The sequence below is a fragment of the Bidens hawaiensis genome, unplaced genomic scaffold (assembly GCF_021521415.1).
Source record: "Bidens hawaiensis isolate Kalapana, Puna unplaced genomic scaffold, B.hawaiensis_p1.1 tig00028987_1, whole genome shotgun sequence".
NCBI lineage: Eukaryota > Viridiplantae > Streptophyta > Magnoliopsida > Asterales > Asteraceae > Bidens > Bidens hawaiensis.
The window spans coordinates 67,252-211,430 of record NW_027494761.1 but is presented as its reverse complement, the minus strand read 5'-3'; the positions used below and the strand labels follow the sequence as shown (position 1 = coordinate 211,430).

The 144,179-nt window shown below is 37.6% G+C and overlaps 2 protein-coding genes and 1 pseudogene across 3 annotated transcripts; 1 reads left to right on the top strand and 2 right to left on the bottom strand.

Annotated features, from left to right (window-relative positions):
* Positions 1-14,457: 14,457 nt before the first annotated feature.
* On the bottom strand, positions 14,458-16,240 carry LOC143577991 (patatin-like protein 6). Its single transcript, XM_077061685.1, has 2 exons — positions 15,353-16,240; positions 14,458-15,027 (listed from the first exon to the last, which is right to left on the bottom strand). The coding sequence occupies exons 1-2, from the start codon at positions 16,232-16,234 to the stop codon at positions 14,683-14,685; spliced, it is 1,227 nt and encodes a 408-aa protein (XP_076917800.1). The 5' UTR covers positions 16,235-16,240; the 3' UTR covers positions 14,458-14,682.
* A 47,773-nt stretch (positions 16,241-64,013) lies between these two features.
* Positions 64,014-105,877, top strand: LOC143577989 (thioredoxin O1, mitochondrial-like). The gene is made up of 7 exons (XM_077061684.1): positions 64,014-64,254; positions 92,274-92,462; positions 93,439-93,504; positions 93,595-93,645; positions 93,751-93,830; positions 105,402-105,446; positions 105,560-105,877. The coding sequence occupies exons 1-7, from the start codon at positions 64,014-64,016 to the stop codon at positions 105,656-105,658; spliced, it is 771 nt and encodes a 256-aa protein (XP_076917799.1). The 3' UTR covers positions 105,659-105,877.
* Positions 105,878-106,879: 1,002 nt separating this feature from the next.
* LOC143577992 (potassium transporter 11-like) lies at positions 106,880-122,220 on the bottom strand (annotated as a pseudogene). The gene is made up of 5 exons (XR_013143196.1): positions 122,127-122,220; positions 109,283-109,542; positions 109,045-109,212; positions 108,605-108,859; positions 106,880-108,202 (listed from the first exon to the last, which is right to left on the bottom strand). The product of XR_013143196.1 is annotated as a potassium transporter 11-like (transcript).
* Positions 122,221-144,179: the final 21,959 nt, after the last annotated feature.

Here is a 144,179-nt window from a genome sequence, read left to right as displayed (position 1 = left end):
ATAATACATAAATAACATCAAAAAATAAATAAATCGATAAATTTTCCTCAGTTAAACACGTAACACGGGTGACGTAGCGTGATGATAAAATTGGAAGTCAAACACGTTGATTCTAAGAATACCCGTGAAGAACTTCCCAAAACTCTCAAAAAAGATGTAGACCGTAAATAAGATAAATAATTGAACCTGTTGATTAACACGAATACCAGGATCAATTCTTCCAACTATCGTTGATTCATGAAGAATACCGATAATTAGGTCCTTCACACACTGTGATAGAGAGGAAATGATTTTTTTATATATTCCAAACCTTATATTTTTACATTACAAATCTCAAGTATTTAAAAGAAATAGAAAACCATTGGGCTTCTAATGATTAAACCAAAAGATATAAAATATTAATTTTAAACTCTTGTAATTCCATAACTAATTTCGTAATTATTTGGTAAAACTTTTGATCTCCCCACATCATTCTCTCCACCTTTGAAAGAACTCGCCCTCGAGTTATGTCTTTGAACCGTAACCACGTGGGTCAAAGTGACCATCCATCCAAGTCATGTTAAATACAATCACCACACCTTCACCTTTAGGAGTTAAGTGTATGGGTCCATCCCAAATAATTACCACTTCATGCAATTCTTTTATATTCATGTAATCATCATTCACTTTGAGGCAAACCATATCAAGCTCAAACATAAAATATTTTTCTTTGACCTTCGAATATGGGAAATAGTTGATAATTACGGTAGGCAATTTCTTAAAATTTGCATCTTCATTTAACTCATTAATATGAAGTTTCAAAATAGTGGGAGATACCATGTATATGGAAGACAAATTCGAATCACCATTAACCACAATATCACCACCATTTTCTACCGTACCATCCCTTAAAATTTCATCAAAAATACCTGAATAAATTGTAGACCACTCATGTTTTCTTTTTAAACTTTCAAGAACATCGTCGGTTGCCCAAACATACCATTCCTCGTCCTTGTATTCATTAAACACGGGCCAGAAATCATAGATATTGTCCACCTCACAAGCCATACTGAGCCAGGAATTCGGCTTTGATACCAACTGACGTAGCGTGATGATAAAATTGGAAGTCAAACACGTTGATTCTAAGAATACCCGTGAATAACTTCCCAAAACTCTCAAAAAATGTGTAGATCGTAAATAAGATAAATAATTGAACCTGTTGATTCACAAGAATACCATGATCAATTCTTCCAACTATCGTTGATTCATGAAGAATACCGATAATTAGGTCCTTCACACACTAACACACACTATGATAGAGAGGAAATGATTTTTTTTATATTCCAAACCTTCTTTTCTTACATGACAAAATCTCAAATATTTAAAAGAAACTATAAACCATTGGGCTTCTAATGATTAAACCAAAAGACACAAAATATTAATTATAAACTCTTGTAATTCCATAACCTATGTCTTCATTATTTGGTAAATGTTTGATCTCCCCACATCATTCTTTCCACCTTTGAAAAAACTCTCCCTCGAGTTTTTGTCTTTGAACCGTAGCCACCTGGGTCAAAGGGACCATCCATCCGATTCATGTTAAATAATATCACCACACCTTCACCTTTAAGAGTTACGTGTATGAGCCCGTCACAAGTAATTACCACTTCATGTAATTCTTCTATATTCATGTAATCATCATTCACGTTAGGGCCCACCATATCAAGCTCAAACATAAAATATTTTTCTTTGACTTTCGAATGTGGGAAATAGTTGATAATTACGGTAGGCAATTTCTTAAAATTTGCATCTTCATTTAACTCATTAATATGAAGTTTCAAAATAGTGGGAGATATCATGTATATGAAATACAAATTCGAATCACCATTAACCACAATATCACCACCATTTTCTACCGTACCATCCCTTAAAATTTCATCAAAAATACCTGAATAAATTGTAGACCACTCATGTTTTCTTTTTAAACTTTCAAGAACATCACCGGTTGCCCAAACATACCATTCCTCGTCCTCGTATTCATCAAACACGGACCATGAATCATAGATATTGTCCCCCTCACAAGCCATATTGAGCCAGGAACCTGGCTTTGGTACCAACTGACATAGCGTGACGATAAAATTGGAAGTCAAACACGTTGATTCTAAGAATACCCGTGAAGAACTTCCCAAAACTCTCAAAAAATATGTAGATCGTAAATAAGATAAATAATTGAACCTGTTGATTCACACGAATACCAGGATCAATTCTTCCAACTATCGTTGATTCATGAAGAATACCGATAATTAGGTCCTTCACACACTAACACACACTGTGATAGAGAGGAAATGATTTTTTTATATATTCCAAACCTTATATTTTTACATTACAAATCTCAAGTATTTAAAAGAAACAGAAAACCATTGGGCTTCTAATGATTAAACTAAAAGACATAAAATATTAATTTTAAATTCTTGTAATTCCATAACTCATTTCGTAATTATTTGGTAAAACTTTGACGTAGCGTGGAGATAAAATTGGAAGTCAAACACGTTGATTCTAAGAATACCCGTGAAGAACTTCCCAAAACTCCCAGAAAAGACGTAGATCGTAAATAAGATTAATAATTGAACCTGTTGATTCACACGAATACCAGGATCAATTCTTCCAACTATCGTTGACTCACAAAGAATACCGATACTTAGGTCTTTCACACACTAACAAACACTGTGATAGAGAGGAAATGATTTTTTTCATATATTCCAAACCTTATTTCTTTACATTACAAATCTCAAGTATTTAAAAGAAACAGAAAACTATTGGGCTTCTAATGATTAAACTAAATGACATAAAATATTAATTTAAACTCTTGTAATTCCATAACTCATTTCGTCATTATTTGGTAAACGCTTGATCTCCCCACATCATTCTCTCCAGCTTTGAAAAAACTCGCCCTCGAGTTTTGTCTTTGAACCGTAACCACCTGGGTCAAAGGGACCATCCATCCGAGTCATGCTAAATACTATCACCACACCTTCACCTTTAGGAGTTATGCTAAATACTATCACCACACCTTCACCTTTAGGAGTTATGATCTCCATAGAATCATGATCTCCCCACATCAACGGGTCACATCCTCTCAAGTCTAAAACACAAAGTTAAAGAGCCGAATAAACTTCACCCCAAGGACAAATAAATTGTTAAGGGATTTTTAAACATCCATTCATCCCAAGGACAGTCTTCCTATCCCGAGACACATCACCTTAACCCCCAACAGGGGAATTAAGGAATTTTATACTTCTCTTCGATCCGTCACGGATTAACAAAAACATTCACGTGGTGGCCACACACACACATACAAATTAGACAATCATAAATCATACAAACTTCCAAGCATAGATAGTAAAAATAACATAAACTATGCAATATCATCCAAACGCTTCAAAAGGGTAAAATCGTCATAAATCGTGTATGCTAGCCAAAAATGTAAAACATTTAAAAAGGGGCATCATGAAACTCACATGATATGAATCACATAAACATCACAACTGAATCCTCTAGCTAATCACTCACAATCCACAAGCATGTCAAGATAAAGCACACAATAATCACTAACTAGACCACAACGACTCGCTCACTTTACGAGACGCCCTAACGGGATTGGATTGACCCATAGCCACACCTAACATTCGTATTCATCTTATCAGCCCCCAGAGTCCTTGAATTAACCGAAACTCCCTTTCCAATAAATTCACCACCAACGGTTCCCAAACTATGCCTGTCTTACGTTAATTGTGTCGAATTCGTGCGTTAACGAACCGATTAACCATCCACCAACCAAACCAGACCCATTTTGATAAAATTTGGAATTATTACAGCCTAACCATAAATATTTAACCACCCAAGTTTATGGGGTTTGAAATCTCATCTTTTTCCTCATTAATTTACAATTAATCGCTTTTACGCGCTCTTACAAACCGATTAAGGAATCACCAACCAAACCAGCCTTTATAACCAAAAAAATAATTTTCCTACTGTTCATACACTAACATGAGACCCCTCAAACTGATTGGGTTGACCATTCCTTCAAATAATATCCGAATGACAAAAATTAACGATTTCAACATTCAAGGACCCTAGAAATCAGTTTTATCGATTGACCTATCAAAACAACTCCAATGGTCATGAAATTTTAGTATGATATACTAGACATACTTGGAAATCTTTTGAAACCAAAAACTCCAACTTTTGACCTCGGGAAGCGTGCCAAATTATTTCAATCCGAATCTGTCCCTAGTTCAAGAAACAGATTAATTGACCATCTTAAGAACCTAGAATATGAAATTGAAGATTATGGGAGTGTAGTAAACACCTTGAATGACCTCTAGCAGCTTGGAATTGAATTATCTCAATCAAAATCAAAGGGTTTTGTGGCTTTGGGACTTGCGGCCGCTACTAGGCTAGGGGGGAGATTAGGTTATAACTTTCTTCAAGTTTCACTTTTAGTCGATGTACTTTGTAATTTGATCCTTCTTGCTCCCAAACTAATTGAAATAATTTTTGGACATGCCCATAGATTCCCAAGCCCTCAAGCGAATCCCGAGAAATTAATTAGTTTACAAACTTTACAATCGCATCATTCGGTTTACTTGAATTTTTAGGGTGTTACACCGTAAGTGTTCAAAGTTGAACAAACCGCGTAATTCTTCTCACTTGTATACTTTTATTTGACCAGTTTGGTCTTCTAATATTTTATCTCCATAACGTTCAATTCCATTTCTTTTCCATCAATATCCTGCAAATCACTCATAATAATACAATAATTACCAATTTATATCATATTCACGGGAAAATGTATTCAAGTGTGGGCTTGTTTACTTACAAAAACATGTGTTCCTTTTGGCACATCATATTCCATATACCAATTTCAAGTTTTGTCTCAACATACAATGTGTAACACCTTTGGCAAACACAACATTGTCCCACTCTTAGGCTATCCCACATCGTCCGTGAACAAGAGAGATTACTGGTTCATAAGTAATGTCCTGCCTCTTCAATCACCAACGCGTTTTGGGCAACCAAAAACAAATCCGTGAGCTCTTCGTGGGCAGAGCGGACAATATTGGTGGTGCGAGGGGCCGGATGTTACACAAGGTGATTCTATTTCATGTCTACGTGTGTCAAATTTCATGTTATATGTTTACGTTGTGGGTGTATGCCAATATCAATATCATTGTCAATATCAATTTCAAGTGTGATCATTAACAATTACAAGCCTATGCTAACAATAAAAGATCTACTAGGTGACGTTCGTTCATCTCTTGACCTTGTTTAAGGTATTTGAACGATTGAAACCTATCTAGCTTAACCTCCAGGCTAAGGACACAAGTCAACAAGGTTTGATCACACACGTTTTGTTTATTCATATGTGCTTGAGTTCCCTATGCCTCCTGGCTAATATGTCTTAGTGAAACGCATCCCTTCTATTGGTTGTAATTCACACTCTAAATCATATCATCTTAACATTTGAGAGTAACGTTATTTTTATATAACAACAATTTATGTTAATATACTCTACTTTCCACACGATGGATTCCTCTATATCCATACGCAAATCTATTTGTCTGCGCATCGTTAGATCACATGACACATTGACAACACCATATTAAATTGTCGTTCATGATAGAACTGAGGACTGGAAATTGTGTCATTGTCTCTCAAAATCTGACTCGGTCCTCCACCATCGGCATTTTGTCAATACAAATTATTGTACTTTTGACTACTAACTCTCTAGCCAGACTAACATTTTAAAAATTAATTATTTTTTTTGTTTGACTATCTACCACAACGTTTTCATTGACGTAAAAGGGATGCCAAAAAACGCACACATCATTCATTTGATGTAGTTTGAAAATCCCAGTCATTTCTGTATTCTTTCTATCATTTCATCATATTGCAAAGTTTGTGAATATGTATACCAATTCTGTGGCCACAATGTTGCTTAGTATACATTCCATTACCATGAATACATAAACCAAGGCCCTTGAAATTTCCTTAAGCTACTTAAATCTTTCTAGGTCATGATCTTGAGCTATATATAAGTTGTATGACTTGGTTGTATGTTCCTAAATTTATCATTGTTAATTCATTAATCGGATAATTAACCTTTCCTCTCTACTCTCAAAATTTTTTCAATAAAATAAAAGGTGTTTTTTAACTATTACGTCGTCTCTCGACTTGAGTTAAATTTCAAGGACAAAATTCTTCTAATAAAGGGAGAATGTGACAACAACCATTTTCAGGTCAACATCTGTACGAATCCTTAACAATAATTACACATCATTGTCATTCGTAAACATTATAAATCGCAAGCTTGTACGTTCAACAATATTGGGCTAACAAATGGCATGTGTACACGTTATATATCTTTAGCCCGTGTCACGTTATATATCTTTAGCCCGTGTGACATAAAGCGACCCGACACACAAAAGTTAATGATAAAAGAAGTGTTTAATAATATAGTTAGCATAGCCTATAATACATGAATCATATCATACCAAACGAGTAGTATTATCCATAAGACACGGTGAATAGTTAGAGCATTATTTGCAGCACCAAAGAGGATTATAAATATAATCCATAATATAAATTTAACATTAACGTTTTATGATACACGAAAAGTGCACTAATAATAAGAGAACCAATAACTACGACTAATAACCCGTCTATCTAACACTAAACCACGAAATAAATTCATGTAATTATAACAAAAACATACCAAAAACCCTTAACAAGCCGAATCCAGCTCACTAAGCGTCCAAGGTAGCCTAACTCAAAGTTGCACAGACCATGTGATTTTTCTGACTTGTATACTTTTATTAACTCAGTTTCATCTTCTGATATTCTGCCTCCATAACGTTCAATTTTTCTTTTTTCCGTAAATATTTGCAATCGCTCATAAAAACATGTGTTCCTTTAGACACATCATATTCCATATACCAATTTCAAGTTTTGTCACAACATACTATGTGATTCTATTTCATGTATACGCGTGTCAAATTTCATGCCATATTTTTATGTTGTGGGTGTATGCCTATATCAATATCATATTCATTGTCTATCAATTTCAAGTGTGATCATTAACAATTACAAGCCTATGTTAACAATTATAAATCTACTAGGTGACGTCTTTTCATCTTTTGACCTTATTTAAGTTATTTGAACGACTGAAACATATCTAGCTTAACCTTCAGGTTAAGGACACAAGTCAAGAAGGTTTGACCACAGATATTTTATTTATTCATTGTGCTTGAGATTATACCATCGACATGAGAATTGCATCATTTTCAATATTACATATATTTCAAATTTATGCTTACTCATCAACTTTGTATTTGACATTATTTTTATAAATGCTACGGGTGCACAAGTTTGATGATTTATTAAAATTGAAGTTACATATAATACCGCTATAGACCTATGGAATTAATTCAAAAACATTGTTATTTTGGTCATGTTTGATTTCTTGTTATGACAGTGTGTTTGTGTAACAAGTTTTAATAATATATGACTAAATATTTCTACTTTTAATAAGTGTCATGTGCTATGAGCAATCACAGTCTCACCCTAACATATGATCCTTCATTGGTTGGAGAGTGACACTTAGGTAGAGCCCTGTGATGCCTAATGGCCACTTGTTTGTGATAGGGTTACTATTTTCATAATGTAACCAACTAATCACGAGAGAGTCCATTGAACCCGACTACTGGTGTGTTTGATGTATAAACATACCCAGGCACGAATAGTTTACAAATTGTTAGAGACCATCCTCACTAAGTACACTGACTAGTCAATAAACCCAAGCATTTGGGCACAAAGCAAGCAACAAGGACCATCATATACTTGGTACATCACCATCTCCGCCACCATAACCATACACGTCCTCGTGCATGTGCTTCGCATTCATGTCAACATGCCGCAAATAGTGGTTCATTTTGTGTGCTTCGCATTCATGTCAACATGCCGCAAATAGTGGTTCATTTTGGTTTAGTGGGACGCCTATAATTCAACATGTGTTGGCCTAATTATGTGTCGACTTGGCTGAAAGAGAGTTATAAGGTATAGAAGCGCAGATAGCCAGCTTTAGACTTGTGACTCTGAAGAATCAAGGTTTCAGGTGTCACATCCTGAAAATCTTAATTTCAACAGCGGAAGACTTTGACCAAGTCTTTCGGGTGGTGACAGACGCCGTTTCAGCCAATCACAATTAAGTTTACATTTCTAATGAAAGTTGAACTTTATTTTTACCATCAGAGTTATTACACGTGTCATAATACACGATTTTTTTATTCAAATTACAAGTTCAATATAAAGTCAACGTTTTTCATTCAAACACACGCCACTATTTTCCCAGCTTTATTACTTCACTTTAATTACCTGAAAAGCATATTAAAATATCGGTCAACACAATATATTGATGAGTTTCCCCTTTATAATAAAATAGTCCATATATATATATATATATATATATATGAATGGAAAACAACATCCATATAATGATCTACTGTCATTATATCCAATATCAATTCGTGTGTAATTGTCACTACACCCCGAATTATATTAAAAACATCCCGTGTATAATGGCTTACCACCATTATAACACCAATCCATGTGTAACAATCTACCATCATTACATCGCCAAAAATATTAGGCATTTTACTTCATAAACAAATCGTGCTGTTGTAGACTAGCTAAGAATACACCATCACGTATGACTATCATAGTTGATAACACGATACATACCAGACTCAAAATATACCCACTTTTAACCCAACGCAATTGGGAGTGGGGGACGTCACTCCGATAGATCTACCCATATTTTTGTGCCCTTACTAATTCGATTAGCAGTTATTTAGCCAACTAGACTCATCCCGCATTAGACACAATTTGTAAAATAAAATGCTTTTAAAATATCACATGAATTCCATATGAAATGAAGAATATGTTTTCCCCCCCAAAACACAATTAAATATCGATTAAATCAATTCCAGTTAAAACGAGGGGGTTCGATAGAGAAACTCACAGTTCGTAGCTTTTCGTTCCAACATCTCGTGTCCTATATTAGTACACGTTTTGTTAATAAAACTTGGTTTTAGTTTTTATAAAGTCCTTTTATTTTATTAATCCTAAACTAGTGTCCACATAAGCACATAAGCAAATAAGTTTCTATTAAGTTAAAGAGTACACATAGTTCGGTTTTCCGTTAACTATTATTAAATAACTAAGTCAATTAATAAATTATTAAAATATAATAATATATTTTAAGTTTCAGTTTCTGGAAAGTTTTAAGAAAATATTAATCTTTTATTTTTCACAAATCTTGTTGGTTTCGTCGGTTTTATCGGTTTCGTCGGTTTTATTTTTAAAACGAACCGTTTCAGTTTTTCTTTTAAAATTTAACTTATAAATCATGTAAAATACTTGTTACATATATATTAATCAAGTTTTATAAGTTAACTTGTGATAATATATTATTCTCATTTTTGTTAATATTTTCTTAAAATAACAACTTTTTAAGGTTTTCTCGTCGGTTTTCGCGACACGAAAAGTTTTATCATCTTGTCATTTTCTCATATATTATCTTATGTTATATATTAGTATTTATAACTTTAGGGGCTGTTCTAAAACAGTCTCTAAGAGTTGTGTCGGTTTCGTTTAAAAAGCCGATTTTTCGACCGTTAACGTTACCGACAAGTCAAATAAGTTGAACAAGTTTACACTAATCATCTTATGAACTAATCACACATATAATAACACATAATTCACCATAAATTTCAGTTTTGATCAAATCATTTTACAAGACACGTTTAACCCAATTCTCAAGTTTCTAGTTCATATTCTAAGTTTATTAATAATGTTACTAATCAAGTTTTGTTATTTATATATGAACAATATCATATTAATACCAAAATTTCCATGTTCAAATCATCATATCATTTATGTATAAGTTCAAGTAGTTCATTAACCAATTAAATTATGAATTTCCTAAGTGTTTAACTAACAAAGTTTCCTATTATAGTAACTTTTAATTTTTGATAATTCTATCTAACTCAATCTTTCCACTTTGATTAAGTACAATTCTAAGTTTAATTTATTCAATTAATTTGATAGGGTTTCATGCATCCTAAGTGTTCTACCCAATTTTGTTCTTTCAATTTATCATTCAACACAGTTTCCTTATTTAGTAAGTTGTTTGTTAGTTCCATCAATGTGTTAACTAGTCCATCTTTTTAATAATGCATCTTATCTTAATTCAAATATGCAATTCATTACATATCAAACACATTTATGCGAAGTATCCATATCAAAATCAAAAATTCAACTTTTCTTCAATTAAAGTTTTCCTATTTAGCAACTTTAACAATCTTTGTTAATCTTCAAGTTCCAACTATTGACTCTAGCATATATCCTATCTTATTTTCAGTTAGATCAACAATCCATCCAAAACCCCTAATTAATCTAATATCTAAAAATCCCTAAATTTCAGTTATGAACAAACTCTTGTTTTGTTTAACAACAATTTCTCCATAATCCATGTTCTTGTACAAACTAATGATTAATAATTATCCTAAATTCATTTTAACACCAAACCCTAACATCAAGTTCATTCAAACAATCAAAAGCTCAACAACACTTAATATCCAACTTAGCAATCAATGTATGATCCTTGTGATGAACATATGCATGGGTAAGTGGGTTTAATCCTTCCACCAACACATACATACATACCTACGGTTCATACATACACAAATACCACATCCATAATTTTAAACTTTCAAGCTCAATCTCAACTCAAGAACACCTAATTTAACATAATTAACCCAAGAAATCAACTCATAAACAAAACTTACTTGTGTTCTTGAAGATCTAAAGATAAGATTGATAGTGTAGTGTGTGTGATTGTGATATTTTTCCTTCCTAATCTTCTTCCTAGCTTGCTTGATTTTTCTTGTTCTTGATTAATTTTCCATGGATCTTGATTTTAAGTGTGTGTGATTATTATTATTAGAGATTTTGAATTTGAGTGTGTGTGAATGTGTGTGTGGGTGTGTGTGTTGTGAGTTTTAAAGAGAGAAAGAGAGATGGGTGATGAGTAATGATTAAGGGGTGAAAGGTGTGTGGATGGGAATGTTACAACACACCATGTTTTTAGAAGATGTAATGATTGGAGGGGTGATGTGTAAGGTAGGTTGAAAGATGAGTGGTGGTGGTGCTTACAACACATGAGATTCTAGAAGCTTGCAATCATTGGCTTGTGTGTTGTCAACAAATGAAGCCTTCCAAGTATTATGATAATGATTATGGTAATCATTACAAATGACATGTGTGGGTGTTGGTTTTGAGAAAACAAGGGGTGGTGGCACATGGGTTTGGGTTAGTAAGTAGGTGTTTAAACAATAATCTTAAGTTTCCGTTTTAACGTCTAACGAATTTTAGCTAATCAAACGAATCTCGTTTCTAATAATTTTTGTCAGACTTTGAACGAAATTGGATTCTTGATAATACAAGCCTAATAAATTAATTTTTTGAAATTGTTGACGTTGGGTCCTTACGGTGTCCTCTACCGGTTTTCAATCACTTATTTTCTAGTTTTTGCGTTTCAAACCTTCTAAAATTAAGTTTATACATTGTCTCGACTACTTTAATATTTATTTTAATTTTTCGAGATCATTTAGCCTCGTTTAGGAATTATTTACTTTTTGACTCCTTACCGAGGTTATTCCACGTCAGGCTCGTTTCGTGGCGATTTTTGCACTTTTTGTCGACTTTGAAACGTCTATCACTAATAAAGAAGATTTTTCTCATAATGATGAAATTTTATTGTTAATCGAGATTATATTAGTCGCAGTTTAGGCTAATTTTTAGCCGGGTTTCACATTAGGCTCGTGGCATTGAAGTATGTTTCCAATTTTTGCAACACCAACACACCAAGTTTATACTACCTCTATAACGTTCAATACCACTTCTTTCCATCAATACTTGCAAATCACTCATGATAATACATTAATTACCAATTCATATCAGATTCATAGTAAAATGTATTCAAATGTCGGCTTATTAACTTATAAAAACACGTGTTCCTTCAGACACATCATATTCCATGAACCAATTTCAAGTTTTTGTCACAACATATCATGCTATTGTATTTCATGTATACGTGTGTCAAATTTCGTGTTATATGTTTATGTTGTGGGTGTATGCCAATAACAATATCATTGTCAATGTCAATATCATTTTTCAAGTGTGATCATTAACAATTACAAGCGTATGTTAACAATTATAGATCTACTAGGTGACATGCGTTTATCTTTTAACCTTGTTTAAGGTATTTGAACGATTGAAACCTATCTACCTTAACCTTTGGGTTAAGGACACAAGTCAACAAGGTTTGATCACCACGTTTTGTTTGTTCATATGTGCTTGAGTTTATATACCATCGACATGAGAATTGCATAATTTTCAATATTACATATATTTCAAATCATGCTTACTCACCAACTTCTTAGTTGACATTATTTTTATAAATGCTACGGGTGAACAAGTTTGATGATTTATTCATATTGAAGTTACATATAATGCCACTATGGACCTAGGGAATAATTCAAAAACATTGTTATTTTGGTCATGTTTGATTTCTTGTTATGACAATGTGTTTGTGTAACAAATTCTAATAAAATATGATTAAATATTTCTACTTTAATTTGTGTCATGTGCAGTGGCGGACCCAGGATTTTTTTGCCAATGGGGTCCCATATTTTCGGTGTTCAAATTTTTCGGGTCGGTCGTTGTTCAGGTCGGGTCGAGGCGAAGAACATAATAAAAAACAATATCATAATAAAACTTTATTTTCAATCATCACTACCTGAACGGGTCAAAATGGGTCGGGTTGACACATAAACACTTTGTTTTCTCTTTCTTAAACATTTTTGAGATAGAACCTAGATCCACCCTTTCATAAGCATGTGTTGAAAACCATTAACTTAAACTAGTGAAAAATAAAACTGATATTTTAAAGTGTTTGAATGTTTCTAAAGAAAACCATGCATAAAGTTGAAAACAATGATATGTATTTTAGAGGTGTTTGAATGTTTCCAAAGTTATCATTGCAACATTAGCAATCAAATGATTGATTAACACTAAAAATTAACACAAAAAACCAAAAACTGAGCCTTGTAAGACTTGAACCCATGACCTTTCAAAGATAAAACAAGGGACTTTCCACCAGACCACATCAACATTAATAGTATGGGTTCCAAGTATTAAATCTTATGGGGTCCTCAAAAAATTTAATATACCGCTTCTAATAAATTTTTAAAAAACATTGGTGTCCCGGGACCCCGATCCACACTATGTGGGTCCGCCCCTGGTCATGTGCTATGAGCAATCACGGCCTCGCCCCAACGTATGATCCTTCGTTGGTTGGGGTGTGACACTCAGGTAGAGCCCTCATATGCCTAACGATCACTCAGTTATGAAGGGTCACTAGTTTCATCATGTCACCAACTAATCACGAGAGAGTCCACAAAATCCGACCATTGGTATGTTTGATGTATTAACAAATCTAGGCACGAAAAGTTAATAAATTGTTGAGACCATCCTCACTGAGTACACAGACTAGCCAATAGTGATTCCTTTTGGTTTAGTGGGACGCTTATAGTTAAGCATGCAATGACCTGATTTTGTGTCAACTTGGCTAAAAGTGAGTTATCAGGCATGGCAGTGCGGATTGCCAACTTTACACTCTTTAACCTCTGAAGGATCAAGGTTTTAGGCTCGTGTCATTGAAGCATGTTGCCAATTTTTGCAACACTAACACACCAAGATTATTAACATGATCATGGAGTTCGTTATTCTATTTGAACTATAGCTAAGCTTAAAAACCCTTACTTGCATCTTACAAAAAATCATTAATTTTATTTGACACTTGTCTTGAGCACTTGTATTTTGAACTTCTAACACCATTACGTGACCATCTATCATTTAAAATATTTGGGGATGAGTGAGCATCCCAAATTTTCTGAGTGTTAAATAGCTCTGATATCACTTGTTATAGAGTTGTTTCCCTAGGCTCCGTGTGACCCCCTTGGTCACCTAAGGGCTGACCGTTCCGTCATGCTTTTGATAAAGGTAACTAGTTTGGTGTTGCTATAGACTGAATCACTCAATTGGGGAGCTTCCACAGCTCCCCACAAGTGGTACATTCGATGTGTAAAACAAGTCTATGCACGTACACTTTACAAATCCATAAGGTCATCCGAGTACCCAAACTATTCAGCAAACATAAAGCTAGAGTTCGAGCAGACAGCAAACAATAACGGTCATTAAACATTCAATACGTCACACTCTGGTGGAATATTTTGCTAGTATGGTCTTTACATTATAGAATGAGTGGCAAAATTTATTTTAAAATAGATAATATCCATAATCACACATCATTGTCATTCCAATCCATAACAAACTCACAAACTTCACTCTAATATCACACTACAAGGGCCAAAAATCAGCACTCTCCTAAATCACTTCTTTATATAACTATACATGAAAAGTCGAGCACAAAATTAAATACGAAAACAACTATATAATTCAGCACGGACACTAGTGTCATTACTAGTGTCGGCGACACAATTATAACATAATAAACTCATCTTAATTACTTGATGAATTGGTGGATTGCGTCGTGGCCGAGGATGTTCGTGCAGAAGAGGAAGTAGTTGTTTGGTTTAGTAAAACTACAGGCGACATATCTATTTTCCGCCTCTCCTCTTCCTTTAAAATTTCACAAGCGAACAACTCCAACTTCTCCAAATTCGTGCTATTACACTTCTTACCTTGAAACAATAAAGATTCAACATTATGTTGTTTCAACATATCATCGGCTTGCACTGACATGTTCACATATTTCTTCTCATCGAGTAAACCTTTGTTTCCTTGGATACGTGCATAACAACTTTTCCGAGATTGCCCGAATGCCATCGACACGGCTTGATCAACCTACATGTATCGTTCACCGTTATTTTTTTTTTATTTTATATAAATTTTATCAAAAAAAAAAAAATTAATTTTATTTTTGTAAGTACATGTGAATATTTAGTGGGCCACCCTATTGTTATTGCTTCAACCACTTAATTGGCATCTACCAAAATAGGGTTGATACTAATATATATTTGGGCCATTAACGTCCCCGCCATCAATTATTGAATAGTACAAGTAACTAAAGCATGTAATGACACTTTTACATGCATTAATCGGTTGTACTTTAATGCATCAATATTTATACTCCCGTCTCACTCAAAGTATTTAATCCAAAAATGATTACCGTATCAGAAACCGCTTCACCGACAATCTTCACCAACGCCGTCCTCGTCGGCGTCCGGTTGCCGGCGTTAACCAACGACGGCTCTCCGTTACCTAACGACACCACAAGCAAGTCATCAACTCCGTTACAAAACGGAAACTCCTGCTTATTATACAGCACGTGCGTGATCGCAGCAGCCGTCGGATTATTCATCGCCACGTCACCACCGACGGCTGTGATCTTCGTTCTTTTGTCAACCGACACCGTTTTGACCGGTCCACCAGGTGCCAGCGTGGTGGAACACACGTCACTTAGTTTAAAATCACATCCGTCCATCTCAAACGCATCCGCGCGGGAGAACACGAAGGGCGCGCCCATGGTAAGATCGTAGCAGGGGATTAAAACCGTCTTTAATGTGTCTTTCAACGTGAGTTGACCAAACGTCCGGTCAAACACCTTCACCGGAGACTTGAAAACACGACGGAAAAAGCTTTGTTTATTAATAAAACTAAAACGACACAGTTTTGCACCCTTCTCCGTCACGAACCTAACCGCTTCGGCGGCGGTGAACAGCGGCCGGTCGTTGACGCCTTTGGTAAACAGTAACGCGGCGAGTACGCCGCCGATACCTGATCCGGCGACAACGTCGAAGTAATCGGAAATGTGAGCGTTTGGATCGCCGGATTTCCTGCGAATGAGTGTTTCGAGATGAAGTACAGATTTAGCGGATAATATTCCGTCGGTGGCGCCGCTGCCGTCGATGGAGAGAATTCTGACTTTTCCGGCGGATTTGGATTGTTCGGGTGGAAGGGAGGTAGGGTGGTTTTGGTAACCGAATAAGAAGTTGTTTTCTAAAATGGAGAAGATTTCAGAGGTGAGTTGAGAAGTGGAGATTGCCGCCATTATTGAGAAGGATGAAGAGAATGAAGGGGTTTAGGGAGTTATATAACGAATATAAAGTGTTATCAGTTTTTTTGTTTTATTTTTAGTGAAAGTTTGTTGGATAAAGTAAGTATATATTATGTACACACTTTAGGTTTAAATAATAACTAATGGGGGTGTCACAATTTTTTGTTTGGTATGGTGTGTGTACGTGTATGGATGAACGAATTGGTGTGTTGGTGTTTTTTAATTTAAAGTATATGCTACCCACATTTTAGTACTAGATTTATATTCTTATTATTCGATTTATTCTTATATAAATGTTTATGTTTATAGAAAATATATTACTACTCTATTTACTTTAATAAAAAACTATTAATTCTTACCTCTTGTAAAGATCATAGTCATTCTCATCTTTTCTTTCAAACTTATTTTAATATATAACTTTTATATTTTAAGTTAATTTAATATATGAATTCAATATTTTATAAACTGTAAATTCTAACCAATTCATTCATTAACATTAATATTGAAATAAGAAAATACTAAAATTGAAGTTGCAAGTCAGTTAGAATAAAATTTTAAAGTCATAGATAATTGCAAAATAAAGAAAATAAAGGTGCATTATTGTCGAAGAATTTGGCTTTGTATGGTAAACTAAAAATTGTTTTTAAACTATGATTTGAACAGCATTGCATAATTTCTTTATGTAAGATAGGTTTCAAATTTGGATTTAAAATTTTCTCATATGCATTTAAACTTAAGAAAATGTGTATTTTCTTAATTTTCGTAACATCATACTTTTGTTAATAATAAACAAAATGAATTTTGTTACTTAATAGTGTGCTGTCATTTGGTTAAGTTAAGTAATAATAATAAGAGTGTGGACTTGGACAATAAAGATGGATTAAGGGTTGATAATGAGCCTTAGATCCTTGGGCTTAGAAGTATATAAACACCCTTAAACCTCTCTAAAACCCTCATTCCACCAACTTTGCCTCCCTACACACTAAAAAACACACACAAACACTCCTCCTTCTATTTCGTCTCGGATCTGAATCCGAACCAAGAAAAGTGTGTGTTAGATCTTCGTCATACAAGCAAAAAACACGTCCATAATCACGTGTTTAATCAAACCTAGTAGCTAGAAGTGAACCAAAAAGGTACGTTTTATATCAAAGGTTAAGTATTTTAGATGGGTTTTCCCTAGGATTTGATACTAAGGCAAATCGGGCCTTATTATGAAAGAAAAATGTAAACTTGAACGTAAACAAGTTGTTTGCAATGAAACGGGACAAACGAAGGAACGTTTGGACCGTGTTGGAATGAGATAATGAAGTTGTTATGGCCCAAACTCATTTTATCAGTAAAACGAGCATAACGGGATGTAAGGATGTGATTAGGAATGGAACACGAAAAATCATGTTTGAGTCAAGTTCTGAAAGAAAATCAACTTGTTTGGAAAACGAATCAAATCGAATTGAAACCAATTTGTGTGCTTTGAAAACTCGATTCGATTGGTTTGAAAACGCGATTTGTAAGGCCCCAGTCTCGGTGCCCTACTTTAGCGTTGGATTTACTCATAAACACAGTTTTAAATATCATAGTTATATACAACTTTTCGCAGAATAGATAAATGTCAATCATTCATTACATAAGTCATAAAATTTAAACAATATAAAATATGTCTTTAAGTTCAAAAATTGTTAATTAAGTCTTCATATGCCAGCTTCTTTATTCATCTGACATGTGTCTCTCTTTAAGCCAGCTGTCCCATCATACCCACCTGCGTGCATACTAAAAGTCAGCTATGCTGAGTAAGTACAATTAAATAAGGCAACATACAATACGTTCATATATTACATACCTAACCTTCTTTACTTTCTTTAATGCATAAATAAGTATATATCTTCATTCTTACTTCCATACTTCCTTTTCTTCCATACCTTCATGTTTCATCTTATAGTACATACATACTTATACATTTTAAAGAGTCTTTCACCCTATAACCTCACAAATATTATTAAGGTCTGCCACCCTCCTTCACAGATATTATTAGGGTCGACCACCCTCCTTCAAAAATATTATTGGGGGTCTACCACCATTTACCGTTAATTCATACATACCTTCCTTTTCTTTTGTATTTATATACTTTCATACATACTCTTAATCTTTTATATATCATTCATGCATCATACATACATCATTCATATACATTTATATATCATACATACATCATTCACATACATTTATATATTATACATACATCATTTATAAACATTCGCACATATCATAACTTACCACTTAAGGTAAGTGTATTAACTAATCACATTGAGTATGCACACAGCCCCGAAAACATAACAATAATATGGGGCTAGAAACTCACATGGATCCTGTTTCTTTCCGAGTTTATAGTAATGCCTCTCTTTAGCTGTGCATGGCTAACTGTATTATAATTACAAGTATCAAATATTTAATTCTAACTATATCATACTTCTAAGTTATTTTAACCCCTAGCTACGGGGGTCCGGAGGCAGCGGGGTCAAGGGGCAGCAACCCCTAGCAGGGTCCAAGGGGCAGAGCCCCTGGCTGGGGTCGAGATGAAAATTCATCAGAAATTTCTATGTCTGGGCTAATATATTCTAATGGACTTCCCATTCGAAGAGCAGATTCTATTTAAATGAACTTTCTATTCGAATGGCAGATTGTATTCGAATAGACCTTCTATTCGAATGGCAGATTCTATTCGAATAGACCTTTTATTCGAATGGACCTTCTATTAGAATGGACTTTCTATTCGACTGCTTGAACTAAACGAAGAACCCTTCTATTCAAATGGTTCCTGTCTAATCGAATGGTCATTCGATTCGAATGCTTTTCCAGATTCAATTCGATTACTTGCTCAATCAAAGGCTTCTTTAAGAACTTGATTCATATGCTTTCATTCCTATCCTTTTTCTATTCGAACGCCACCCATTCGAATACACTTCATCCCAAAACCTTTCTCATTCGATTGCTTTTCATTCGAATAACATTGTAGCATATTATTATCATTATTACTACGTATTTTAACACTCATTCTCATATTTTAGTATCATATCATCCTTTAAACATTTTCATTTCTATCCTTGACCAAGATTTAACTTACTTAGAAATAAAGTTTAAACCTTTATTGATTTCAACCTGTTTAAGCTAGATCTAGGGCTTTTACATGAACCGTAAATACTAACGAGTCCATTAGTCCACTTTTAACATCAAGTTTACATTTTTATGGTATAAAAATACCCAATTTGCCTTAGTACCAAGTCTTAGGGCAAAGCGTTCTTAAAAATGAAATCTTTAAGCTTAAAAGGTACATTTTGGTTCCTTTGAGCTACGGTTAGCTTCAATACGTGACTAGGAATGTTATTCTTTCTTGTTAACCAAAGACCTATTACAACTAAGCATGGTTTTGGATCTCAGATCTCAACCGTGATAATAGGGAGTGTTTGTGTGTGTTTTTGAGTGTGTTAGGAGGCTTGTGGATAAGAATGAGAGACTTTAGGGTTTTAGGGAGGTTTAAGGGGTTCATATACCCTTAAGCCCATGGACCTAAGGCCCATCACCATCCATTATTCATTCTTTCATTAATCAAGCCCACACTCTATCATTTTATTTAACTTAATTACATATTAACACACTTTTAAATAAAGACAATCCTTTTTATTTATTAATATCAAAAACAGGATATTCCACGATTCGATTCGATTGGTTTTGACTTGACCCAGAATCAGCTTAATCCCAGCCAAAGGCTCTGCCCCTTGGACCCCGCTAGGGGCTGCCACCCCTAGAAGCCCACTGCCCCCGGACCCCCGTTAGCTAGGGGTTTTACTAACCTAGAAATATGATATAATCGTGAGTAGTTAAGTGATGATTGTTAAATGTTACACAGCTCGTCGTGCCCAGCTAAGAAGATTTGTGACCATAAACTTAGAAAGAACAGGACACGTGTGAGTTTCTAGCCTCATTTCCTTGTTATGTTTTTGGGGATGTATGCATACTCGATGTGATTAGTTAATACACTTACCTTAAGTGGTAAGTGTATGATATGTGAATATGTTATGAATGAAGTATGAATGATATAGGAAAGGTTAAGAGTACGTATGAAATCATTTAAATATAAATATAATGAAAGGCATGTATGGTTGTACGGTAAAGGGTGGCAGGCCCTAATAATATATGTGAAAGAAGGGTGACAGACCCTAATAATATTTGTAAAAGGAGTGTGGCAGACCCTAATAATATCTACGAGGTTATAGGGCGAAAGGCTCTTTAAAATGTGTAAGTATGTATGTAAAGTAAGATAAAATACGAAAGTATGAAAGAACGAAAGTATGAAGGTAAGAATTAAGGTATATGCTTATTTATTTATTTTTTACAATAATATCTGGGTTTGATTAGACCCATGACCCGCTTATTTTTTTACAATAAAATTGTTTCTTAATTATAACTAATATCTTTTTAAAAAAATATGATATTAATTTTTTGTATATCCCTATTTTATAGGATTTTCATATCAAATATTTGGTGAGATTAGTATTTATTTTAATGAGATGTTAAAATCCATTTAAATGCTATCTGGGTTTGGTGAGACCCAAACCCGTGAATTCGGGACAAATGCATGAGAAACATCCATTTACAAATAAAGCAATCTAGTAACTTGAGAAAATATAAGAAGCAGTCAGAGAGCTTTTAAAGGTTTCGTTTATAGATATTTAAGATATTTACTAATATATGATTCAACTGGATTTTTTTATTATAATCTTTCTCATTGTATTTTCATATATATATATATATATGTAAATAATCATTATTTTTTAAAAGCGAAATATATTAATTAAAAAAACGAACCTCAAAGCAAGAAACTAGGAGTCCTATACATGATAAAATAGAATACGCAACAAGTAATATTACATGTAAAAGTTACTATACTATTAAAGCAAAACAATGTGGACACGTGTTATCATTCTAGCATGTCCACATAAAATCTCAAATAAACTCTTACCAATTTTAACAACTATTTAATTAAGTAATGTGTTTTAATATATTTCTTTATTTGTCATTCCATTCATAATTAGCCAACCAATAACATGGATGTAACATTTATTTTTAATTACTTATAATTTACTAACTTATGTTTCTAAATAGCCAAAATAAAAAATCAAAAGCCATTTTACCATATAAGACAACCAACATTCATAAGTTATTCCTCAATTTCAAACTTCTTCACAAAAGATTATCAAACATAATGGCATTCATATATTTTTATAAAATGTAATTTCATATATTACACAGCTAATAACTTCCATTATACTATATGATTTTGCTATACTTTGTAACTTAATGTTTTATTATATTATAATTACTTATACAAATTCTTACGTCTAAAAATTATGTGATATTTAAATTTTATACACCGAATAAATTACTAGCAAGTACGTTAAATTATTAAAAAGTGAACATGCAATTCTCATAACTTTCTATTCAACCAATTTATTTTAATTACAAAAAAAATATATTATTAATCACATAAAATCATCTTTACACATAATATCATAATTTTATATTTATTCAAATAAACAATCATAAATGTTTACTTTTACCTGACGAATTTATTAATTTCTGTCGTGTGACACACGAGGCCACTAACCTAGTGATCATTAACTTCTAACAAACATTTATATAGTTGAACCATTGGTCATATTTAAAAAATAAAAAATAAAAGATAAAGTCAATTAATGTCGAGAGCTTTTATATTCTCATTTTTTACACATTCAAGCCATCTTAGAGAGAGAAAGTGCAAACGGGTACACAATTATATGCTTGAATTCGAGATTAGAGTAGGCTATCGTGTTGTAAGGCCCTGGTCTCGGTGTATCCCGGTGTCCTACTATAGCATTGAGTTTACTCATAAACATAGTTCTAAATATCATAGTGAATTAAAACTTTTTGTGAGATAAATAAAGTCGACTATTCATTACAAAAGTCTTAAAAGTTAAACAAACATTCAAACATGTCTTTAAATTCAACATCACAAAATATCATATTTTCATTATTCAGATGGCAGCTTCTTTATTCTTCTGGCATGTGTCCCTCTTTAAGCCAGTTGTTTCATCCTACTCACATGCTTGCATACTAAAGGTCAGGTACGATGAGTGAGTTCTAGCAAATCAGGCAGCATACAATACATTCACATACTTATATATATACATACCCGAAGGTACATATTACATTCTAAACTTGTTTACCTTTTAATCATACATACATACATTCTTTCTTTCATACTTTCTTGCTTTAACTTTCATAATTCATACATATCGAACCCTACGTTTTTAAAGAGTCTTTCGTCATAAAGCCTTCACAGATATAATTAGGGTCTAAAACGCTTTAACCTTCACAGATATTACTAGGGCCTGCAACCCTTCAACCTTCGCATATATTATTAAGGTCTGTAACCCTTTAACCTCCGTAGATATTATTAGGGTATGCAACCCGTCATAATTATACAACCATACATACATTTACATATATATACGTTTTATATATATATATATATATATATATATATATATATATATTCCTACACGTCTAAACACATACCCAAAATCCTTTCCATATCATTCATATATCATCATTAAACATGCATATAGAATACACGTACCACTTAAGGTAAGAGTATTAACTAATCACCTTGAATATGCACACAGCCCCCAAAAGATAACAAGAAAATAAGGCTAAAAACTCACCTGTGTCATATTCCTCTCGAAGTTGACTGTAATACCCCTCTTTAGCTGTGCATGGCTAACTATGTAATAATTATAAGTATTAATTAACTACTTCTGAGTATATTATACTTCTAGGTTAGTGAAGCCCCTAGCTAATGGGGTCCAGGGGCGCAACGAGGATATAGGGGCGAGATCCCTTAGCAGGAACCAATGGGTAGAGCCCCTGGCTGGGGTTGAGCTGAAACGAATCGAGTTTTCATAAGAATCTAATCAAGTTTTCAATCGAATCGAGTTTTCATACGAATCGAATCGTGTTCTAAAATGAATTGAATCGACTTCTGAAACGAATCAAATTGAATCCTGAAACAAATTCAATTCTATAACGAATAGAATTTAATCATGACACGAATCGAATCGAGTTTTCTTCAATCAAATCGAATTCTCTGGAATTCGATTCAAAAACTGATTTTTCATATATTTCTATTCTAGTCGATTTCTTACATCTCGTTATGCCCGTTTTACTGATGAAATGAGTTCTAGGCTATAAAAACTCCATTTTCTTTCTTTAAATCGGTCCGAACGTCACTCGGTTGTCCCGTTTCAATCCAAACATCTTATTTACGATCAAGCTTACGTCTTTCTAACACTATAACACCCGATTTTCCTTCGTATAAAATCTTAAGACAAATGGATGCCTAAAACCTAACCTTCATAAAAAAGAGATACCTTTTTTAGTTCCGGTTTTGCTTCAGATCTGATTCGGCGCTTGAATCTAGACTAGTTCATTGTTTCTCGTTAGTTTAGGTGAAGATCTTGACAACCTTGGTTCGGATTGGAACTGGATCCGGGTGGAAGTAAGCTATTTTTGTGTGTTTTTGTGTGTGTAGGGAGGTTGGATGAAGGAAATGAGGATTTTAATGGTTTTAGGGAGGTTTAAGGGTGTTTATATACCCTTAAACCTATGGACCTATGGCCCATCACCATCCCTTATTCCATCATTTATTGTCCAAACCCACTCTCTATTATTTTTATTTAACTTAACAAAATAATAACACAACATTAATTAAACAAAATTCTTTTATTTAATATATTAGAAGTAGGATGTTACACGTGTAGTGAATCATATTTGGTGAGAGCTTAACAGCGGAAATCAAGAAAAACAATCTAAAACGTCGTCAAATCAATCCAAGAAGTTCTAAACACTACTACATAAATGCCAATTAACAACGGTCACGGTGTGAAATCCAACCGTTGAATATAATGCAGAGCATCGTTTTAATTTGAACATTTATCACCACTCGTTGTAAATAAAAAGGAAACTAGTGTTGTTCTTTAGACAAAACCTTTAACAATAGGTTCTACCATTATTTTAAATAGTTAACATCTTCACATTAGATTCCATAATTATATTCATTATTTGAAAAGATCTAATAAATGATTTACAACGGTGTGAGGTTCAACCGTTGAATATAATGCAGAACACCATTTTATTTTTAACAATTATCCCAACCCGTAGTAAATGATAAGGAAATTAGCGTTGTTTTATAGACAAAATGTAACATCCTAAAATTTTAAGGTTGAATAAAGAAAGTTATGTTTAGTGATTTCGCGTTATTGATTATTTAATATCGAGTAAGGAGCGGATCATGGACTTAGATTAATTGAGATGGGTTAAATGAGAATGGGCCTTAGGTCCATGGGCTTTAAGGGATATAAATATCCCCTAAACCCTAAACCATCACTCATTCCATCTTATTCTCTAACACACTCCAAAACACACACACACACCACATCACCGCCATACGGCCGGCGGCCGAGAGAGGAACGAACAAGATCCGAGGGAGAGAGAACGATTAGTTGTGATTAAACAAGTTAAACGAGATCCAAACAAGCACAAAAAGGTATGATTCTTGATCTTTGAAGTTTAAAGATCCAAGCTTTATAGTGTATAAACGACCGAAAACGGTTGGGGAACGTAGTGGGTGATGTTGAACCATAACAAGGGTGTTAAAATCGCAAAAAATGCTTGATAGAAACCAAAAAGCGGCTGAACTGGGCAACTTCGCCTTCAAAGCGATAACTTTGCCTTCAAAGCGATAACTTCGCCTGAGGCCAAGTTCGCCTAATTGATAACTTCGCTTACGGCCAAGTTCGCCTAACTGGTAACTTCGCCTGAGGCCAAGTTCGCCTAATTGATAACTTCGCTTACGGCCAAGTTCGCCTAACTGATAACTTCGCCTAAAGCTAAGTTCGCTTAAGGTTTAACTTCGCTTAAAGCTAAGTTCGCCTAAGGTTTAACTTTGCTTAAAGTCAAGTTCGATTAGGAAATAAATTAAAAACCTAATGAAAAATGTGTTAAGACAGTTAATGGAAATAAAATTTTTCCAAGCTGACTTGGCAGCTCGACCCCAGCCAGGGGCTCTGCCCCTTAGACCCTGCTAGGGGCTGCCGCCCCTAGACCCCGCTACCAGGGGCGCTGCCCCCGGACCCCCGTTCGTTGTGGGTCATATAAAGATAGAAATGCAATATGAGAAATGATAGTTAATTGATGTGTATACTTGTTATACAGTCAGCCGTGCACAACTGAAGAAAGGGATTACGATTAACGGTGAACGTAACCGTGTTTAGGTGAGTTCTAGCCCCATTTATGTGTTATGCTTTCGGGGCTGTGTGCATACTCGATATGTTTGTTAATACGCTTATCCTAAGAGATAAGTGTATGCCTTATGTGAATGATGTGATATGAATGAATGATTGCTTGATGGTACGTGAACGATCTTTGGATATAGCACGTACTGTCAGGTTGTAACGCTATGTATAAGGTAAGTATGATATGTATGCTTATGTGTATGAACGTAATAAAGTTAATAAAAGAAGGAAATGATGGTTGTATGGTTACGAAAAGGGTACCGAGCCCTAATAATACTCGAGGTATGATGTATGGTTGTATGGTAACGAAGAGGGAATCGAACCCTACTAATATTCGAGAACTAGGGAACCGAACCCTACTAATATTCGAGGAAAGAGGGACCAGACCCTTATAATATCTGTGATGTTAGGGACCAGACCCTTATAATATCTGTGATGTTAGGGACCAGACCCTTATAATATCTGTGAGGTTATAGGGCGAAAGGCTCTTTAAAACGTAGGATTATGTATGTAAAGAAAATATGAATGAAAGTATGAAAGTACGAATGAAAGTATGAATGAAAGAATATAAGTTTATGTGTATTGTATAGTGTATGATTAACTAGAACTCACTCAGCGTAGCTGACTTTTAGTATGCACGCAGGTGAGTAGGATGAGGCAGCTCGCTTGAGGAGACACGTGGCACTGAATAAGAGGCTGGCATCGAAAGACTCAAGACGTTTAAGTTTAATGTTTCGTTTATTTTGAAAGACGAAATGATATTTTAAGACAAGACGTGTTTTGTTATGAAATGTTTTATGAAAGTTTTTAAATTCCGCAAATGTTTTAATTAACTCTGATATTTAGAACTGCGTTTATGAGTAAATCCAACACGAAAGTAGGGTTACCGGTGACGGGGCCTTACACAAAACCATTTTCAACGAGTTTTAACCATTACTTTATAATGGTTAGCATCTTCACAATATATTCATTACTTGCAATAATTCTACAAAGACCCGTTCCAAACTTGAAATGTTTTGCATATTAGAACGATTATTATACTAAACCTTTTAACTTTTTATAAAATTTACGTAATTTTACACCGGTTATAATGTAAACCGTTTTATAAGTTTAAAATAGTAATGGTTTATTAAAAGTATAAGGTAGGTGTAACCATAACAAAATCATATCAATAAATAGAAGAGAAGCACATTTATAGTAAATGGTTTTTAATAAGGTAGGTGGTCTATCTGCCAACTAATAAGAATTAATATCGATTACATGACTTAGGTGCAACCGTAACAAAATCATATCAATAAATATAAGAGCGAACACTTGCAAATTTCAACTCTAACCAAATTAATATCAATTAATATCGATTACATGAGTTAGGTGCAACCATAATCAAATTTCAACTTGCAAATCTCCTCCAATCTACCCAGCCTCTTTCAAAGTTCTCCAATAATTTCATCCTGCAAAATCCTCTTTCACCAAATTATGTATAACATTATGTTACGTCCTCTTCCATAGCCACCTCACTATATGGTCTTTAAATTTTGTTGGAATTGTTGTTCTCAGAAATATACTACCTTAGAATGGCCTCTTGTCTTATTTGATTTTTAAATCGATTACAGGCATTGAGACTTTGGAGACAATGTGTTGGCCGACTGGTCCCATTGTCCTGGATCTCTAGTATATCTGGATTTATATATGCTTTCAATGGTGTCCGAAGGTTTGAATTTAGGGGCTATTTGGCTAAACTTTTAAAATTGCTTAAGCTTAGCCCAACACCTTCGAAGACTAATGACCGAGTGACATGCATTTGAAATGCTAAACTGGATATGTAGTTGTAATCTTGTTGATAAACGCGTAACCGACATCCCTAAATGTTATTTAATGTTGGTGAATCATATCTAGCTAAGGTATGCATCAGTGTAAGCGTATTGACATACGCTACCTAAGATACCTAAAAATAATTTCAGATTGTTCATCGCAGGCATCACAGAGAAATGCTAATATGCATTGGTAAAATCATGTAGACACATACCCAGTCACGTAGACAAATACCAGCTGCGCAAAATTCCAAAGACTATTTTTGATTGGAGATTATGTTTGTACTAAATCATTTGTACTATTCATCTAAATAATTGTTTGTGTTAGAAATATTGTTTATTTATGTTGTATTATTATATTGTATATGACCAAATAATAAAACAATTGAACACATTAAGCATTGCTTGTGTTTTAACTTTTCCCAACTGGTCTCACAAGTATCGTATCTAATATTGTTTGTTCACTTAGATTGTAACTTTCATTGTCACACCCCTTCTTACGGCCTAGGTGTGTGACCCATAGTTCGTACTTGTTTTGTAATTATATAAGAGTTACGGTTTACTATCGGGAATTTAGCGTGGATAAAATATTAACATTTATATATACATTCAAAACACGGGATTATAAATTACCCGTTAATGTTTACAAAAGATTTCTTGTTTGATAAAAACCACCATTTACATTTAATATTAAAGAAAAGTTAACTGAGCCATCAAATCGCCTAATGGCTACTTCATTCCCAAGCATCTATTCTTCATTACCTATAAAACAGTTTTAAATATGTCAGCAACACATGATGGTGAATAAGTTGACGCAAATATATTTTATTTACTTAATTACCCCTTGAAACATAACTTAGGTCTCGGACCATCGTGGATTAGGAATAATAAGTTAAAAACTAAAACACAATTACAAACTTAAGCTCAACTCGAAACCGCTAAGCAAACACCACAGCGTTCGAGCCTACTTAGCTACCATCAGTATACACGTGATTACCCTCTCTCGGGCAATACTTAGGTCAGGCCCGTCATGGAGGAGGCATAACCAAGTGTGGCGTGGTGTGCCCACCGTTTAACCACATATGAAAGGATTCCATAAAACGTACACGACAGCCTGAGGACCAGCAATTACTTTTGTTCATAACGTTTTAGAGATACGTAACCCCATGTAATCGATTTAATTGACTCAATTAAACTTAGTTACAAAAGTTTTGAGGTGTATTCACCTTTTGTTTTATTAGCTTCACTTTAGTGATTTTGCTTTATCTTTCTTATTACCTCGGACCTATAGTACAAGTATAACTGTTCGTTATTACTAGATTAATAATCGAGCTTTAGACCTTTAGTCTTATTCGCATATTCTTTACCTTGAATGCCTTTTATTTCTTAAACATATTCGAACCTTTAGTTCGATTATTTATTATTTCAGACACTACGTTTCTTCTTTCCAAAGAAACGTATATTCTTATTTCTTATTTATTAAGAAACTTTTCATCTTTCAACAAAATCCTTGTTTTTAAATAAAGAATTCAATTGTTTATATTAATATTTCTTATTCTCAAAAAATCATTTTATAATCTCGATTATACTTTCAATGTATCGAGTATACCTTCGAACAGGGTCTAAGCTAATAATATAATAATATTTTATTCGGCCAGAATCCAAACCTTGATTGGCTTAGTATCACCTAGGATCTCGGGCAGTATTCCCGCACTTCCATGTTTATCGAGGTATTCTTGACTAACTTCTTTGGCAGGAAAATTGAGGCGACGTATGGTGGTTTCCGGGTCGTGCACGTATTTCGAGGCAGAATACCAGTATACCTTTGGGTGGTATAAACTTCGATGAATTTTTGGTTGAGTGTACGCTTTACGAGGATAAGTTTATCGGGTCGAGGGCATGAAAACGGAGGTAGAGAGAGGATATTTTAGAGAGAGACGATTTTGGGATGGTGAATAGAGAGGGCTGGTTGCCTTGTTTATAGGGATGATCAGCTGACCCATCACGATATGTGATGGGATTTGAAATGGATCCATCGCGTATCGCGATGGATTTGGAGGCATAACTTTTATTATTATATTCCATCGCGGGACGCGATAGAGTTTTGGACACCCATCGCGTATCGTGATGCCACGCATCATCATAAACTAGCTTTGACACGTGGCCTGACACGTGGTGCCATGTGGGGACACGTGGCATGACACACGTCTAGGGCTATTCACGAACCGAATTGAACGCGGACATGCTCATACTTGGTTGGGTTCGAAAGCGTGCCGAACCGAGCGAATTGAATTTAAAGAAATGAGCGATATCTTTATGCTTGAACTTGGTTCGGTTTGAAACCGAGCGGCTTGGTTCGGCTTGGTTTTGCTTTATTTGGTACAAGATTTCTAATTTTAAATTTCTAAAACTTCAGAATATCATTAATTCAAGACTTTCAACTCTAAATTGTCTAAAGTTCCACCTTTAAAATGTATAAAACTCAAAATTAACAACAAAACATATATAAAATGAGCGGCTATGATTTAAATTTGAACTTTGAATTCAACATAAAAGATTGAAATTTAAAAAACTTTAAAAATATAGTATACTTTTATATATATTCATAAAGTTTATATATAAAACTAATAAATAAAAAATAATTTGAGCAAAACGAACCGAACCAAAAAGAGCGAGGCATTGCTCGTGCTTGAATTGTTTTAAAACCGAACCGAGCCGAACGGCTCACGTCCAAACCGAGCCAAAATCGAGCGGGCATTTTTCAAGCAATTTTCGAGCGAACGATGAACAAGCGACAAGTGGCGAGCATTTTGGACAGCCCTACATGCGTCACATGTTGTCAGACCACATCATCGCGGTACGCAATGACATGTTTGTTTTGGGTGATCGCGTATCGCGACACTGTCCATCTTGGGAGTTTGTGACATACCCATCGCGATACGCGATGGGTTGTCTTCTGTTCCATAGCATATCGCGATGGGTTAAGAACTCAGATTTTTTTTCATTTTAGTCCTACAACTTTGCATACTTGCCATTTTTGTACCAAAACTTTCGGGATGTCACATCCTCCCTACCTTGGAATGACTCTAGTCCACGATATTCGCTTTCTAGAACAAGTGTGGGTATTTCTTTCTCATTCCGGATTCTAATTCCCACGTAAACTCTAGGCCTCTTCGAGAATCCCATTTTATTTTAACCAACCTTAGCTGACGCCCCTTAAGCTTCTTAATATTAAAATCTTCAATTTGTAAGGGTCGTTCTACAAATTTGAGAGTTTCATTTATTTCGACGTCTCTTAAGGGCGTAGATAATGTTTTGTCAACCAGACATTTACGTAGGTTAGGAATATGGAATACATTGTGTATCCCTTTCATTTCTTCGGGTAGACGCACACAATAAGCGACCATGCCGATCTGTTCAAGCACTTCGAATGGTCCCACAAAACTTGGACTTAACTTTCCTTCTTACCGAAGCGAACGGCACCCTTCCAAATGGAAACTTTCAAGAGAACTTTATCGCCTACATTGAATTCTAACGGTTTACGATGGATTTCAGCGTAACTCTTTTGTCGGTCTCGCGCTGTTTTGAGTCGCTCACGGATTTGCAATACTTAGTCTGTGGTTTCTTGGACTACTTCGGGTCCAGATAATTGATTGTCTCCTGTTTCAGACAAGTGTACCGGCGTTCTACATTTCCGTCATATAATGCTTCGAACGGTGCAGCTTGAATACTTGTGTGACTATTGTTATACGAAAATTCCATTTGGGAGTATTGGTCATCCCAACTTCTACCTAGATCAAACACACAAGGGCGGAGCATATCCTCAAGCATTTGAATTGTTCTTTTTTGCTCTGCCCATCAGTTTGGTGTAAGGCCGCGTTACCGGTGCCATACATTTCATGTCGGATTTACTCATGAACACAGTTCTACAATTCAGAGTTAATTAAAACTCTTCGCGAAAATGTTAACTTCAATCATTCGTTACAAAACACACAAACTTGTCATTAAAACGTATCATAATACATCATCTTTAAAAACATCATTTCTTCAGTCTTCAGATGCCAGTCGTTCAATCATTGCCATGTGCCATCCTCATGCTAGCTCTTTATACATATTTATATGCATGCATATTAAAAGTTAGCTACGCTGAGTGAGTTCTAGTTAAACAGGCAACTTACCATACAAACATTTTATGCATTTATATATATACATATGTGTCCGAAGGCACATAGTCATTCAGCTAACCTGCTCACCTCACTGCTAACCTCTTTACTGCCCCTACATCTTAGCCACTGAATTACGGAAGCACATTGAGGCTTGCCCTCCCACATACTTATGTATGGCCACTTATTTAACGAAGGCACGTAGAGGCTTGCCCTCCCACATAATATCGTTGTGCCACTTAATAACGAAGACACGTATAGGCTTACCCTACCACGTACTATCGTCATGCCACGTACACCCTTACCAACTTGTTACCACTTCTACCACTCTAACTCGACATGCCTACAACACACTTATTAAAATAAATAAGTCACAACATAACATTCATACACACTGCTTATTACCTGGAAATCATTCTCTTTGGCGATACGTGCAGTATCCGAAGATCGTTCACGTACCGACAAACATTACTTTCCCTGTCTACACGTGCAATATCCGAAGATCGTTCACGCATCGACAGACATCCATTCATTACATCTATATATGTATATCATAACGAACATTATAGCATACACTTACCACTTAAGGTAAGTGTATTCACACTTCATATCGAGTATACACATAGCCCCTAAAGCATAAAAAGGAAGTGGGGCTAGAAACTCACCTGAGTCCTGTTACGTTCACCGTTAATGGTTATTCCCTTCTTTAGCTGTGCGTGACTAAATGTATCACAATTACACGTATCAATTAACTATCACTACCCATATCGCGTTTCTAGTTTAATTATAACCCTCAACGAACGGAGGTCCGGGAGCAGCGCCCCTGGCAGCAGGGTTCTAGGGGCGGTAGCCCCTAGCAAGGTCCAAGGGGCAGAGCCCCTGGCTGGGTTTAAGCTGCCAGGTCAGCTTGGAAAATTTTTATTTACGTTAACTATATTAACACATTTTTCATTAGAATTCTAATTTATTATTTTATTTGCTAACTCATAAAGTTCGAGGGCTTCTTTGTAATTAATCCATTTTTTTCAAAGTCCAGGGACCTTTCTATCATTCCTTCAAACTCTAATTAGTTATCCAGTTCGTCATCCAGGCCTTTAACGAATGGACTAATTCGTTATTTCTTAACGAATGGACCTTTATAATGAACTGGCTTCTTTAACGAACTAGCTTCTATTACGAACTGGCTTTTATGATAAATTGATCCATATAACGAATTGGTGGTCCATATAACGAACTGTTGCTAATTCGTTATTTCCCTTAACGAATGGGCATGACGAATTGCTGCTAGTTCGTTATTTCCCCCTTAACGAATTACTGCTATTCCGTCATTTCCCCCTTAACGAATTACTGCTAGTTCGTCATTTCCCCGTTAAAGAATTAGGGTTAGGTCTGAGAATGTCGGAAACATTTTCTGACACTGAACCTCGTACCTGACTTTTCCGGCACCGTCATCGCCGAAAAACCGGGATCTCGCCGGAAAAGCGAGATCTCAGTTATTTTCCACCGTTTTTAACCGTTTTTAGTCACGTTCGATCCATATCTGAGCTAGGGTGACCCCTAAGCTCATTTTTTGATCGGTTTATACCCGATTCCACCCGATCTTGTAACTTTAACTGCTTAAGGGTGTTGGTTCATTGTTTGCAACTAGATCTAGCGGGTTTGGTTCCGTACAATATCATACTACCATTACATAGGGTCGGGAATTGATTCGTCTTCTTGGTTTCGGTTAGAGAAGAGAGAAATATGAGAGAGAGCTTAAGTGTGTGTTTTGGATGGTGTATGGATTTGGTGCAATGAATGGATTAGGGAGTAACTGAGGTTTATATATCACGGGTCATGGCTTAAGCCCATGATCTTTTCTTCCTTCCTTTTTAATCCAAGTCCATTACCCCAATCTATTTAACCTAACACTAGCCCGACTCATAATAACTCATATTTTATTTTATTAACCGAAACGAGAAAACGGGAATTATATTATTATTCATCTACTATATCAAATTATTCTTCCGAAGTAAATTATAGATTAAATATTATTTATAGAAATTCGGGGATGTTACATTTGGGGATGATAAGCAGTGCTAAAGTACAATTAGGTTCCTAACGCTTGTTGAAAACTGTCCCAAAAGTGAGATATGAATCGACTGTTTCAATCAGAAATGATAGATAAAGACACACTATGCAATGCAACAATGTTGTTTACATAAATTTGTGCCAATATATCCGTCGAATATGTGTCGCTAATATGTATGAAATGAGCGGATTTGGTTAACCTATCAACGATAACCCAGATTGCATTATGTTGACATGTGGTCTTCGGGAGTTTGGTAATGAAATCCATGGTTATCATTTCCCACTTCCAAACGGGAAGTTTGGGTTGATGAAGCAATCCCGAGGGTTTTTGATGTTCGGCTTTGATTTTTAAACATGTCAAACATTTTGCTACATGCAAAGCGATATCCTTTTTCATTCCGTTCCACCAGTAGTTCGGCTTGAGATTTTGGTACTTTTTGTCACTACTAGGATGCATCATGTACTTGGATTTATGCGCTTCGTTCATTATCTTTTCTTATAATTCTCCTTCGATTGGTACCCAAATCCTGTTCCCAAGTCAAAGTATACAGTCGTCTAGTTTGACTAATGAGTCAATGGTGTCGTTACGCTTTTCATAAAAATTTTGTTTTCATCGATTGCTTGGTGCTGGGCTAATTTGATTTCTTTAACTAAATCTACTTGGATTCTAATCTTAATGCTCAAACTCGTCTAGGTTTTTCATGTTCTTTACAAATTAAGGCGGCAGCCACGACGTTGGATTTTTCCTCGTGATAAATGATTTCACAGTCGTAATCGTTAAATGTTTCCATCCATCTCCTTTGACGCCTGTTGAGTTCTTTCTGATCAAATATGTGTTTCAAACTCTTGTGATCAGTGTACACGACAAATTTAACTCCATATAGATAGTGCCTCCATAACTTTAAGGCAAATATTATGGCGCCTAACTCTAGAACATGAGTTGTGTAGTTCTTTTCATGTACGTTGAGTTATCGAGAAGTGTATGCGATCACTTTCTTTTGTTGCATTAGTACGCAACCAAACCGGAATGGTACGCATCGCTAAAAAAACTCCTCCTGTTGGGTCACGATTTGGTTAGACTGACGCATATCAAAAGACCTGGCATGATCAATACAAAAGAGAAATAATCTAGAAGAGTTGAAGTATTATACAAGATGGAATTTACGACTTGGAGCATGTAATACCGAAATCCATAGGGATTTCATTTTGCATAGGTTAGCAATACATAAATCATGTTGATTTCTGTTTGGGCTTAGTTGGGCTTGGTCATTGGGCCTCTTGTAAATGCTAACTATATAAAGCATGTTTAATCATTTTACGGTGAGAATTTGTTGAGGACTTTGAGAGTCACCGTAATCCTAGAGAGCGAATACCGATTTGGGGAATCTCATGTACTAGATGATTTAATAATATAATCGTGTGCATTTGGAGTATTATCGTGTTTATTATATTCATATTGTTCTTCTGTCTCGTTCTTGAATCACCACTGTGTTAGGATTCCGCACTAACATCGTGTTCGAGTTGATATCTTATTGTAGTGATCCAGATTCGGGGCTTACACCTCTGTACCTTCTGGCAAGGTCAATATAGGCGCGTTTGTGAGTTTTTGTTTCAGGAAATCGAACACTTCTTGTAGTTTGGTTCCCCATTCATACTTGACATTTTTACATGTTAACGAGGTTAGAGGAACGGCTATACGGGAGAAATTTTCAATGAATCTTCGATAGTAACCGACTAAACCTAAGAAATTCGTATTTCATTCGACAATTTTGGAATCTCCCATTTTGAGATAGCTTCGATCTTTGCCGGATCTACTTGAATTCCGTTCACGTTGATGATGTAACCAAGAAATTGTACTTTGTGAAACCAAAATTCGCATTTCGAGAACTTGGCGAACAACTTCTCGTTTCTATCTAAATTGAGAAAGATTCTAAGATGCATTTTGTGCTCTTCCTTTGACTTAGAGTAAATAAGTATATCGTCGATGAATACGATAACAAATTTATCCAGGTAAGGTTTACGGATTCGGTTCATCATGTCCATGAACGCGGCTGGAACATTAGTGAGACCAAACGACATGACGGTGAGCTCGTAATGTCTATACCTTGTTCGGAATGATGTCTTCGGGATATCTTCGGCTTGGACTTTTAAATGGTGATAGCCCGAAAGTAAATCTATTTTTGAGAAATAACTCGCTCCTTGAAATTGATCAAATAGGTCGTCAATTTGAGGTAGCGGGTATCGGCTCTTAATAGTTACTTTGTTCAAGGTTCGATAATCAATGCACATCCGCATCGATTCATCCTTCTTTTTGACGAAAAAAATTGGAACTCCCCATGGTGATGAACTTAGGCGGATGAATCTTTTCTCGAGTAGCTCGTCTAATTGCTTCTTTAATTCCTTCATTTCGGTCAGCGCTAAACGATACGGGGCTTTGGCTATTGCAGCGGTTCCAGGAATGAGATCTATTCTGAATTCGACTTCTCTATGTGGCGGAATACCTAGAAACTCCTCGGGAAAAACATCAAAAATCAGAGAAAATCGACACGTCATTTATCTCCTTCGGTTTCGATTCTTCGGTGATGTATACCATGAATGCTAAGCATCCTTGGTTCAAACACTTGTTAGCTCCAATCATGGAGATTATGCTAACTTGGCTCGCGTCTTTGTCGAGTACTATATCAAAACCAGCAAGAGTCATGTGTAATAATTAGATGGGTAAAACATAACCGACCTACAAGATTTTTCTGTTTTCTAGGGTCTTGGAAATTTTAACTAAATCACCGTTAGCGGTCTTGACGCTTAGAGTTTATTTAATTTCTTTAGAGGTTCGTTTAATATACTACAAAATCTATAATATATAAAGCTTATATAGGCACCTGAATCGAATAAAACTCTAGCATAAGCGTCGATTACTAATAACGTACCGGTGATGGTTTCCGGAATGTCGACCACTTTCATGGTATCGAGGACGAAAACCCTAGCATTCCCCTTTTTTGGCTCGTTCTTCTAGCCGCTTCCCCCGCTCCACCAGCAACGAGTTGTTTCTTGAGGCATTCAAAACTGAGATGGCTCGTTTCCTTGCAGTTGTATCAAGTCATCAATTTCTTCCAATAATTGGTCGTTGCATGTCCAAACTATAGTTTGTGACATGAGTCACAAATTGTTGAAGCGGACGAAGCGAAGTGGCAACGACCCTTATGGTACTTCTTACAGATCTTGAATTGTGAATAGTTGGATCCACTCTTACATTGTTCGACACCCTTGCCTTTGAATCAAGCACTTCTGTCACACTCCAACCTAAGGCGGATATGTCGGGGCGTGAGTTAATTGCTCACAGCTCTCAATGTACTATCATGCAATAATTTAAATGTGACAATATCTATTTAATTTAATTAAATATCAAAATAAATTCAAATACAAAGTACAACTCATTTAATCAAACAATGTTTACAAATCTAAGTCTTGATTATAATTCTTCTAACGTAATTCTTCACTAAGTTTTCACCAAATCTTGCAACTAGTTCAAACAATAACATGCATATGCGTATAAAATAGAAGGTTTTTCAACAACACATGTTGAGTGAGTAAAACACCAGTTTAAGACACTACAACAATAATATATAATAAATAAAGAAAAAAATGCAAATTGTTCATGTGAGATAAACAATTTAATCATAGCATACAAACAAATCACACAAATATAAAGATAGGGCTAAACCGTTGCCATGCGTTGGCCATTGGTTACCAAAGATGAGTTGTCGGTAAGCTTGATGCCTGATGAACTGGGCTACTACGACGGTCGTATGATCATACTATTCTGAGATTATGATGGACCTCTCTATTCAAATAAAGTAAGAAAATAGCAAGTTAGGCATAAACTGATATACACACAAAGATGAAACAGTTGCGGTTTTGAATACTAGATAATATATAAATATTGTAAATACGCATATGTCCCCAAAAGATTTAAAATAAGTAAAATGGGAGTGAATACTCACCTTAGTAAATAAGCGAGGCGATAACAATTTGTAAGATATAAAGGTAGATCAAGCTCTTCGGGAAAATACCGACGAGATATCCTAATTAAAATAATTGAGGAAAATAAATATGGATTGAATAACGAGGCTAAAACTAGATAGATGTTCGGGATTTGATGATCGAATGTATTCTTACGAAAGATAAATATTATTTTAGTTTAGTATTAATTTTATTACTTTGGATCATTATTTTAATAAATATTATATTTTAAATAAATAAAGTACTAAAATAAATATTTATAAAACTTTGGATAGATTATATAAAAGGATTTACTTTGAATATTTATTTTAAACTAAAAATACATGTAATATATTTTTATTATAAAGATTTTTTTAAAATTAGTATTGTAACTAATAGATAATAGATAATAAATAACAATATTATTTATATAAAAAATAATCTTTCTATTAACCACTTTAATTTAGATTATATTTTAATATATTAAATAACAAAAAAAAATTTAAATATTATTCTAAATTAAAACCTTTTTTTATAAATTAAAACCTTTAACAAATTTTAAATAACTAATATATATATATATATATATATATATATGTATGTATATACATATATATGGTTTTAATCAAGGCTCGGAAATGACTAGTTAGAGCGTCAGTTTTACTAAAATATAAATTAATTATTGATTTTATACTACTTATAATATTGGGATGGGGGTGACTCGAACCCACGCCCCCAACCATTCCAAGCACTTAACACCACCCTCCTGGCCAACTGGGCTAGAGGCTTATATGAATAAATCTTGAACAGATTAATGATAAACTGCAGCTAAAAGAACCAACACCAAAACCCTAGAACATCAAATCAATTAATCTCGTTTATATGTTCAATTAATCTTGGGGTTAACCTATAGTAGATCAAGAAGAACCAAACCACAACAGATAGTGACCTTAACGATTACAGATTGGAGGTTAATTAGATCCAAACAGAGTCAGACAATAAACAATGATGAACAGGTTATTTGTAGGTTGATATAATCAAATTAGGCTTAGGGGTTTTGATTTCGATGCTATGAAGATTGTTTCTGCATGTTTAATTGTTATGTGGTGATCGATTTAATGTATATTAGTTTACGAATCGGGCCGGCTAAGTATAGAGAGTGATACGTATCAAGAATGATCCTATTTACAATTAATAACGTCGGTGAAGTCACAGACGATATTACAACAGTTATCCAATATCAAATTCGATTATAGAACAAGGATTTAGGCACAAGAAAACCAAACAGGTATGGGTACGGTTTAGGGTTTGGATACGAGTTTGGGTTAAGTGGGTTTGGGTTTTTGTTTAGGAAGAATTGCAAATTGTAAGGCCTAGTTACTGGTGTCCTACGTTGGACGTTGGATTTACTCATAAACACAGTTCTAAATATCAGAGTTAATTAAAACTTTCGCGGAATATTAAAACTTTCATTAAACATTCATAACTTGTCTTTCAGTTTATAAAACATCAATTCATAAAACTACTTGAGTCTTCAGATGCCCGCCTCTTATTCTTCTGCCGTGTGTCCCCGCTCAAGCCAGCTGTCTCATTCTACTCACCTGCGTGCATACTAAAAGTCAGCTACGTTGAGTGAGTTCTAGTTAATCATACAACATACTACACATTCATAATTACATACTTACCTTCATACCTTCTTTCTTTCATATTCATACATTACGTTTTAAAGGCCATTACGCCCTATAACCTTCGCATATATTATTAGGGTATGCAACCCTGTAACCTTCGCATATATTTTTAGGGTATGCAACCCTGTAACTTCGCATATATTATTAGGATATGCAACCTTGTATCCTTCTCATATATTATTAGGGTATGCAACCCCATAACCTTCGCATATATTATTAGGGTATGCAACCCCGTAACCTTCCACACATCCTATAACCATCCATAAATTTCTATGCATACTTTCCTTAACAATACGTGTAATATCCGAAGATCCTTCACGTACTATCAAGCATTCATTCATAATATAAACATACATACTATCCTTAACAATACGTGCAATATCCAAAGATCGTTCACGTACTATCAAGTGTTCATTCATAACAAAACCTATCACATTCATCATCAAGTCATACACTTACCATTTATGGTAAGTGTATTAACATTCACGTTGAGTATGCACACAACCCAGAAAACATAACAAGGAAAATGGGGCTAGAAACTCAACAGAGTCCTGTTACGTTCACCCTTAATAGTTATTCCTTTCTTTAACTGGGCCCGACTAACTGTATAACGATTACGTGTATCAATCAACTATCACGATCCATAATGTATTTTTAGTTTAATCTAATTCCATAACGAACGGGGATCCGGGGGAAGCGAGGGTCTAGGGGCGGCAGCCTCTAGCAGGATCCAAGGGGCAGAGCCCCTGGCTGGGTTCGAGCTGCCAGGTCAGCTTGGAAAAATTTTATTTCCATTAACTGTCTTAACATAATTTTCATTAGGATTTTAAATTATTACCCAATTCGCTAACTCATTCGCTATAACGAATTAAGCCTGATTCGTTATCATATCATAACCTGATTTGTTATCTGGTTCGGTATCTTATCACAACTTGATTTGTTATCTGGTTCGTTATCTTATCTCAACGAATTGGTGAGTAACGAATGACCTAGTTCGTTATCCTAATCATAACGAATTGGTAAGGAATGACCTAATTCGTTATCTTAATCATAACGAATTGGCGAGTAACGAATGACCGTCAGATCTTATCCAAAACTTTGACTCAGAGGTCAAAGTCAAAATTGATATGAACAAGAACTGTCAACACAAACTGATTTTACAATTGAACCTCAAATCTCAACGAAATAACATGAATCTGGTATCAATCAACTCGAAATCACGGCGCCTACAAACCCTAATCATCCATTCATTCAAACATCAGGTTTTAAAGGGTGCGATTTGTTCATTTCTAAACCCGGTTCATTAATCAATCGATTAACCCATCAAATGTTAACGGATTTCAGTAAGATATGTTGCGTTTGGTTAGTTTTTAATATACTCATACAAATCTAAAATTACTAAACGAAATCCAAACCCTAACGAACAAGTTCTCTTTATAACGTACCTTAAACGAGTCTGTTTACGAACACGGTCTAGTCTTGATGTTGTTTTGTTTCGTCACAACGTTCTAGCACCATAGGGTTTGGGTTTCCACCTTCGGATCTTGGTTCGACATATAGGATTGTGTTTGTGTGTGTTATTCAAGGTGTAGGCTATGGTGTAAAGATGAATAAAAATGGAAAGGTTTAGGGTTTAAGGGGTATTTATACTCCCTTAAGCCCATGGACCTAAGGCCCGTTCCACCTTTTATTCCATCTTTTAAAGTCCCAACCCACTCTCTTATAGTTTATTATCAAAACCGATACACCACACATTTTTGAATAAACGAAATTCTCTTTTATTAGTATAACCGAAAGTAGGATGTTGCACAAATTAGTCCCTGGATTAAGGAGATGGAAACAAAATGAGGTAAAAGCTTAGTTTAAGGTTAAAATTGCCATAATTTGGAAGATGTTAATATATATTATATAAATAATTAAGAAATAATATATAAATGATTAATATACTCGATAAATATTGTATTTTTATTTGATAAAATAATGTGAACATAAAAGTGGGTCGGGTAACGGTTTTATAAAATAAAATTTTAAAAATTCGAGTTGTTACAGCTTCATTTCCCCTTGGCTTCGCTTGTCGGAACAACCTTCCTATCTTCTTCTTTATTGCGAATCAGGCCGTTCATCAGATAACCAACCAATTCCATGGTGGAATCAGTGGTTTGTGGCAAATGGGACCACACCATATCGTGAGTTTCTTACAGAAGACTCCAAATGTACCGAGTCACTTTTCTGGATTCGGGCATTACCAGCTGAGGAAAAGCCTACAATACTCTTGTATTTACGTAAATTGGTTCCAACCACCTTGTGGTTAAGGAACTTTGTTTAGATCATATCAGTCTCGTGCATTGGGCAAAACTTCTGCATCACATATTTTCTAATTTCTTCCCATTGTAGTTGGTACATCGGCTCCCTTTCCTTATGGTGCTTAACTCTTCAGGGATTTCTTCCTCTTCCTCCTTTGGATCTTCTTCTTCCTCCATTGCCATTTTTGCGTTACTCACGTTAGGGTCGATTTTGAATTTCTCATAAGGTTGAGTGACCCTCATTTTTGGCCTTCGAGAAGGACCTTCATAGGAACTTGAATGGGAGTCGGTGGGGTTGTAGATTGGTGTTCCAAAGTTCTATATTCCTTGATCTAAATGGCATTGCATCCAACTAGTAGTGTCGGACTCAAGCTCGATCTATATTTCTTTGGATGGGTGATAATATGGAAGGTTGGAAGGATGATATTCCGGAATGCTTGATGGATGGTAGTTTGGAAAGTTTGAACGGTGACACTCTTGAATGACTAGTGCTTGATGCTTCGGTAGGGATGGATCACTTGGTATGTTGATAGATAGCTGCTCGATACCTGGAAAATACCCCGGTTTAACATGGATTATTGGGAGCTCTCGGCTGAAAAAGTCTTCATAGTTGTCATCACTTCTATTGTCCTCGGGGAGTATCGGATCGGGGTCGCCCGCTTCTTTTATGGCTTTGATACCAACCTTGTCACACCCCTTCTTATGACCTAGGCGTGTGACACATAATTTGTACCGGTTATGTAATTGTATTAGAGTTACGGTTTATTAGCAGAAATATAGCGTGGGTAAATATTAACATTTATATATACATTCAAAACACGGGATTATAAGAATACCCGTTAATGTTTATAAAAGATTTCTTGTTTGTTAAAAACCACCATTTACTTTTAATATTAAAGAAAATTTATCTGAGCCATTAGATCGATCGCCTAATGGCTACTTCGTTCTCAAGCATATATTCTTCATTACCTGTTAAACAGTTTAAAAATACGTCAGCAACACATGCTGGTGAATAAGCTGACGCAACACTATTTTATTTACTTAATTACCCCTTGAGACATAACTTAGGTCTCGGCCTATCGTGGCATAGGAATAATAAGTTAACATCGAAAACAGAATTTTAAACATAAGCTCAACTCGAAACCGCTCAGCAAACACCGCATCGTTCGAGATTACTTAGCTACCATGATTATACACGTGATTACCCTATCTCGGACATTACTTAGGTCCGGCCCGTCATGGCGGAGGCATAACCAAGTGTGGCGCGGTGTGCCCACCGTCTAACCACATATGAAAATATCTCATAAAACGTGCACGACAGCCTGATGGCCAGCAATTACTTTTGCTCGTAACGTTATAGAGATACTTAACCTCACGTAATCGATTTAATTGACTCGATTAAACTTAGTTATAAAAGCTTGGGGCATATTCACCTTTTGTTTTATCAGCTCCACTTTATTGATTTGCTTTATCTTTCTTATTACCTTGGATCTATAATACGAGTATAACTGTTTGTTATTACTAGATTAATAATCTAGCTTTAGGCCTTTAGTCTTATTCGCATATTCTTTACCTTGAACACCTTTTCTTTCTTAAACACATTCGAACCTTTAGTTCGATTGTTTATTATTTCAAGCACTGCGTTTCTTCTTTCCGAAGAAACGTATATTCTTATTTCTTATTTATTAAGAAACTTTTCTTCTTTTAATAAAATCTTTGTTTTTAAATAAAGAATTCAATTTTTTATATTCATACTTCTTATTTTTCTTCCTTCTTGCGGTGCGTGCATGTAATGTATATATGTGAGAACCCTCGGGTGGGCAAAAGTGAAATTGCACTAATTTTGATGTTATTTTGCTAATCTCGTGAAATTAACGTTAAAAGTGGCGGAAGGTTAATCATGCATCATGTGGTGCCGTTGATAGCCGAAAGACAAGGGTACATGCACCAATTGGCGGTGTCTTGATGGTTGAGTGTTATGTGCCTTATGTCCAAGGGTTGATGCAAAATTACAATCGAGCTGGGGGGTCTCACCGGAAGCAGTCACTATATTCCTAAAGTGTAAATGTAACGTTGTCTACATATTACCCTCCTAAAACCCTACCATAACTTTTCTATTGGTGGGATACACTAAGTACGATGCTGCTGATGATGATGATGATATAAATACTTCTTATTCTCAAAAAATCATTTTATAATCTCAATTATATTTTCAAGGTATCAAGTTTACCTTCGACTAGGGTCTAAGCTAATAATATACTAATATTTTATTCGGGCAGAAACCTAGCTTGATTGGCTTAGTATTCACTTAGGCTCTCGGGCAATATTTCTGCACTTCCACGTTTATCAATGTATTCTTGACTAACTTCGTTGGCACGCAAATCGAGGCGACGTATGGTGGTTTCTGGGTGGTGCACGTACTTCGATGCGGAATGCCAATTTACCTTTGAGTGGTATAAACTTCAAGGAATTGTTGGTTGAAGGTACGATTTACGAGGATAAGGTTATCAGGTCGAGGGCATGGAAACCGAGGTAGAGAGAGGATATTTTAGAGAGAGGGAGAGACGATTTTGAGATGGTGAAATGAGAGGGCTGTTCACCCTATTTATAGGGCTGACCAGCTGACCCATCGCGATACGTGATGGGCTTTGAAATGGATCCATCGCGTATCGTGATGGACCTGGTGGCATAATTTTTATTTTTATATTCCATCGTGGTACGCGATGGAGTTTTGGACGCCTATCGCGCATCGCGATGCCACCCAGTAGCAGCGCATCATCATCAACTAGCTTTGCCATGTATGCCACATGGCCTGACATGTGGCGTGACACGCGTCACATATTTTCAGACCTTGTCATCGCGGTATGCGATGACATGTTGGTTTTGGGTGATTGCGTATCACAACACCGCCCATCGCGATACGCGATGGGTTGTCTTCTGATCCATCGCGTATTCGATGGGTTAAGAAATCAGATTTTTTTTATTTTAGTCCTTAAACTTTGTATACTTGGATTTTTTGGACCGAAACTTTCGGGATGTTACAATCACTAACAACTATCTAAAAGCACGTATAATATTGCAAACAAATGGAAATAATTATAACTAACAGTAATATTAATAAACGTAGAATATTTACAAATAATAAAATATGTAGAGTAAACAAATAATATTAGTCCAAGTCATCTACAATTCTAGTAGAGTGATGGAGAAATGTGCATCTAAACAAAGGCAGGTCTAATAGGAAGAGCACTTGGCATAAAGTCATGATGTTGATTAATTATTTCAATTCTTTCTTAATTATTTGGCAATCCTGGCCATGGCACTTGTGAAAAAATGATTCTCATGATGACTCTGGGATATAAAAGTATCTCGTTCATGTTCAATGTTGTCATATATATCGCGTACCAGATGCTTGGAGTAATTGTAGGATTGTTATGTCACAATAGCATGAACTCCCATATTTGTTGCACTTCTTGTGGCACAAACTCCCATTCACTAACCTTGTGTGAAAAACACATACAAAGTTGTGTACAAAAAAATTGTCATTCTTCAAAGAGGTGTTTTTTGTTTACCTTGTTATGGAGAAAATTCCCAGTATACCCCATCTGTTAAAAAGTTTGGCGCACGTCATCTTGAGAGAAGAACTCTCAGGCTTGAGCATCATCTATTCGTAGAGCAGCATGAATTTTTTCTTGACCGACAATGATTTCTGAACCATTTACCACACCATGAATTTCTCATTCTAAATGGTCATTTACTATATAGGTTTCAAACACAGCAAAATTCGAAAATTGTTGTATCCATCGTCGATATGCATCGACTTGATCATTTTAGGCATAGGCGATAGGACTCAATCTCAGCAACTTAATTATATTTTTGAGGTCCACGAATTCTCCCGTGGCTTTGGTTCTCGTTCTCAAATTATGAGTTAACGGGAAAGTGTGTCAAGAGCCGTCATAAGCCATTGTCTTGAAACAGGGTTTTTGTTTGTGTGAAACAATGATGAGAAATGTGTGTTTTTGTTGGTGTGAAACAGGGATGAGATGTGTTTGAAGTTGGAAAAAGAGTTTATTGTAGACGAACTGACCCTTCAATTTCACAAAACACGGGAAAATTTAAACTAGTCAAATGTAGTGAATTTACAACGGTTATTTATAAAACCCGTTACTTATTTGTAGGATGATCCGTAAAACAGTTCTAAATTGTAGAAATACAATGGGTAACCGTTCTTTTTGTCACCAATTACACCGGTCTGTTAACCGGTTTGTTTATAAACTATAATAATACATATATACATACATTAACTAAAACACAATGGTTGTTTGCCAAATTTTCGTTAATTTTTTCACAATAGTTATACTAGTTTTGATTACACCAATTTACCTTGTTTTGGTTTTATCAGAAATGAACATATTGTCGATTAAATTAAATCTTTTGCGTATGCGCGTTCATTTGAACGATCACATATAATCGAGTGCATGGCTCGATAAAATCGCATTAAACATCTTGTCAATTAAATTAATATGTACATCCATACATACATGCATGCATACATACATACATACATACATACATACATGCATGTATGCATGCATGCATGCATGCATACATACATACATACAAACCTAATTTACTTTTACAAGTTTTTATTAACTTTAATTGTGGATCACAAATTTCCAGTCTAAAATTAAGAACAAGTGGTTGAGAATGGATCTTTAGAGTTTTCTAAACTATGTTATTTGCTAACACCCCCCGCCCCCCACATTTAATTAAAAATTAAATAAGTTAGTTGAAACCTTGTTAAATCTTAACTACAAATAGAACACATTTGTATAATATTATCACACTACATGAAATTAAGAATTATATTTTACTACTTTCTCTTTCAAAACCATCATATCCTTGTCTAAGACAAGCTAAATATGTTGGGATTGGTAATCTTAGAAAATTTAAACTACAACGACATGGCGGTGATGCAGTGGTAGAGTACTACCACGATGGAATTGGTTGTCTCTGAATACATATTGAGATCATTGTATTTAATGACCACCGTATCTTGACTTCAAGTTGCTTGGTGTGGTTTGCATATGGAAGTGCTCAACATGTTCAGGAGGACAAGCCTTGTTATTCAATCGATAAAATTTATGTAGTTTGAAATGTCATCTTTGTAATGTTAAAAAAAAATATTTGCATTATTTTTTATTGAATAAATATTGGCTTGATTTTTTGTGATATAATTTTGTGTAATATTTTGTATACTTTTTGGTTTAATTTTTGATAACTTATGTTATAGATAGAAATTATATGTAATAAGCCTTTTACAAATAAAAAACTAAAAAGAAAAACATAAAAAAAATATTGAAACCAACGATTATTATAAAACAATTTACACTTTTTATATACCGTTGTTTTTTATTTGTATCAATGAAAATAATGATAAAGATATATTAAAACGTAGTTTATAACATATAAACAATATATATATATATAGTATGTAAACAATACAATAAAAATTAACAAAGTTTTAAATACCGTTTTTTTATTTGTACCATATACACCGGTTAATATTCATGCATGTGTTATAACGATTAAAACTTAGCTCATAACATATAAAAGTTAATGTGTAAAAAAATACAATAAATATCTACACTGGTTTTAAAACCGTTGTTTTTGTATCATGTACACCGTACAATTGATTCTCGTGTTATAATCTCAGAGCGCCAAAATTTATCGATTCCCGGCCATAACGTTTACATTTTTCACCAAAAGCATTTTGAATTCATTATTGTATCCATCAAATATGTATTCTTCTGCTCGTTTTTACCCGCCACTTGTAGCGACCCTTTCTTCAATCCTAATCGGTATGTTAATGATGATACAAGATTAATGTCTTGAAGATCATCTATAAACATATATCAAATATATTCATCTTTAAAGATTTTTATAACCAGTGTTTATTTGAGTTTGGAAATTCATATCAAATATATATTTGTAAGAATATTTTTAGGTTAAATATATATTTATAAATTATTAAGTTTAACTTTATTGATAAGAATTAATCCTTTAAATACCTAATGATTTAAAGATTTGATTATTTAGAAGGCTAACTAGTTTCAATGGAAAACAAGAGTTACATCCAATGAATTTGAGGTATGTATAATCCTTTACTGATACTTTGTTTATTTACAAATATAATTATTATTTTTATAAACATGTTCTAAATTTGTGTTTAAATTATGTTTAGCTGATAATATTATTCTTCTAACAAATGAATTTTGATGAGTAGACAGGCAAAGCTATCATAAGAAACATTAAGAAATGAGATAAATATTATATTTTTTTGATTACTCTATAGTTTATGATTTTTTTATTATCTCAGCATCTATTATATGTGTTAAACTTAAAGCAAATTTGTTATAGCTTTATCTTATTATCTATTATACAACATTTTTTATGAAGGGTCAAGCAATGTAGTTATATGAAATTCTACGTAATCAAATAAGTATTATATTTAATTTTTTGATTAATTTATAGTTTAATATTTGTTATGACTTTATCTCAATATATATTGTAAGTGATGAACTTAAATCCCCTTTTTAGGTTCCCAGCTGGATCTACACAGGAGTATCTCGTACACAAAGGGTGCGGAATCCCCTATGTATACGATTAAGAGTGTTTATACAAAAAAACAAACCGAAAACGTAACAATAACAAACCCGTAAACCAAACACTTAATTGTTATTAGCAACTCAGTGCTCGTAACCAATATGCAAGACGACGTCCACAAGTTGTCACTACAACCCTACATAAACCACGGCTGAAGTTAGGTTTATATAACCTACGACAAATTCGCCAAACATGCTTGGCGAAGTTGTCCCTAACTTCGCCGCTGGGTTAACCTCGCCTATTACCAAACACTAAACAACAAGTTCACCAAAACGTAACTGACAATATACTGATTATAGACATGCTAAACTAAAGACTAATGAACTACTGGCACACAGCACCAACATACTCCCCCTTGGCAGTAACTTCATTTCTCTTATAGCTTCGTCTTGTCTTTTAATCCAAAACGATGTACCAACAATCTTCAGGCATGCACACCTTGTCTCACACAAACCAAGACCACTCTTTGATACTTCTGCCCTTCATCTTTCCAAGCTGGAATATAAAAGATCTTCTTTTCATTCAGTACCTGCAAATCAGCTTGGGACAAGTTAACCAAGTGCATAGGATCATACACCCTCAAGATCTCCTGTTCATCTTGATCTTCCATCTCAGCTTCAGCAGTCTAAAAATCAACATACCATTGTTTCAAGTCTTTCAGCACATCCTGAGGCATAATATTCATCGGAATCTCTGTTAGACATCGAATGGGTTTGTACTTCATAACCATCCATGGCTTACCATTCGCTCGCATGCCCCTTTAAGCATCCTCAATCAACTTACCCTTTTGAGGCTTTAGCAACTCAAACCTCTTCTCCTTGACCACTTCATTCCACACAATCTTTCCAATCCAACCAGCATATCTATCACCACCTCTGTTAATCAGCTTCAAACGAGCTGAGTCTTTTACCTCACACTCAGGAAATGTGTTGATCGATCTCAGCCTCTTTGCAAAATACTAAATCCCACCATATCTCTTAATCACAAACACCTTGAGCTGATCATCATAGAGCCAACAGATGATACCTTTCTTTGATTCATTATACCCTTTGATATTAGAACTCCTTTGGAACATCAGAGGTACCTCTGGTTTCTTTGTTTTAACAAACCAATGAACACATTCCTCCTTCCACCTAGGTTGTTCTCCCCATTCAGAATCACCACTTACACTATCATCTTAAATCACCTGTTCTTGACCACTACCAGGAATATCATGTTCAACCCCATCTTCCGGTATCTCCCCTTCCTCCAAACCACTATCAATATCAATCTGTTCACCAAGCTTTTCAATCTCACTGTACGATAACACATCTTCAACAATATCAACCACATCATCCACAACTATAGTCTCACCACCTGCACTGCCAGACGGAGTAGTAGCCTCCCCCGAGATGTGGATGCCCCAAGAGATTGTGAAGTTTTTGGCAGCTCACCACCTGCATCTTTCGATGCATTGGGATCATCATCTCTGTCCTCCCTTCTCTTTGTTCTCAACTCGTCACCCTTACAACTGCTCTCCCCTGAGATCCTAAGAACTTATTTAAAGCATAAAAAAGTTTACCGTGTTCAACCAGGAGAGCCGACTGAAGTTGATTTTCAGCCACCATCCGCTCGGAATCCATCAGAGAAGTATCAAATACAAGTGACATATGAGAAATATCCTGAGCATATGGTGGTGGAATACCCAAACTTACAGGAATCTCAAATGTAGGTGGAATAGTAACAGGAGGTGGAATTGTAACTGAGGACCCAACAGTAGCCACCAAAGTAGACTCAACGAACATAGCAACCACCTCAGATGGAGTAACAGATTGTAGCGGTAAGGAAACCTCCAGTGCTGACAAAGCCACCATAGAAGGCTCAATGGACGGTGCTGACAAAGGCACCATTGACAAGCTAGAGGTCGTTGGTATAGAGTTAGTAGTGGACGATACAAGAGTAGACGTACCAGATAACTGCGAGGGAGCAATGTGAACTACCCTCGATCTCTCACCACCCCTAGATTTCTTGGATCTATGAACCAACTCAAACAATTCATCCTCGAAATCCGATTCATTGTCATCATCGGAACCCTTATTACGTTTCCCCTGTATGTTTTCTTGAAGTGCCAGAACTCTCTGAGTTTCATCCACCTCATCTGAGGATGAATCAGATAAAGTCTCCTCAGAATCCTCAACTAAAGGAAGTGATGGACCTACCGTAGCAGCAACCGAGGAACCATGAACCCCAGTCACATCAACCAATGAAACCTGAACCTCAGAAGCATCAACCGAGGACATACTAAATATCCCTTATACTCAAAAAGCAGCATCAAGATTTAACTCTGCAGCAGCAGACATTATAGGAGCATCTTGAACCACAGGAGGTGGTTGTGGAATCTCAGCTGGTGGTGGAACAGGATCAACAAACCCATCATCTGGTGGAGCAACATAAGATGGATTCACAAGATAACCAAATAAGGCAGTGTGTCTCAGACGACGCTCAACATTGCTTCCTGCGCTCGATGTCCAACACTGAGCAAAGATTCTCTTGTCACACTGTCCACAAACGAAATAGGATGATGTTGTGGAAGATTAGGAGCCATATGATTAAGGATCAGCTGCAGAAATCTAGGATACATCAAGAACCGTTCCCTAGCCACCGCCCTCCGTTGATGATCAATCTCATAAAATACCATCTGACCAAAACTGAATGGTTTTTTATATGTCAACTCGGTCATTGAAGATTGCATAGTTGCACCCATACCATCAGAAATAGCTTTGCGACAAGACATGCAAACAATCAACACATGCATAAAGAAACACCATTGATCAAGTAAGAACCCTTTGCGACGTTAGGAGTCTTCCAAAGGACCTGAGTAACCCATGCAAAGAAAAGCACCATTACGAAACATTGTCGGATACTCAGTAGGACCCTCATCTTCTTCAACAGACCCAAACTGCAAAGCTGCTCGTATCTGATCAGCTGAAAACTACACAACTTGCTTATCTACGGTAGCACGCATAACTGGAGGTTCCCGCGACAATCATAATCTACTGTTCTCCAAAAGTCTTTGATATTCAGCAAAGAAATAGGAAGAGTTGTGGAGATAGAATGATAAATCCGTGAGCGCATAAGAAACTGAATGATCTATGCATATTCCTCAGCTCCACGAGTATCATGTTGTGAGCCAAGAAAAATTGCCTTTTGTCTCTATCACCTCCATCACCGCCTGTGCCACCAGCACCCGCAAACTCAGCCATATCTGCAGTGTAAACGATCCAAGTTAGAAAATGCATACTAAGCTGGCAACTTCTCTTAACATGTTTACAGCGAAGTTAGAGTTCCAGCGAAGTTAAACTTATAACAGGATAGCCTCTGAAGTTAGTGTCTAGGCGAAGTTGAGAATAACTTCGCCATTATGGTAACTTCGCTCCAAGAACATATCTAAATTACAACACTTTTTCCGTTGCAAACAAAAACAATCAGAAGGTAATCGCAGGTCGTAAAAGGTCCGATTAAGGTCAGCAAATAGTCGATATCACACAAACATTAACAATGAAGGAGTATTGATGACCTATAGTTACTATCCGAGAAAATCACTAAAACCAAACTGTATATGGAGAGTTAACAATAACCAGTGATAAATTATGAATCATTATGGGATTATGAACCTTAATAAGTGAACAAAAACTAATTTTCACGAGATTGATTCTTAGGATAAGTTCGCCGAGGGTTTAAGGAAGAAGGTTTGACCTAATTTGACCAAGTAGACGTTTATATACTTTAGGCAACCCTGGAGGTGAAGTTGGGTTAACTTCGCCCAAAAGACAACTTCGCCACGGCGAAGTTAAAGTAAGTTATGGATTTTAAAATTTTAGAACATAACCAATAACGAGTAACCCATGTTTTAAAGGAAAACTGATAAAAAAAGAAGTATTTTAAAAAATTTGAGGGATCAAATTTCAGTCTTTGAGAAAAACCATCGTGCTTAGGAAAAGATCCGAACATGGAATCACATTGATTAAGGTGCTGTCACAAAGGTTCATGTTCAGCGATATTATCGCAAAGAGAAACAGGTTGAAAGCAGGTATATGAAACTTAGCATGATTATCATTGCGTCCGTGATACGAGATAGGTTCAATTGGGTATAGAATTTAGATTGACATCACCGATGGACCTGTGATGCCTCCTATCTCTTCTCTAGGCGTATTTGGTTTTCCCCAGATCACCCCAATTTGACTCCAACCCCCTAGCGCTTGATCAATTTTTTTTTTAAATTTAAAAGAAATGGTTTAAAGCTTTAAGGTTGAACGTTGGACTTACAAACCATTCGGAATTACATGCCTTTCATTCAGAATGTTTAGGACTTATTTGAATGCCCCACCCTTGTAGTTCTAGTTTGACCCTTTAAACTTTTGAAAAATAAAAAGCAGCAACTTAATATTACACACACATTTTTTTTTAAATAAAGCAAAGACACATATTTTTAAATAAAGCAAAGAAACAAAATATTTTTGGTGATCAAGACACTAACGGGCTCGTGCATTACCGGGTAATCACTTTTCTGCCTATCATTTGGAGAGATATATGTGGAGACATGCACATTTCTTCAAAATGACTTTCACGGTAAATCGAGCATATTTAGTTTGTATCACTTCAACATTTAAGCATCATGGAAAGCTACCATGCCAATCAATGATTGTTCTAGAGCTTTTTAAGCTTAATAACTTCACCCGTTAGGCACATAAAATCAATTTACCTATCATTTTCCAAAGGTTGAACCAATTTTCAATTTAAAACAAACCTTGAAGCTTCTTAAAAAGCAATAGACTGAATGATTATATCACTTCCCAGAGAAAATAGAAAAACAATTTAAATTCAATCTCCCAGGTTACTTCTTAGTTCTTAGGTAAATGGCCATCATGTATAGTTGGCTAATAGGACCAAACACATATAAATATGTGCCCCTCAAACTTAGAGCTACCGACATACTTTTCAGCGAAGGAATTAAAACAAAACACATCACAAATCACCCCAGATGCTTTAAGTTTTCAGGTGAATGGCTATCCTTTGAATCTACAAGTAGATAAGAGGACCAAACATATACAAGTATATATCCTTCAAATTTGAGCAACCGACATAATTTTAAGTGAGAGTGATGTTTTTTTTAAAACCAAATACAAGACACGGTTACTCGGTATTGATCATCCCATTTAACTCAATAAGGTTTTGAAAACGAGATCGGTCAAAAGCTTTTGTAAAAAGATCAGCAAAATTATCCAGAGAATCAACCTTTTCAAGCACGATTAATTTCTTTTCAGCACAATCCCGTATAAAATGATGACGAATGTCAATATGTTTAGTTTTACTATGCTTTACAGGATTGTTTGTTACCCAGATAGCTGCAGTATTATCAATGCAAATAGGAGTATGAGTGAAATTCATACTATAATCTCGCATTTGTTGTTGTAACCACAAAACCTGGGAACAACAATTTGATGCTGCCATATACTCTGCTTCACAGGTGGATATTGCAACCGAGGTCTACTTCTTGCACTACCAAGACACCAATCTCCCACCGAACACTGACAGCCACCGGTATTCGACTTCCTATTCTAGTTACAGCCTCCATAGTCAGAATCGATGTATGCTACTAAATCAGTTCACCTCCCTATGGATACCAGAGACCCAACTTAGGTTTTCCTTTGAGATACCGCAGTATCCTCTTCACTCCTTTCATGTGTGACTCCTTTGGATTATCCTGAAAACGTGCAAAAACACAGATTCCAAACATAATGTCAGGTCTAGAAGCCGTTAGATACATTAAAGAACCTATTATTGCGCGATATTGAGTGGGATCCACATCTTCATCACTGTCAGATTCAGCACCCAGTTTGTGGTTGACACATATTGGAGTATCATACATAGTACTTTCTTCCATCTTAAATCCTTTAGTATGTCGTGAAACATATTTAGTTTGATGAATAAACATCCCGTCCTTCTTCCGATCTACTTGTAAACCCAAAAAGAAGGTTAGGTCACCCAAGCACTCATCTCAAATCTTTTCCTCATGACCGCTTTGAATTCCTGACAAATAGAAATCTTTGAGGCTCCGAAGATAATATCATCCACATAGACTTGGACAAGAAGAAAATCCTTTCCACTCCACTTTACAAACAGCGTGCTGTCAATCTTCCCTCTCACAAAACCATTTTCCAGCAGGTAATCAGATAAGGTTGCATACCAAGCCCGTGGAGCTTGATGTAGACCATATAATGCTTCGCTGAGTTTATACACATGATCTGGAAAGTCTGGATCTGGAAATCCCGGAGGTTGTTCGACATATACACTTCGTCTACCTTTACATTCAGAAATGCAATTTTTACATCTAATTGAAACACCTTCATTTCTTTTTCCAAGAAAAGTTGAATTTACTCTAGCCTGGCTATTGGAGCAAACACCTCATTATAGTAGATTCCTTCTTGTTGATTAAATCCCTTAACTACCAGCCTAGCCTTGTTTTGGACGATTACCCCTTTCTCATCTCTTTTGCACTTAAATACCCACTTAGTAACGATTGCGTGCACATCGTGTGGCTTTTCAACCGAACTCCATACTTTCATTTTATTAAACTGAGCCAATTCTTCCTGCATAGCTTCAACCCACGAGCTATCCTTCAATGCCATATGATAGTTTTTCGGTCCTATTTGACACATATAGCATGCATACAGACATTCGTTCATAATACCAGTATCTTTGATGCTCACATACACACATGTGTTTTCTTCCAAGCTACTTCTGGTTCGCACTCCATCAGAAGGATTACCAATCGAATTCTCCATAGGGTGATCTTTGTGAATTCTTGTGGTTTGGACAGGAGAAACTACTAAATCTTCGCACAGATTAGGAGTGAGTTCATCGGTATTATGTTGATTATGAAATGGATTTATGAACTCTTCTTCATCTGAGACGGCGGGTCTTTCTTCAGTACTATTCATGGTTTGCATTTTATCTTCAACCTTTGAGTTATGCGTGAAACTCTCTTCGTCATCAACTAACATCTGAGTGGCCATCCTTTCTTACATATCTGTAGATTCATAAGAGGGTATATTAAAAGACTTAAATAGTTTGCCATAATCAAAAACCTCATCTTGTCCCATGCTAGGATTTGGAGACTTGTAACTGGTAATGTCAGTGTTACATACCACCTCAACCTTGTTGCTCGATAGATTAAAGACTCTTCAATTGGGAGAACCAACCACGTAACCAACGAGAATACCTTCGTCAGCTTTCTCACCAAATTTTGAGTTAGTTTTCAATATCGAACAAGGGGACCCAAAAGGTTCAAGATCTGACAGATTAGGCTTTCGACCATGCATTAATTCATAACAAGTTTTGTTTAATCTTTTAACAATCAAAACATGATTAAGTATATAGCAGGTTGTAGCGACAGCCTTAGCCCAAAATACCACTGGAAGCTTAGCATCTACCAGCATAGTCCTGGCTCCTTCAATTAGCGTCCTATTCTGTTTATCAGCTACTCCATTCTGTTGTGGAGTGTACGGTGTATTGAACTGACGCTCTATCCCTTTCTGCAAACAAAACATCTCCATTTGATAATTCTTGAACTCCGTGCCGTTATCGCTTTTGATGAATTTGACATTTCCTCTAATAATGTTCTCCACTTTGGTAATCAATTTAATCACCAAATGCACTGTCTCATCCTTAGCATTCAGAAAATACACCCACGAGTATCGTGAGTGGTCATCAGTCACTACTAAGAAATAAGACGTCCCACCCAAACTATTAACATTTATGGGACCAAAGAGATCCATGTGGAGCAGGTCTAGAGGTGTGACAATCGAATTAATCAGCTTGGAGTAATGTGGCTTCTTGTGCTGTTTCCATTTCTTGCATGACAGACATTTATCTTCAAAGTTGAAATTCTTCAATGGAACCCCAGCACCAAACAATTCTTAATAATGTAATTCATTTTAAGTAGATGGATGTGTCCCATTCTTCGATGCCACAATTCAGATTCAAATTCTGTTGTTTGGACAAAAGACATGATTCTTCTGTTGCTATCTTGGTGGACCTCATGTCCATCACATAGGTATTCTTCTCTCTTGGAGCTTTCATGGCAATCCAACTTTCTGGGATCCTGTGTAACAACTCGGGGGTTGGGGTGTGACATCGTCAAACTAGGATAAAGCACTAAGGCTTCGTCTTTTGTAAAGTGCACGGTGTATTCTTTGTCACAAATCTGAGAAACACTCTGAAGATTGTGCTTCAATTCTTCCACAAAATTTACCTTTTCCAATCTGATCCTTCCATTAGTAACTATACCAATGCTTGAAATTCTTCCTCCACTTTCTCCTACAAAACTTACTCTTCCTCCTTATACAGCCTTCCAGTCAAGTAACAATTTCTTGTTACCTGTCATGTGCTGGGAACAGCCAATGTCGACAGCCCACCTGTTGTTCACAGTCCTTTCAAACTGTTCCTGCATATTTAAAGAAAATAATTAAAAGCGGGCGACCCAAGAGACATCCAACCAGCTGGTTGTCTAAAGTTCCTTCGGGGAAAATTGCCATTTGGTCTGAAAGGAAGATTTCTAGAGAAACGATCATGAGACCAACCAAAATGCCCTAAATTTCTAGAATTAAAAGTTTCGGATGACTCAAAGTTACGGGTTTGGAAAAACGAGGTTGATTTCTTTGAAATCTTGGATTGATCCAAGGTTTGGTGTTAGAGGAATTGGCTCTAGTTCGAACACCATCTTTAGTTTTAGTTTTATTCTCACTCTTGTTTGGTCTCATACTCTTAGCTCTTTCTCTTCTCAATGGACAGGTACTCGCAACGTGTCCCTTGTTATGACATCTAAAGCAACTCTTAGTCAATATACCTGTGTTCATCTGAACACCCTTTTCAGGAGTAACTTCAGAAGATGAGGTTGGTTTACTGACATTTAGTTTCACATAGGGAGGAACGAATGGGTTTAAAGATGATTTATTTTCACCAAAGGTGACATTCGACCCTCTTTTCAGTAATACAACTTCATCAGTGATGACAGGCTAACTAGACTGGGACTCTTGATTGGTAATAGAGGAATTTGTCTTGACCGGTTAGTTAACAATCTTGTCTACCTCTTCAAGGTTGACAGGATTAACGGAGTTTTTGCTTAACTGAACCTTATCGAGTGCTATATCCATTTTTATAGTACCCGGTATGGTTTTATCAGTCTAATTGAACGCAAAAAGGTGGCTGATTACTAGGATTATAAATATAGTTGTTATTATAAGTTGGTGGAACCTCAGATAATCCAATTCCCCCTTTATTGATTGGGGAACGTTGAACACTTAGGACATGATTTAGCATCATAGAAGAATTCCTAAACTGTTCAAGCTTTCTATTTAGTTCCACCACTTTCACTTGGTAATCAGCTATCTATTTGTCTTTTTCAGCCATAATTTTGGTCTTTTCTTCCACTACTTCATAACTCAAATCAATTACTTGTATTTTCTTAGCTAGAGTGGCCTTAAGGCTTCTAATGTCTTTTTCACTAGCTTTTATTTTAACAGAGTATATGTTTTCCTTTTGTTTAGAATAGTGATGTTCTTCTTTTAAACATTTTAATTCTTTTTCCAAACTTAAATTCTGATCAGTTAAAGCAATTAATTGTTCAGACAATTTCTCGCATTGTTCACATTGGGTTTCAGAACATACCTCTGAGAGTTGATCGTTCATCTCAGCCATGTAGGCTTGGTCCTCCACTGCGTCTTTTTCATATCTTCCTGACAAAATGTTCACCAGGTTTGCCTGTTCACTGACCTCTTCTACCTGAATGTTACAATTATATCCTCCTTCATGTTGAGAAACCATAGCCTTTGTCTCAGCTCCATTTCCATTCTGATAAGTCGACCTGTTCTGACTCCTTTCAACCCTTTCATTAGTACGTTCTCTTGCAAAGTGTACATTTTGTTGGCAATTGTAACATCAGACTTTGGACTTGTCGAATCTCAGTCTCTCCCCCACGAACTTTCTTCCTATCTTCTTCATGAACCTTTTCACCCTTCTCACAATCATGGCCATTTTCCATTGAAGATCAATCTATTCTATATCGTTAGCATCAGTTTGATCGTAGTCCTCATCTAAAGTGGTCAGGTCTACCATCTTCCCCTTTATGTAGTTCTCATATGAGGCTATGAAAGACGCATAGAGGGCAAATTGTTGTTCAGCAGACTTCACACTCATACGTATCCTTGAATAATTCATACCTTGAGAATTTGAAGTAGAGCTGCCAGCTGCAGATTGAGGTTTTGAATAAATGCTACCACTAGCAACAAAGCATAAGTCTCTATCCATGTTCATTATCACTTGACCATCTTGAGTTGAGTTAGTTTCTCCACTAGATTAGTAAGCATTGAAGCCTACTTTAGAACCTTAACTTGGAGAACCCTTTGCACCATACATTCCCGGATCCTGAACCTGGTCAGTAAATGTCTCCTTTCTTCTCATATTCTGTTCATAGGTACGTAACTTGTTGACTACCGTTTCTAGGTCAAAGTTTTTATACTCTTTGTCTTCTTTCATCAACACAATATACATCTCCCATTTGGGTGGAAGAGCATCTAGAAACTTTTCTACTATTTCTATCTCAGTATACTTTATAGAGTAGTTAGTCAACTCAGTCATCAAATGGTAGTGCCTTGTGATAATTTCATTAAGTGATTCATTTTGAAAGTTCTTGAATACAGAATTGAGTTTTCAGCAACTTTGTCTTTGAGTTTCGAATGCCCACATTTCCTTCAAAATGATTTTCTAATGCTTCCCATAACTCTTGAGCAGACTTGTACTTTCTGAATGTATGAAAGATCTCTTGAGGCAATGCCATAGCTATAGCTGCTAAGGCTTTACTTGCTGCTTCATACATCTTCTTCTCATCATCCTCCATCTTATTATACTTCTTTAGTTGTTCACGTCCTTCAAATTCAGTTGTTGGAGGAATATAACCTTCCTAAATACATACCCACATCTTTGCATCCTGATACTTCATGTATTGCTCAAATCTGTCTTTCCAAGCAACAAAGTCCGTACCTTTAAGTAACTTAGGAGCCATAGTCATTGAACCCGCCTCGACCTCCATCTTTACCAAATCAGAGATGTTTATCGAAGTCATGTTCAATCGAAACGAGAGCTGAAACTATTTCAACTTTTTTCTGAGAGCAGTGAAGGGAGAAGTTAGTATTAACTTCGCCTAAGAGTTAACTTCGCTAAGGGAAAAGTTAATTAAGACCAAAGTAAACTTCACAAAAAGTCAACTTCGCTAAAAGTCAACTTCGCTGCTTATAAACTTCACTACTTATAACTTCGCTGCTTATATATTTGCGTAAAACCAAGCACCACAGACGGCAACATCGCCTAAACAAAACAGGATTCTGGACTCCGATTACGCACATGAATCTTTGGTTTATGGATACGTTTTTGGATGGAAGGATGGACGAAAAGGTCAGTAAAGCGAAGGATGGACTGAAATGGTTGATTTTGACGTGAAACAATCCACAAAAATTCTTGCGGAAGGGTTTTAACACTCGTGTGATAATCCCGAATCACACAATCAAGAGCAAATGCTCTGATACCAATTGTAGGTTCCCAGCCGAATCTACACAGAAGTATATCGTACACAGAGGGTGCAGAATCCCCTATGTATACGATTACGAGTTTTTATATGAAAAAACAAATTGAACATGTAACAAGAACAAACACGTAAACCAAACACTTAATTGTTATTAGAAACTCAGTGCTCGTAACCAATAAGCAAGACGATGTCTCAAAGTTATCACTAAAACCCTACTCAAACCACGGCTGAAGTTAGGTTTATATAACCTACGACAACTTCGCCAAACATGCTTGGCGAAGTTGTCCCTAACTTCGCCGCTGGGTTAACCTCATATATTACCAAACACTAAACATCAAGTTCACCAAAACGTAACTAACAATATACTGATTACAGACATGATAAACTAAAGAATAATGAACTACTGGCACATTGCACCAACACCCTTCCTTTTCATCAAGTCGAGATTATGAAAACTTGGTTTCTATTTGGTGTATATCATTATTGTATTAGGGAATATATTGAAATGTATATTCTTCTAGATAAATATTTTTATTTATATTGAAATGTATATTCTTGTGGATGAATAAACATTTTTATTATAACATCCCATTTTTCTAGTTTCGGTTAATAAATGAAAATACGAGTTATTATGAATCGGGCTAGTGTTGGGTAAATGGATATGGGTTATGGACTTGGGTTGTGAAAGAAAGAAGGAAGGACCATGGGCTTAAGCCCATGATCAATAAATATATATACCTTTAACCACCCATTTAATTTCATTTCACACGTATTCCATACACCATCAAAACACACACTTAAGCTCTCTCTCTAGTCTCTCTCTCTCTCTCTAGCCAAACATAGAAGAAGAATCGATCCCGACCTAAGGTAATGATAGTATGATGTTAAACCCGTTAGTTATGGTCACGAAACGACGAGCCGACACCGTTAAACCACATAACTCACGAGATCCGGATGGAATCGGGTATAAACCGAACCTAAGATGAGCTTAGGGATCACCGTAGCTCAAATCTGGATCGAACGGGATGAAAAACGGTGAAAACGAGTTAAAACCCGTTTATCCGGCGAATCCGCGGTTTTCCGGCGACGGCGCCGGAAAAGGTAATAAGAGGAAGGGAATGTTAGAGAATGTTTCTAACATTCTCTGACCTAACCCTAGTTCGCTAATGGGAACTTAATGAATTAAAAGGTGATTCGTTAGCTGATTCGTCTATGGGAGCACAACGAACTAGCTTCAGTTCGTGTTCAATTCATTAAGGGAAAAGATAACGAATCACCCTTGATTCGTTATAGTCATTCGTTAAAGGAGATAACGAATTGGAGGGTGCGTTTCGTTACATGAAATGATTCATCAAAGGACCAGTTCATTATAAGGTCTAGTTCATTTAATAACCAGTTCGTTAAAAGGTTCAATTCGCTACAAGGACCAGTTCGCTAAGATAAGCCAATTCGTTAAGAGCAATGTAACGAACTAGAAGTTTAACAAAAGGACCGAATGGCTCTGCCCCTTGGACCCTGCTAGGGGCTGCCGCCCCTAGACCCCGCTGCCAGGGGCGCTGCCCCCGGACCCCCGTTCATTGAGGGTTATAATTGGACTAGAAATACGATATGGATAGTGATAGTAATTAATATGCGTAATTGTTATACAGTTAGTCGTGCACAGCTAAAGAGGGGAATAACCGTAAACGGTGAACGCAACCGCATTGAGGTGAGTTTCTAGCCCCACTTCCTTGTTATGTTTTCAAGGCTGTGTGCATACTCGATGTGATAGTTAATATACTTACCTTAGGTGGTAAGTGTATGCCTTGTATGATTTATGTATGATGATTTCTTGACGGTGTGTGAACGATCTTCGAATATTGCATGTGCCGTCAAGTGGAAGTTAAAGGTATGACTGATATGTGTGATGTATGTATGAATATATGATGCATGAATAATGAATGTATGATATGTTGAAGGTACGTGAACTCTCTTCTGAGATTGCACATATTGTCGAGGAAAGTATGTAAAGGACAGGTATGTTATATTTGTACGAATGTAGGGAACCGACCCTAATAGTATCGGTGAATGAAGGAAACCGACCCTAATAGTATCGGCGAATGTAGGGAACCGACCCTAATAGTATCGGTGAATGTAGGGAACCGACCCTAATAATATCGGCGAAGTTAATAAGGCGAAATGCTCTTTAAAACGTATATGTACGAATGGATGTATTACGTAAGTATGAAAGAAAGGATGAAAGTACGAATGTATGTAAGCATGTTAGTAAATATAAAGTATGTACCTTCGGGTGCATTTGCCAGTATGTGAATGTATTGTATGTCGTCTGATTAACTAGAACTCACTCAGCGTAGCTGACTTTTACTATGCACGCAGGTGTGTAGAATGAGGCAACTTGCTTGAGAGAAAGCACATGGCATGGATTTGAAGGCATTGGCATCTCAATGAAGAGTTATGTTATGATATTTAAAAGACAATGTTTTATGTTCAAATAATTAAAATGCTCATTAAGACAAGGATTAATGGTCATGTAATGTAATGGTTTGAATGTTTTAATATTCCGCGAATGTTTTAATAACTCTGATAGTATGAACTGTGTTTATGAGTAAATCCAACGTCCAAATGTGAGGCACCGGTAACGGGGCCTTACAAGTTGGTATCAGAGCAAAGTTTGAGAGATTTAAGCGTCCTACATGTTTAGACTCGAATAGAGTATGGGATTAAAGTAAGAAAAGAAAGAAGATGCCAGTACGAGAATGCCATGTGTCACTCAAGCAGGCTAAGTAAAGGTAAAGTATGTGATTAAATTCACATGTAAAGTAGAATGATGAATGGATGTTTGCGTAATTGCTAAATAAATAATTTATAAATACTAGCTTGATTGCTAGTGATAGGAGTATATGATGATATGAACTATTTGAATGTCTAACTGTTAGAAGTAGAACTAGCACAAGTGGATTCACAAGGGGAAGTGTATAGGACACGAAGAGTAACGTGATCAACTAATCACAGCTAGCCACTGTTATTACCTGTTAGCCTTACTATCCTTGTACTAAATGGTTCCTTAAGTGATGACGTTTGTGTTACCTTATAGAATACGAATGGCTGGAGCTAAGAAAGCTACTGGAAAAGGAGGACGTACAGGACGTCGGGCAGGCCCCACGTTGTCCGAGAACCGTCAGTGAAGCAGCTACTAACAATGAAGGCGAAGGAAGTGCAGCCGGTCGAAATCCGAGTAATAACGAGGGAGTTTAACTGGATCCCGCGATTCAAACTGCTATTGCTCAAGCGGTAGCAGCTGCTGTGAAAAACATGAATCCCGGGAAGTCTGTTGGAGGCCATGAAGGAACCGCTGAGAGGGCGGAAGGTGATGGTAAGAAGGATGAAGAATGGGAGAGGGAAGAATTGAGCGCGGTTAAATTGGTGAAGGTGGATGATAGAAAAAGGGGCCAAGGTGGATGCAACTATAAGTCTTTCAAAGGCTATGATCCACCAAAGCTAACTGGCTTGGGAGACGCAATCGCTACTCTCCAATGGATAACCGCGATGGACAAAATTATCCGAATTAGCGAATGCCGTCCCGACCAAGCTGTAAGGTATGCTACCCAATCATTCGGTAAGGATGCGATGTACTGGTGGGAGTCAGTTGAAGGTTAAGAAGGTTGAGATGAAGTTTTTGGGTCTCAAGAGATCAAGGCCTTGAGGTGGGACGATCTGAAAGAGTTAGTGATTAAACGATTCTGTGTTGATGCAGAGGTAGAGAAGGTTGAGATGAAGTTTTTGGGTCTGAAGGCGGGTAAGATGACACACCATGAATACCTCACTGAATTCAACCGTCTGTCAAGGTTGGTGCCAGATATGGTGGACACCGAGGACAAGTGGATCAAATGTTACCTTAGGGGACTGCCGCAGAATGTTCGCGTCTTGGTTAAGGCTAGTAGACCAGGTACTTTTGATTCTGATGTGGCGATCGCGGAAACGGTTTATGAGGACTGATAGATGAGGTGGCTATGTAAGAGAAGAAGGAGAAGAAGTGGGTCGCGCTTGCCAAACGACCTCGTACTCAGATGTGGAACCCAAAGAACAAGCAACCGAGAGTGTGGGAGAAAATGTCATGTAGGAAGTGCGGAAAGATGCATGCTGGAGAGTGCAAGTGGGGCACTGGGTCTGATGTGTGCCGCAAGTGTGGGAAGTCTCATGGTGGGGAATATAGATCAGGGTCAAATGCCTGTTACAAATGTGGTAAGATGGGGCACTTTGCTCAAGATTGCCATGCGAAGCCCGCGTGTTATAAGTGCGAACAGACAGGTCACTTGGCAAGGATTTGTACGAGTGGTGAAGTTGGAGGGCGCTCAGAAGAAAGATGCTGAACAAGGGAGGCCAAGGACTAGGGCCTATAGTGCACGATTACCCAGAATTATTCCTTGAGGATATTCTGGGGTTGCCACCGAAGCGAGAGATAGAATTCCAGATAGATTTAATACCAGAAGCCCATCCCGTCGCGAAAGCACCTTACCGTCTAGCGCCGTCTGAGATGAAAGAATTGATGTCCCAACTGCAGGAACTCCTCGATAAAGGTTTCATAAGACCTGGTGTTTCCCCTTGGGGCGCACCAGTGTTGTTCGTGAAGAAGAAGGATGGAAGTATGAGAATATGCATAGATTATCGCGAGTAGAATAAGCTTACAGTAAAGAATAGATATCCTTTGCCAAGGATTGATGATCTGTTTGACCAACTACAAGGTTCAAGTTGGTTCTCACGAATAGATCTCATATCAGGCTATCATCAACTAAAGGTGAAGGAGGCAGACATCCCTAAGACAGCGTTCCGAATGCGGTATGGACACTACGAGTTCCTCGTAATGTCATTCGGTCTAACAAATGCTCCTACAACATTTATGGATATGATGAATACGGTGTGTCGGCAAATGTTGGATAAGTCGGTTATTGTCTTCATCGAAGATATATTAATTTATTCAAAGAGAGAGTCTGATCATGTTGAGCATCTGAGAGAGGTATTGGAGACTCTGAAGAAAGAGAAGTTGTACGCTAAGTTTTCCAAATGCGCGTTCTGGTTACGGGAAGTGCAATTCCTAGGTCATGTGATTAATCCTGAAGGGATTACCGTGGACCCAGCTAAGATTGAGGCGATAACCAATTGGAAGACTCCGCATAACTCAACTGATATACGAAGCTTCTTAGGGTTAGCTGGCTACTATAGGAGATTCATCAAAGGTTTCTCCAAGATAGCCGCACCGCTGACCGGTATGACCCGGAAGTCGATAGTATTCAGTTGGGGTAAGTTTCAAGAAGAGGCTTTTCAAGAGTTAAAGAAGAGACTCACACAAGCGCCAATCCTTGCTTGACCCGATGGTGGCGATAATTTGGTTGTCTGTACTGATGCTTCACATCGTGGGTTAGGTTGCGTGTTGATGCAGCGAGGAAAGGTGATAGCTTACGCGTCTAGACAGTTGAAAGTCCATGAGAGTACTTATCTGATGCATGATTTAGAGCTGGCAGCAGTAGTGCACGCTCTTAAGATATGGAGACATTATCTGTACTGTACTAAGTGTACCATTTACAAAGATCATAAGAGTTTAAAGTACTTCTTCGAGCAGAAAGAATTGAACATGAGACAGAGAAGATGGTTGGAGTTTACGACTGCGACATTAAGTACTATCCTGGTAAAGCTAATGTGGTCGCCGAAGCACTGAGCCGTAAGAATGAGGAAGTCATTGCAACAGTGAAGTCATACCAGTTGATTATGAACTCAAGTCTATTTGAAGAAATCGTCAAAGTGTAATCAGAGGTGCTGGTAGATGAAGGGCTAGTGAAGAAAGAAACAATTTTCGGTCAGCAAGATGAGTTGATGGAAAACACGCATGGTGTTAAGACTAGGTTTGACCGTATGTGGATTCCACGCCATGGAGATCTCAGAGGTCGAATCTTAGACGAAGCTCATAAGTCGAGATGTTTGATTCATCCAGGAGCTACTAAGATGTACCAAGATTTGAAAAGAGATTATTGGTGGCCGAGTATGAAGAATGGTATAGTAGATTATGTCAGTAAGTGCTTAACTTGCTTGCAAGTCAAAGCAGAGCACCAGAAGACTTATGGGAAAATGCAACCGCTTGAGATATCTGAATGGAAATGGGAACACATCACCATGGATTTCATAACTAAGCTACCTCGTACAGCTAAGAATCATGATACCATCTGGGTGATTGTGGACCGTTTGAGAGACGTTAGCAAGCTTGTTCATTAAAGAGGTTGTATCTAAGCATGGAGTGTTGTTTTCGATCGTTTCTGATAGAGATACTCGGTTTACTTCGAGGTTTTGGAAGAAGTTCCATGAAGCTATGGGAACAATATTGAACATCAGTACGGCGTATCATCCTCAAACAGATGGACAGTCTGAAAGGACGATCCAAACCCTTGAGGATATGCTACGTGCTTATGTTTTAGACTTTGGAGGGAGTTGGGATGATCAACTGCATCTGGCAGAGTTCTCTTATAACAATAGCTACCATTCAAGTATTGGTATGCCACCATTCGAGATGTTGTATGGAAGACGTTGTAAAACTCCGATATGTTGGGGAGAGATTGGTAAAAAAGAGATGGGAAGTTTGGAAGTTGTTCAACAAAACTTCTTCAAAATTTGATCAAATTAAAGCAAGGATGAAGGCTGCTCAAGATCGACAGAAGTCGTATGCCGATAAGCGGCGACGACCGATTGAGTTTAACGCTGGTGACAAGGTGATGCTCAAGGTCTCTCCTTGGAAAGGAATTATTCGTTTTAGGAAGAGAGGAAAGTTGGGTCCGAGGTACATTGGACCGTTTAAGATTATGGATCGTGTAGGTGAAGTGTCTTACAAGCTGGAATTGCCTGAAGAGCTAGAAGGAATTCACTCAACCTTCCATGTTTCTCATCTGAGAAAATGTCTGGCTGATGACACGTCGCACGTGCCATTAATGGACATTGAGGTTGATGAATAGTTAAACTACATTGAGCAACCAATCGAGATAGTTGACGGCAAGGAAAAACAGCTTCGTTATAAAGTTATCCCACTAGTGAAAGTGATATGGAAGCATCGCAAGGGATTGGATACTACATGGGAAGTTGAAGAAGAGATGCGCAAATTTTATCCAATTTTGTTTATGTAATAGCTAGGTTTCGGGGACGAAACCTTTTTAAGGAGGGAAGACTTGTAACATCCCGTTTTTCTATTTTCGGTTAATAAATGAAAATACAAGTTATTATGAGTCGGGCTAGTGTTGGATAAATGGATATGGGTTATGGACTTGGGTTATGAAAGAAAGAAGGAAAGACCATGGGCTTAAGCCCATGATCAATAAATATATATACCTTTAACCACCCATTTAATTTCATTTCACACATATTCCATACACCATCAAAACACACACTTAAGCACTCTCTCTCTAGTCTCTCTCTCTCTCTCTCTCTAGCCGAACATAGAAGAAGAATCGATCCCGACCTAAGGTAATGATAGTATGATGTTAAACCCGTTAGTTATGGTCACGAAACGACGAGCCGACACCGTTAAACCTTTTAAGTCATGAGATCCAGATGGAATCGGGTATAAACCGAACCTAAGATGAGCTTAGGGATCACCCTAGCTCAGATCTGGATCGAACGGGACGAAAAACGGTGAAAAACGAGTTAAAACCCGTTTTTCCGGCGAACCCGCCGGAAAAGTTAATACGAGGAAGGGAATGTCAGAGAATGTTTCTAACATTCTCTGACCTAACCGTAGTTCGCTAACGGGAACTTAACGAATTAAAAGGTGATTCGTTAGCTGATTCGTCTATGGGAGCATAACGAACTAGCTTCAGTTCATTTTCAATTCGTTAAGAGAAAAGATAACGAATCACCCTTGATTCGTTTAGTCATTCGTTAAAGGAGATAACGAATTGGAGGGTCCAATTCGTTACATGAAATGATTCGTCAAAGGACCAGTTTGTTATAAGGTCCAGTTCATTTAATAACAAGTTCATTAAAGGGTTCAATTCGCTACAAAGACCAGTTCGCTAAGATAAGCCAATTCGTTAAGAGCAATGTAACAAACTAGAAGTTTAACAAAAGGACAGAATGGTCCCTAAACTTAGAAAAAGAATGATTTAATTACAAAGAAGCCCTTGAAGTTTTAAGTTAGTAAATTAATTAATGATTCAAAATTCTAATAGAAAATGTGTTAAGACAGTTAATGGAAATAAAAATTTTCCAAGCTGACCTGGCAGCTCGACCCTAGCCAGGGGCTCTTCCCCTTGAACCCTGCTAGCGGTTGCCGCCCCTAGACCCCGCTGCCAGGGGCGCTGCCCCGGGACCCCCGTTCGTTGAGGGTTATAATTGGACTAGAAATACGATATGGATAGTGATAGTAATTAATATGCGTAATTGTTATACAGTTAGTCGTGCACAGCAAAATAGGGGAATAACCGTAAATGGTGAACGCAACCGCATTGAGGTGAGTTTCTAGCCACACTTCCTTGTTATGTTTTCGGGGCTGTGTGCATACTCGATGTGATAGTTAATACACTTACCTTAGGTGGTAAGTGTATGCCTTGTATGATTTATGTATGATAATTGTTTGACGGTGTGTGAACGATCTTCGGATATTGCATGTGCCGTCAAGTGGTAGTTAAAGGTATGATTGATATGTGTGATGTATGAATGATGTATGTATGAATATATATGATGCATGAATAATGTATGTATGATATGTTGAAGGTACATGAACTCTCTTTCGAGATTGCATATATTGTCAATGAAAGTATGTAAAACACAGGTATGTTATTGTAGTACGAATGTAGGGAACCGACCCTAATAGTATCGGTGAATGAAGGGAACCGACCCTAATAGTATCGGCGAATGTAGGGAACCGACCCTAATAGTATCGGTGAATGTAGGGAACCGACCCTAATAATATCGGCGAAGTTAATAGGGCGAAATGCTCATTAAAACGTATATGTACGAATGGAAGTATTACGTAAGTATGAAAGAAAGGATGAAAGTACGAATGTATGTAAGCATGTAAGTAAATATAAAGTATGTACCTTTGGGTGCATATGTCAGTATGTGAATGTAATGTATGTCGTCTGATTAACTAGAACTCACTCAGCGTAGCTGACTTTTAGTATGCACGCAGGTGAGTAGAATGAGGCAACTTGCTTGAGAGGAAGCACATGGCATGGATTTGAAGGCACTGGCATCTCAATGAAGTGTTACGTTATGATATTTAAAAGACAATGTTTTATGTTCAAATAATTGAAATGCTCGTTAAGACAAGGATTAATGGTCATGTAATGTAATGGTTTGAATGTTTTAATATTCCGCGAATGTTTTATTAACTGTGATAGTATGAGCTGTGTTTATTAGTAAATCCAACATCCATATGCGAGACACCGGTAACGAGGCCTTACATTTATTATATATTGTAACTTAAATATTTGTTATAACGTTATCTCAATTTAAGATTATGAAAGCATGCTTGATATTTGTGTATATTATGGTTGTATTTGGGAATATATAATTATATATTGATTTGTATATATCAATGTATTAGGGAATATGTAATATTTTTGAAATATATATTCTTCCGGATGAATAAGTATTTTTATTATACTGTGACGTTGCAGCTATTGTAATAAACGTTTAACATCCCAAAACAATTATAGACACCGGTTTTGTGCATGTTGTTATAACACCGGTTTTAACAATGTCCCCAATGTACAACGATTTTTTTACGTTGTAATTTACAATATATAATATACACAGGTTTGATGTTAGTTGTAAATTTTTAGCACCATCATTAAGGTTAACTTACAACAGTTTTTATACGTTGTAATTTAGAAATATAGACCGGTTTGAGGCCCATTGTAAATTTTAGCACCACCGTTAAGCGTTAACGATCGTCTATATATAACACACCGGCTGTTAAACCGTTTTAATATCATATTCTTTCATTTGCAACGCAACATTTATAACGGTTTCCAAACCATTTCAAATACACAAAATAACTGTTTTAAAATGGTATTGTTCTATACTAGTTAAACATGTTTAAGGTACGATTTTGGATAGAAAATTATATTTAACGGATAAAAATGAGATAAAAGCACATGGATATTGCATATTGAACCCCCTTATATCACTGAAGTATCAATTTTGATTCAAAACATTAGAATGTGAGATTTTGGAACTCAGTTATGGAAATCAGGGGTTTTACGAAGAAAAAAAAAAAGAAGGTTTTTGCTTTTCATGAGGTTTTCTCTTAGCTTGTAGGTTTATGCTTATAGGCCAGTTATTGCTTTGTATTCAGTTATTGCATTAGACCAAGTTTTCTCTTAGACTAATTATTTCATGCCCCTAGCTTTCGCATTTATAGAGTTTTCGCAAAGGCCATGCAAAAACTATGTGGTGCAAAAACTACTATTTGTGATAACTTAGTTCCATCTTATTCTAATTCAAAGGGGGGTTTTAAACATGTTAAAAGTATAGAAACACGAGATTCGATGTTATGTTATGGTTTATGCCTTCAGACAATTATGCGATATTAGTCTAAACTGTTTTGACAATTGTTATGAATGACTGTTTTGACTTAAAACTCACTCGGCAAGTTAGTGTTGCTAACTTTTAGTACGCACATCAGCCTGAAGTCTAAACTTATAGTCTTAATAAGAAATGGTTGGTGCTGCGGAGAGTTATTCTACTGAAGTGACTGACATTCAAGTTCTGGTGAATTTCATGTTACAGTAATCTTAATAATGGATTTGTATATTTTAATAATTCAGTTGTACCTTGTTTTCCTATACACATGATAAATGTCAGAAGTTTTATGATTTTCAAGCCTCATATTATATACTTAGATATGCTGCATTTACTAAGTTGAAATATTTGATTTGGAGCAAGTCGCTTCTGGCCAAGTGTATTATTCATTTTTAGAGGGAGGAGATGAACAAAATCCTAATTAAAATGGCATTAATTAAAATAAACAGTCAGGTCCCAGATGATACATGTGTTCTTTGCAACTACGATGCTAAAAAAACTAATCACATTTACACCGAGTGTCACTTGGCTTCGGCAGTTTTAGAAGCTCTAATTTTGTGGTGTAAGTTACCCTCTTTTGTGTTTGTTGTTAGAGCATTATTGTTTAATGCTAGGTTTTATGGGTTTAATCTGGGATTATTGTATAGTTAATGGACTGAAAGTGTCAATATTAGAATCTGTTAAGATCTGTATAAGTATAAGCCAGCGTATAAGTCTTATACACCAGGAGACTTATGCGGACCGTAGGCTGGATGTATAAATAGATGCTATAATGTCATATTTGTAACAATTTTTGGAGAGAATCTGATTAGAGAGAGATCATTGTGTACTTTGAGTGTTATATATCCTAAAAAGCCAAAAACATTTGAAAAGGTATAAAATCCAAAAACATTGAAAAATGTGAAAAATACAAAAACAATAGAAAATGCTCCTCAAAATAAATTTTGGAGCATAAAAGGAAAATGATAGTACATTGATGATCTTGTTCCCAAGTACTAGAAATACTAAGTATAGAAGTCTATTGCTTAATGTTAAGTGCATTGGTAGGCTTTTAAACAAAAAAGTAAGGGAATAAGTGATATAACATAGCTAGCCTAATTGAAAGATGGGTTAGCATTCTAGAAAAAGTCTTGGTAATGAAGGCAGAAATGTAATAGTCTGTCATACTCAAGCCTTATGTTTCAGTAGATCACAAAAATAAAGTGTTAATAAAGTATTTTAGTTGTCTAGTACACAGTCTACATTTCAACGGTGTATGGTTTAATGGCCTTAAATCCTATATTGATTGGATACACTAGGTTTCTGGAGCCATTGAGATCTTTATGCGGTTTTTCATTTGGGTATTCATTTCGGTGAATATTTAAAATCGTGCTCAAAAGAGCGAACCCTGTCACTTTGTACTTCGTACAACTTTCAATGCTAACTTGATCAAAACACGTTGTTAGTCATAAATTGTTCCTCCCTTGCAAGCGTCTTAATACCAATAAGAAACGGACACTAGGGGATACTCATCCTTAATACCAATTATGTCTGCAAGCCGACAGATGAAATCGTGCATACTCATCCTTGGTAAAAGAAACTTAGGGTATTGCATGATAACGGGGGTATGCCTTATTGTGGAAAATTGTTGCTATGATTGCCAAATTAAAATTTTTTAAATGTTTTGATCTGCTGGTTCTAAGGTTTAAGTCAAGTTGGGGTGACATGGTAAAAATCAAAATAAGCCTGAATCAATATTAGAATCTAATCATGTTCTGATAATGTGTGCTTAATTAAACCTTAATCATATCACTGATGTCTCTGAATTTTTTGTTATAAAAGTTTAAGTGAACAATAATACCAATGACCGGCTTAACATCAGACATAATAAAGCTGAACTATAAAACCGTGATGGAAGAACAGATCGATCAATATGATTCCTTTCTCAACTCAAAAAAATATGTTTTTTTAATATTTTCTTTTTTATTACATCTTTCGTTTATAAACAAAAAATATTTTACATTTCTTTATTATTTTCGATTTTGGTGAGTGGTGAATCGGGTCTGGATATATGAGAATCTGAATCGAGTGGTTGTTTTTGGCAAAGATTTTCAAAATTGAGATTTAATGTTCAAGTGAATTTATCAAGGTCATTAATTTGGACTTGATTAAGTTCGAAAATATGATAATGGTCGTTTATAATCCAAATTGTTCAAAATTGTGGTCAAAATTCAAGATGATTCATCAAGGTCATTAATTTGGACTTGATTGAGATTGGAAGTGTGAAATTTATCATGATGTTGTTTGAAAGTTTCAACGTATAAGTCAAATACGTGGCATATAAGTCAAATAGTTATATGGCGTATAAGTAATATACTTATACGGAGATATTATGGTTTATAATATAATATCAGTTAGATGGTAGTGGGATACCGTAGACGTGAGTCTCGAGATGTGCCGACAAACAGGTAGATCGTATTAATACTCAGATTTGATTGATGCAACCCTCAGTTTATATCTTCTACATATTGATCAATCTTTAAATAAACTTCGGTTTCTGTTTCAAGTTAAAATCTTCACTAAAACTGTCTATCTCGAGGTATGTATATCCGATAATCATATATTACATTGCATGTGTGTTAAATCATTGAAATGGATCTTTCGGAAGTTGGAATGTGAGGTGTTAAATATGTAATTGCTGTTAATTGTTAGATCATATATTCAACAGCTTGTGTATTAATCAAAATATGGTGAAATTTTTCATTCTTATTTGTGTAAAAGGTAAAACTTAGGTACTTTATTGTGTTTTGTTTGGAAGTGCAGATGGCTATTGAGGATTCAAATGATGATGATTCGGATGATGATGAAGATATGGTTTGCTCAAGGGTATGCAAGGAAAGGACGAAAGAATGGTTACACGAATTCAGTTCAAGTCTAATATCCGCAAGATGGTGGTTTACTTCTCATAATATCATATGTCCAAGTATTGGACAGGTGACCTGAATCTATGATGGCGTTTTCTTCAAAATTTTATTCACCATCGCTACTATAGATTCGACCAAGGTCAACAAAATGAATCTTCGGGTGCCTAGGGTGCTGTCAAGCAGCCATGGGTAATTTGATAGATCCAAATTTTGAAGTTGATATGACCAAGGTCTACTATATGTACAAATCGGAATTAGAGTTTTGGAATTGCAAATTACAATTTTCAAAGATCTAGCATTATTCAAGGGAGGGTTTGTTAGAGAATTATTGTCTAATGCTAGGTCTTATGGGCTTAATCTATCATTATTGTATATTTAAAGGACTGAAAGTGTCAACATTAAAATCTGTTAAGATCCGTATAAGTATAAGCCAGCGTATAAGTCTTATATGCCAGGAGACTTATGCGGTCCATAGGCTACATGTATGAATAGATGCTATAATGTCATATTTGTAACAGTTTTTGGAGAGAATCTGATCAGAGAGATCATTGTATACTTTAATGTTATATCAATATGTGATTATTATGAGTGATTATGTGTTAGCCATTCCTTTATTATATTATTTCACAATATGATATAGTATAATAAACACAATATTATCGATCTGTATCGTATCATTTTACACACATATGATGATGTATATGATCCGGAACAAGGTCTTTCATTTGCCTTCTCAGTTAGAGGCTTATTATAATTGCACTTACACTTGGGATTGGGGGCTCATGAAAAGGAAGTCCTTCACGATATTATCGCTATTGCTTGTTGGAGAATATGGAAGGTCCGTAACGACAGGCTTTTCAAAGGAAAGGAGGAGAAGGATGAAGACATTCTTAGCGACATTAAATCCTAGTATGTTCTTTGGTTTAAATGCGGGTCGAATTGTATGTCGTTAAGTTGGTCTATTTGGTGTAAATTCTCGTTGATGTAAGTCGTTACCTGTTTTTTGTTGGATGTCCTCCAAGTTGTCGAGGTTATTGGTGGCTTCGGCCGTTGTTTATAGAAGTTCATAGTTCGAAATAAAAATATATTTGATTTATCATGTAATTATATTCTCTAATTACTTTTATTTGTTAACATTTAAAATATTTTATATGCCTATTTATAAAAATATAAAATAAAGTATATTTTAATATTATAAATGGCTCTTATATATGTTTGAATCGATAACTTTGATGGGATATAGTTACATATTTCGACTGTCAAACATGAAATGTAATTGCTTTGATATTGATAATATGATTTGTATATAAAAAAAAGGTGTTAGTGAGAAGTAGTGGTGAGTGAAGTAAATTGTGTGTTAACTTTTAATAAATACCGGAAATACAACTATTTTTTAACGATGTCACATCAGTAATATAGATTTGTCAATGATCGTGTAAACTAATTTTGTTGTACATGGTTATCAAAAAGAAAGAAAAGGACAAGACATGCCAAACGATACAATAATGAGTAATTTTTTTTTTTTTGTACCTTTTTTTAATTATGAATTAGAGAGTATTTAAGATAAAGCAACCTGTGGGCAACTGGGCATGAAGAACCAAACTAATTATTGTGGGATATCTTAATTAATTTCCACTCCTTTGTGGCATATATATATATATATATATATATATATATATATATATATATATAGTAGCATGATTTTTATTATATTAATCCCATGCTTAACATTATCTCAATGTTTAAAATCTCCAATCATATCTAATTAGATTTTCTACATAAATTATATGTATGTACGACAAACATACAAGTCCAATATAATTAAAATATAGGAAAAAACTAAAACTTAAATAACCACAAAGTTGGTTGTTATTCATTTGTCATGTTTTGATGCAAAAACATTTAACCAACAGTAATTGTGTAGGCCGTTGAGTTCTTTATCCATGAAAAGATGAAACCTTACTTGCATAACTAGTATGAAAATCCTAATTTATCATATTTGAGATTTCTAACTCATTAAAGACCTCATATAGTCATATGCTTTTTGTGAACCGTGAACCTACAAAAAAAAAATCACATTGCATTAAAAACTCTAAAAGGATATTTTGTTTGTGACAATGAATCAATATTGGTATATATCTAATAATATAATAAACTGAAAAGAGACTGTTAAGGAGGGTTTTCTTTTAAGGATTTAACTCTTAATGGGAAGATCTCCTGTTCAACTTCAATATATATGGTTTTTGATGGTCGACTTTTAGTCTAAACCATAAACGAAACCAATTAGTCCTATTTGAAGATTTATAAGTTGACCAACTATACATTTTTTTTTTAAATTGAGCCATAAAGCCCAGTACCTTTCACCTATAATTTTTTTATATGTTTCACTCTAATGAATATGTTGATTTTAGACATCAATAGTCTTAGTTTAAAGGCTTAGTAAGATGATGGTAGTAAGATGATGTACTGCAAACCAAAAGTGAAAAGTATTGTGGTGATTTTAGGAATAGAGTATATATGTATAGAGTGGAGAGCGCATGTATTTGCCGGTAAAAAAATATCTTAGTACGTGCTTCAAATATAATTATCTGTTGAGTTATTTGGTATATATTAAATTTAGCAACCATTATGATGCCAAAACTAATTTAATTATTAGGTTGGTTAATTTATTGTTTGTCATCAACTATACTTGTCTGATGGTGTGTGTTTGAACAATAATTAGGGACACCGACAGTTTCTTTCACCTGAATTTGATACTGTTCTTTTTCTTTTATAATCGTATCATTAGATAATTTATCCACTAACACCATATTGCTTCTCTTTACTTAACTATAGCTCCCAAGCCTAACTAATTTAATATAAATATTTTTTAATATAAATATCATAATGTTTAAGAGTTCGGTGAGGAAAATAGGCAAATTCCCGAGATATATGTGTGAAAAATAAAGTATAAATATTTACATTGATGACAGCTTACAGACAATCGCCAAATGTGACAATCGAAACATGTTGTTGATTTTCTTTCTTGTGTCACTTCAAGGGGTCCATGTTGTTGATTTTCTTTCTTGTGTCACTTCAAGGGGTCGCTAAATTAGTGCATTAAATACATATCTTCTAAACCTATAATACTTTTTTTTACCACGATTTTGAGATTTTAATGTGACTCGGATATGTTTACCCACAATTTATCAAAATCATATTTTTTTTGGCTGAGATATTTTAGCATTCAAACGTTTCAAGGTGTCTTTTTATAGTTATAGAAATTATTGTTCCAAGTTAAGGTGTCTTTTTATAGAAATTAACTTTACAAAGATCTCTTTTTTTTCACTTCATATATAAAAGAAGTCATCATTTCAAACAGGTAAAAAGTAAAATAAAATAAATAAATAAATAAATAATAATAATAATAATTACTGCTAAAAAATCAGACATTTCAAATTCGATAGAAAAAATAGACGAAGTTAGTTTAAAATACTATTAAAGTATACTTGGTGTTCGATATAAACATGATTAAAAAAGTTCATGCAACAACATATATTATATGGATAAATTTGATTAATTACACAAGTCGAGAGTTCAAAATCTACTATATAAGAGATTAAAATAAATAAAATAAAAGCCCTTTATAAATCAAATAAAAAGACTTCACTATCATCGAAAAGTATCTCCCACCCTCACCATTTGTGGTCAATATCGCCTATGGGATCACGTCTTCTATTCCTCATGTGATATTTCAATCTTATACATTAAATGCTAGTGAGCCAACTGTAGTATCACCATGCTTTCTTTTCTTATCATCACTTATATACGACTTTTACCATCAATTTGTATCTCAACATAGTTATTACACCTTAAAACCATTTTCAATGCTAATGGTTTTTTTTTCATCCTATGTGACGCTTAGATTTTTCTTTGAAACGGTGGTAATTACATAAAAAGAAAAAAAACTAGCATGATTGTAGCAAAGTCAGTACATGTTAATAAGAAAAGGGAAACGAAGAACACCAATCATGACAACTAATCTTGCCGTTATGTAGCTTTTTTTTTTCTTTCTTATAATATACCGTCGTTCTTAAAAAAAAACTAAACACAACCCTACTTTTTATCCAATGAAACATTAAGAGCTTGATTTCGTCCATTGTCTTCAAAAGAGAGCAAGTGTGTTTTTTGAAGTTAGCGTGTTTCTAGCTTTCTAAATCAAATAATCGGGTAAACAAAAGCACAGTACCTGAGCTTGAAACATTTTAAAGCTAAGACGCACCAACAAGAAAAGTAGAGTAGGGTTCATAATGATTTAGAGGTGATACGTTCAATAATCCACACCATGATCAAAATAGTTGTAAATCTCAATCGATAAACTGCAACAGGAAAGACGAGATATGCATCTTCTTAGCTAACATAACACATGCATTAAGTATATGGGATTGAGCGGGAATTAATTCTCATCAAACGCCAAACAAATTAATTAACCTTCGAGGGAATCCAATTGACCCATTGGACATAAGTGGCCTAATCTATAGAGTTAACACTCATCAAAACTTCTCTCAAGCATTTAACTTATAAGAATCCTCCTGAAATTTATCCGGTCCATCTCAATGTATCTGGTTGATCCGATAATTATTTAAGGCATCAATGCCCATTCATCTCCATTGATTCTATTCATCTTTTCAACCCCCTTTCCTGTTTGGACACTCTTTACGAAACAAGACTAATATAACCAACTCTGCCGACTTTGAAGTGGGGCAGGGTGGTGGACAATCCTCAGCCCAATCACTCGGTAGGCCCGAATTATATATATATATATATATATATATATATATATATATATATATATATATATATATATATATATTAGTAAAGGCATCAATGCTCAATATTATGCCTGAATTACATAGATATATATATATGTGTGTGTGTGTGTTTATGCAAAAAAAAATGTATTTTTAATGTTTAAACTCAATTACTTAACTTAATTAAAAGCCTATTTTTATAAGAAATTTTTTTGCACAACCCAAATCATAACCAAGTAAAAGCCCATTTAAAATTTAATTTGTTTAAACCTAACAAAAAACGATTTTACTTAAGGCTCAAAAATTTTAACGATTCTCGAAGAAGACCTTGCCACGGCATGAAAATTTAGAAATATATATATTTTCGAAGATGAACAGCCGTACCGCTTGTTAATCTGAAAGAGAATTTTATTCCTCACTCTCGTATATATGCTTTTGAAAAAAAGACTATGAAGGGATATGTCGAGCTCTTCAACGTATTTTAAGATGTTAGAACAATCAAGGCACACTCCCGATAACGTCTTTATGGCATTTGGCTTTACATTAATAAAAGTTATTTTATGTACTGCTCTAATACAACAAGACCAAAAGGCTATCCCCGTCTTCTAAGACTCGCTCACGATGTTTTAACAGTACTATGCCGACCGAACAACTAAAACAAACTAAAGACGTAAATAAACGAAATACAAGCAACATACTAATGACTTACGTGTTACATTGAAACTATCCCTACCATACTGAAGCATTAATTTTGGTCAAGCATCACAAAATCGTTGGGACTTGGTCCTTTAGTATTGCACCAATCCACTGCTTAACACTTTATTTGATTTACCGTTTGATAAAATGTCGCAACGAATTAATAAACGAAGTGTAACACCCGGACCATCTGATCCCATCGTACCACCAGCACTAATATTGTTTGTTCTGTCCCCAAGTGATGGCCCATTCAAGAACTCACGGATTTGTTTTTTGTTGCTCTGATGGATATTTCCCAGGATGTCACTCATCCTATTACTCATCCTATTACTACTTTAACCTGAAGACGCATAACTGTAGAGTTTTCCTATGTTTTGCAACCAACTAAACTTAAAACGCGTGGATGATTTAATAGTCAAAGCATACCTTATGAACCAACATCTCTCATGTCCACAGCCAATGTGAGATTTGTCTAGGGTTAATCAACAATTCGAAGTGTTTTTCTATTACGTCTTCTTGATATACCAACGTTTATTGTAGTTGGCTCTTTTTTAGGAGTATATTACAACTGGTCAATAATTAATCTTTCTAACATTATACTATTTTTACATGATGAGTTTGATAATAGGTCACCTTTAAATTTCATTTCTTATTACTTAAATACTGCATTTGAATTTGAAGGTGTTATAAAAAAAATGGATGTTTATAAATAAACGAAAGTGTCTACTACATAAGAATTAGATCTTACCTTAAGTTGATACCAAATGGTCGATATTAATATGTGCTTTAAGGACAGGACAAAACTTAGGTGTCTTTTATAGCTTGAACCCCGAGTGAGTACTAATGTTTGATAATTTTCAAAATTCGGAATTACTCGTCTTTTAAAAAAGATGCATTTAGTATGTCGTATTTAGTTGTTGCATATTACACGTAGTGTGAGTAATTTATACGCGTATACATATTCATGTACTTTTATGATCAGAAAGTGCACTGATTTGGCATCCCATTTTAAAGAAGGCAAATTGGATTTAATAGTCTCACGTTTTTGCAATTGACCGATAGTAATCTTATTTTAGAAAATAATTGTCACCAGTCTCACCTTTCACACTAATTGTTTTCAATGAATATCCGTTAAAAAAGACTTAACTGCGTTAAGTTTTTTCCAAATTTCAAACTGATGTTTTAGGGCTTTTGATCAGAGCGAGGATACGAGTCAACTGATCTAAAACTTACTTTGAAACGGTGTTCCAAACAACGAAACGGGCTTCAATTCAGGTGTTTAAACTTCCAATTAAAAAAATCAAGTCGTTTGGGGCACCATATCGAGGTAAGTTTTATATTAGGCGACTCGTATCTTTCTTACGATTAAAAGCCCTAAAAGATCAGTTTGAAATTCGAGAAAAAAACTTAACAAAGTTAAGTATATATATATATTAACATAAGTTCAATGAAAACAACTAATGTGAAAAGTAGGACCGGTGACAGCTATTTTTCGATGTGAGATTATTATCGGAAGACTCCAAAAGATGAGATTATTAAAATCTAATTTGCTTTTTAAAGAATGAACTAGGGATAGTAAACAAATATTAAGCCCGTAACATAATAACTTGGATCCCAAAAGTTATATAGTCATGAGCATAGTTATGAACTTATTGTGGTTATATATTGTGTACACAAGCACATAAAACTCAAGCAACACGAAGAGTTTTAATTGTTTTTTAGCGAGAACAAAAGATGTTAACAAGCAAGATTTACTTCCTGATACACCTTAATAGCTACATTATCTCCATATTACCTTAAGACTTTCAAAGCTTTTAGACCGAGACAAATAGCTTCTTGATCAATGCTTTTCATGATCAAAGAGATATCGTGATTGCTAGCTGGATCGAGAGTCCGAGTTCTGACCCAAATACTTGTTCCAAAAATGCACCTAGTGTATTCGTTTATTATTTTGCATTCTTATGAAGATCAACCCTGAACCCCTATAGATTTACTCTACTAAAGCAACTTTTTTGTTACGAGCGAACCATCGACCCTAATATGTGTTTATTCCATCTAGAAAAACTGAGCAATGCATGGTTGGATGAGAACTAGCCAAATTAACCCCAAGATAGGAACCATGTGTCCATTAATGTGTGCATGCAGGCGTAGTGGTGGGTTGGTAGGGTAGACCCGTGTACGGGCAGACAACTGAAATGGACTAGTTAGAGTTAAGACTTAGAGGTGGTTTCCTTTGTGGTGTTTGTCTAATAGGTAGTGGATGGATCAAGGTTCTTAAAGACGTGTGAACATCACCATAACGAATTCGTTGGATTCCAACCAAAATCCACACTAGGTTTTGTTGGGAAACGCTATATAAACCACTAGAATTGGAGAATATTGAATACGTGTTGTGATAGTTTTAACGGCTGATTTGGTTAATAATATTGAACTAGGATTTAGGACCCACGCTTCACGACGGGACCGTTAAATCTAACAAAAAAACATAAGTAAAAATGTTAAACCATAAACTCGCTGCAAGTCGATGCGAAGTCAGTCTGTATCAAGTTACGGCATTAAAACTAAACAAAAAAAAATAAACCCGTCAATGCCAAAATACAACAAATTTTCATATGTGGAACCAAAAAGACCGGCATGTTATTGTTGCGAACCAACACAAATTCGTTCGTATCAGCGGTACCAACACAAATTTGTAAACATAAATTAGTAATCCAAAAAAATATTTTAAAGGCGAGCTAGGTATCAAACGTTGAAACGCGGATATAAACAATGCGACGATTAGATATTTTTAAATAAAAAAAAACCGGTTATTATAAAGACGAACTATAAAAAATATGAAAGCAAAGTTTAAGAAAATTGTTTAACAAAAAATAAGATATGTAAATCGACACTTGTCCAAGTTTAGTGTTTAAAAATATAATTGGTTAAATATTTTAATTAGTTGATAAAAATAATATAATAAAGGAAGTAAACACTATTATTTTTATTTATGAAATTATGATTAGTGAATTAATGGTTCTAATAATTAATAAAATATTATAAAATGAATAATGATTTTGTTAGAGGGATGTAATTCCCTTTTTAATATATATATTAGTTATTAAATAAAAAATTGGTGATGGTTTTAACACAAGCTTTTTAATATCTTTTTCCAAATTTCTTAATTACTAGTTTTGGGTCTAGCACCGATCTTTTTTAAACTAATAACCCTAATCTTCAAGGGTTTGTGATGGAAATTAGCCCGTTAGACAAACCGTCGCAGTGGTTTCCATAAGTGACGGATCCATCATTTATTTCTATTCAAGTATTTTTTTTATAATTGGATATATGTCAACTTGAAGCCTGAATTTTCGGTTTGTGTGTAACATAAATAATGGTACATTGTTGTTACAGCAAGTAAAATTAAAAGCTTTGATGAAGTTTTGATGTAATAATAATCCAGAAAAAAGGTAATAAACATTCAAAAACCATTTAAAAAGAATAATCAGATAAATCAAATTTGAAACTCGGTTTATGCTTTTCGCTCTGTTTTTAAACACAGCATGTGTATATTGCTCTTTTTAAGTATGTTTGATAGAATATGGTGTAGGCATTCAATGATTTCGGAGTCAGTGACATAACCGAATATACTTTACGTATAAAAACAAAACAATTAAAAAAATCCATATCATATATAGCGGGTCTGTCCATGTATGTCATCACAAAAACAGTGACAATTTGTAGTGACTTTCTCAATTGGGTGACAGTCGAAACTAAATGTGTTTGTTTAGTAGTTTATTACGAGTCGAAGTCAATTTCTTGTATTATTTATCTAATACATTAACCTTTTTAACAAAATATCTTTTTTATAGTTAATTTGTAGATGTTTTTATCCGCATTCAAAATCAATTCTAATACAATGTATATTAGATACTTTTTTGTTTTGAAGTATGTCATAGTGATTTATGTATACTCTTATGAATTTACTTAACTAATTATAATACATCAAATTGAAGATATGATGGTCTTCCATGAAGCTTCAAATTACTCGTGTGTGTAAAACTCGGTTCATATATATTATTAATTAAATCGGAGAACTAATTCGAAAGCACAATGGACAGCTCATTCATGGTCCATTTCTATTCATGATCCATGCTAGTGCCATTCAATTTAAGTTTGGATATTTTTGTTTTCCATTTAATGATATGTCGCTGTTTAGGTAAGGAATCAAACTTCAATTACTAACCAAAAGCTTTGAGTATGGTTCACCATCATGATTGAAAACGAGCTGGTTCTAAATAGACACCGAACTCGTTATATTTCTTATGTAAGATCATGTAACCAAAACAAAACTTCTAATGAGTTTAAACTGAATTAAAGTTGTAAACAAGACATCAAGGGATGTAAATGAGTTGTGGTAAGGTTAAACGAGCCATAAACATGTTAACAATATAATACATTTTTTTATTCATATTTTGAACGGGTTGACAAGTCAACCTGTTTAATTAAAAAGTAGCAGGGGGGGGGGGATTGTGTCATGTGGTTTTCTCACCTATATGTGGATTTCCTCCCAATGGTGGAATGGAGATATCAGGTGGGTCAGTAACCTGTGAGTGATCCAAATCAAATAAAATCAAAGCAGAATGATTATTTAAAAGAAACGTACCGTTCACCGCATCATTAGAGTTTTGGGCTTCACATTAAGCATGAAAGCACGCCCACGAGCATCTTGGGTTTCTTGAGCGGCTTGGTTCAGTGATGGAGCTTGATAGCAGAAGCTTGAACCGGTTGCATTGGAGCCATGAGTTCAGGAACTTGAGGAGCAACGGGTTGTGGAACTTGTTGGTAGGTTTGTACTTGGTAGGCTTGAGTGGTGTAATAAGGATCGGGTATAACTTGTGCTTGGTGAGCAAAGCGAGTCGGGGACAGGCATTGTGGAGATGATTAGAGTTGTCACAATTATAGCAAGCCCTAGGGGGAGGATTAGGTTGAGCAAACGAGGTTTAGAGTTTTGCGGAACGAATCGTTGTGGAGTGGTTTGTCCACGCGTAACTTCACGGCAAGTATTGACAAGGTGACCATAACGGTTGCAATTGAAGTACAACCGGCATGTAAAGTAAGCGGGATGATGACGTTGACAAGTGGTGCACAACGGGTGAGGCTTGATATAAGGTTTTTTTGTTGGGATAGGCTTGTTGGGCTTGAGGCATTAGTGGATTGGACTGGGTTAAAACGTAGTTGCGTTGATTGGCCTTGCGTTTGTTTTTGTTGATGGAGTAGTAGTTTGCATGGTTACTGGGCTTAGAAGATGACTCAGACTTTACCTCATTTGCGTGTTCGGTCACGGCCTTCCTCGTCAAGGTCCCGACCTTAACGTGATTCTCGGTGAGAGTAGCAACAAGAGTGATGGCAACATGAAGGGTTTGCGGATTGCTACTCAAGACGGAGTCTTGAATTTGCATGGGCAACCCGCTTATGTATTTTTCAATGGCACGTGAGAGGGGAGTGACCAAGTGATGAACCAACAAACTAAGCTCATGGAAGCGGTTATTGTGTCACTATCACCGACCGCTTTCTTTCTTAAGTAACCAAAATTCAGCTTCCAACCTTGTATCTCGTGTTTGGGCATAATTCTGTGCGCATGAGTTCCTTGCGATCGTCCCACAACATAGTCATGGCGACTTTGGATCCTCGAGGCTATATCTCATTGTTCCACCTAGTAAGGGCTCTCAATACGAAGACACTCAAATCATAAGTGGTTTTCTTGTCCTCGGGACATTGGCAATGGAGGAAAACGCTCTCCATGTGTTCAAACCATTGAAGAAAGACAGTACAATTCTTCACTCCAACAAACTTGGGCGGGTTAGCAGAGGTGAATTGTTTGTAGGAACAAGCAACGGGATTAGTGGTTGCGGTTGCGGCATTGATGGTTTGCCTTTGAATCATGAGTTCGGGGAGCATTTTAGGCATCTCCTTGGCAAAGTAGGAAGTCATCTTCTTCTTGGAGTTCTTAATTCTTGCAGTACGAACGTATCGACCAGAAGACATTCTATGAGAACAAAATATGAAATTTTATGGATGAAGAAATTTATGAAGTTGTTATGAAAATTAAATAAAAATATTAAAATAATTCAAGTTTGGTCACTATTTTTAGGTCTTGTTGTGATTGATGTTGAGGTATGAAGATTTAAAACATTCTTAAAATATGATAACAATTTTAAAATTTAAATTTTTATCTAATAATTGAAACATCCATGAACCACCATCGATTTCATGTTTTAATCCACATATAAATTTTGAAATAGTTGAATATAAATGATTGGATTTTTTTCATGAACCACCATGTTTATTCAACATAACAATCCAAATTCAAAATAAAATCAGGATTTAGGAGGGGTTGTCCATGAATCACCATGGATCTCCAATTTATAAAAAAGATGAGATGAGTGGGTTGAAGTGAACATTAGGATTCACCCCTTTACTTCATTCATTCATTCAATCAAAAATAATAATGAGAAAGATGATTTTAGACACGAATCACCGTGAATTCGGTTATAAATAAGGAATGTAGCTATCTTTATTCAAGATAACCACTAGACTACTTAAAGATTTGAAGTATGAGAAACATTTTCATTTTGGTCTATAAGTTCAAATACTATGTTCGAATATCCCCTAGGAAAGGAATAACATATTTCTTTTGATTATCGGAATTGCTTTACCAATGTCCGAATCATAGTATTACCCCCTTCTAGTTACTACGAAAATCTGTCACACATTCCCATATGTTAAGGAAGAATGGAAAGTAAAAATCAATGGACTTCTTAAGGAATTTCCTAAAATAAATAACAACTATGGTTTTGAATATAATTTTAAGGTTGAGGTAAAACCTTGGAGTGGTGTGTGTGTACATCAATTATAAAAATTTAATAATTAGGCAAGTTATGAACAATCAAATATAAACAATAAGGGTAAACACATAAGCAAGTATGTAACCCTAAGCATGTTACTAGATCGTTATATCTAACCAAGTATCTAATAGCTTTCGGCTCTGATACCAATCTGTTACACCACAACCTACAGTGGAAATGTCAGGGCGCAACTGATTGCATAGTAGCTCACAAGACACTAACATTGATAATGACAATAACTAATTATTTAATTTCATAAAAATCCAAACACGTACATCACCATATTCAAATAACACCATCCAAATAAATAAAATTCAAACAAACATTCTGGCAATTATTTAGTTTGTTGATATCCTAAAGGCAATCAATTACTTGCGTGTCTTCACTCATCCCATGTAAGTACTTTCAACATGTATGAAAATAAATATTTGATCAACACAAGGTTGGTGAGCAAAAACACAGTTTGATATATAATATACTAAAAATTCAATTATCATGCAGATGCGTAATCACAACAATTATCTTGCAACAATAACAATTAAAAATCTATTATTCATGACACTAAGTCAAACTACTAAGTCGGGGAGTAAGATCTTACTAATGAGGATGAAGATGAGGCCACCAACAATAAAACAATAAACACTTTAGCACATTACATGTAACAAATGATTGAGCAATATACATAAAGGCATATATTAGAATTGTGGTTGAGGATGTGTTATAATAATAATGAGGTTATATGATACATGTTATCCCCAAAAACATTTAAAAATAAAAAGGGATGTGATATACACAGCTTAGAAAGTTGGCTAGTGAAAGAAAACAAGTAAATAGAAGAAGACCGACTTAAGCGAGTTGACCAAACCGAAATTGAAGATGCCCTAAAATATAAATAAAATATTACAAAGTTAAAATTAAACTAAGCCAAACAAAAATGGTTAACAAAATTGAGATTTAATCTAAAATAAAGAAAATGAAACTTAAGCGAGTGTTCTGTTCGTAGTGTAAATATTGAAAAACTCCAATTAGTTCTTAACATAAACCCTAAATTGAAATTGAATTGAACATGAAATCCCACAAATCCATTGAATGTGGATGATGGATTCGTTCATGGTTTGCTAACTAACAATAAAAACACAAACTTACTCGAGGATTGATGGAAAAGACGAGATGACTGAAGCTTAAGAGACCCGTTTGACTTTTGAAAGTCAAAACTTGTAAAACACTTATTGAGCCTTGAATCGTCAAAGTGAGAGAGGAATGCGATTGAGTAGCAAAGAATGAACGTCAATCTACCCTTATTTATATAGGAATCATATTTAGCTTTGAGTTTATCATAACTTTAGAGATAATTCAATTTTGAAACTTAAAAAAATGATAAGATAACCATGAATTAGAGATTAAACTTGGTTAATCCGGGATAAAAATAGTTGATTTATGATAAAACTTCATCTAGGAACATTCCATAATCAAAGATTTGAACATTAGACAAGATTTGGATAGAGATTGAATGATAAACGAGTAAAAACGAACTTAATCTCAAAAAGCTGATATGCATTATTGGCCGGGCTATGTGCCACCATCTTGACCACCCCCGTTGCGCTATGTAACAGATAGGTTTACTAGATTTATCATTTTTTTTTGACAAATTTGACCCATATATATATATATATATATGGGAGGGTTATTTTGAGAACCATGGTGAGTTTTAAGAACTTTAAGAACTCAATTTTGAACCACACATTTAATTAAATTATATGAAATATGTGGTTGAGATTAAATTCAATTAAAAATGAAGCATGAGAGAGAATAAGTATTTTTGATAATTACACAAGTTTAAACGTTAGTTACACATGTGTAAAAAGTCGATTCGGTGTGTAAAAAAATACCGTAATTTTTTGTACATCACTTACGTATTACACATGTGTAAAAAAAATTCGAAAAATAAATTGTTACGTTGAGTTCTTTCGAGTTCTTAAAACTCAAAGTGGTTCTCAAAAGAAATCAATCATATATATATATATATATATATATATATATATATAGGATCAGGATCATGAGAGAACTTTTTTGAAATTGAGAACCATGAGAACCATTTTGGACCACAAAAAACCCAAAAATAAAAAAAATCATAAAATAAAGAAAAAAACACAAAAATAAAAAAAGTAAAAAAACCAAAATTCTTATTTTAACATCCCGGTTTCATAAAAAAAAAGAAAAAAAAACTCGGTTTAGCCAAATTATTTACACATATGTATAATATATACATATATGTACATTTACATGATTTTTTATACACATGTGTATAATTTAAGATAAATGACACTGTACATATGTGTATATTACGTAACTAACGATTAAATAAAATTATACATATGTGTATAATACGACGTTTTTTTTTATTTTTTTAATGAAACCAGAATGAAATATAAAAATTTTGGTTTTTTTACTTTTTTAAAATTTTTGTTATTTTTTGTTTTATGATTTTTTTAAATATTTTTTCCAAAGGTGTTTGTAGTGGTCCAAAATGGTTCTCAAAGTTCTCAATTTTCAAAGGGTCTCTTAGGATCCTTATCCTATATATATATATATATATATATATATATATATATATATATATATATATATATATATATATATTCCCAAAACATGTTTTAAGCTCGAAATAAGTGATTTTAAGGATTGTTTAACAGGATTAAATATCAAAACAATATAAAATGAATTGAACAACATAAATTACCGATAAACACTTGATTTTATTAATGATAGAGACCTAAATACAAGCCGAGTCAAGTAAATGAATACAAGTAATAAATCGAAATTGATGGATGTCGATCACACAAAACAACCAATTAAACTTCTTCCGTTACTTTTTTTTTACATTTTTTTTTATCTATTTTTAGTTAACTCATAACTTATAGTTAAAGAGTGAGTTAATTAAAGTTCATTGCCTGTGTGATACGGCGTTTTGTAATTTTTTGTTAACCCAAAACACAGTCTAATATAATTTTAGCACTAAAATTTAATATATAATAATAAATGGTTACACAACATTCCTTTAAGAAAACAATTTGTTTTAATAATGATTAATTCTTGACCATTAATCATTTTAATTGCTTTTACTTTTTACTTAAATAAGTATTGAACTTTAATTGTTTGTTTCTTTTAATTAAAGAAATTAATTTGATATTACACAAAGTTTGCTTTTTTGTATTTTTAAATTGAAGTTCAAATATATTTAATTGTCTTTGTCGTGCTTATCTAACTCTTCAATTATGATGTTTCCCATATAAATATAAACATAAAAAACAATGTTTTCTTTGGATTTTAATAACAAAGTGACTTTTAATTTAGCCTCAGGCCAATTTTGAACACAGAAAAGCATTCAGTGTTATATATTAAATTTGGAAATGAGTTTTCAATACTTTGTATCATTTTATCATAATTAAGTATTCAAATTATGTCATTAATAGGGTGGTGGGAGTGGCCATCACATCTCTAACCATCTTGTCCCTTCACATAAACACCACGTCAAATTGCCACCATGGAATATTTCCCAAAAATGCTCTTTTTATAAAAAAAGAAAACAAAGAATTGTCCTTGGAATCAAATTCTACCGATATGTTTGTTTAATCTCATTGTCAGCACCATGTTTTTTTTACTCCAGCGACAGTTTTGCAGGCCAGTAAAAATATGACATTGCCACTTTTCTCAGCGTCTCGATGTAATGCTGCAAAGTTTAAATGGTGATGACAGTTTGACATGGGTGTTCTTGTCACTGTGACGTCATGTTGAAAAATGGCAGAACCGACAATTCATGGAGTATAAAAGGGTTACGACGGTTTGTTAAGGGTTTTATAAGTGTCAGAATCTAGAAATTGGAGATTCACTTCCACTTCCATGGTGAAATAAGGTTTGAATATGTGCGAAATTAGGGGATTATGATTGGATGTGACCGAGGAGGAGAAGGAGTTGAAGTGGTGGTGAGAGGTGGCACTGATGGGATTGAAACAAGATTCCGGTTGACAAAAATTTCCGTTCCAAACCCGTCAATGCTGTTGTTCGTCTGGATGCAAACTCGTTGTTAACGCCTGAAGTTGGAAGACATATATGGGATTTCTATAAAGAATGTACAATTCTTTGATTTCTTCTTCTATAAGGGACAAAATGGGGATTTTCCCTTTCTACCATTCCATCTAAATCCACCCCAATCAATTTTCAAGCGTGTAAATGGTTATCTTTCACCCCGATCCATCTTTCACCTATTTAAAATAATTAAAAGAGAGAATTAGGATTGTGGGCGGGACCACATTGAGTCACTCAAACTTAAAATAAACTAATTAAGTCCTTGTGGTTTTCTGGTGGGACCATTATGAGTTTAGATGAGTTTATACGGGTCGTCTAATGTTTATTCGTTTCATCAAATGATTGGGAAGGCTATCCAAACCTTTAACTACAATCCCGTCTGTGATTGCCTTTAGACGGGCTATCTGAAATGTTAGATGGTCTATCTAACAGTATGCACATAACTGAATTTTGTAACAACAATTTCAAACACAAATCTAATGTTTGTTTATGCATTCTAAGCTTCTATACTTACTTAAAACACATTGATGGATTCTACACCAACATTTTACCAAGTTTTGATCGATATAGCTTAGATTGTGGCTTAAACATCAAGAAACGAACTTTAAACTAGTCTTAAATGTGTTACCTTACTTCCAAGCTTAGCGACAACCTAGTAACAACTTATTATGACTACTAATACCACTGGAATGCTCGATCAAAATCTCTTAAGGTCTGTACACCTTGTTATGGCTTGAACTTGATTAAGAACACCAAGGATTAAGTTTTGTGGTTATGGTTTAGCTTTAGATGATCAAGAACTAGTTTTCGCATGAAATGGGCGTTGCTTGCTCTCTATTTATAGGCCAAGATCACCTGGATAATCATCCATACTTGTTTGACACGTTAGGGGTTTGTGTGTCAAATTTTACGCTGACTCAACTGGTTAGACAAGTTGTTTTTATAGTACGTGGATTAAACGGTCTATCTAATCCTAACTTTGTGGTTAAGAAAGCCTATAGACGAGGCCACCTAAAAAAGTAGGCGGATGAGATGGTATGTCTAACCTTAAATCTTCATGATAAAGTCTACCATTAAACGAACTGTCTAGTTCTTTAGACGTTCAGTCTAATCTGCATTTTCCAGAATTACAAATTAGGTTCGGGACTTTAGTTTTGGCATAATTACAAATAGGATCTTCAACTTTTAAAGTTGGGCAAATTTGACATAATATTTTCAGGATGTACCAAATCATTAATGACACAAAGATTAAGGATAAAGAAAAGAAAAGGGTTTTTGAATGTGAAACTTCCATGATACTTGTAGGCTTGATTTGGACTTATCAAACACCTCCAAACAATACCTAAATGAGTATGTATGATGATCATGGGTTCATATCATAAAGAATTGAAAAGAATAATAACAATGTTCTTGCCAAATATTTTAGCGTTTAAAGGTTTGATGTTAACATGAAGCTTTCTTGCACCAGCACCACTTGCACATGTACTTGATTATGAATTGTTGACATACACTTGATCCTAACCGAATAATGATGAAGAAACATAAGAAAATGCAAGCTTTTTTTCCTTTATAGAGTCGAGATTGTTCTTGAGATAGATTTGTAATATAATTAATGAGAGAGAGAGAGAGAGAGAGAGAGAGAGAGAGAGAGAGAGGTGTGAAATGAACAATTTAGCCGATAAGGATGAAAGGTGAATCAATCTTGATTTCTTTAAAGATTTCTCCCTAGCTAACTCTACACACATGCTATGGCCTTCAAATTAGCTATTGGGCTTCATAAAGTGTATTGGACTTAAATAGTCAATGGGCTTGTCTATGGTTAATAGGCCAAGCCCATTTGTTATAAAAGTTAATAGAGGTTAACCACTAATGGTTTACATGTGAAATCCTATGAACAAAGTACCTACACTTTTCCAGGATATCAACTTTGTTAACCGCATTTTAAACAGAGAAATGCCAAGTTTATTTGGGAAACCAAATAAGAGAAATTTCAAACGCAGAAGCAGAATCTAGTTAGTTCACCTATTCTTTCCTTGCCATAAGAAACTAAGGATTTTGTAGCTTATTGCAACCCATCACATCCAAGATGCTTTACATAGCCTATGCATCCAAACAACTAAAAGTTCACGAAAAGAACTGCACAACTTATGATTTAGAATTAGGAGCCATAGTATTTGCTTTAACCAAAAAGAGAAGAACATGAGACAAAACGATGGGTTAAAACCATGAATAACTACAATTGCGAGACTTTTTAAACTGCGAAGACTGTCAACAACCTTCATACAACACATAAGGACCTAAAAAGTAAACATTTGTTATCCTTTTTTCAGGTTATAACCAACAAATTACTTAATAAGTAGTTGAATTTGAGAATTCAGATACAGATATCTGATGTCAATGAGGGGAATCTTGGCTGCATGGGGTTTACTGTGGATCTCTGTTCTCATCTGTCTGTGAAATTGTGTCGGCTTCCTCATCCAATCCAGCAACAATCCCGTACTCGTACTCGGTTTCTTCTGTCATCACCAAACCCATCTCTAAGTTTCAATCTGAACAGCATCCTTCCACTCGGAATCACTGCTCATCATCAGGTTATCTTATTATTGCTTCATTTCTTATATCAGTCAGTCTGTAACTGGAGTTAGAGTTTCTCAATCGGGGAATTACAATTACACACTAATTACAACTCTAACCCGACCCATATACTTATCCGGGTTTATGTTTAAAGTGGACCCATTTTATGTTCATTTACACAGTGACTTGATAACAATGCAAATTCTTGTAATTTGTGTTGTTTTAATTACTTGTGTATTTATCTCTCATTCATAATTAATAACTATGGGTTATATATATATATATATATATTTAGCTCAAGATTAGAATAAGCTAATTCGTTTGGTTGGGTTTATACTTTATATATTCACTAGCTTCTTTAAAATAGCTGTATAGTCGAAGTTAAAACAACTCGCAATTCATATTACAAGTCTGGAACTCGTACCTTAAACACGCAACAATCATTTAAGACATTTAAAACAACTTGCAATTCATTGAATGACCGTTTTTTGACTTTTGTGAAGTTCATTGTTGAATTTGAATAATCAACATTTGGTCCTATGAAGCTCCTTGTTGAATGTATCGACTTAATGCACATTTAGAGTACATTTTGTGTGGTATTGTACTAAGGAATTAGGATTTTGATAAAATATTCTAAGTTCTAACAAATGTTGTAAGATTCTTTATCAACCTTATTGTGTTATGTTATAGTGTAAGGCTTACAAGTGGATAAGTAATGCTAACAACTTAATGTAGACGGCTTTATTTATAAGATTTAGAAGTAAAGACTATCCCCAAAATATTAATCTTTAATCTGATATTTTGATTTAATGCTTGCCATAATCTAACAAATGGGTCAAAATTGCCACCTTTTATTTTGTATGCAAACACTGTGTATACATTATAGCTAATAACATAACAGGACATGCTATTCCAATTAATATACTTTCTTATAGAGATAGTGTACATGCATTACAAGCTTTTGAATATTTACTAAAAGAACGATTATAACAGGTGAATCTAGAGTAGTGACAGTTGATTCTGAAGATCAGTTTAATACTTTACTTCGCAAGGTGCAAGGTAAATAAACATTCGACCATTTAATTTTTAACCAATAGTATTTACTTACATGTTACCTGACTCATGCATATTCTTATGTGTTTCATCTAGATGAATCTTTGCCAGCAATCTTCTACTTTACTGCCGCTTGGTGTGGTCCATGTGAGAATATTTTATTTTCCTATTAATCTAGTTTTTCGAATGACGATTAGATATTTATATGCTCTGAATGCTTATATTCCAGTAATTTATGTTTTATATGCACAGGCAGACTATTATCTCCACATATTGTGGAGTTGAGTGAGAAATACACTAATGTCACAACCTATAAGATTGATATTGATCAAGTAAGTGTTACTATTATGTGGAGGCATAAGATAATTAGATATTATAATGTTGCACCTCTTCTCAATATGTCTGTATGGTTAAATGAAATATAAACATGTTACGGGTCAATTTGGGTTTAAAATATGTGAAAATATGTTTTTGTTGCATTTAACTTGAGGCGAGCGTTTAAACCCATATATGTGAACTGGGTTGTTTTGGGTTATGCATTATTGCTAACGGGTCAAAGGGCTAAAGTTTTTTTTTAATTAACTACAAAAAGAGGATAGAACGTTTTAAAAGACATCAATAAAAAAAATGAATCAGATTATTATTCATGTTGTAGTTCTTGTTAAAATTTCGTTTAGGAACGACACACTAGTGTGGTAGAGGTGATAAGGCATAATGATAGAATTATGGTGTCGAGGCTAGTACTAGAGGAAGAAGTAGTGGTAGTGGTTTGCGCTTACGCACCACTTGCCGGACTAGGGGACCAAGAAAAAAGAGATTTTTGGGAATGCTTAAATGCGATTGTGGGAGCCATAGGGAAGAGAGGATATGTATAGGAGGTGATTTTAATGGACACATTGGTAAGGATAGCGATGGCTTCCAAGGCGTTCATGGGGGTTTTGGTTTTGGTGATAGGAATGAGACCGGCACGGATCTTCTAGACTTTGCACTGGCCTATGACTTGGCATTATAAACTCGTTCTTTAAGAAGAGAGATTCACATTTGATCACTTTTAGGAGTGGGGGGACGCAACATGCAGATCGACTATCTATTGATGAGGCAAGGAGATAGACGTTGGTGGAAAGACTGCAAGGTTATAGCTGGGGAGACAGTCGTGGCTCAACATCGTTTGCTAGTGGCAGATATAGGCTTTAGAAATACCTTGACGGAGAGGAGATTTAGACCTAGGATTCGCTGGGGAAATCTGAAGGACGACAAGCTTTCACTTTTCAAAGAAAAGCTCGTATCATCGAATATGGTTCAACTCCATGGGGACTCAAGCCAGGGGGGGGGCTTGTAACACCCCGACCAAGGCGGATTATACATCGGGGCGCCACATATTGTTTCATTACTCGTGACACTATTGGGTGTCAATATTTAATAAATATATTCATTCACGCACGCGCAACGTAAGCACGAGATAACATAAATCAACATAAATCAATATATTATAAGGCAAAATATTCGAACAACAATAACTTGTCTTGATACATTTTAATCTAGGTCCAAAAGTAAAAACGTCCTACGTGTCCACAAGCTCCAAATGTAGCTACAGCAAACCTGAACATGTGTTAAAATAAAACGTCAAACACTTGCGTGTTGGTGAGAAATCAAGTTTAATACAATACATAGATAATCATAAATCTGCGCGCAACACGTGTATGTCTGGTGTTTAACAAGGGTGCAATCAGATTGTGATCAAGCCTAAATAGATCATAGCTCATAGTTCATAGTTCAATCCGTGCTCCCAATTGAGCACAAAAAACGAGAAAACATCTGTGCAAGTGTAAACAAAGAAAACCGTAAACGATAGGTCTCCCGTGTTCATCTAATGGATCCATGAAAACTTCGGAATAGGCCGAACAAAGCGGTTAATGATACACACATACAAATAAACAGCCAAGTAAACGTCCTCAACACATGGGATACTGCGCGACTAAAGTTCATAAACAAGTTTAAGACTCTAAGTTTGTATGAACACATGAACATCCCAAAACAGTAAAAATAAAAAGGGATTAGGTACGAGATTACTCACTTGATAAACGATGCGGTGTAAGATAAAGCAAGAACCAACTTTAAACAAGCACAAGTTAACCTATAAATAAGATTATTGTTTTAATGATTGGTTTAAGTCTTGATTATAAGTTAGCATAATTAGTAAGTAAATTATTATATATATATATTACCGGAAAAGCAGGGCAGAACAGGGAGGAAGACGGAGGCAGAGAGGGAGGCGGCAGAGAGCAAGGAAAACAGGAGAGATTAAGTGTTTTGTGTGTGTAGTGTTAAGAAAATATTACTCTTATTATTTATAGAGAAAACCCTAGGAGACACAATCCCTAGAAAAGGGGAAAGGATCTCAAGACAAACAGAACAAGACAAAACAAAAGATAACAAAAGATATCAAAAGCAAGTAAAAGATATCAAAAGATATGGCAGCTGCAGGGGGCAAGATAAAGCTGACAGGTTAACAGTAAAAAAAAGCATGGGCGGGTCAGATAAAGGTACTGGTCAAGCATGGCAAAAGCAGATCTCAAAAGATAATGTCAGTCACTTTTTCTGCCAACCAATGGGGTTGGTGCGCATGCTGCGCCGAAAGTAACTTTTCAGACATAAAGCAGATTAGGTCAACAGCTCAGAAGATAAGACAACACAAAAGCAACGGCTAGATTCAACAGAAGAAAAAGGGTTCAGCGCGAGAAGGCTAAGGCGCGAAGGCAGACACAGAAGGTCAAGAGAGCGCGAGTGCGAAGGCAGTCAGAAACAACCTTAACGCGTCGCGGAAAGAACTACATTTCTAAGCGCGTCGCGGGAAGAATCATATTTCCTAGCGCGCCGCGGGAAGAACTATAATTCTTCGCGCGTCGAGGGATGAACTACGATTCTTAGCGCGCTGCGAGAAGAACTACAAATCCTTAGCGCGTCGCGGGAAGAACTACCGTTCTTAGCGCGCTGCGAGAAGAATTACAATTCTTAGCGCGCTGCGAGAAGAGTTCGTCTCGCGTAACGCTGAAACAGGTGGTCTTCACGCAGGCTTCCTTGCAGGGGTCTGCGCAGACAACCTTAGGCGGGAAGGAACAAAAGAGTTAGAAGAAAAAGAGGGAAACAAGGCTTAAGGGCGGGACGGCGACAAGAGGGAAAAGAAGGCGGAAAGAGAGAAGGAGAGGGACGGGACGGCGGAAAGGAAAATATATATTATTATTATTAAAAATAAAATATAAGTATAAATAAATATTAAATCATAAAAGAAAGAGATCGGGTCAGAGAAACGGGTACCTGGGTCGGGTCGGATCGGGGCAGATGTCACAGTCTCCCCTACTTTAAGAAATTTCGTCCCGAAATTTATCTCGAAGTAGGTTGCGCAGAGAACAGGTGCGGGTGCTTGATCTTCATTTGATCTTCCCTTTCCCATGTAAACTCGGCTCCGCGCTTGGACTCCCAGCGAACTTTCACGATAGGGATACGACTGCGCTTGGTTTGCTTAACCTCGCGATCCATAATCTCAACAGGCTTCTCAACGAAATGCATAGATTCATCAACTTGAACTTCATCAAGAGGAATGTGAAGGTTCTCGTCAGCTAAACACTTCTTGAGATTGGATACATGGAACGTTGGATGCACATTACTGAGCGCGGGCGGCAGGTCAAGTCTGTAGGCAACTTTTCCCACACGCGCGAGAATCTTGAATGGACCAACATAACGAGGAGCAAGCTTACCCTTCTTCCCAAAGCGGACAACACCTTTCCAAGGCGACACTTTGAGGAGAACAAGATCACCAACTTGAAATTCGAGAGGCTTTCGCCTACGATCTGCGTAACTCTTCTGTCGGCTTCTGGCAGTCAGCAGATGATCACGGATCTTGGCGATTTTATCGGTTGTCTCTTGAACAAGTTCGGGTCCTGTGATTTGAGTTTCACCCACTTCGCTCCAACAAATCGGGGAGCGGCACTTACGACCGTAAAGTGCTTCAAATGGGGCCATACCGATACTGGAATGATAGCTGTTATTATAAGAGAACTCGATCAAAGGCAGGTGCGAATCCCAATTACCTCCAAAATCAAGAACACAAGATCGGAGCATATCCTCAAGAGTTTGAATAGTTCGCTCAGACTGACCGTCAGTCTGAGGATGATATGCCGTACTCATGTCCAAGCGAGTTCCTAGCGCAGATTGGAGAGATTTCCAAAAGCGAGATATAAAACGGCCATCGCGATCGGATATGATGCTCAAAGGAGTACCATGGCGGCAGACAATTTCCTTGACATAAAGCTGCGCGAGTTGCTCAACACGGTAGTTTTCACGAATGGGCAGAAAGTGAGCAGACTTAGTCAATCGATCCACTATTACCCAAATGCTATCATGTTTGCTTGCTGTCAAAGGTAACTTGGTAATAAAGTCCATCGCTACACATTCCCATTTCCACGCAGGAATTTCTGGTTGTTCGAGCAACCCAGATGGGCGTTGGTGTTCAGCTTTTACTTTAGAACAAGTCAGGCATCTAGCTACGAATACAGCAATATCCTTCTTCATACCGGGCCACCAATAAGTAATGCGCAAATCCTTGTACATCTTATCAGCGCCAGGATGAATAGAATACCGAGATTTGTGCGCTTCACACAGGATATCAGCGCGAAGATTCTCATCAAAGGGAATCCAGATGCGATTGAGATAGCAGAGAATTCCACTCAGATTAGGCACAAAATGCGCTTCCGCGCCACACGCTAACTCGGCGCGAAGGTTACCATTACTGATGGATGCGCGCTGCGCGTCACGAATGCGCGATTCAAGGTTGCTTTGGATCGGCGCGAAGTGAAGCTGGGTGCGCGGCAAGATACAGTTAAGCTGGCAGGGTTTTCGGCTGAGTGCATCGGCTACCACATTAGCCTTACCAGGATGATACCGGATCTCACAATCGTAATCGCTGATGAGTTCGTTCCATCGGCGTTGCCTCATGTTAAGTTCCTTCTGATCAAAGATATGCTGAAGGCTTTTATGGTCAGTGTAGAGGATACACTTAGTACCATAAAGGTAGTGTCTCCAGATCTTCAAGGCAAAAACAACTGCACCAAGTTCGAGATCGTGAGTTGTATAATTCTTTTCATGAACCTTGAGTTGCCTCGATGCGTAAGCGATAACCTTGCCTCGTTGCATAAGAACACAACCGAGACCTTGGTTGGAGGCATCGCAGTACACGACAAAATCATCATTACCCTCAGGTAGCGCAAGAACAGGAGCTTCACACAACAAACGCTTGAGCGATAGAAAGGCTTCTTCTTGCTTCGAGCCCCAAATATACGGTTTACCTTTGTGCGTTAGAGCTGTTAAAGGCAATGCGATCTTTGAGAAGTTCGAAATGAAGCGCCGGTAATAACCAGCTAAGCCCAGAAAGGAACGGATCTCAGAAGGAGTGGATGGCGTAATCCAGTTCTTGATTGCTTCAATTTTGGATGGGTCGACATGAATACCCATCTTGTTTACAACATGACCAAGAAACTGTACTTCATCAAACCAAAATTCACACTTGGAAAGCTTAGCATAGAGTTGCTCAGCTCTAAGCTTTTGCAATACCAATCGGAGATGTTGCTCGTGCTCGGCCTTGGTCTTAGAATACACCAGAACATCATCGATAAACACAATCACGAATTTATCCAAGAAAGGCCTACACACCCGATTCATTAGATCCATGAAAACGGCGGGTGCGTTGGTTAAACTGAAGGACATGACCAAGAATTCAAAATGGCCATAACGAGTTCGAAAAGCAGTCTTCGGAACATCTTCATCGCGGATGCGCAACTGGTGATAGCCAGAGCGGAGATCAATCTTCGAGAAACAAGAGGCACCTTGGAGTTGATCAAAGAGGTCGTCAATACGCGGTAAGGGATACCGGTTTTTAATGGTGAGTTTGTTCAACTCGCGGTAATCAATACACATGCGAAACGATCCATCTTTCTTTTTAACGAACAACACCGGAGCACCCCAGGGCGAAGAGCTAGGGCGAATGAATCCTTTAGCAGTCAACTCTTGAAGTTGGCTTGCCAATTCTTGCATCTCAGCGGGTGCAAGACGATAAGGAGATTTAGCCACGGGGGAAGCACCAGGGACAAGATCAATACGGAACTCGACTTCACGAGCGGGAGGGATACCAGGAAGATCATCAGGAAAAACTTCAGGGAAATCACGCACAACAGGGATATCGCGAAGCTTCTTCTTTTCTTCAGCAGGTTTAACCACATGGGCTAGAAATGCAATACACTTCTTCCGCATGAGTCTTTGGGCTTCGACGCAAGACATAAGTTTAAGACCACTGGAGGGTTTTTCGCCGTAAATATGAAGATCACCATTTTCTCGAGGAATGCGAATCAACTTCTTGGCGCAAATAACTTCGGCGCGATTATGCGAAAGCCAGTCCATACCAATAATAACATCAAAGCTTCCAAGAGGCATAGGGATGAGGTCAATCAGAAAATCGTTTTCGTTAAGGTTAAGCGTACAATCTTTAATCACAGAGTTAATTAAAACAGTTTCACCATTAGCCAATTCAACTGAAAAATCCTCTTTTAAGTCATCGCGCGGTCGCGCAAGTTTCTGTTCGAGGGCGCGAGAGATAAAACTTCGATCGGCGCCAGTATCAAAAAGTACAGAAGCATAAAATCCGTTAAGCAAAAATGTACCATTAACTACGTCATTATTCGCTTGCGCTTGGTGCGCGGTTATGTTAAAAGCTCGTCCACGCGTTACTTGGTTTGAAATCTGGTTCACCGGATTCGCTTGCGTGATCTGAACTTGTAGTCTCGGGCACGCGTTCCGGAAATGACTGGGGTCACCGCAGTTGTAGCACGATCTGGGTCGTGGGTTTTGGTAGGTTGGTTGTGGGTTCTGCGGGTAGACTGGTGGTGTTGGATTGGCGGGAGGGACTCTACAGTATTCGGTTGAGTGACCAACGCGGCCACATCGGTTACATTGTCGACACGGGGTCTGAGTTGGGTGGTGAAGTCTACAGGTTGGGCAAAGGGGTTGGTTTCCTGTGTAAGGTTTCTTAGGAGGCGGGGCAGGGAGTGCTGGATTGGTTAAGGCATAGTTATGGGCTACAGGAGGTGTTGGGTAGGCTGACAGAGGGTTAGGCGCGTAAACTGGAGGTTGGTAGGCGGGTTGCTGGACTATGGGCGGGTTGGTAAGCGCGTAAGCTTGTCTGCGCCTACGTTTCTGGTTATGGTTTGAGGGTTCAGGTTTGGTTTCTGCGGGTTCAGGGGCAGTCTTGGTGGGTTTGGTCTTTTCTGTTCCCCGCAGGAACAGGGTTCCTGCTCTGACATGGTTGTCGCTGAGCACAGCGGCCAACTCAATGGCGTCAGAGAGGGTTACTGGGTTTCTGGCCCATACAGAATCTTGAATTTCCATGGGGAGACCCCCAAGGAATTTCTCTATGGCTCGGCGGGAAGGGGTAACAAGGTGAGGGACAAGCAAACTTAGTTCATGGAAGCGCGTCGCGTACTCGCGCGCTTCACCGCTGTATTGCTTAAGATTCCAAAATTCCTCCTCCAGGCGCTTAACTTCGTTGGGAGGGCAGAATTCTCGCGTAAGAATTTCCTTAAATTCCTCCCAGAGCATGCTGGAAGCAGCTTCTGCGCCACGCGCATGAGCTACTCCATTCCACCATGTAAGCGCTCTGGATTCCAGGACACTGGAAGCATACAGGGTTCGTCTGTCTGAGGGGCATTGGGTGTGGAGGAAAGTGTTTTCTATTTTCTCAAGCCACTGGAGCATCACGGTGGCTCCTTCAAGACCTGTGAACTTTGGAGGGTTACCCGCGTTAAAGGATTTAATGTTGTAACTGGAGGTATTGGTATTGTTTTGGCTCAAAGCTTGGGCTATTGCGGCGGCCATTTCCTGGGAACGTTGCTGTCTACGCATGCGCGAGGCTTCTCTTCTCTGAAATCGGCGAGATAGCGGAGGCATTCTATAAAAATTTTAATTTTAGTTAATATCTTGATTTTAGCGCAAAGTTTTAATCTTATAAAGCTTGGTTTCACGGAGTCAGTTACAGTCAAAAGTTAAAGTAAAATAAATGATCCTAAAATGCAGACTTAATAAAGGTAACAAATTCGAATCAAGAATCGACAATTCATGTATCACCATGACTTTCCGAATTCCCAATTTAAAATATACGAGCAAACGAGTATTGGAGATTGATGATTCATGTATCACCATGACTTTTCAAGTCTCCAACCTCAGAACATAATCGTAAATTGGAAATTGAAAATCAACTATTCATGTATCACCATGACTTTTCGGATTTTCAAATCCAACAAACGAATATGTAAGTAAAATCAATAAAAATCGAAATTCAACAAATATCGAAATATCGCGAAATAAAACATAAAATCATATACTGCGCAAGCGCGAGCATATTCATAAATAACGAGTAATTAACAATAAGCGCGCAAACATGAGATTTCTCTCATGCGCGAGAAGGGACTCTTAGGTATTTTAGGCCGTTACGTCTAACCACCTATCCTAAAGTCAACGAGCTCTGATACCAAACTTTAACACCCCGACCAAGGCGGATTATACATCGGGGCGCCACATATTGTTTCATTACTCGTGACACTATTGGGTGTCAATATTTAATAAATATATTCATTCACGCACGCGCAACGTAAGCACGAGATAACATAAATCAACATAAATCAATATATTATAAGGCAAAATATTCGAACAACAATAACTTGTCTTGATACATTTTAATCTAGGTCCAAAAGTAAAAACGTCCTACGTGTCCACAAGCTCCAAATGTAGCTACAGCAAACCTGAACATGTGTTAAAATAAAACGTCAAACACTTGCGTGTTGGTGAGAAATCAAGTTTAATACAATACATAGATAATCATAAATCTGCGCGCAACACGTGTATGTCTGGTGTTTAACAAGGGTGCAATCAGATTGTGATCAAGCCTAAATAGATCATAGCTCATAGTTCATAGTTCAATCCGTGCTCCCAATTGAGCACAAAAAACGAGAAAACATCTGTGCAAGTGTAAACAAAGAAAACCGTAAACGATAGGTCTCCCGTGTTCATCTAATGGATCCATGAAAACTTCGGAATAGGCCGAACAAAGCGGTTAATGATACACACATACAAATAAACAGCCAAGTAAACGTCCTCAACACATGGGATACTGCGCGACTAAAGTTCATAAACAAGTTTAAGACTCTAAGTTTGTATGAACACATGAACATCCCAAAACAGTAAAAATAAAAAGGGATTAGGTACGAGATTACTCACTTGATAAACGATGCGGTGTAAGATAAAGCAAGAACCAACTTTAAACAAGCACAAGTTAACCTATAAATAAGATTATTGTTTTAATGATTGGTTTAAGTCTTGATTATAAGTTAGCATAATTAGTAAGTAAATTATTATATATATATATTACCGGAAAAGCAGGGCAGAACAGGGAGGAAGACGGAGGCAGAGAGGGAGGCGGTAGAGAGCAAGGAAAACAGGAGAGATTAAGTGTTTTGTGTGTGTAGTGTTAAGAAAATATTACTATTATTATTTATAGAGAAAACCCTAGGAGACACAATCCCTAGAAAAGGGGAAAGGATCTCAAGACAAACAGAACAAGACAAAACAAAAGATAACAAAAGATATCAAAAGCAAGTAAAAGATATCAAAAGATATGGCAGCTGCAGGGGGCAAGATAAAGCTGATAGGTTAACAGTAAAAAAAAGCATGGGCGGGTCAGATAAAGGTACTGGTCAAGCATGGCAAAAGCATATCTCAAAAGATAATGTCAGTCACTTTTTCTGCCAACCAATGGGGTTGGTGCGCATGCTGCGCCGAAAGTAACTTTTCAGACATAAAGCAGATTAGGTCAACAGCTCAGAAGATAAGACAACACAAAAGCAACGGCTAGATTCAACAGAAGAAAAAGGGTTCAGCGCGAGAAGGCTAAGGCGCGAAGGCAGACACAGAAGGTCAAGAGAGCGCGAGTGCGAAGGCAGTCAGAAACAACCTTAACGCGTCGCGGAAAGAACTACATTTCTAAGCGCGTCGCGGGAAGAATCATATTTCCTAGCGCGCCGCGGGAAGAACTATAATTCTTCGCGCGTCGAGGGATGAACTACGATTCTTAGCGCGCTGCGAGAAGAACTACAAATCCTTAGCGCGTCGCGGGAAGAACTACCGTTCTTAGCGCGCTGCGAGAAGAATTACAATTCTTAGCGCGCTGCGAGAAGAGTTCGTCTCGCGTAACGCTGAAACAGGTGGTCTTCACGCAGGCTTCCTTGCAAGGGGTCTGCGCAGACAACCTTAGGCGGGAAGGAACAAAAGAGTTAGAAGAAAAAGAGGGAAACAAGGCTTAAGGGCGGGACGGCGACAAGAGGGAAAAGAAGGCGGAAAGAGAGAAGGAGAGGGACGGGACGGCGGAAAGGAAAATATATATTATTATTATTAAAAATAAAATATAAGTATAAATAAATATTAAATCATAAAAGAAAGAGATCGGGTCAGAGAAACGGGTACCTGGGTCGGGTCGGATCGGGGAAGATGTCACAGGGCTTTGGCGACAAGTATTACTCAAGTGGCGAAGGAGACTCTAGGGGTCACAACAGGAAAAACTAGTGGGCATAAGGAGTCCTGGTGTTGGAATGAGTTATTGCTTGAGAAGATAGGAGATACATAAGGGAGTTTTAAGGAGCTTATGAGGAGCACGGGTGAAAAGGAGCGAGTCGGATTGAGGGAGATCTACAAAAAAACCAAGAGAGAGGCGAAAAGGCAGTGTTAGAAGCAAAGAACACGACCTATAAACGGATGTACGGACGTTTAGAAACAAAGGAGGGGGAACATGATATGTTTAATATTGCAAAAGCCAGGGAGCGTAGAAGGCAAGATCTAAGGGTTGTGAAGTTTATAAAGGGTGAGGATGGATGTGTATTGGTCAAGGAGCAAGACATCAAGTTGAGATGGCAAACCTACTTCCACAACCTTTTCAACAGTGGGAGCGCTCACCAACCACAAAATGAGAACACAACTATACAACAACAGAATAATAGCTACTGCCGACGTATCACACAGGAAGAGGTGAGGAATGCATTTAAAGGGAAAGTTTTATAGGGTTGCGATTAGACCTGCGATGCTATATGGAATAGATTGTTGGGCCATCAAGAAGACACACATGCGTAAGTTGGAGGTAGCAGAGATGAGGATGCTAAGGTGGATGTGTGGGCACACAAGGTTAGACCAAATAAGAAACGAGGTTTTCGGGAAAGACTAGGGGTGGCTAGATAAGATAAGGGAAGACAGTTTGAGATGGTTTGGACATGTAAAGAGAAAGGCAACGGCTCCCGTTAGATCAGTGGAAACTCTTATTATAGAGGGGAGGACGGGTAGAGGTAGACCCAAATTGACTTGGGATGAGAGGATTATGCGTGATTTGCTAGACTTGCACCTCTCTGAGGACATGGTTGAGGATAGGAGTTCCTGGAGACGTAGAATTAAGGTTAACGACCTTTAGAAGGAGGGGCTATTTCTTGTTATGGCCTTTTTTATTGTTGTAAATTTTACCTTAGTTTTATATTAGTCTATCTATAATGAAATGTTGCTTGAAACGTACTAATGTCATATTGTTTTAGTTTATTATTTACTGCTGTTCTTTTATTTATCTTGTACAATTTTATTTGTTTATCAATTTACTTTCGAGTTGGGGGTCTCGCCGGAAGCAACCTTTCTATCCTTAAAGATAGAGGTAAGGTTTGTCTACATCCCACCCTCCCCAGACCCCCTACTGATAGCTTAGACTATTTGTGGGAAATACTGGGTATGATTGTTGTTGTTGTTGTTGTATGTTCATTTCTGTCTAAATGCAGGAAGGTTTGAGGAGAACATTGGAAAAGTTGGAAATTTCTTCTGTGGTAAGCAACTTTTGTTTAATTTTATGATAATAGTCTAGTCTATACAATAATCAAAACTTAAAATAAATATTGACATAATTTGGTAAATAGTGATTGGTGTGTTGTGTGTGCAGCCGACGCTTCACTTCTTTGCAGGTGGAAAGAAAGCGTCAGAAATGGTTGGGGCGGATATTCAAAAACTGAAAAACACTATGGAGAGTCTGTACAAGTGAGGTAAGAGTTTTCTAGTATGTCAGAACCGTAAGGAATACAAGTTAAAACGATGTGGATTGTTTTCAGATAATCTATTTCAGGGCTCGACTTCTGCATAGCCTTTTTGACTGTAAACTTCACTTTAGTCAAACACTTGAAGTGTCCACTTGAATGCATAATTTTCACTTGTTTTTTTTAGTCAACCCTCGGGTTGCATGAATGTGTTGATCTTAGAATAAGAGTAGAGTTAGTGTACACTGAGTTTGAAGAGTGGGTGGTTTAATGCACATGATACACCAATAATGACACAAGGTTGTTTAATGAGTAATCCAAGCCAGCGTCACTTGTATAGTTCTTAAGCCTAGCTCGTTAACTTTTGATTCATTTTGTGTTTCTTGCACATAATGATTGATACAACGGCAAATATAATTCTTACACATATACAACAAAAATAAGCCAGGTTTTTTTGGCCTATACAAGTAATGACCAAATGAGCGAGCTGTTCATGGCGCTCAAGCTCGGCTCAAAATTTAAACAAGCCAGCTCTGCTTGCAAACGTTTTTCAAACTAGTTTCTAGCCATGAACTTGAAACCTATTGGTACTGACTCAGTTCTATTTATTTGTCTGATTTACATAGCTTTTCTTCCTCTTGTGTTATGCATCGAAATGCTTTGTTTAATTTAATTAGAAGACATGTTTATAACTTGGATCGAATTGAGTTCTCACTAAAAGTTAAATAGATTTATTCAAGATATTCTAGAAAATTTAAAATGTTACTTAAAAAACTCATAAATGTAAATAAATTTATAATCTAGATTGTTAACAAAAAGAATGTTATTTTACAAGCAATTCGTTTATGTCTCACTCATCTTATATTTTTCACATCATAATCACGTTTATATTTATTTATATAATCAAATTATTTATGATTATCTACGTACTTTACATATATATACACAAAAACATTTTTACATGTTTATTCATATACAAATATCTATAAAATATGGAATTTAGAAAAAAAAAATCCATTACATAGCCTAGAGAAAGAGTAAATATTTTTTGAAAGAGCACAAATTTTCATTTCAAAACACTAGCTAGAAGCTAGTCATAATAGTTACAACCATTACATACGAGTTTCCACTATCATCCATCGGGCGACCGACGTCATGGATCACCTCATTCCCACAACCTCCAAAGAACATTATAGCATTAAAGGCTTTAGCCTTCTTCAGCAAAGAGGAGAATTTATATAACTCAAGTAGATTTCCTAAAAAGCTTATATCACGCGGACCCGACACCAAAGGGAGATGGCATGCCTTACCGCTTGGGCAAGGCCACACGACACAAATGTAAAAGAGATCAATAAAATTAAGTTTATTAAAGAAAAAAAAATGAATTCAAGTTGGGCCTAATACACTTGCTTATCCTTGATCTTATATGTCCTTAAATTCATTTTCACAACAGTGTTGCAACATGTTCTTGAAATACACTTACATGACTTATTCACTGATTCACCCATCAGAGTTGTGTAACATGAACAAATTTCTAATACATTTATTTAAACTAAAAAAAAAAAAGAATTACACAAACACTACTTGCCCAACATTCAAAAGGCTCTCATGAGGAACATTAAAGATGACACTATGCTCTCTGCATATCTTCCTCAAAAATGCATACAAGTAATCAATACAAATCTTGCTACAAAGCCCCGTGTCCCGCTTCGCTTTAATAATCGTATTCCCCAATATATGCACCACCCCCGCATCCCGACACCGCGTTAAAAACGCCAGCTCATCAATCTCCACAGGACTCGAAGACCTCCCGAAATCACTAACCGAATCGTTTGACAAAACTGTTATATCAACAACCGACGAAAACATATCATTATTATCCGAATGCCCGGTTTCTTGATCATACAAACTGTAATCATCCGAATCCGAACTTCCATCCATTAACGACTTGAGTTTCGCAAACAAAAACACGCTCTCGAGTATTTTCTTTTCAAACTCATCGTCTCGTTTACGGTCTTTATACCCATATCGGGCGACACATCTGAAAATATGGTAATTCTTCGGCCCGATTCGCCTCACCAAGAATCTTTCATCCTCGGGGACCGTGTACACGGGAAGCGATTTCACCCATACCAAAATAACTACCGAATGGATCGCAGGTAAGTTAGTAATAAAATGCAAGAAGATGCGTGGGACCCCACTAGCGAGCTCCGTGTACACGAGCCCGATACCGGGGACACGTACCAGGCCCAAACTCAGGCCCAGGTTTAGAATCCATGCCATTGAGATTCTACTTTGCATTTCAAACTCGTATCTTTTAACTGTACCATAATGCCATACATACATGATGAGAAGAAAGGCGGCTGCTATAGCGAGTGGGACCCACGCGCCTTGGTCAACCTTAATGACAACTGCTGAAAAGTAAGTGCATTCCACCAGTAATGATAAGAATGTCATGATGAATATAAGAAACCAGTTGCAGTTCCACATGAGTATCATGATTAATATCATGAGGAATGTTGTCACCAACATGACTATCACAACTGCTGTGCCTGTCACACAGAACATAAATACATAAATAGGGAAAGTATTACTCAAATGATCCCCATGGTATGCATAAATTTGACTTTTGGTCCATTGCCACCATCACTCATATACATATGCAACTTAACCTACAAAATGCGCAAAGTGAAGAAGAGAAAATCCACGCGGTGGTAAAATCATAATTACTCTGAATAGAGTAATTACACTACAACAAAATACAAGTAGAGTAGTGATAAGTATGCTACTTGTAAACGGTAGTGTAATTATGATTTTGCCACTGCGCGTTTTTATGTCTTTCAGTTCACACGTTTTGTATGTTAAACCTATTTATTGGAGAACGACGACCGGACCATCTGAGCAATTCTTTTTAAAAAATATTATTGAAAAAGAAGAAGAAGAAGAAATTTTACCATAGGCATTACCAATTTGGCTTTGATTTTGGAATCCAGTTGTTACAAGAATGCAAAGAATCATAAGGACCCAATTAATATCTGGAACATATATTTGACCAAGAAACTTCCTTGATGTATGAACAACTTTGACCCGAGGGAAACACCCGAGTGCACACGCCTGATTAATTATTGAAAATGTAGCCGATATAGAAGCTTGACTCGCGACAATCGCGGCTAATGTTGCAGTAATAAACATTGGCCAGTATATACCCTCTGCAACATAATTTATAAGAATCTATATTTACTTCAGTCTTTCACATACATTGATCATTCCCTGTGGTGTGCTCATATTGCATGTCTAGTTCCCAACTTTTCAAATCTAGAGCGACTAAACATGCAATATTGGAATATTACAGAGGCCATTTGTGAAACTAACTCTAAATTGATTTTTAACAAACCTGGAATAGAGTGGTAAAATGCATCATACACTTGTTCCTTGTTTTTCATGAGGTAGGCTGCTTGTCCACAATAAGCTAAAAGAAGACAAGGGAACACAACAGTTGTAAACGCCAGCTGGATCGCCGAAAGTGGAAAATGCGCCAGGTCAGCAAATAGTGCCTCCGTCCCTGTCCATGGCAGCAACCAGGATTTTATTTTTTCATATTAAGATTATGAAAATACTAATTGTATTAACACCTGTGATGCTCAACATGATTCCTCCGAGGGAAGTCCAACCATGTCTTCCTCTTCTTTTAAAATACCAAATATATATAACGGGTTAAAAGCATGTAACACTGTCACGTCATATTTTAAAATGTTGTAAACTCCAACTCCACCAATTAATATAAACCAAAGCAACACAACTGGAGCAAAAAACCATCCAACTTTATCGGGACCGTGATGTTGTAGGCAAAACAATCCTACTAGTATGAAAACCGCAACAGCCACAATTAACTCTGCAATATAATACACTTACCATAAGCACATTATATTGAAAAAAAGTATAAGAATGTTTTGTTTCATACTGAAGAGGTAGGTCCCAGCAGAGACCAGTTGGTCCCGCAAGACTCACCTGGAACAGGGACGTCTGCGCAAAGGCCATCTGCTCCCGCAGGACCCACCATGCTCATAGGATCTTACGCGCAGTACACAAGCTGAACACGCAGGGAAAGCCTCCCAATGGTGAAGTACCCCGCCTGTTCCCGCAGTTGCGGATACAAGCCATCAGGGAAGGCTACCCGCAGACAGCAGGGCTACACGCACAAGACACTAGCTACTTCAGTAGTCACATGAAGGAATGAGCAAGGCGGGAACAATCCCGCCTAAATGAGCCAGTCTGATTCTGAAAGATCTTTTGTACCATACCTTGATAGGACAGACGATCTGACCAGAACAACCCATGAGCCAATCACAGGGTGACAGCTCATCGACAACAGGGCGAGGAGGAGCACCCTCTAGTACTGTTTGTCACTATTAGCCGCTGCCTACTCACCAACCCTTACTGAGGAGCATGCGCGGCCTACAGTTGGTGGAATAGTGTTACTGTTGGCCGTAACCTATTCACCAACCAGCATGGCCTGCGTACAATCCACAGTAAGTGGGACGTGCATAATCTACAGTTGGTGGAATAGTGCAGCCGACTTTGTTACTGTTGGCCGTAACCTACCCACCAACCAGTATGGCCTGTGCATAGTCCACTGTTGGTTGAACATGAATACTATTCAGCCGGCTGTGCCTTCTTGGAAACCTACCTTCGGCTATAAATACTCCAATATCTTGGAATGGTAAGATCATCTGCTATCCAGTTATCTAGCAATCTCTTAATATACACTTATATTCAGAGCAACCTAGTCTGATTCTCACGCCGGAGGGTGGTCACAAGGAGGAACTCCCCCCTTCTCAGTGACGAGCTTACGGTGTTTGTTTTGCAGGTCTCCTAAAGAACAGCCTTCTCAGCTAGACCTCATCCGTCGGAAACATTACTTAACCCCCAGATTATCTATAATCTGTACCAGATTATCTATAATCTGTACCGGGTCACTTAGTGTTTCTTCATTGGCGCCATCCGTGTATAAAAGCTAGAACTACTTTAGTTTTTTCACAATTTCTGAAGAAATGGTTAACGTTACTCCGGTTCAAAGGCCAGTAACCGACCAAGAAACCCCGGTAACAACCCCAGCAACTGGGGGGAACACCGGCGGTTATACAATCCTTACGAACACTACCCCGACTACCCAAGCCGGGGCAAGTGGAGTAAATATTCCATTGGGGTTCTCCGATACCCAACTGGAAAAACGAACGAAGGTTCCTCGCCAAACACTAGATCAAGTGAAGGCGTGGGCCGAAGCACGGCAAAGAGAATTCCAAGCCGAATTGGACGAACGCTTGCGTTCAGTTCAACAGGCTGACGAATTCGCCAGTACTCGCCAACACCTCAATATGAGCAGTGACTGCGAGTACTCAGACGAGGAGTTGGAATCCGACACCGACGCGAACCCTCGCCATAAGGCGAAAGGGAAGCGTAAGGAAACGGACGTCCAACCAAAAAGGAATTTTGGGGAAGCCTTTAAACCAATCGTGGAAAGAAACCCGCGTGACTTTTCCAAAACCTTTAGACCAACTGCTACAAATGCAGGGAAGTCAAAGTTCGCAAGGGACATTGCGGAAGCAATCGCCCCGAGAAGTGCCAAACAAATGTCCAACATTGGCACTTACGATGGTCTATCCGACCCAGACGACCATTTGAACAGGTTCATTGCGGGGGCTACCGTCAGCAACTGGACGGAACCCACGTGGTGCTACATGTTCCAGATGACTCTGGTCGGAGCGGCCAGGGCATGGTTCGATCGTTTACCGATCCACCACATATATGATTGGGCGGACTTTCAGAACAAGTTCAGCCAGCATTTCAGCCAACAGAGGAAGTACACTGAAGAGCAGTGGACGATCCTTAACTGCGTGAGAGAGGAGGATGAATCTCTACTAGACTTCATCACTCGCTTCAACTCCAAAAAGCTTAGTCTCGGCAACATAAGTGAAGATCTGGTTCGCGCCGCCTTCATCCAAGGCGCCGAATACCCAGAACTTATCCGCACATTGACGGGTAAGGATGGCATGCCATCAACTTGGGATGCCATCATGACGGCGGCAAAGCGCTTTGCCGAGACGGAAAAGCAACTGGGAAGAGATCTTCCCCAGAGTACACACCTCTACACGCAGAGGACCAGAGAGAACAATGTCCGGATCGCCCGGCAGAACAAAAAGAGGAGGCTAGGTATTTGGCAGTCAAGGGTAAACTTTGACACCTCATCCAGCTCTCGCCCTCTTGTTGGCGGAAGGGACAACACACACCCTTCAAACCGAAAACACCGGTGGACGCCACTCACGAAGAGCGTCACGGAGATATTTGCCACGGAAAAATTGCCATGGCCTAAAGCCCCAATGATCCGGCAGAAACCTAATGCGGATCAAAGCAAATCCTGTGATTTCCACGGGACAAAGGGTCATGGTACTGAAGAGTGCACATCCTTGAAGGATATTATTGAGACATTTGTCAAGGACGGAAGGCTTGCACATCTTGTGGCATCGATCAGGAAGGGAGGAAGGAATGACAACCGGTACAGAGGTAACGGACGAAAGCCCGTCGATATCAGCATCAACATGGTTCATGGCAAGGTCAGAGGAAGAAAAAGACGGGTGGCAGAACCATGCGCGTGGAAAGAAGCTGAGGTGCGCTTCCCGCGAGTGCCAGGAGGCCCCAGCAAAGAAGGCCCCATCGTCATCAGAAGCCAGCTGGGGCACTACATCACTTCACGCACTCTCGCTGACAACGGCGCTTCGTCGACAGTGATGTACAGACAGTTCTTTGATAAGCTGGATGATGAAGACAAAGAACGCTTGGAAACGGTCTACGCTTCAATGGAAGGGTTTGACGGAAGTACAGAAACACCCCTGGGTATCCTATCTTTCCCCGTTACTCTTACTGATGGGAATCATTCACGCACAGAGGACGTGGATTTTGTTGTAATGAAAAAGCCACATCATACGTACGACATCCTATTCGGAAGAGACGGGATGGCAAGATTCAACGCCGTGGTATCTTCAGTCCACGGCATGATGGGATGGCCAACGGCTGAGGGTGTAGCAATGACCTCTGGCATTCCCCAGGTATGCATTGCATCTGTTTCATCTAAACCCAAACCGAAAAAGGCTAAACCAACCATCACTGAACCAGAAAAATGGGCCTTCAATGGCAAATACCCCGACCAGGCCGTTACCATTGGACCAACAATCGTTGATCCCACCCGCACCTTACTCAAACGCTTACTGCAGAAAAACGCTGACATCTTTGCGTGGGCACCAGCTGACATGACTGGTGTACCCCGAAGTAAGGCGGAGCATAAGCTCAAATGCGATCCGGCTGTTACGCCAATCGTACAAAAGCGCAGAGTAATGGGGCCTGAACAAACTAACGCGTGTAGAACCCAAGTCAAGGAACTCCTTGACGCAGGCATCGTACGCGTTAGTAGATATCAAACATGGGTTGCAAATCCCGTAATGGTACCGAAGAATGACAAACAATGGCGCATGTGCATAGATTTCAAAGATTTGAACAAAGCATGCCCCAAAGATTGTTATCCGTTACCAGAAATTGATCTCAAAGTGGATTCGTTGGCACCATTCCGCCTTAAATGCTTCTTGGATGCGTATAAGGGGTACCACCAAATCCACATGGCCATTGATGACCAGGACAAAACCGCATTTCGGACGCCCGATGGTACATTTTGTTATAAAATGATGCCATTCGGACTTAAGAATGCAGGGTCCACGTACCAACGACTAATGGACAAAGAGTTTCATGCCCAAATCGGGAGAAACTTGGAAGTCTATATGGATGATTTGGTCATCAAAAGCCTCGAGCCTGAGGCGATGTTGAAAGACATTGAAGAAACTTTCAACACGCTCCGAAAGATAAACATGAAGCTCAACCCGAGCAAGTGTTCATTTGGGATGGAAGAAGGGAAGTTCTTGGGAGTCATTGTCACCAAAGATGGCTTTAGAGCGAACCCTGAAAAGGTCGAAGCCATTGTTAAAATGGAATCACCCACCACCATCAAACAGGCTCAGACACTGAATGGACGACTAGTCGCACTTAATCGCTTCTTGGCAAACCATGCAGATAAGTCGTTTCATTTCGTGTCAACATTGAGAAACTGCTTGAAGAAAACGCACTTCCGCTGGACACCAGAAGCGGAAGCAGCTTTTCAGGAGATTCGGTCACGCCTGATCGAACTCCCAACACTTACAGCACCACAAGCGGGAGAGGAGTTAATCCTATACCTTTCCGCAACAGATAGAGCAACCGGGGCAGTCCTGCTAGTAGAACGAAAGGGCATCCAGATGCCAATCTATTATGTTAGCCGTGTACTAACAGACGTAGAAACCCGGTACTCTACCCTCGAAAAATTAGTCTTAGCACTTATACATGCTTCACGCAGGTTAAGACGATATTTCCAGGGCCACCCAATCACCATTCTCACCAACTTCAAACTCTCAAACGTTCTAGGCAAACCCGAAATATCGGGACGTCTAGCCAAATGGGCAATTGAATTGGGAGAATATGCAATTAAGTACAAGCCAAGACCAGCCATAAAAGGCCAGGTCCTGGCCGATTTTATTGCAGAAGTCCCCGCTTCGCGGGAGAAAGAGTGCCAGGAGGAGGCTCAACCCTCCCCAGCACAGGACGTCAATGATGTCTGGCGACTCTATACTGATGGAGCAGCCAGTAACGAGGGTTCAGGCGCAGGGTTAAAATTAACCAACCCAGCGGGCCAAGAATATACTTACGCTATTCGGCTGGACTTTCCAAGTACGAATAACGAAGCCGAATATGAAGCATTCTTGGCCGGTTTGAGAATTGCGCGTAAGATGGGAGTGAAAAACTTGGAAGCCCATGTGGATTCCATGCTGGTGGCCAACCAAATAAATGGAACATACACGGCTGTGAACGACACCATGGCCCTGTACCTCGCCCAGGCAAAAACCCTTATGCGTGATTTTAGTGATTGTAAAGTCATACATGTCAAGCGCAGCGAAAACAAATCAGCGGATGCGTTAAGCAAGCTTGCATCACTAGCCTTCACCCACCTGGGAAAGGACATCCGCATTGAACTCCTCGAAGCGCCATCAGTCCCGCACAAGGAAATTTGTGTCATCCAAACCAGTACAGAAACGTGGATGACACCAATAATAAATTACCTTGCAGCAGGAATACTACCAGAGTCAAAAACACAGGCAAGAAAACTACGCTGTAAAGCACTGAATTATCAACTCGTCAATGACATCCTTTACAGACGTAACTTTCTTGGCCCACTCTTGAGATGCGTGGACAACCAAGATGCCAACTACCTCCTAAGGGAAGTACACGAAGGCATCTGTGGGGTACACGCAGGTCCCCGCGCTGTTGTAGCCAAGCTAAACAACGCGGGATACTTTTGGCCAGGGATGCATACGGATGCACTGGCATACATCAGAAAATGCAGATCTTGCCAGCTTTACGCACCTAACACGCATCGCCCAAAAAACGAACTGGTTCCAGTCACTTCTTCGTGGCCATTTCAGAAGTGGGCCATCGATGTGACAGGCCCATTTCCTACAGCAGCAGGAAATGTTCAGTTCCTAGTGGTAGCCATCGACTACTTCACCAAGTGGATAGAAGCAAAACCTTTAGCCCAAACAACCGCAAAGCATATCAAAAAATTTATTTGGGAATTTATAATTTGTCGTTTTGGACTTCCACAGAATTTGGTGAGCGATAACGGCACCAACTTTGCTGACAAAAAGCTGCAACAGTGGCTAAAAGAACTTCAAATCACCCACACCTTTACCTCAGTGGCACACCCGCAAGGAAATGGTGAGGTGGAAAGAGCAAATAAAAGCATCGTCGAAGGCATAAAGAAAAGACTCTTGAAACACAGATCCGGCTGGGTGGACGAGCTTCCGCACGTCCTTTGGGCAAACAGAACGTTGAAGAAGGCCAGTACGGGAGAAACCCCGTTCAGCCTCACTTATGGCACTGAAGCCATGGTCCCGGTCGAAATTGGTCTACCCTCACCAAGGGTCTTGAGTCAGCCAAAAGACAATGATGCGGAAAGACGGTTGGATCTTATGCTAACCGAGGAACGCAGAGACTTAGCCGCAGTGCGTGAAGAGAACTACAAACGACAAATGCAAAAGTACTACAACACGCGGGTAAAACTCTGCAACTTCAAGGAAGGAGACTACATACTGCGTAACAACGAGGCTTCGAACCAAGAACGCCCAGGAAAGTTGGCCCCGATCTGGGAAGGGCCATACGTTATCAAACAGGTTCTGGGAAAGGGCGCATACCGGCTCGAAAGGCTCGATGGCACTCCCATCCCAAGAACATGGAATGGAGCTCAATTACGCAAATGTTATATGTAGATCAATTCCAAAACTTGTAAAGAAAAGGCCAAGAGCCACTTCTAATGGAAATGATTCTCCTTTCATAATGTGTTTACCTTTATCCTTATGAACTCCCCACTGGTGCCGGTATTTACCGCATAGATGAGGAGAAGTAAGTCATTGCGTGTGGAAGGCGGCAAAACCCGCATAAACACAACGAACCTACACGCAGGTATGATGTAAGTAAAGTTTAGCCATCTTTGTAAGTGCAAGTGACGGTCTTATCCGCACAATCACAAATAAGGAAGCAAAACTTCAAACTATCATCTACCACGTTCAAAGGTTATCCTAAAAAAAAAAAAAAAAAAAAAAAAAAAAAAAAAAAAAAAAAAATACTTAGAAATAAGGATAAGGAAAACCTACACGCAGGTCAGGTATGGGTAAAGTTTAGCCATCCTACCAAGTGCAAGTGACGGTTCAACCCGCACAATCACGAAAGAGGAAGCAAAACTTTAACCCACTATCAACCACGTTCAAAGGTTAACTTATCCTAAATACTTAGAAATTTTGAGGAAAAATGAGGAAAACCTACACGAAGGTCAGATGACGGTTAAAATTTAGCCATCCTACCAAGTGCAAGTGACGGTTTACCCGCACAATCACGAAGGAGGAAGCGAAACTTTAACCCATCATCAACCACGTTCAACAGGTTAACTTATTCTAAGAAACTTGGAAAATTGCTAACTTAAACTAAGTCATGAGCTTATAAAGCAAGGAATCCAAAGAAGGAAATAACAATCTTATCCGCAAAAAGATTTATATTCCAATGATATATTACAAAAATGGCCGGGTTACTACCCGCCTGAAAGAATAAATCTATACAAGTCTCTTAGCAATGGAAAGGGATCTTCAGGATCAAGCTTCAGGGCCGCTTCCACTTGGACCCGCTCCGTCAGAAGAACGGGGTGGTTCGAGGAACGCTTTAAGGACAGCTAACCCATCATCAGCAGCAGCTACTTCGTCCACCTTTTCCACCACTGGATGCGGGAAGGCGGCGTATTGGTTCAATGCTTGGTCATAAATGGCTTCGGTATCCACATTGAACAAAGGGAAGTTGGAAGGCGGGACGCCTTTCTCAACAAACCCTAGACCAAGCAGGAAGCCGGCCTTTTCCCCATCCTCATGAGAAGCGTTGAGGGCTGCGGTCATAGCATCATCGTAAGAGGTCTCTGAAAAGACCCGACGCACAACCTACAAAGAAAAAATACAAGTATTAAAACCTTTTCTTACAAAAGAAAAGCGAGAAGATAAAGCTAAACATACCTGAGGCAACGCTTCTCGAAGAAGCCATTGGAGGGCAGCTTGAGCTTCGTTATGGGCGCGTTCGGCTTCGCTCTTGTTAAGGTTGGCAAGTAAAACTTCCTTTGCGGCAGCCTCTTCAACGCCCTTAAGCTTCCGCTCGGTGTGGTCAAGCACCCCTCTTTGGTCCAAGATTTCCTGGAGTTTCTTGGCATCTTCCATTGCCAAGGCATCATGAGCGCGTTGGAGAGCCTCTAATTTGGCCTTGAGCTCCTCATTCTCCACACGCAAAGGCTCAGCAATGGCTTCAGCCTTGGCAGCCCTCTCGGTTGCGTTTCGCGCAGTCTCCCTGGCCAGCCGAAGCTGTTCATTCACAGCTTGGGCAGCCTTGGAGCGGGCCTCGAGTCGCGCCTGAACTTCAACCTCGAGGGCCTTGAAAGCCTTCTCCTTGTCGGCGGCAGCTGCCGCCAGCTGTTGGTTCTCCTCTCGGAGAGCACGCGCCTCAGATACGTCCTTGGCGCGAGCTGCTTTCAACTTGTCGTTTTCACGACAAAGCAGCTCGACACGCGGCTGCATCCGGGCTTGGAGAACCCGAAGCTCATTGGTTAGCCTACCCTCCTGGTAGCTAGCCATGGCTTCCCCCAACGCACCATGAGGAGCAGCGTGGCGAGCCCAGTCCACGCACTCCACAGGGGTACGAAGGGTTGTTCCTCGGCGTATGTTCCATCGCGGAACATACACTTCATTGGAATCCGACACTGCAAAAGAAACAAAGGCAGTAAGGAAAAGATGATAAAAAACATAAGGGAAAAAGAAAGGAACCCTACGCACCTGTAGGGTCAATGACAGGCCGATAGCCGCCAAACCCATCACCTGAACCTAAAGGAAATCCATCCAACAGGTCAGGCAGACGGGAAGGGGGCAAAGATCGGCGGGAAGCCCTGCGCGTACCTGATGGTCCGGCCGTAGGTGCCGGTGGCGCGGGCATGGTGGCAGCCGCCGTGGTCACCGTTGTGGTCGCCGCCGCGGTCGCCGCCTCCTCAGCAGCAGCAGTAACCGCCGGCTCCGTGAAGGATGCTGTAAAAATCGCACTCACGGCCGGCGGTGACGTCATCTCGGCCGGAACAGTTGGCTCAAAGGAACGAACAACTGGACCAGCGGATGCAGGCGCAGGCGCCTGGGTCGACGCCTCAGGAAGGCTGACCGAGCCTATCGTCATTGGCGGGGAGGTACTCCCCTGCGCTTCACCCCGGAATGCGTCAACATCCACGCCTGCACAAAGAAGTGAGAAATTTAAGAAGTAATAAATCTGCAAAGACATTATGATTGTACTTACGGGTTCTCTTGACCCTGAACGTACGGACGGGCGGGGAGGAACCCGATGGAGCCGGCCTCTTGGTACCGGTCACCGTCGTCTTCGTTGGTTCCCCGGAGGTAACGGTCGTAGCCTCCGGAACAGTGGTCTTCTCACAACCGGGCTTCCCCGCCACCTCTTCACTATCTGACTCCGAGTCAGATAGAACCACCGGACCAGCCGTGGAGGCCTTCTCCTTCCCTTTCCCGCCGGCAGCAGCTTTCTTCTTCCGCACCAATGGAGGAGCATCTGAGGATTCCTCAGAAGAAGACAGGTCAAGAATTCCAACAGCGGGTACAGCGTTAAGGGGTTGAGGAAAGAATATCGCCTTACCTGGCCGCCGGTGGCTCAGGATCTCGTGGCCCAGCGGATAGACCTCCACAAACCGATCCGCTGTTTGCTCCAGGATGGGCAACTCGCCCTCGTCCAAAGCACGAGTACCCATCCGCGCGGGACCGTCGGCTTCCCGCGGAAACAGAAGCGACTCCAAATCATTTCCCTCTGAAAGAAAAGAAACAGTTAGAAGACAAACTTGTATCAAAAAAGAAAAACAAGACATACCATAGGGAATAGAGTTCAAACCGTATTCGAGGAGGATGGGAACCAGAGATGCATCTTTCCACACCCGGCTCATCCCTAACATGACCATCCCGGACTCCGCAAACCGGTAAACCGGAGATTGGATCCGGGATATCTTCGAAAACCATTCCGCCTCCTGGTAGTTGGGGGCGTGAAGGCTCGGTATTGCTTGGCCATTTTTAAACTTCATGGCAAGGGGGATGGCGCGGGCAGAAATGTAGAAGAATTCCTGCTTCCACGCGCGAAGACTGCGCTCGGTGTCGCAAATCTTCAGACCCTTAATACGGGTCGTCAGGGTGTACCACCCTTGGATGCACCTCCAGGTATAGAAGGTCATCAGGCGGTCCACATGGGGCTCGATGCCCAAAATCCGGCACACCCACTCAAAATGGCGAATCTTGGCGATCGCCATGGGGTGCAGCTCGGTCAAATGGACACCGTGCCTCTCAAGGACACGGTAAACAAATTTTGTCAATGGGAATCTAAGATTCCCATAGACAAAAAATGCAGCATAAACCCCGATCTTGCCACTGGGGGCATCGTACACGGTCTGGTGGGATTCAGGAAACTCAGGCTCGAGATGATCGAGCATGAACTTCCTGACAACATACCGGTACTGATCGCCGGGCAGAGCACACTGGCACTCACCAGCAGTACCCCTGTCGTCAGCTATAGCTTCAGCATCACGAGAGGACATTTTTGCAGAAAGAAGAGTGATTTCGGGAAAATGCTTGCCTGAAAAAGGGGAGTATTTGCCGGAAATCACTAAGAAGAAGAAGAGTGAAAAGTGTGAATTGCAAATAACCCTCTCCCCCTTTATATAGTAATCGCAATTAATGCGGTGAATTTAATGCGGAGGAGAGAGAAATCAAAGGTGCAATGAAACTATGACACGTGGCAAAAAGCAAGCTGGCAACAGCTGTTGAAAGGACGTGTGCCAGTAATTTCGCGGCCACGCGCCCGAAAAATCATGCTTACGCGCCTGAAAAAGCGACTGGAATGACCATGTTCTGTCACGTCACCATAACTTCCTGCACGACCTGACACAGTCAGAAGAAACCGTCACACGACGTTTCAGATGTTTGGACTGTTCTTATCCTCACCAACCTTTCGAATTTCAAAATTCAAAATTCAAAAAGATTCAAAGGTAAGCGGGAAAATACCCCTTACCTTGGCAACCAAGTAACCATAAGACGGATGCGGGTACAGTGTTAAGGCAAAACCTTCCACATACCTAGCACCCGCAGGGAATTGAAGCCAAGAATACCCCGGCAACAAAGTACCTATAAGACGGGTGCGGATACAGTGTTAAGGCAGAACCCTTCACGTACCTAGCACCCGCAGGGAATTGACGCCAGGAGTACCTTGAAAGTAAAGTAACCGTAAGACGAGCGCAGGTAGAGTGTTAAGGCAAAACCCTTCACATACCTAGCGCCCGGCAGGGAATTGAAACCAGGAAGGATCTTCTGGGCAATGCTTGTGGAAACGGAAATAACATCCCCGCATAGCGGGAACGTCGAGAAATACATTGTTTGAGGCTCCAGGATGGAATTGGTGGTTTAAACATAATTGATCACTATGTTCAAAACCACTAAAACCTCAAGGAGAATCCACACAAGTGAGACTCAACGCTCCTGACTTGCGAGAAGGTTACATACCTACCCGCATCATACCCAAAGATCAAGCAAAAAAATCGGGAATTTTTGCAAGTGACATTAGGAAACCCGCGGGAAGAATCCCCACGGAGAACCTTAAAACTAGAAACCCTTTTCAAAACCCCTTGCTTAAGTCCAAAAGTTCACCTCACTTTATTAAACATTCAGGAGAAGAACATTGGACTGGGGGGACTTGAAGAGGTAGGTCCCAGCAGAGACCAGTTGGTCCCGCAAGACTCACCTGGAACAGGGACGTCTGCGCAAAGGCCATCTGCTCCCGCAGGACCCACCATGCTCATAGGATCTTACGCGCAGTACACAAGCTGAACACGCAGGGAAAGCCTCCCAATGGTGAAGTACCCCGCCTGTTCCCGCAGTTGCGGATACAAGCCATCAGGGAAGGCTACCCGCAGACAGCAGGGCTACACGCACAAGACACTAGCTACTTCAGTAGTCACATGAAGGAATGAGCAAGGCGGGAACAATCCCGCCTAAATGAGCCAGTCTGATTCTGAAAGATCTTTTGTACCATACCTTGATAGGACAGACGATCTGACCAGAACAACCCATGAGCCAATCACAGGGTGACAGCTCATCGACAACAGGGCGAGGAGGAGCACCCTCTAGTACTGTTTGTCACTATTAGCCGCTGCCTACTCACCAACCCTTACTGAGGAGCATGCGCGGCCACAGTTGGTGGAATAGTGTTACTGTTGGCCGTAACCTATTCACCAACCAGCATGGCCTGCGTACAATCCACAGTAAGTGGGACGTGCATAATCTACAGTTGGTGGAATAGTGCAGCCGACTTTGTTACTGTTGGCCGTAACCTACCCACCAACCAGTATGGCCTGTGCATAGTCCACTGTTGGTTGAACAGGAATACTATTCAGCCTGCTGTGCCTTCTTGGAAACCTACCTTCGGCTATAAATACTCCAATATCTTGGAATGGTAAGATCATCTGCTATCCAGTTATCTAGCAATCTCTTAATATACACTTATATTCAGAGCAACCTAGTCTGATTCTCACGCCGGAGGGTGGTCACAAGGAGGAACTCCCCCCTTCTCAGTGACGAGCTTACGGTGTTTGTTTTGCAGGTCTCCTGAAGAACAGCCTTCTCAGCTAGACCTCATCCGTGGGAAACATTACTTAACCCCCAGATTATCTATAATCTGTACCAGATTATCTATAATCTGTACCGGGTCACTTAGTGTTTCTTCACATACCATTGTTTATCCCCGGGTGGTTTACCTTGATGCCGCCAGTAGCTGATAGAACTGTTGAAAACAAAATTAAATTAGAGTTAAGCTCGGTTTTCATTCCTAAGGTTTGCCCATTTTTAACTAATTGAGTACCAAGGTCAATTTTTTTTGGTCACATCATGGCATGTGGTTTTAAAATTTAACCCTTTTCGTCCTTTGCGATAACTTTGTTAGTATTTTGTATTGAATTAGGGCATTTCAGTCATTTCACACTAAGGGCATTTCAGTCATTTTACAACTTTGTTATATTATTTTTGCAGCTTTTGTTTTCTATATACAAGAATATAGTGACACCAAATTTAACTTTAAAACTTACAGAAACAGTACCTAAGTCGTAAAATGACTAAAATGCCCTTTCATTCAACAGAACAACAGTGTTAGTGGAAGGATGAAAATGGTTAAAAATTTCAAAATCACATGCCATGATATGACAAATTTGGGCTTGGTACTCAGATAGTTAAAATGTGCACACCTGAAGGACGAAAATCGAACTTAAGTCTTCGAATTGTAAAGATGGATATTTATACATAAGAATAATAAGGTACATTTACCTGAAATAGCTGGAGTTAGAATACCATCACCAATCACCATGCAAGTACCAAGAAGGACAAGGACAAGAAGTGCGTTTTTCTTTAACGCATTTGCTTCCAACCATCTTTTAGTCTTTTCAGCAAGTGAGTGCTCGTGAATTGGGGTGCGACTATAAGTAGTCAACCTCTCATCCGTTCGATGTTGATTTGGAATCGTCTTAATTTTTGCATGCCGACACAATAACGAGTAAAGAGCAAATGTTCCACCTGGAGGAAGTTTCTTAACCATGAGAACTTGTTACGGAAAACACATTGGGCACCACCAATATTTGCTAATAAGTATGACCTGACCGTTAGACCAAGTAAAGGGCAGCTTAGACGGGTGGCGTTAAGGGGTTCAGATGCCTACCACCGCCCAACCCTTAAAGGTTTTTATTAGAAAGAATATATATTATTAGGATTCGATATTATATTGTGTTATTAATCAACTAAATATAGTGATACCATAAGGATGATTGCAAAGGAGACCTGATCAAATAATATATCCTACATACTGTAATAATAAGCCCTCATATATATTGTCTCTTAATAGTTTTAGTGTCAATTAATAGAAATGGAGAAGTGTACCTTGACCATTATCATTTGCGCGACAAACAATGAAAACATATTTGATGAGCGGGATGAGTGTAAGAGAGTATATGATTAAGGAAAGTGCACCGATAACATCTTCAGTGTCGTCGATTCCTTTGGGGAAAGTATTGTAAAATACATATAAAGGGGAAGTTCCCAAATCTCCATACACAACACCAAGACTTTGAAATGCAAGCCGCACAAGCATCATCCAAGAACAGTTCTGTATCAACAGATAATTCAAGCAAGAGGGTTATGAACTCCATAACCATAGTAACCACACCACCATTTAAACATGGACATTTTAATATAGAAAATGTTGCAGCTATTATCGGACGAAAAGAGTCGTAGAACTATAAGTCCCAATCAAGAAAAACTAAGAATTTCAAGAATATGATTTTAATGAAAACTTCATACAAGTAAACAAGCAAACAAACAAATCCCACTTATCGCAAGTTATTGGTAGGGTCTGGGAAGGATTATATTGGGAGCAAACCTTTCACTTATCCTGAAAGATAGATACGCTGCTTCCGCTAAGACCTCTAACTTTAAAAACATTTTCATGACACGTAAAGTATACTAGCCAGATAACATAAAGTGTGGCACAAACAAAAGGTATCAAAAATAGCGGCAGTAAAGTACCGACAAAAGCTCACAAACTGAAAACCTATTAATGGCGTACAAGTCAATTTTCTTAAATCAAGAAAGATGAACCATCATACCAATGCTACAGAAGGTAAATTTTATTGAACCGATGATCTAAACTAGCATTTCAATCTCACAGTCAGTAAGTTCAGTACCCAATTGTTATAAAGATCATTCAGCCTCAAGGTATTTGTTTCAAAATTATAAACTAGAAACAGTATCATCATTCTGCTAGTTATTGCAATTTGACCCTAAAAACTCATATAAATGACCATCATGAGCCATTATACAAACACTAGTAATATGTTATCTAGACAACAGTGACGTGCCATACTGTATAATAGGGCGAAAATTTGTCAAACGGGTCGATGGAAAGAAAGAAAGTGTTACGTACACACCTTGTTATCTGTGTGCATGTTCTTGAGCTTGCTAGCCTCTTCATCCATTGGCTGATCTAACTTCTGGTGCAAAGTCCACATGCCACCGTTTCCTTCATTATTCTTCTTATTATTATTATTATCATTATTCATACTGCCTTGATCATCCATTGCCGGCCTTGTAATATAACCTTTTAAAAGTAATCTACAACAAACACCATCATCATCATCATAAACACGTACAAATGCAATGGTGAAGCCACCCTAATTAATTCACCCCTCAGCTGATATTCAATCAAACTCCTCAAATTGAATCAAAGCCACCACTTTCGATGTGATTGATAGATATCAATGATCAGCTATTGCATTACATAATATTATTCGATCTAAATGTATGGAGAGAGAGGGGATTCAACAGCACAAACAATGAGAGATCGATTTATTTGGTGATTATGCAGATGTTTGATCGTTGGTGACGTGCCTTCTTCTCGTCGTTCGCATGCAAAGTTGTACTAGATTGATGAACACGAAAGCATATTTACTTATTTATTATCATTATTTTTTTTTTATTTTAACCAAAGTTGGTTCATTGTATCTTATATTTGGCGTAATTCAATGACTTTGTTAATTAAATTCTAATTAACATTAATTTGGTCACTTGGATTTCAAACCAAACCAAGATGGATATTTCATTTAAAAACTTATAATTAAAAATAAAAAGGTGAGTTTTGCATGTATTTCAGTCCACTTCAATTGATTTCTAATTAAAGTATTATCATGGGTAAACGGAATTATTTATTTACATAATATAAGAGGAGTTCGGCGTCGCTGGACTATGATTGTGTAACGGATTTTCTTCTTGTATTTATCGTACCCGTTTAAGGGTTCGGGTCACTTATTTAATAAAAACCGATGCATTTATTGAGTATTTTTATTGTTTTAGTTTTTTTTAATTATTTAATAATTAAACACTTAAACTTACAAGAACTTGACAATTCCCACCCAAACTCAAACTTTAACCCATTCTCGTTTCCACCTATAAACTCCAGGGACCCGTTATGTAAATTGTGATATTAAAATAACATATTATAACCCACACCACCTCCTGGTCCGACCAGTTGGCCCAAAAACCCGACCCGTGCACCCGAAATCCTTCAAAACCTCCAATTCCCGCTCGTTTATGATCGATTAAATTAGGCATTTGGCATATTCCATCGAATAAACGCGTAACCGACACTCAAAAATAGAATAAGCGTGTTAATTAGTCCGTAAATTGATCAATTAACCTAATTAAGCCACGAACAAACCCTAACTCGTGATCCTATATAATACACTCGTTATGAATCAATTAGACCTGCAGAAACCACCTCCTCCTCGTCGCCAACAATTCCCCTAAACTCAATTCCATTTACAATCGCATCTCGTCACCCAAATTAACCTCTCCTTGGCCGCAACTCTTTCGAGCAAATTCACCATCTTACCGACTATTATAATTCGATTAACATGTATGATATGAATCGCGATCTATCACCAAACAATAACCCTAAACTCGTTTGATCAAACATGAACCAGATTATCCAATTGAATAATTTATGATTCGTGTCATTTTTAAAACCTCATTTATATTTTACAGATATGCAACTTTTAACAACTGGCCATGTTGGCTCAGTTGGCTGGTCCTTTGATTAACAAAGGCTGGGTCACGGGTTCGAACCCGACCCAGCCGGTTTTTGGTTATTATTTTTCCTTTTTCTTTTTGTTAACTTTATTTAAGCGTTTTTGAATATTTTAAGATTAATTATCCCCTACACAATTAAACTTTTTAATATTATAAACCGAGACTTTGAGCCATTCTTTCCGTCATCCTAAAACCGGTTTTGCTAACTTTTATTTATTATTACAAGTATTATTAATATCACTATTATTACTTATATAAATCATTATCATTATTATTACAATTACGATTATTATTATTAATATTATTGATAATAATAAGGACAACAACAACAATAATAAAGTTAATTTTACCTTCATAATTAACGAAAATGTACTTAATAATATTTTATCGAATCTCAAAACCCGTCATAAATATTAGTATTTCGCTATGATTATATTTAATTCTTGTTATTAACATCTAGGAGTATTTGTCGGCAAACCTCGGGAAGCTTGATCGTTTTCTATCCTAGCATTTTCTTTTATTATCTCGTCCTTGTTTATCCCTCATTAAAGGTAAGTAAACATATCCCCCTTTTTGCTGCTTTATAATTTTGGGGGCGTTATGCGCTCACATCCAAATTTATTATTGATTTACACTACAATTCCGATATATGCATAATTGTAATTGCTCGATTAGTTGTTATGTGCGAATGTGACTATGTGTTTATTTTATGTTGGTTGGTACATCATCCTCATCCTCATTAGTATGATCATACACCGTCAAAGTAAACCGTTATCATTGCGATTCGGTTGAAAAGACAACTTTTACTTATTGTTATGCTAGTTGTAGTGATTTACAATTATCGCATGGAATTGTCTTTTATTATTATATATACTCAAAAACTGTGGTTTACTTGCTCAACTTTACGCTGACAAAAATATATATTTTCACGCATGAAGCAGGTAGCTTTATCGGATGAGTCAAGTATTGGAAGTTAGATGAGACCTTAGGTTGCTTTGATGATTGAAGAAAATATTTATTTTAAGTTATTTATGTTTTGAATATTTAATTGTAACGGTATTTGTTTTAGACAAATGTTTGTTTTTTTGAACGTTGATATATGAATGAATAATTTAGATATTGACACGTGTATTTTACTTAGTGTCTTTTGAGCTATGATACAATCAATGTCGCGCCCCGACATGTTCCGTCGTAGGTTGGGGTGTGACAGATTGGTATCAGAGCCAAAGGCTATAAGATAGGTGGTTAGACGTAACGAACTATTAGCATGCTTAGGGTCCCTATACGTGTTCCCATACGTGCACCCTACTTGTTTATATTTTTGTACATAGCTTAGCATATTTAAATTGTTTATTGTTTCGGTCAAAAATTATCAAACTAACTTTTGATCAAATTAGTGCGTGAGACGGGGTGCTTAATGGTAAAATGATTGAACACAATGATGTGATTACGAGGGAAAAAACCCTTGATTATGATAATCTTGTCTCGGTCAAAAATTAACAATGTAATCTTTGGTCGAATTGCTTCGGTCAAAGATTAACAACGTAATCTTTGGTCGAACTGGTACGTGATTATGATAATCTCCGGCACAAAAAACCCCTCAACAGTGAAAACTATCACCGTCACTCTTATTAATAATAAAATGATGGTTACAAATGATGGAGCTGATAAGTGATCGTAGGCTAAGTGTTACAGTGTATGCTAGTAGCTAGGTAAGTGAAGGTGTGTGTTCTAGTGATATTATCAGCTCGTTTATATAAGATAATGTTACAACTGTTATCCCGAATAATCCGGAAACCCTAGAATATTTCTTCCACAATCAGTTGCTTGCCCACGTTCCATTTGACGAAGTTCAAGCACTAGCCGTTGTAAGTCCACGTTCATATTAGCATATGTAACACGTGATCTTATCTGCAAAACAAATAAAAATAATATAGGACAACTGAATTAGTTAAATATCATCCTCGGAATATTAGCGTTGACAGGATAGCTCAAAATCCTTGAATCGTAGCTCATCCTGAGGATATAAAATCTACACCCAACAATTGCCCCCAATTTTTACAGATAACGTGTGACAGCTGTAAAAATTTCAAATTTTGAAAAGTAAAATATCTTCTGTCAATTGAAAGGACATGCACGCAGATTGAGGAGACCCTATAACCGTCCTTCTAGGTTATAATCAAACCATTTCTCAATCTCAAAATAATAATTCCTCCATCGATTCACAATCAGTTCAGTTCCTCTTTCTCGTCTTTTTTAATTTCTTGAAATTTTTATTCCGTTCCGAACGATAATGAGGAAGAAAACCCCTCGAGCGCCCAATCCTTTCTCCTTCGTAACCTCGGAAGACTTCGTTGATCAAGCTCACATTCCGACCACCGATGAAGATCAGTGTCTTTTTAGAGATCTAGACATTAGATTTCTGAAAGACTCGGGTTTACTACCTGCTGAAGCTGTTATTAGGCCATATGATCCCAAAGTCAAGGCTGACTTTTCCTCTAAAACCTGGATTTGCTTTTTCTATTACTCCTTTTCGATTGGCCTTTCATATCCGTTTTCCCCGCTTATCAAGGAGTTCTTTGATGTCACCGGATTCTCTTACTCCCAAGTCATGCCGATGGTGTGGAGAGTCTTGGCCACCATAGATCGATTGAATAAAACCCATGGGTTGTCGATTGGTATACCTGAGATAGCTGCCACCTATAACCTCCGTACACACGGGTCTTTCCGCTACTGCCTTCAATCCAAATCCAGCCGTCTTTACATGGTTCCCAAGGTGTCCATTAGTGACCCTGTTTGGAAGAAAAAAATTCTTTTTTGTCCATTGTGACTCTATTCCCGACGAAATGAACTTGCCTATTAAATGGGTTCACAAGGGTAAGAAATCTTTAGGATAGAATCTCTTTTGCAAATGTTTTGTGTTAATATGGTTTCTTTGTTGGCAGTAGTGTTTGAGGATTTGGTAAAGTATAGGAAGGATACAAATAGAAGGCTAATAGCGTTGTTCAAGGTTCCGCCAGAGGATAGAGAGTTCTGGTTAGAAGAAGAAACGGGAGAAACAAGTGTAACCGCAACAAAGTCTGTTGAGAGCATGTCTTATGGTAAGTACTTTGGGTTTTTTTATAGAATTCTTAGGATTTCACTTTCTTGGGAATAGTTTGGTAAGCCATTATATAGGTATGCCAAAGCCAAAATCCTCTTTCATCTTAGTCGACCTGGACGACCTCATTGAGGATAGGACCATGGTAAAGCAATAACATTCCAAGACCGCCTCTCCGATAGTGAGAGTTACAATGACCCGTCAGAAAAGTGCTGCACAGAAGAAGAGGAAAGCTACTACTTCAGCCGAGACTGAGCCCTTTGCCGATATGAGCACTACTGATGCTGTGGAGAAGTTGCAAGCTCTTGCCAACTTTTTTGGAAGAATAAGTACTTTTGTTTATCCTGAAAATAGAAAACTGCAGAAAAACTTATGTTAATTTGGGGATAACATAAAACTGAAGGTTACCGTCGGAGATCCCAAGATGCTGAGTTGGCTCAGAAAGAGGCTGAGGTCAAGGTTGCCGATCTTCTGCATGCTGCTGACATCAAGGATAAGCTGCTAAAAATGAAGGATAAAGAGATTTCGGATCTCAGAGCCACATTTGAGTTGGAGAAGACTGAGTTCCTTGAAGAGGCCAAGAAGTGTGCAGCCACCAGTATCCTGGAGTCGATGCTCAAGATGTCAGAGGAAGTTCAAGCGAAAGGCTACACGATGGATTCCTGGAACTCTACGGCTTGGAGGAAGAAGCTGAAGATGCTGAGAGGCGAGAAGATTGAGGAATATGATGTGGCGGGCACTTCTGAGGTGGTCAAGGAGGCATGTATTAGCGAGGAGGTGAAGGAAGCCAAGGCTGGTGAGGTGACGGAGTCGGAGAAGAAGGAGGGTGATCAAGGTGAAGGTGACAAGGTTTGAACCGGGTGTTCCGGTTGTGTTAACGTGTTTGTGATGGTGGTTTTAAACAACTTTTATTTTGGTTATGTAAGGATAATGTAGCACTCTTAGGATAATGGTTTGGGTGGAGGGATCCTGGTTCAGGACGAAGCCCAAACCGTCTTTTATTTCCTGCTCTAGAACAATACGATGGTTCGGGTGGATGGGCTCTGTTTTGAGTGAAACCCGAATCATCTTTTCCTGCATATTAGTATAACTTTTTATGACTTATATTGGTATCCTTTCCCCTTTTTCCTTTTAGAGAAAAATTTAGGTTTGTAATAAATGAAAAATCTTTTAGTAATAGCTTAAGTTTTATTCCACAAACCAATACCAAGTCATAAACTTTATCTTGTAAATAATACGAAAGATAGAATATTCACAAATAGGAAATCATACCAGAATCGTATATCAATTAACCTGGATAATGTCTAGACCATCTTATTTTTGCAATAAGACCATTGTTTAGGATGCTCCTCTAATCCTGGGGATATAGCGATGAAATTGCAATATCAACATTATCCTGAAAATAATTTTATAAATTCTGGCGACAAGGCCTCAACAATCTGGCGACAAGGCCTAAATAAACTGGCGACAAGGCCCATAGAAGAGGTGAAAACCCCTTAAACTTTAGGAATAAACTGGCGACAAGGCCCTTAAGAAGAGGTGAAAACCCCTTAAACCTTAGGAATAAACTGGCGACAAGGCCCCTAAGAAGAGGTGAAAATCCCTTAAACCTTAGGAAATGGCACGTCTACCATAAACTTGAGATTCAAACCAATAGATGAGGATAACGAGGTAACAAGTCACTATATTTCATGTGCTGGCCCAGTCTCTCAAACTACGGCCAAATAAATGTGCGCTACAGGCGATCTTAAGAAGAGGTGAAAACCCCTTAAACCTTAGAAGGCATTTAAGTAATACCTTAATTGGCGACAAAGGCCGAAGAAACCGACGACAATGCCCAAGAAGACTGGCGACAAGGCCCAAATATACTTCATCCCATGTGGGGATACCACATGTCTTCAGGCTACAAAACAGTCAACTCTAAGTGAGGGGCTAACACCCCTCCGATGTTTAAGTCAGTACCATGATAGAAGAATAATAATAAAAAATGAATAAAAATGTAAATTCGAATACATACCTTAGTCGTGTTAACATCACTGTTAAATTTCTCAGGATAGCAATTATCTTTGGGATAGGAGTCTTACATAAAATATTTTTTGAGGTGGATAGCGTTCCAAGCCCTTGGTAGTAAGTCACCATCCAAAGTGGACAATCTGTATGCCCCCTTTCCTGCTTCCGAATTTATCAAGTAAGGACCTTCCCACTTTGGTGCAACCTTTCCATCTGCAGGATTTGTAGTATTCTGAAAGGCTTTTCGGAGAACCAAATCTCCTTCTTGAAATCTACGAACCCTGATATTCTTGTTGTAGGACTTTGCTATCTTCTGTTGATAAGAGGCCATTCCGATCTTCGCCAAATCCCTGAGTTCTTCTACTGCATCTAGAGCTTCAAGTAGACTTTGAGTGTTATCTTCGGGATTTTGATGACTGAATCTAGCTGTAGGGATAACCATCTCTGTCGCGATAACTGCTTCAGTTCCAAATACCAATGAGAAAGGAGTCTGACAGTAGCATTCTTTGAAGTGGTCCTATCTACCCAAAGAACAAAAGGTAGTTCCTCGGCCCACTTTCCTTTCTTAGACCCCAACTTTTTCTTCAGGTTATTGATAATGATTTTGTTGCTTGACTCGGCCTGTCCGTTAGCCTGAGGATGGACAGGTGTTGAAGTGATCATTTTGATTCCCCAACTGGCACAGAAGTTGGTGGTTCTCTTGCCGATGATCTGCGAGCCATTGTCACACACTATCTCTTCCGGGATTCCAAATCTTGTCAGAATATTGCGTTTGATGAATGAGATAACTTCTTTCTCTCTGACTTGAACAAAATATTCAGCCTCAATCCACTTTGAGAAATAATCTGTCATTGCCAGCATGAAGACTTTTCCTCCCGGAGCTCTTGGTAGCTTTCCCACTATATCCATACCCCACTTCATGAAAGGAAAGGCTAATGGGATATAATAGGATACAAGGGTTCTGCTGGCTGGTGGAGAATGTTGCTATGTCTCTGGCATGCATCACATTTCTGGGAATAACTCATAGCATCTCTCTTCATCGTTGGCCAAAAGTATCCGGTCCTCAGGATTTTGGAGAATAGTGCTCTGCCCCTAGTGTGATTCCCACAGTCTCCTTCATGGATATCCTGAAGAACTTCTTGAGCTTCTGCCTTCTCCAAGCACCTAAGATATGGTCATGCAAGAGATTTTTTGTATAATATATTATTCATTATAGTATATGGGATTACCTTTGTGCGAAAAGCTCTTGGGTTTTCATTATTGGGGATAACTCCATCCTGAATATATCTCCTGATTGGGATAATCCAAGAATTTTCATTATCCTCTGGGTTCTCGATCCTCATATCTTCACTGTCCTCTGATATTTCATTGACACCTTGTTCTTCTATTGCTGGGCTCAGGATGTGTATGATGGGAATCTTGACACCTTCCGGTATTCTGAAGGATGAAGCTAAGTATGCTAGGCATCTGCTTCAACATTCTCTTCTCTGGACTCGCCTCTATTCCTCTTTTGGTGACCATGTATCCCAAGAATTTTCCAGCTTTCACTCCTAAATGGAACTTTGCAGGATTCAGCTTCATGTTATATTTGTCGAGGATATCAAATGCTGTCTTGAGATCCTGGAGGTGATCCTCAGCTTTCTTGGACTTCACCACCATATCATCAATATGGACCTCCATCGTGTCCCCTAGTTGCTCTTTGAAAATCATGTTAACTAACCTCTGATAGGTTGCACCTGCATTTCTAAGTCCAAAGGGCATAGCAACATAACAATAAATACATGTGGGAGTCATGAAGGCTGTGTCTTCTTGATCTGAGGGCTCCATTTGGATTTGCTGAAATCTTGAGGATGCATCTATAAATGTCAGCATCTCGTGGCCGGCAGTAGCATCTACCATTGAATCGATGTGTGGTAGAGGGAATGGATCTTTAGGACAAGCCTTATTCAAGTCTGCGAAATCCACACAAACTCTCCATTTTCCATTCTTTTTCTGCACAACTACTACATTTTCTAACCATCGGGGATATTGGACTTCCATAATCATATTTGCCTTCAGAAGTCTTTCAACTTCTTCCTGGATAATTGTGTTTCTCTCAGATGCAAACTTTATTTTCTTTTGATGGATTGGCCTGAAAGAATTATGATGTGTGTCTAATGATGCTCTTTCTAAATAACTCACAACTAATATTTAAATTTATAAAACAAAAATCCTAACGAATCCACACACAACCGGAAAGTGTACCAATCAAAAATAGTATAGACCTAAGGAAGTCCGAGTATCGAACACAAGGACACGTGAAAACGTTTGCAATACTTAACCCTAACCAATACTCACCTAAAATTATTTAAATGATTTTTAATGATTAACTACTTGACCTAACTTACTTTAACTAACTTAAAAGACTTAAACTAACAAGACTAGATGAAACTTTGAGAACGAAACTTATCAATGGAGAAAACCGGGTAACGAATTGTTAAAGTTTTCTAATGTCAATTCTCCTCTCGGTCTCACCGACACACTACCCTAATGGAGACGGATACTACGCAACCAAGGATAGAGTAAAAATTTAGTTTAACTTAAACTAGGTCAACTAGTCGCTCACAAACCCAAACCCGACAAGAACCGAACCCGCTCTCGCGCGATCCTAATCCTAACAAGTAAAAGATATGAGACGACCCTACTTCCTATCACCTCTTGGTCTCTAAGAAGGTGTCTACCCGCGGAATCTAATCAATTAACATACCCAACTAAACCCTATGGTTGTACTACCCGCAAACAATCTCTAAACACAAAGTAAATAGTTCAAACAAGTTAAAATCAATCAAAACTGATTCAATCAATCAAAGCAAGAGGTATATGAGTATAATTAAATAATTCACAGCCACTAAACACAACCTAATTCAATATTAAACTAAACTTTCATCAACAATTCAAGTCATGATGATCAAACAATCCATATTACTTACTAAAACCTAACAATTTTCATCAAACCTAAGTAGAACTAACAAGTTTAGCCTAACATTATTTTTGGACAGCAGCTATACATTAGTTTAAGCATCATATAACTCAACCAAAACATAATTAAACTCATTCGATGATCAAGATTAATCAAGCACAAGTCAATCTTCAATTCAATTGCAAAACAATTCAAGTTAAAGATCAAAATCAACAAGTTATGAGTCTTGAACAATAGAACAAAGTTTATGGATGTAATACTCAAGATTATGGCTGAGTTTCTTGATGAATATGGTCTCTAGCTGCTGTACCAAGTTGTCCTAAGCCTCCTTCTTCTTCACTTGGTCACACAAGAAGCAAAAAACGACTTTCTTTGGAACCCTAGAAGCTGACGATCGGAAGTTTTTTGGATGGTTGCTGCTGATTTCGGGATTTAGAGGCTGGTCTAGGGTTTTTTTTCTTGTTAATTAACTTAATATATTATCATGTAGGGCTTTAATCTTGTGGGATTGAGTCGGGCCTTGAGTTTTAGTCTTCAAAATTGATCAAAAAGGCCCCTAGAGTCTTCAAACTTTACTCTTTTCTCCATTAAAACTCATAACCTATAATTAATATTCAATCTTAGTAAGATCATGCAAAAACTATCCATAACTCTGATTTATTAAACTAAAAATCAATTAAATCATGATAAAACGATAACAAAAGTAAGTGTGTTTTACAACACATCAAATATCCCCACACTTACGTCTTTTTCGTCCCTGAAAAAGTCTAATGCAGTTGGATCAGAATCGGAAAATACAGTCTTAAAAACATATAGGTTAATTTTCTAAAGCTTAGAAGAACGCAAAAAACCGCGATCACCGATATTATTATCCACTTAAACCCATGCCTTAATCTTTACCGGGACAAATAATATCCGACAATAATACTACTCAGTGGTTTACACAATTAAGACCCGCTTATTTTCAGCTTTTACCGGACTAGACCACCCCAAATTGACTTAAACCTCAAAATTAGCAGAATTAAAACTTTTGTTGCTCTATTTTTTATGAATAGTTAAGACGATCAAGGGTATTGTTTATCCACCTAAGCTTAAGCATCAATGTCTACCAAGCAGCTATTAGATACGATTAAGGTTCAATTAATTAATAGCTAGTGTTCCCCACAACATGACATATCCCCGTTATCAAGCAATACCCCGAAACCATCACCATAGGTGAGTATGCAAAATTTCATCTGTAGGGCTTACATGTAGCGTGTCCCTTGTGGTCCGTTTTTTAATGGTATTGAGACGCGAGCAAGGGGACCCCACATGGCTAATAGCGTGGATGATCAAGTCTGTAGTGTATTTGTACTTTTGTGATCATGTTTAAAGACTTATGTGGCAGAAAACTGCGGGTTTGCTCTTTTTAGCTTTTATTTTAAATATTCACAACCCCACTTAGGAATTGTGAATACCCAGATGAATAGATTGCATACAGACCCATGGTCTCCTGACCCGGGGCGCCCCATGAATACAAGATTTAAGCTTAAAAAACCATACGCCTATGAGGTGTAAAACACTAAACTAGCACTTTAAGATTTATATCACAGGCTACACGGCATACTCTAACGTTAAACCTACCCAAGCATCATATGATAACGTATTCAAATTTTTAAAACTCATGATATTTTCACTTTTTCATACCAAAATTTGAGGCTTGTGTGTGGCCTGGCCTTTCATTACTTATCTTCCACGGACAAAACGCTTTACCCACAAAAAATTTCCGTTTTAACCATTTTATCAAATTTGCCCTTTCATTTTCAAGGCTGAGCCTACCGACACATCCCAAGTTAAGTGCGTTTTCTTTTATTTATCTCATATTATTAGTAGTTTGAAAACTGATTTCCGATAAACATCATCATCTCCCACTTTAACGCAAAAAAAAAAACTAAATTCAAGGGACATTTTTCTTTAAAACCTTTTTTCTAATATTCCTTTATTTTTCTTAAAAATGAAAACGTCAATTCCCCATCCTCACACTTAAATTTCACATTGTCCTCGATGTAAGACAAGGAACAGAAAAAACTAAACATAAAGAAAAATAAAGTGGAACAGACTCCCCTGGCATATGTGATCATGCAAATGTGCGGTGAATCATGTTCCTCACCCTCCTATTCGAACGCTAGCTTAAAACTCCAGTGCTCTCTATCAAGCTATCACTAACGAACGAAAGCGACAATCCTTAAGCAAATTGCATCCCCACACTTGCTTAAAACTCCAGCTTATAAACCTTCATCAAGCAGCCAAGGAATAACCTGCAAGTAAGAGAAGAAACACCCGGAAAAACTCGGAAATAAAAATAAAATGAAAATTAAATAATAAGAAAAGATATTACCGGGTTGCCTCCCGGGAAGCGCTAAGTTTATTGAATAGTCTTCAGCCGGACTCGCTCCCGAAACCTCAATTAGGAGGCTTTTCCTTTATCCTCTTCCCATCGATGCTCCTCAATACTCTCCTCTTACAATTTGTCGGGAAGAAACCAATTGCACAACTCTCATGGGCCCGACCATATGAATTAAACTCGGTCCACCAACTCTTAGACTCCCCAAAAAATGATCCCCTAAAGTGAAACGGGGGTGAAGAACTCTTCTGCACACCATGATCTCTGAGCCTAGATATCCTCTTTATTCTTTTAGACAACTTTTTAAACCTCAACACGTCCCGAATGGAGATTGAGTACGGTTCATGTTTTGGTTTTTCACATTCAAAGTGCAATGGTGGAAAGACTGATTCACCAACCACCTCATGGTTCTCCTCACAAGGCTCATTCTTGATCCCCGCACTTGGCTCGTTATACAATAGATTCTCAAGCAACTTTAAATCGCCAAGTGGGTCAAACTCTCCTTCATCTGTCATGGTAAAATTCATCAACTCTTCACCAAACTCATCCTTAAATTCTTCCTCCCAAGAAAGAACATACTCCTCTACTCTCTACTCCTCAATTCCGGTATCTTCAATCTCACTCGGGGTTTCAAAGAAAGGTGGATTCAAAGGTGGAATATATTCCAAATCCTTTCTAATGGCAAACAATACATCATCCATTATTGCCTCCAATTCTGGGGTGGGCTCTAATATATTCCCTAACAAATCTTTATACTCTAAGAAGTTCCCCGTTTGATCATATGCAAATTGGTATGGAGGAGGCTTTGCCAAAAGTAATTCCCATGGAGCTTTTCGTGCCTCGATTTTTATCTTCCTTCTCTCATAAGCATCATGTACCCAGTGGTTTCCGCCACAGACTTTGAACCAAAGACTTTGAACCATGTTATAATTCGATTAACATGTATGATATGAATCGCAATCTATCACCAAACAATAACCCTAAACTTGTTTGATCAAACATGGACAAGATTATCCAATTGAATAATCTAGGGTTCATGTCCTTTTTAAAACCTCATTTATATTTTGCAGATCTGCAACTTTTAACAACTGACCATGTTGGCTCAGTTGGATGGTCCTTTGATTAACAAAGGCTGGGTCGCGGGTTCGAACCCGACCCAGCCGGTTTTTGGTTATTATTTTTCCTTTTTCTTTTTGTTAACTTTATTTAAGCGTTTTCGAATATTTTAAGATTAATTATCCCCTACACAATTAAACTTTTTAATATTATAAACCGAGACTTTGAGCCATTCTTTCCGTCATCCTAAAACCGGTTTTGCTAACTTTTATTTATTATTACAAGTATTATTAATATCACTATTATTACTTATATAAATCATTATCATTATTATTACAATTACGATTATTATTATTAATATTATTGATAATAATAAGGACAACAACAACAACAACAATAAAGTTAATTTTACCTTCATAATTAACGAAAATGTACTTAATAATATTTTATCGAATCTCAAAACCCGTCATAAATATTAGTATTTCGCTATGATTATATTTAATTCTTGTTATTAACATCTAGGAGTATTTGTCGGCAAACCTCGGGAAGCTTGATCGTTTTCTATCCTAGCATTTTCTTTTATTATCTCGTCCTTGTTTATCCCTCATTAAAGGTAAGTAAATTCACATTCCCCTTTTTACCGCTTTATAATTTTGGGGGCGTTATGCGCTCACAACCAAATTTATTATTGATTTACACCACAATTCCGATATATGCATGTGACACTCGTCAATTTCAAGTTAACTCCGTTAATCCGAACTCCGTTAATTCAAACTTAAGATCACACGAACCATAACGCATATCTCATTACATTTAAACTAGGGTTTAAATGACGCATGACAATCACTACACAAGTAGACTTTCGGAATTTCACCGAAACACACACGAGTCGACTCAAACCATTGGTGAACAAACGATGAATATTATAAACAAGTACTTGATATAATTATGTGTTACGTTTATATGTATAAATGTGTACTTGCATGCATGTCATTATATTATGGAGGTGATTTATGTTTTATGCTAGAATTATACAAAATAGAAGTTGAGGGTGCTAGTTGTAACTTGTCATTTATTTAATTAATATATAAACAACCTCTCCCTCTACCACCTGCGACGGCAGCCCCCCTCCCCCTTGGATCGACTGATTACCACACACACACATACACATACAAGTTGTTTACAAGGTTGTTGAAGGATCCAATGTGATAACTAGGTAAATAAGCTTCATATCTAATTTATTCTATCATTTAATTGTATGATTAAACCTGTAAACATAAACCCTAAGTGTTAAATATGTTGTTTGTTGATGATTTAGGGTTACATGCATGATTGTTAGTTCATAGGTTAATTGTTTATTGAGTTTTGATGAAAACTGATGCTGGACAGATTATTGAATTCGTGTTTGGATGACTGTAACTCGATGTTAATATTATGTTTTGATGCGATTGTTGATTCTATAATATACTAGGTCAAGTCTAGTTTCTGAAAATTCCTAGTTTGTAATTTTTGGACGTATAAAAGTTTGTTTTAATTATTTTACAAAACTGTTGTGCAAGGCTGATTTGGGAGACCTGCTGTTAGTCTGTTTTGAGACTAAGATATCTCATAAACTACAAGACCAAACGGGTTGGTTCCACTTCTGGAAGAAAATATATTGAGTTAGGAATCTAACCCAAATGGTCTTGCATTAATTGGATTTTTCATTTAACGGGAATAACAAATAACATTCTGTTGCGCATGATTCTGACTGCTGTGAGTTTACTGTAATGTTTTGACCATTGTGAGAAATCTATGTGGAATAAAAATACAATAAAAATGGTTCTGGAAACCTAACTCATGTGTTCTTTTGTGACGATTTTTGGTTAATTAATTGATATGTTATAATCTGTTGAATAGAGTAATCTTTCAAGTAGAAATCTGTCCTGATAGAACTAGCTGCTGAACTATATGAAAATACATGAAACGTGCTTGTTGCTAGATAATTGCCATGTTTTTGACTAAATTGCCCTTGTGGGGAATGATTGCTAGTAATGTACAATATTAATACTTGACACGTAAGTAGTTTTTCACACATGTAACGTATCACCAATGTGTTTGTTGAGTCACACACAATTCACAAACGAAACACGAAACGTATCTTATTCATAGGTATTATGTGCCGAGTCTAGAGACTCAATAATAGTTCCAACACTTAGAAAATCTCATTCTTGTTTTAGAACGCTAGTGAGGATTTTCTGTGACGCGCATCTCTTGGTTGACTTGTTTTTGAATTCTTCGCAAACAGTGAGTTTCTCGTTTCCCCTTTTAACTCTTTTAAACGCTTTTCACTTGGGGGAGAATACATACTCCGAAACGCTTTTAGATTTTGTTATTAGATTATATATCACTTGTAAAGGCTAAGTGAAAAACGAAACAACTGAAGTCCTTCACACATCGAACCGTTTAGTATTGGATAATAGCGAGTCACTGTTGAGTAGTACTACTGGGTTTGACAAAACCCACCCAACGCTATGCTCGACTGGAGGTCGAGTGAGTGTAATTTTGGCTAGCACATTACCATGGTCGGGATAGACCTGGTGGCAAGGCACATGATAAACAGTCAGCTTCGGTGTCGAACACTTAGTAATACTTGCTTTATAGGCTAGCTACCTATAGATATATAATTGATATAACACTATCTGGTAACGCAAAACTCTAAACGCAAACGTAAACGCAAACGCTTTATTGTATATACACTTGTGAACTCACCAACCCCGTGTTGACACTTTTAGTATGTTATTCTCAGGTAGCCGAGGCGGGCGCGCGGTATAGGATCATGCATTACTTTGAACGCTTATGTTTATGCAAACTCATCTTTAAACTATTATTATTAATTGGGTTTTAAGTCGTCCTGCGTGACGTAACACTTGGTTTATGGTTTTACGCTTCCGCATTTATTTACACTTAAACGTTTTTGTGGTTTGAAAACTTTAATTATGGTTTGATTATAACTAATGATTCCGATCCTGTTAGTTCACACCCTCTGACGGTAAAACTCCGTTAGTGAATTTTGAGGGTGTGACAGATTGGTATCAGAGCCATTGGTTATAGCGAACTAGAAATTGCATGCATACTAGACTATAACCGCAACGACCCATTAGTTATAATAATATGCACTGCATATATATTTTGCTTAGTCTCTCGTTATTTTATCTCTTTACCTCATTCACTCATACGTGCGCATACACGACTAACCTGTAGGGATGTCGACGCTACCATCATTATCATCTGACCAGATGACTCATGCTCATGGAAAGGAACCGCAGTTACCTACCTCGTCGCCACCCCGAGTAGTCCCGGAACTAGAAGCCCCTGCACCGAAGAGGTATCGCCTATCTGGAGGCATGTACGACGACGACGTTAGCTGGGATTGGTACCCGAGTCTAATCCGGCGTATGGTTTATCGCGAGCAAGTTCCCCCACTACCTCACCCGAGCCGCCCTGCTTACCCCAACACCCTACCACCCATAACCGAACCTATAGAGCGAGTTCTCGCAGCTGTTGTTTCTTGTTTAGAACGTGACGCGGGTTTTATGCGCTCGGCGAGAGCGAACGTTTCTGGATTGATAAGAGATGGAACCGAGGCTAAGGAAGAAATTTCTCGCCTGACAGCGGCTATGAAGGAAATGCAGGATACTAATGAGCAGCAGATGAAGATTATGAGAAAAATGCAAGCAGAGATGATCGATCTGCAAGAGCAACTCCTTGTGGCGAGATCCCGGACAGAGATAGCTCTAGAGCGATGCGATATCTTACAGACACAAATTGCTCAGAACGCAGCAGAACCTGAGGAAGAACCTGAGGAAGAACCCGAGGAAGATATTGAGGAGGATGCACACTCGGACGTGTCCTCAGGCAAAGACATCTCAGGATGATAACACCTAGATGTCTGGAAGAAACGCTGGTCATGGTCGCGGTAACATTAAACTAACCACAGCAGAACTCCAAACCCTACTGAATGACCATGCGGCGGCAGCTCTAGCTGCGCACGTTCAGAATCAAGCCAGAGGTCAAGCCGGAGTTTGTACTTTCAAGAACTACCTAGACTGCAAGCCTAATTCATTTGACGGAACTGAGGGAGCCATAGGTTTCTTGCGTTGGGCCGAGAAGGCAGAGTCAGCTTTCGAGATGTGTAACTGTCCACCCGCCAGCAGGGTCAAATTTGCTGCTGGAACACTGGAAGATTCTGCTCTCACTTGGTGGAACTCCAATGTGCAAATTCTTGGATTGGAATTGGCTAACGCTATGAACTGGGAAGAGTTCAAGAATATGATGCGGGAAGAGTATTGTCCTAGAGAGGAAATCGCGAAGTTGGAATCTGAGTTTTAGTCGTTGAAAATGGTGGGTTCCGAGATTGAAGCCTACACCACCCGTTCCCATGAGGTAGCAGTAATGTGTCCATGGATGGTAGACCCGCCGAGTAAGAGAATCGAGATGTATATCGATGGGTTGGTACCACAAATTCAGGGTATGGTGATGTCTTCCAAACCGGCTACAATTCAACAAGCGATCCGGTTAGCTCACAAACTGACGGATCAGGCAGTGACCCAAGGTGCGTTACCACCTAGAAGTTCAACATCTAAAACCCGTGACAACTTGAGCACTGACAACAACAACAACAACCCGAGTAATGGAAAGAGGAAATTTGACAACACCAGGTCCTCATCCTCGAACCTCCCACAGCAACAACACTACCGTAAACCCGAACTCGCTCGAAACTTCAATAATCAGGGTTCCAACAATAACAACAACGGTGGCGGACGGGGTTCGAGCGGCTATGCTGGGAAACACCCGAAATGCAACAGGTGCAACTATCACCATGCTGGCCCGTGTGACCGTGTCAAGTGTCTGAGATGCGGAAAAATGGGCCATCAGGCCAAGGAATGTAGGGGAGACCTAGCGGCAAAGGGTGCTCCTAAACCACCCATGGCGACTAAAGGGTGTTTCGAGTGTGGTCAAGAGGGTCATTTCAGGAAGGATTGCCCCAAGCTAAAGCAGAATGAGAACAATGGAGGCAGCAGCAGTGGCGGAAGCAATGGTAAAGGTAGAGCTTTCGTCATTGGGTCGGGCCAAGCCCGCAGTGACCCGTATGTGGTGACCGGTAAGTTTACTGTGAACGACTGTTTTGCTTCTGTTTTGTTTGACACTGGAGCTGATAGGAGTTTTGTGTCGAAAGCCTTTAGTAAACTCTTAGACTTAATTCCAACCCGGTTAGATGCTAAGTTTCCTGTTGAATTAGCTGACGGTAAGTCTATAGAAACAACTCATGTACTTGCGGGATGTAAGTTGAAACTGTCAGGTCATACTTTTGATATCGACCTCATACCTTTTACACTTGGTAGTTTCGATGTCGTTGTCGGCATGGACTGGTTATCTGAGAACCGAGCGGAGATTATATGTCACGACAAGATAGTCCACATCACTACCCCTTCCGGCGAGATCATTTCGATCCAGGGAGAGAAGAGCGGCATGACCACCAGCGTCATCACCCTCATGAAGGCGCAGAAATGTCTACGAAAGGGTCATCCGGCAATTTAAGCCCATATTGTCGAGAAACCCGCGGAGGAGAAACAAATCGAAGACATACCGATTGTGCGAGATTTTCCAGAAGTCTTCCCGGAGGATTTGCCTGGACTCCCACCTATTCGGCAAGTCGAGTTCCAAATCGAATTGACACCCGGTGCAGCACCATAGCACGAGCCCCGTATCGGCTCGCACCGGCAGAGCTTCAAGATTTGTCCACTCAACTGCAAGATTTGTTGTATAAAGGTTTTATCCGACCTAGCTCATCACCATGGGGAGCTCCTGTCTTATTTGTTCGAAAGAAGGACGGGACTTTTCGCATGTGCATCGACTACCGAGAGCTGAACAAGGTGACGATCAAGAACCGTTATCCCTTACCCCGAATTGATGATCTATTTGACCAGCTGCAAGGATCGAGCTACTACTCGAAGATCAATCTGAGATCTGGTTACCATCAATTAAGAGTGCGCGAAGAAGATATTTCAAAGACGACTTTCAAAACTCGGTATGGTCACTACGAGTTTTCGGTTATGCCTTTTGTCTTAACCAACGCACCAGCCGTATTTATGGATCTCATGAATCGAGTATGCAAGGCGTACCCCGACAAGTTTGTGATCGTTTTTATTGATGATATCCTCGTCTACTCCAAGAACAAGACTGACCATGAAGAACACCTGAGATTGGTCCTAGAATTGCTAAAGAAGGAACAACTGTACGCTAAACTCTCGAAATGCGAATTTTGGCTTCGCGAGGTTCACTTCTTAGAACATGTAATCAATGAGAATGGTATCCATGTCGATACCGGTAAAGTAGAGGCCATCAAAAACTGGGAAGCACCTAAGACTCTGACTGAGGTGCGACAATTCCTAGGACTGGCCGGCTACTACCGACGTTTCATCGAGGGATTTTCAAAGATTGCTCAACCCCTCACCGCTTTGACTCACAAGGGTACTAAGTACAATTGGGGTGATGCGCAAGAATCCGTTTTCCAATTGTTGAAAACCAAACTCTGTAGCGCCCCTATCCTAGCCCTTCCCGAGGGAACAGAAAATTTTGAGGTACATTGTGACGCATCGATACAAGG

Bases quoted from the DNA above. Each gene is read 5' to 3' on its own strand.
- LOC143577989 (XM_077061684.1), top strand. From the start codon at position 64,014: ATGTGGAACCCAAAGAACAAGCAACCGAGAGTGTGGGAGAAAATGTCA. The intron at 93,646-93,750 runs GTGAGAATATTT...TTATATGCACAG, and splicing joins TGCCGCTTGGTGTGGTCCAT to GCAGACTATTATCTCCACAT. The intron at 93,831-105,401 runs GTAAGTGTTACT...GTCTAAATGCAG, and splicing joins ATAAGATTGATATTGATCAA to GAAGGTTTGAGGAGAACATT.
- LOC143577991 (XM_077061685.1), bottom strand. From the start codon at position 16,234: ATGGCGGCAATCTCCACTTCTCAACTCACCTCTGAAATCTTCTCCATT. The intron at 15,028-15,352 runs GTAATCATTTTT...CGATACATGTAG, and splicing joins GTGAAGCGGTTTCTGATACG to GTTGATCAAGCCGTGTCGAT.